Source organism: Ochotona curzoniae, unplaced genomic scaffold, assembly GCF_017591425.1.
Source record: "Ochotona curzoniae isolate NIBS_2020 unplaced genomic scaffold, NIBS_Ocur_1.0 patch216, whole genome shotgun sequence".
Taxonomy (NCBI): domain Eukaryota; kingdom Metazoa; phylum Chordata; class Mammalia; order Lagomorpha; family Ochotonidae; genus Ochotona; species Ochotona curzoniae.
In genome coordinates this window covers 477,575-594,473 of record NW_024466769.1, presented here as the reverse complement: position 1 = coordinate 594,473, position 116,899 = coordinate 477,575, and the positions used below count along the sequence as shown (strand labels likewise).

Sequence of the window (116,899 nt, the reverse complement as noted above, 5' to 3'; positions counted from 1 at the left end):
AGTATATAAGGAGGCCAACTGTGGGGTTGTTGACTACTGCTGTTGTTGCTGACACTGCTATTACTGCTGCAGGTTGAGTAAAGAGCATCCCATCTGCCTATAGTTCCATGAGTCTTCTTCCAGCACGTCAGCATCCCAGGTGGCCAAACACAGGTTGAACAAAGCCCCATGAAATGGATTTGGCAACTCTGAGCTAGCCTTTCCTGCATAATGTTCCCCACCATCTCCAGTGTCTAGATTTCTGACATCTGCTTCAGGGCCTTAGGACTTTAGTGAAAAGTCTCTCTGTTGGATGCACTCCTCCATTAATAATCCATTTTATGACCCTGTGATGCCCAAATGCCTTGACTTCACCTGTGGCGACTAATAGGGGGAATAAGGAGATTCACCTGTGAGGTCTGGGGAACTCTCTTCCTTGAAGCAGGTAGTCTGGTTAGCTCATCTTCGGCATTGCACTGAGCCTCTCCCATGTCCTGGGTTTTGTTGTTGCTGTCGTTTGTTTATAATACACAATTTAACTGTACCTTATGAAATATCCAGGAATCAAAAAGGGTAATACATTCAAAACATGATGTTTACAATGGATTACATTTTTGCTGATTCCTGGAAACTATGTGTTTTCATATATGAGATATGGAACTGATCAGATTCTTTTGTATACAAAATTATGGTAAAAACTTGCTTGATTTTCTATCTTATTGCTAATAAACCTTACAGGTACATAGTTCATAAAAATAAACTTGGGGCTAGTGTAGTAGCTCAATAGGTTAACCCTCCAGTGGCTCAGATATCCCATATGGATGCCACTGCTTTTATTATTATTATTATTTCATTTTATGACACAGTTTCATAGGCTCTGGGATTCCTCCAACTCCTCCCCAAACCCTCCTCCCATATTGATTTCCTCCATATTGTTACAGTAGTACAGCTCATAACCAGTCATGATTCCTTCATTCCTTCATGGACCATGCAGAGTCCAGCATCTCATTGTCCAGATAAATTCAACAGTTTCATTGGGAGACCATCCCTGGTCTGAAAGTAGAGCTGGCAGAATATCATCCCCTCCAATGAAAAGCCACAACACAACTTCAACAACAGGAAGAAACATGGAAATTTACAACATTATGAAGTTAATTGACATGTTATTGAGTGACCAATGTGTTAGAAAATGCAAGTTCTTAACCACATCCTGTAACTACTTCATTGACATCTCAATTTTAGTTTGTACACAACTGGCTGCTATAAACCTTAAAATGGTTATAGAGAACTATTCAGCTGTCTCGTATCTATTTTCATTTTTATATTTAGCAGCTTATAGTACTCAAGCGTGATTTTTACTGAACTTTGCGAATTTTAGGACAGTCCAAACAGGCTATATCTCTAACAAGTCATATCTTAACGATTGAGCAGCAGAGCAATTTTAGGAGGGGTGTGCAGAGAAATCTTCAATACCTTAGTGAGGAGTAACTGATCTTTGTGTCCTACCTAGTAAGGTATATGGGAGTCCAAGCTGACTTTTTCCTGTCTGTTCTAAGCTTTCCTTATTGGTCTCTGTCTGTCTATCTGATCTAATTTTGGGGGCTCCTGAGTGACCCTGATGGTCATTGCAAGAGAGGATGGGGAGCCAAAGTTGGAACTAAGTAAGGACCAGAGAAAGCTCCTCTCCTGAGTCCTGAAGGAAGTTTACTGTTCTGTTTCTGAGGACCGCTCAGGGCTCCTGGCTGTTGTTCTGATGACATTAGATCCTGTGAGGAAGGATCTGGGCTTCTTCCATCCCATGTGGGAGATCTGAAAGGGAGTGGATGACCTCAGAGTTCTCGGCCTACGAGGGCACTCCAATTCCCTGTGATCTCCTTGGCAGTTGGGATATAGTCCTTGGTGCCCGTACTGATAGTCCTTGGTGAGGTACTGGGAGTCTCCAGGGTTAGGATACAAGCCTCCTCCTGTCCTCCTGTTCCACTCTGGGGTCCCCTCCTGCTCTGTGCATATGATCTCCTGTTAAGAGGCTGTCAGGAATGCTCTTGGATCTCAATAGCACCCTGATTCAGCACCTTGTTTATGGACTGGGAAAGCGCAGAGGATGGCCCAAGTCCTTGGACACCTGTACCCATGTGGGAAAACAGAAGAAGCTCCAAGCTTTGGATTAGTTCAGTTCTGACCACTGTAGCCATTAAGTAGTGAAACAATAGATGGAAGATTATCTTTCTCTCTCTTCCTTTGTCTATTCGCCTGACTTTCAAATAAAAATAAATCTTTAAAAAATAAACCTCTTGAGGACTGACTGCGTAGAGTATGCTGCAATATGCAAGTAACCAGCTAAAAATGAGCATAGACATCTACATCTGAATCAACACAGTACTGAATGCTGACAGACATGGAAAAATGAATAAAAATAGATAAGTTTGGTCTTGAAAGAGTCAAACAGAAATCTTTACACATCACTGCTTGTAACCATCCCTCCCACCTCACAGTGCTTGAAAACAAAGTCAAAATTTGGCATAGGGGACCAGCACAGTAAAGTAGCAGGCTAATCCTCCTTTTGGTAGTGCCAGCATCCCATATGGGTGCCAGTTCTTGTCCAGCTGCTCCACTTCTGATCCAGCTCCCTGCTTGTGGCCTGGGTAAACAGCAAAGGATGGCCCAAAGCCTTGGGACCCTGCACACATGTGGGAAACCTGGAAGAAGGTCCTGGCTGCTGGCATCGGATCAGCTCAACACTGGGTATTGTGGCTATTTGCAGAGTGAATCAGAGGATAGAAGATTCTTTTTCTTTCTCCTTCTCTGTAACTCCTTTTTTTCAAATAAAAGTGAATAAATGTTTAATTTCAAAAAGTTCTGACAAAGAAACTGAACACATGGTTGTTCAGAAACACAGCTCATCAGAAACACAGTTGTTTTTGAAACCAAAGTAGTTTGGTTAATAATTGAAGAGCATTTTGTTTCAAAAAGGACCCTAGGACCCTCACTCTCCCTATGGATTTCTGGTTGCTGTCAGATTAGTTCTTAAAAAATGGTGTTGGAAATTTTCTGTGAGGGCACAGGTGGTCCAAGATTTATTAAAAAGCAAAGCAAACTCACCAGTCAGGATCACAAATGAGTCTGTGCAGTCAGTAACAAGTATTTTGCCAATTAGCTCATCTGTTGAGTATGTCTGCAGTTACCACCGTTTAAGAAAAGTCAGCAGCAGGTTAAATGTTAGACTAGTGTTCAACTGTGAAATCATTCAAAATATAATGGACACTTTACATTAAAAGCCTTCAGCTTGCCTTTCCAGTCTGTGTGCTAAAGTTAATGGAGCTGAAAAAAATGGGTTAGATCACAGCTCAGCATTCACGCACGTTTCTCGAAATTGCATAGGATCATGCAAGCGTAAAGATATAAGGGGATTTTTCAAAAACAACAGCAGACATCCTCTACTTTTGCTGAAGTGTGCACTGTTCTAAGAGAGTCTCTGGGAGGATAAACAACCAGCATCTCTGATAACGGCACCACATGGGTAGGGACAGAGCCTACTGTAATTGGGGAACAAGGCTTGGTGGTACACACTAGAAATGAATCACAAATGCATGTAAAAGCTTTTTTTTTTTTCAAGGCAGTTGACAAAAGAACTACTGGAAAGCAATAAGCTATCACAGATTTATCATTTCACTCTTTAATCTCAGGTATGAGAATGACATAAAGTAGGTAGGGAAAATGTCTCTAAGTGTGTTCTCCTTGCACTCTGTCCCCCACCAAAAAAGAGGGAAGTGTTTACAATGCAATATTTCTTTTTTTCTCTTTTTCTATTATTATTTTTATTTTATAAAAGAATTCCATAGGCTCTGGGATTTCCCTTACACTCTCCTCAAATCTCCTTCCCTCACACACTGATTTCCCCTATATTATCACAATATATAATTCTTCATAAACAGTCATAAGTCCATCATTGTTGGCATGGACAATGTAGAGAGTCCAGCAGCTTACTGCCAAGATATAATAAACAGTTTCATTGGGAGCCCATCTTTGTCTGGAAGTAGAAACGCATACTGCATTGTATCCTCACGTCTGGATATGATAGCCTCCACTATGCAGCTACTACACATTCCCTTAAATGAAAAGCCATAAAACAAAATCAACAACAGGAATAAGAATAGAAAAAACACAATGAAGTTAAAAAACATGCTATTGAATGACTAATGTGTCGCTAAAGAAATTAAAACAAAATCAAGAACCTTCTTGTAGAAAATGATGCTACTATGTGACCTATGAGTCAGCGAAGAACATAATGAGAAAGTGTTTTTGAAGAGATGAAGTTCTCGATCTGCTGGCCATTAGATTTGGGGGCTACCTGGACCTATTTTGGGTGGAACCTGTATGATACCATGTTGGTGCAATGCATTGAGCCTGAAATGAATTCACTCCCAGCTTGGTGCACATGCATTCCTGTCCCACAGCGATTGCCTCCTTCACAAAAATGTGGCTGGGTGGGGATCTGGGCTGTGTAATCCATCCTGTTCCTACACTGTCGCTGTCCCGCAGCGATGGACTTGGTGCACGGAGCCGATAATAACACACGTGGACCCTGACTGATGGTCAAAGCTGAAGTTTATTAGGGGCATCAGACTTTATACACTGAGAGTCCGTATGGGGTAGGGGAGGAAGTATTGAGCTCATCAACAAAACCCATCAACTGTTTTCATACTCTTGATTGGAATTCCTTTTGTTTTGTATATTCCACCAGGTGTTCTCATTTACATGCTGTTTATACAAAGGTAGCCATTTGGTTGTTCTCATGCAAATACTGTCCAATGAACTGCAATCCTGTGCTTGCTGACCTTCCAGGGTCACAATGTCCTCCTACACTACACCCCCTGTTTGGGATCTTCTGATCTCTTTCTGCTCAAAGTCTAATCAAACAAAGCAGCAGGATGGGCATTTCTTTGTCTGGGTTCACCTCCTGAGCTCCCGGTGAATTCCCCTTCCCACCTGGTTGCTGGTAGAGTTCCAGCAGCCAGTGGAGCTCAGATCATCGCTCACTGATTGCCACTGGGGTATCTGGTCACTGCAACACCACACTGTTGTCTCCACTGCTTTCCTGTGTCCGTCAGTCTCCAGGTGCCCCTTTGCCATCGGCCTGTCCTCTCCTATGCTAATGATTCTGTTTAAATATGTCCTTACCCTATTCTGCCATCTTGATTCTCCTGCAATATTTCAAATATTTTGTTAAAACAACCAACATAGGGCCCAGCATAATGGCTCAATTGGCTAATCCACCCCCTGAAAGCTCCAGAATTCCATATGGGTACCTGTTGTGTCCCAGCTGCTCCGTTTCCAATACAGTTCCTTGTTTGTGGCATGGGAAAGCAATGGAGCATGGTCCAAAGCCTTGGGGATCCTGAATTTGTACAGGAGACCTGTAGGAGGCTTCTGGTTCCTGGCTTTGGATCAGTTCAGCTCCAGCAGATGTGGCCATTTGGGAAGTGAACTAGTGGGTGGGACATCTTTTTCTCTGTAAACCTGTCTTTGCAATAAAAATATATAAATCTGGCTGGGCCTGTGTTACCTGGCCTGGATCCTTGGATCTGCTTGCAAGTTGGGTGACAGGTCTTGTGGGTCCCAGGGCAGGTCTCCTGGCCCGGGTCTTTGTATCTGCCTACAAGAACTTGTCCTCGTCAGTGGAAAAGGCAGAGCAGTGGATGGCAAGCCCCGATGTACATGGAGGTTATCACATCCCATTGGGGCCTGCAGAGGACACCTGGTACCATAGCAGAGGAAGAAGAACACAGTGAATTTGACAACTATCCCAGCCAAACAATGACATCAAAAATCTGGTCAAATGGAGACTGTAAGGTTGACTATGTCAGCCAATGGACATTGGGAGGGTTTTCTCATCCTTGAATTAGTGAGATCAACAACATTTTAGAACTATTGAAACTACCTGGGCTAAATCCTCCCAGCCCTAGGTAATGGGGTGGTTGGAAGGCTGGGCATGGCTCACCCCCTTATCTCCTCCCTTCTCCCAGAAACAGGAGGAGGAAGTAGAAAATTTGGAAACAATGATCACACCCATTTTTCCCTAACCCTCAATCCTTCCCACCCTGATCAATTATATAAACATCATGAAAAATAAAATTAAAGAAAAAAATGAATACATGGTTAAAAAAAAATAGGGAGCCAGTAAAATGGCTTAACAGGCTAATCCTCTACCTACAAGAGCCAGCACACCATATGGATGCTGGCTCATGTCTTGACTGCTCTACTTTCCATCCAGTTTCTGTTTGTAGCCTGGGAGGGCAGTAGAGGGTGGCCCAAAGCCCTGGGACCCTGCACCAGCATGGAGACCTGGAAAAAGCTCCTGGCTTCTGGCCTTGAATTGTCTCAGTTCCAGCCATTTCAGCTGTTTATGGAGTGAATCAGTATATGAAAGATCTTTCTCTGTCTCTCCTCCTCTCTGTAAATCTGCCTTTCCAGAAATAAAAGTCTTAAAAAACAAACAACTTAAGACATAAGCATTGAAAAAGCAAAAGCTTATTTTGATTAATCCATGTACTTGAAAAAGCATTTTCAGTTATAAAATCGGTAAAAAAAGAGTTCATTCTTCAAAAGCTTCTCATTTGTTTCCTATTAATTTTGTTAATATTTCTTAACGAAAAATCGATAGGAAGCGAAGGAAACTTATGGTCCATGAAAAGCAAAGCTGGATGGAAAATATTTTTGCACTCTAAGTACAAAGCTGGGTAATAATTACTTTCCCTAATGGAAGAGAAGGAAGAATAAACACTATCCAGACATAAGCAAGTTTGCGAGCAAAAGCTAATGAACAGCTTCAACAAAGACAGATAAGAATTCTGCCCCATCACCAATTTCAGGTGTGAGACCAGATTAATTTACAACTGAGGACGTGACTGGAGCAGATTGAAAAGACTTTCTATGTATTTGTATGCAGTATAATACAACCTAGGCAATTAAAAGGCTTACAGTAAGAGAAAAATCTACGATAACCCCCTCATGTGTTTTATAAAAGACTTTCTCACATTGAAAACTGAGGCAAAGGCAACTTAAAGATGTTTGGAACTATATCTGCCATGAGACGGTCTAAGCAAGAGAGTGATAAAGACAGCCAAGCAACAGTTATGTGTTTCCAAAGCACTCTGTTACAGCTATTTTAGTTGATCATCTAATAAAATGATCTTGCGTCTAAAGTTGATGATGATGTTTCAGCTTGGGGTAGCAAGAAAAGAAAAAGAAACTAAAGTTAATAAAGCATCTTTTTTTTGCTGATGTTTTCCACATTCTACCATATGATAGCATTGTCAGTTGATAGCAAATGGTTCTCCTCTATTGCCATTTGCCAACAAGGCAGAAGGACCCTGCTGAATGAACTCACTGGGAAATTTCCAAGCCTAAAATAAAATAAAATAAAATAAAATAAAATAAAATAAAATAAAATAAAATAAAATAAAATAAAATAAAATGTTGGGCCTGACACAATGGCTCATTTGGCTAATCCTCCCCCTGCAAGCTCCAGGATCCCATATGGGCACCGGTTTGTGTCCTGGCTGTTCTACTTTCCATCCAGCTTCCTGCTAAAGTGTCTGGGAAAGCAGCAGAGTATGGCCCAAGTGCTTGGGCATCTGTATCCATGTAGGAAACTCAGAGGAAGCTACTGGCTTTGGATTGGCTCATTTCTGGCTATTGCAGCCATTTGGAGAGTGAACCAGTGGAGAGAGGTCTCTGTGCATGTCTTTCTCTGTAAGTCTCTTTAAACTAAGATTTAAAACTATATATATGTACACATGCATGTATTAAATAGATAAAGCAGGGGAAAAAGAAGTCTGTGTACCTTTTACCTGAAAAACAGGTTTGTTTGATCACCTGGTTTTTTGTTTGTTTTATTTTTTAAGACTTACTTATTTGAAAGGGAGAGTTATAAAGAGAGTACACAAGAAGGAAAGCCAGAGATCCAGAGATCTCCCACCCACTGGTTTACTCCCCAGATGGTGACAAGCCTAGAACAGGGCAAGCTACATATCAGGAGTCATCCTCCACTGCTTTCCCAGGAACATCAGCAGGGAACTGGGTCAGAACTGAAACAGTTGTGTCTAACCCACACTCATACAGGGTGTCAGAACTGTAGGCAGGTGCTTTGCCCACCTGGGCCAGGGCAGCAGCCACTGGCGGGTTCTACTTTAAATAGTTGTGCATAGTTTCCTTAGTAAGTCCCTCAGGTGGTGGGCATTCACCTAATTTCCTTTTCATCCATGTCATGTTACTTCAAGAACATGTACAAGTGACAGTTCAGAACACTATGATGCATGTTAAAACACCTCAGCCACTCCATTGTAACATTCTCTTTTCTTTAATGGTTGTGAATAACGATAATGCTTCCATTTGAATGATAGTCTCATAATTTCAATGACCTGTCACAGCAGACACCATCTTGCCCAAACTCTTGCCAAAACTCCCCCTTGAGAAATTTGCCTTCCCCAAACCCCACACACCAACTCTGTCTCTTGTCCTCCACCACTCTTTCCCTTTTCCCTCACTTCTGGTCCATTTAGCCCAAGCACTCCTTTTCTACTCACAGCCATCACAAAGAAACAGGCTGCACTGCTGGCAGAGTAGGGATCCTGCCAGCTGCCTTCTATGGAAACCTACCCCCACCATGTCCTGCTTGACATGAGGGGAGGAAACCAGTTACAGCAGGTCTGAGCAAAGATCAATTTCCCCAATATCCCCAATGTATCTATATCCTTATGCCTGGACCTTGTATTCTGTAGCCCAGCTCTGGTCCCAGCACTGGGTATTTATACACACTCACCTGAAGTTGGCGCGGGCCTTGGGAGAAGGTTTGCTGAGATTGTACATAGGTGGGTTCCTGGGGTGCTTTGCCAGGATCCCATATGGCAATTGAGGTTGGGAACAGAGGTGACAACTGTGGTTGCCCATGGTTCAGTTCCCTCCTATCCTGTGCCCACTGCATCTGTGAAGGATGAGCCTGGGGATTCTGGAGTGAGAGATTCCCCCCCTTGCCCTGCCTGCAGTCCCAGGGTCAATAGCAGCCCTGGGTAGAGAGCTGTGTCTCGTGGAGTTAGCTGCCCCCTTCCCCCCCGAGGGGCACAGATAGAGCCGGGCTGGATCCGGGGGCACCATTTCCGTTTTCATAAGGAGACCTTGGCATTGATAGGACTTTACTAGGCCCTTGTCCAAAACCGTAGGGCAAGTTGGGTGTCCCCATGTGTAGGTTAAGTGGCTCTCCCCAGAGAGAATTTCTCTTTCTCTGAGGGCCCAGCAAGCCACCAGCTGCCAGGCCAGCAGGTGCTGCTCAGATGGCCTCTGCCTGGTGGGCGGAGTCTGGAGGTCGCCCACAGCCAAATCCCATGAGTAGGTGTTGGCCCGTGCATTGCTCACAGGCTGCAGGAAGCAAGTCAGGAGGTGTCCTATCTTGGAGGCCACATAATGGCTTCGCTTAGTTTGACTGGACTGACTCAGGCCCCTCAGAAAAGCCAACCTTACAGGTGACTGTGTAGACTGAGCCCACAGACCTGGCAGTGGGGAACATGCTGGTGCAGCATTCAAGTGGGTTTTCCTTGCCTAGGGTGGGCCTCTTGAGCAGTGACAGGTGCAGTTCTGGGAGCGAGCCTTCCACTAGACTGGATAGATATTGTCCTTCTCAGTCCTTACAGCCTTTCAGAGGCACTCTGTGTCTGCCTGCTGCACCAATGCCTCTGTGGGGGCTGCAGGCCGACGCTGGCAGGGGAAGAGCAGGTGCAGAAGGTGAGGCTGAGGCTGTCTCCAAGGAGGGAGCTGGCCTTGAGTGCACCAGCCTGGTAGACTACTGCTACCTTCTGCAGTGTGGAATCCATTTCCTTGTAATAAATCATTGAGACAGGCAGGCAGATTCTCTCTCTCTCTCTCTCTCTCTCTCACACACACACACACACACACACACACGCGGGTCCTTGAGTTTTGGGATCTGTGTGGAATTGATTTCACGTGATTTGGCACACGCCAAAGTCCTTTATGTAGCACGGCAGAGTCTTGGCATGCAAGCCATATGCCCTCCCTATACACCTGACACCGTTTCTGGATTGTGCCCAACACCTGACACAAGGTAAAGGCTCTATCAACAGTTGTCACGCTGTGTTGTGTAGGAAATGGTGACAATAAGTCTGCACATGTTGGGTTCAGATGTAAGTTTCTCTTCTTCATGTATGTGAATGTGTAGGTGGCTGAGTTTGTGGACACAGTGACCGTGGCTGTGGAGGCTGGCTGCACATGTGTGTGTCCATCCCTGTTGGCTATATTTCTCTGCAGGATCTAGTATCTGGCCTCTCTTATCAGACTCACAGTTCCTGCTTCCACAGAGGCCTAGGTGCAGGTGGCTGGATCGGACCAGGAGAGGTAGCCTGGACACTGGGGTCATTGTAAAATGGGCTATGTGGGGCACTGCTGCGGGGGACACTGCTGCGGGGATCACAGGCAGCACCTGGCCATGCGTGGGTCTTTCATGAGTATCTGTGTGGTCCAGGGCAGCTACAGACTCCTCAGTCATCACAGCCACAGCCCCCATTGATGAGGAAGAGGACAGGATTAATTTTGCGAGGAGACCATCCTGGAATCAAAGGCATGGCCTCTGTCCCATCTGTCCTTCTACTTCCTGCCTGATCATCCTGCTGGTGCCCTGCTTTCCCTGAAAAGCCCATTGTCACGGCCCTGTAGTAGGGGACGTCTTTGCCCTGAACTAGATCTCTCCACTGATGGGCTGACCAGGGGCTCAGAGGTTCCCCATCAGCAGGCTGAAGAAGCAGAGTAGCTCACAGCTGCCTATAGTGGGGGAGGTGAAGGCTGTTCTTTCCTTGTACCTTCACCCTGCAGGATGTGGGGTTAGATTGTCTCTGGCAACATTTACTCGGGGTGATGGAAAAACAAGAATAGCAATTCCATGGGCCTGGTGGCGTGGCCTAGTGGCTAAAGTCCTCGCCTTGAACGCGCCTGGATCCCATATGGACGCCGGTTCTAATCCCGGCAGCTTCATTTCCCATCCAGCTCCCTGCTTGTGGCCTGGGAAAGCAATCAAGGATGGCCCAAAGCCTTGGGACCCTGCACCCGCATGGGAGACCCGGAAGAAGTTCCTGGATCTTGGCTTTGGATCGGCACAGCACAGGCTGTTGCGCTCACTTGGGGAGTGAACCATCAGACGGAAGATCTTCCTCTCTGACTCTCCTCTCTGTATATCTGACTTTCCAATAAATAAATAAATCTTTATAAAAAAAAGAATAGCAATTCTTTTTAGTATAGCAGGTGGAGAGGCAGAGCTAAGCGTTGGTACCGATCCTCTGGTCACAGAGGCAAGTTATCAGAAGGGTGGAAAGCAGATATGTGCACACATAAGTATCTGATTTGTTCCTGGTTTGTTTTCCTGTGCAGTGAGGGCATCTACTGATGTAGTACCTGTGGTTTTAGTTAGGGCTCCAGTCTATAGTTCAGGGATGGGTTTAGGTCAGGGAAAACCGGAGATGTTAGGAAAAGAGCTAAGAAGTAGATGAGGGATTTGACCACAGTGTGTTGGTGATCAGTGAGTGTAAGAGTTGGAAGGAGAGTGACTGGATTAAGAGAGGATTGTCTCTTATGTGTAACATTGGTTTGTATGGAAGGGTGCTATGCAAGGTTTGGAGTTAAGTAGGTGATATCATCAGACAGCCTGGTGGGACAGAAGGGCCTAAATGGGATGTGAAGTGTAGACAGTGCGACTGTGAGAGGAACCAGTGTGGAGACTGGTGATATTGCCTGGGAGTGGGGAAACAGGTCAACATAGCACACTGTTACTCAGCTGTTTGGAGAAGTCAGCTAATGACTGCCTGTGAGGGCCAGAAAACTGGACAAGGAGCTCTAGGGTGACACCTCCTTTCACATAAAAAAAAAGGGCTTAGAGGGACTGATGGATAGCAAGGACAAGACTGGCAGGCAGGCCATTTTCTGATAGAGGCCGGGGTCTCACCTGGGTGACAGAGATCTGGGGTTGGTCAGGTATGAGGAAGAAGCTCTTCCAAAAAGGACAATAATCCTGACTTTAGGGAACACAGACCTGGTCAATTAACATCTTACAGCCATGGTTGAGCCCCTCTAATAGGTGTAAAATGTAACCCTACATGAGTGACCCCAGTTTTGACCAGATCGTCTTTGGTGGGCCAGGAACTTAAAGTGTAAGATAGTCTGTGAATCACATGCTTCTAAGGAGGGACTACAAAGAAAGATCATCTGCCTACTGAACACATTGCTGGGTGCTAAAGACAGAAAGGGAAGGTGGAGGAAGGCAATCTAGGGTATCAGGAGGGATAGGTAGCAGCAAACAAAGGTCGGGGCTATCTCAGCAGGTGTCAGGGGGCAGAGGTGGCAGGGACATGATCATCTGGACCAAAAACAGGCTCAGACGTAAGATGCTCTGAGGTTAGAAGGCTGCTCTTCTTCTCCCTCAGGAAGAGAATCTGACAGGTAGTCCAAAATTGGCAGAATGAAGGGTGATTATAGAGAAAGAACAATATGTGACCACATGGAACCAAAGACTGTTCTCCACCATGATTGATGAGGCTATCTAAGGGTTGGAGCATTAGGGGTCAAAGGCCCCATTTTGGGGTGGCTGACTGTCATGACTTGGTTTATATTATGGCCACACCGAACTGCAGAAATGGATGAATGTCTTCGATTTACTTTCTCTTTGTGGCTATGGAGTCTTAAGGTTGTAGTTCTTTTTGACTATGGAGTCATCTAGGGAGTGAGTCCTTAGGAGGTCATGAGGGTGAGTTTCCCGTGAGGAAAGGGGGTCAGATGTGAGTCCTGGAGAGTCACAAAGAGAGGAGGCAGCCAGAGGCAGGCACCTCAAAATGTTGATATCCAAGGACCTTGAGCTGGCACTAGGGTTTTTAGAAACTCAACAAGGTCTAGCTGAACTCAGAAGAACAAACCTTGTTTCCCAGGACTGTGACCAGTGTGGCGCATCTGAGGAATGGCAAGAGGTGGGGCTTCCCACAGACAGGCTGTCTGGAAGCCGCCTTCATGGGTTTTGGCACTAAATGTTAGGTTTAAATATTGGTCCAAAGAAAGCACAGAAAGGACCAACCAAGGGAACAAAAGATTTCCTTTTAGGGAGGACAGCTCTGTGAAGCAGGCTTTCAACTCTCCCAGGCAGCAGGGCAGTGGGAGTTTGGAAGTGTGGGAGGGACTGCTTAAGTAAGACTCCAGCCTACCTGGCCAGTAGGCCTGAGGGAGAGAGGGTGCTGGGGTGGTCAGCTAGGGGTCAGCTTTGAAGCTACTGGCCAGAAAGAGGTGGGTCTGAGAAAGAGGGGGCCAGCTTGTTGAGAAACCAGGTCACAACGAGGTGATACTGGAAGAGAGGAGTTTCACCCCTAGCTACTGACCATGATGATAAGCAGGAACAGAAAGGGCAAAGCTACTCATTTACAATGTATTGTGTTGGGGACCTGCAGTGTTCTTGGCAGAGTGCTTGTAGAAGCTACTGCTGGGGCAGGTTATCTTACCATATTTGGGGTTAACTATTTGCACCTGCAGCCTTATGACCCTCACAGCGTTCTCTCCTCTCCTCTCCTCTCCTCTCCTCTCCTCTCCTCTCCTCTCCTCTCCTCTCCTCTCCTCTCCTCTCCTCTCCCTTCTTCTTTCCTCTCCTCTCCTCTCTTGACCTCCCCTTCTCTCAAAACATTATAGGGACAGAGGCAAAGAGACAGAAAGAATGAGAGCTTCCATCCACTGGTTCACTCCCTAAGTTGCCACAAGAAGTGGGATTTGGCTAGGCCAAATGGGAGCTAAAACTTTTAATTTAGGTCTCCCAAGTGGGTACAGAGGCCCAAGAACTTGGGCCATCCTCTGCTGCTTTTTCAGACATATTAGGAGGGAGCTAGAGCAGCTGGAACTTGAACCAGTGCTCATATGGGATGGCAGTATCACAAGTGGCAACTTAGCCTACCACATTGCAGCATGGAGCCTCTTGATAGGGTTGCTGAAAAGGAAAGGAAAAAGTCTACAAGGTGTAAAATTGCAGAAACCCCGAGAGAGGGAGAGATGTATACATTGGCACTTTCAGATGTTGTTGCATGTGTTGGAAGTCTTGCCAGTCTTGGACCTGACTTCTATGCAAAAGAGCCTACTCTGAGCTCAGGCCTCTGATTGGCCCATGTTTGATGCTTCATTAGCATTTGTCTCTGTGGCTCAAACTTTGTCATTGAGAAACACCTAATAGCCTCTGGCGCAAGCCCTTTGCCGGCAACCCCTTTGGGGTCAGGAGCTTTCTCTTAATAGTGTCCTTTGCTTTGCTCATTCGCCGTTGTGTGCATGCCTCAGACAGAGGACCTGACTAGCAGCTGGGGTACAGCAGCTGTGACCCTGAGAGCTGCAACATTTCCAGTGAGTTTGGGGAATGCACATTCTGCAGCATGTCTTGGGTAGCAGACGGAATCCCAGCCTCCTCAGTATCCTCTGCTCCTTCCTTCCCTGGATTCCTGTGCTGGGTCCTCAGAGACAGAGGGGCGCTGCAGTGGGAGAGAGGTCACAGGATGGTCTCGCCTTCCTGCTCCTCCCCTGCCTTGGTGGCTCGTTCATCTGCGTCTGCTCCTCTAGAGGGCGCCAGGCCTCCCTAGGGTCATCTCCCACCTGGTCTCTGTGGAGCTGTGCTCTGCCTCCTCTCTGGAAAGAGTTTTGGTGAGGAGTAGCTGAAATAGGTGTCTGCCTATGGTTGGGTGCCCCATGGTTGGTTCAATAGGATGTTCTCTCTGCCAGAATCTCAGAAGTAAGAAATGGCTGCTTCCCGGTCTCTGTTGAGCCACTCCCATTAGCACTTCAGCCACCTTATAGTGCAAATCTGGGATTTTGATGTCATCCGGTGGTGCCAGGAGAATACTGCCATGTGTCACAGCAGATCCAGCTTTGGCCCCAAGAGAAGCACAAGCTGGTAGTCATAGCATCCCCTGCAGCTGTGCATAGAGGCCCCATGGCAGCCCAACTGCTGTCCCTGCCCTGTTGTCATCCTTACCTCCTATGCTTGTCTCAGAGTGCCCCCACAATGAGCCCAGACTCATGACTGCTTCCGCTGTAGCTGCTCCTGCAGTCAGGATGGCCTTCCAGAGGCCCGTGTGTCTGTGTGCAGGCGTATTGTCTTCACTGTGTCCAATGTCTGCCTGCTGGTGCTTCAGGGGAAAGGCCAACTCCCTTCCTCGTCTTAGACCCTGTGACTGCACAGATCAGCTTTTTGGGCTTGGGTTCACTCAGATACTGGGTTTCCTGGCTGGCCACGCTAGTGCGGCACAAGGAGGGGAGGATGTCACACATAATACAGCATAGAGCAACCACGGCAGTGCTGAGCAACATCACCTGAAGGCGATGCAGTTTTGAGCCTTACCTTCTGTAGCTATCTGGCAGGAATATGGACATTTGCTATCCTATTGACTGGGCACATTTTTGGCATTTTCACAATCATTTCTAGAATTCGTCTTTGCCACTTGTGCAAACTTTGATCATTTTGGCCCCATGAAGGTAAAACCTATAACCACAAGGTGGCAGCAGCACACTCTTTTATTGTGTGATGCTCTCACGGGTTTGCATGCAGAGGTCTGAACTATCATTTGGCTCATTATGACTTCCAAGGGCCCTGTGTCCAAACACTATCATATTGAATGCTAGGCTTCAACATATGAAGTTGGCTGGTGGGAATGTGCTCAGAATTGAGTCCATAAGAGTCCATAATGCATTTTAAAAATTCTGAAGTAGAAAGAGGACACAGGAGGGGCTACAGTTAGGTGGATAGACAGAGGGAGAACTTTCAGAAAGAAAACTTGAGTGTAAAAAACTGTGTGCCAGGCTGTTCCTTGGAAAGACCACTAGGAACCCATAGGGGCTCACTTCTGAAAAAGTAAACAGATAATAGCAAAGGTCCAAGCCAGTGGAAGTTAGCGCTTCCTGTAGCTGAGGAAAGCATGTGACTTAAAGCCAGAGAATCCCTTTTTGTTTGTTTGTTAAAAATCAAAAAGAGTTGACAACAGCTAACCAACCAGATGATTAACTGTTAACTTAGGATTACCATCTTGCCCCCCCCCCCAAAAACAACCCTCCTCATTTGCCAGGCTAAAACTATATCCAAGTTAGCCAACTTTTTTGTCTTTTGCTCTATCAATAAATCTGCATTTCTTCATTTCTTCCTTTTTGTATCCTTCATTCTTCATCATTATTGGACAAGACCCCGATTGGGTACCCACATCAGAATTCCTGAGTCATTAAGGCATGTCACCATTCTTCTTCATGACTCAAGCCTGATTCTTTTGTTGACCCACCTTTGTAAAATCTCAGGTCCCCTTCTTAAGCAAACCAGTGGGTTTTGCAGTTTTTCAGGGGTGAACCCACATATTCCTCCACAGAATTTGCTCCCAGGTCCAGTTCTCTCATGAGCTGATTAGTGTCATGGCCCCGCGTTACATAGTCCATACCCTCTCCCAACACTCACTGGTGGGTACTGTGGTATAGCCCTGCCAGGTAGGCCTCCAGCCCTAGCTTTTGTGTACACTGATGGACAACGGTCGATACCAACAAGCTTAGCCGAGGTCTCCCACGTGGATGGATATATTGGTTTGGCCCTGAAAGGTCCTCCAGTTTCTCTCCTCCAAACTTCCCAGTCTCAGTCTCCTCATTTACCCACAAGTGCAGCAGCCCTGTTGGTGGAAGTCCCCCCAGAAGTCATTTCTCACCTGTACCATTCTTCCTCAGTGGTCCTCCCTCCCACATGCAATCTCCCCTTAGCAATCCACAGCCTCCTTGCCTGTGAGTGCGCATGTTGCCAAGCCCGGTCTTCTGGCAGAGTGTGGTACTGGTCTGGGGCCCTGCCTGCCTGCCCAGGTCCCATGCACACTCTCATGTGGGTCCCTAGACTCTGTCAGCATGCTGGCACCTGCCTCTCACCTATCTTTATATATACAAATATACAAATATCTTTTTATATATAAATATATATAATATATATAAATTAAATATATAAATATAAATAAATAATATATATATATATGCTGGCACACTGGTATAGTTAAAGCAAATTGGCCATTAACCAGGCCCAGGATGCCCATCAGCTATTACCTGTTTTTCTCCCAGCACTGTAACACTTGCCTAGGTATAAGGCAACCTAGACATTTGCCTACAGCTAGGGAACAATTCATGTTTTGCTTGTTTTTGCAGATATATTTTCTTTTTATTTGAAAAACAGAGTTGCAGAGTGAAGGAAAGAGAGAGCAACAGCATGAGCCTCCACTTGCTAGTTCACTTCCCAATGGCTGCAACAGCCGAAATGAGCTGATCCAAAGCCAGGAGCCAGGAGCGTCTTCCAGGTTTCCTACATGGATGCAGGGGCCCAAGGACCTGAACCATCCTACATTGCTTTCCCAGGCTACAAGCAGACAGCTGGGTTGGAATTAGAGCAACCAAAACACAAACCAGAGCCCATATTGGATGCTAATACCAAAGGTGGATGATTAGTGTATTATACCATGGTACCAGCCCCTTCATATATATATATATATATATATATATATATAAAGATTGATTGATTTTTATTGGAAATTCAGATATACAGAGAGGAGGAGAGACAGAGAGAAGATCTTCTGTCTGCTGAGTGACTTTCCAAGTGACCATGACAGCCAAAGCTGAGCTGATCCGAAGCCAGGAACCAGGAGCTTCTACTGGGTCTTCCACACGCAAGTGCAGGGTCCCAAAGCTTTGGGCCGTCCTCGACTGCTTTCCCAGGCCACAAGCAGGGAGCTGGGTGGGAAGTGGAGCTGTCAGGACATGAATCAGTGAGCATATGGGATCCCAGCACATGCAAGGCGAGGACTTATCTGTTTTACAAGTGTTAATTTATTTAATCCCACTGAGAAGTTTGCATCATTATAGCCCTTATTCTATGGTTGAGGAAACTACGAAACAAGAGCAGTTAAGTGTGTGAAGGGAACATAGCTAGTAAGTAATGGGGGTGGTATCTGAACCAAGGTGAATCTATTCTCTCTTTTTTAAAAAATTTTTTTGAAAGTCAGATTTAGCGCCTGGCGTGGTGGCGCAGTGGTTAAGGTCCTCGCCTTGCACACCCGGGATCCCATATGGGCGCCGGCTCTATCCCGGCAGCCCCGCTTCCCTTCCAGCTCCCTGCCTGTGGCCCAGCAAAGCAGTCAAGGACAGCCCAAAGCCTTGGGACCCTGCACCTGTGTGGGAGACCCGGAAGAGGCTCCTGGCTTGGGATTGGCATAGCATCAGCTGTTGCGCTCACTTGGGGAGTGAATCCTTGGACGGAAGATCTTCCTCTCTGTCTCTCCTCTCTGTATACTCGCCTTTCCAATAAAAAATAATAAAAATAAATCTTTAAGAAAGTCAGATTTACACAGAGAAGGAGAGACAAAGATCTTCCATCAGCTGGTTCACTCCCCAAGTGGCTGCAATGACCAGAGCTAAGCTGATCCGAAGCCAGGAGCCAGGAGTTTCTTCTGGGTCTCCCATGCAGGTGCAGGATTCCAAGGCTTTGGGCCGTCCTCAACCACCTACCCAGGCCTCAAGCAGGGAGCTGAAGGGAAGTGGATCACCCAGGATTCGGACCAGTACCCTTATTGGATCCCAGGCACATGCAAGGCAATGACTTCAGCCACTAGGCTACTGCACTGGGCCTGAATCTATACTCTTAATCATTATACTCTGCTCCTCTTCTCCCCTTGAAATGACAGTACATCTTTTGATTAAAGCTTTGAATATGTGGAGGAAGTGATTGGGGTATCTCTAGGCTTCAGAAATGAAAATGATGCATCAGACCAATTTTAAGTTTGTTTTTCTATGCCATCCTTTATTATTTCACAAAAGAAAAAGAAAAAGGAAAGGAATATCTATATTCCTGGTAGTTGGAGTCATGGATGGATTCTTCTTTGGTCAGTTTTCACATGCACACTACACCCCTTGATCCATTCAGATAAATCATGGCCAGCGCAGTGATGGTTCCAAGAATCCCTGGGAAGGAAGAGAAGAAAGATGATGTTAACAGGTTAGTAAGATTCTCCCTGGATGTCTAATGTCCAGGCCATTCCTGGGAACTTACCAGGCACGCATACCGTTCTGTGTGGACACAACCCGCTTGGCACACAAGATGTCATCTAGAATGTGGCGATTGAGCAGATCTAAAGGGAAGAGAGGGACATGGTGATCTGGTGCATTAGGGGCAGGATGAGAGTGTAGGGAGGACCCAAGTGTTCTAGATTTCTGGAGGGCCTGGATAATCTCAACCATACTTTGGCCAATCGTGAGTAGCCTTGACTGTTGTATCAGCTGATAATGAATTACCCCAAGTACTATGTTGGCTAATTCTATGCAAACATAACTCATGCCGGCTGGCCCTGTTTGATTTTGACTGAATTACCCCAACCACCATATTGGTTGATCCTGGACCTTGTCAAGCTCTACACTGCCCAGCTTTGGATTACTTCAGTTGTCATTATGTCTGGTTGTAAATGATCTCAACTCTAATGCTGGTTAATCTGACATCATCTACCATGATGCCTGATTGGAAAGATACTCAACTATTATGTTAATTCACTCTTGATGACCTGAAATACAAATGTTGTCAGGTCTTGGATAACCTTAGTCTTGATGTAGGCCACTATTGTTCAAACTTAACCACCAACAACCATTGGTGACTTTAATTACCATTTTGCTATTTACTAAGGGTTTTAACCAGTTTGATGACCAATCCTGGACAATCTCAACTTCCATGTAGATTGACCCAGGACCTCAACTTTCATTTTAGCTAATCCTGGACTATTTCATTTCTATGTTGAAAATTAACCACCCTAACTAGCTAATCAGTATAGCTACTCTTGAAAAGAAACTCATTAATCATGCAATCCTATCTTAGAGAATGTCAGTCCCTGTGGTGGCCAGTACTGGATGACCTCGGCCTCCATTTTGTCCAATCCTGAGTGAACTCTTGCATCATGTTCTCAGGATTTGGGCAACATCCACGTCTATTTGGGCTGGCCCCAAATAATCTCAATTTCCATTTTGGCCTGTCTTAGACAAACTTCTCTACCATTTTGGACATTCCTGAGCAACTTAAACTGGCATTGTTTTGTCTTCAAACAGCACCACACTCTTGCCTGGAAGGTTCTATCATTTCTGCAAGGAGATGCTTTACTTCTATTCCTATAGTCAGAATTCTACCTTTCTTAGAACTTGGACAAACTCAACTCCGAATCAGGACAGTCCCTGATACTGCACACGCAGCTAAGTTTCCTGTTTCCTGAGTCTCAGATAACTGTAGCTTCCATTCTGTTTCAGGTCTGGAGGTCTGAGCTTTCCTGACTCTGACTTGCACAACATTCTAGTGTAGTCTGGGTAAAGATGTAGGGTGGTATCTCTAATAGTCCAAACAATTTTCATCTTTTCTCTATCACTTTTTTTTCTGCTGTGGCAGGAAATGCTGACTTAAACTATCTTGGTCTCTATATTTGGGAGGGGGGGGGACAGGCAAAATTTCGTTGTGTCCTAGTGCTGTATTACCACGACAGTCCATGTGGCAGAGATTCTCAGTGGGTGTGACCCCGTTGTTACACCACCAGGCAGAATTCAGTTGGAAAATGCCATATTCGCTGCTGCCATCAGGATTGTGATCCACGAAAGAGGTGTCATATCCGCTCTCATAGTGTGCCATGCACAGCCCTGGGGGAAGAAAAGGAGAGACAGGAGTTAGACTTAGGGTCTTAGGAATAGGAAATGGATGATGGGTCCTAGGATGATTGTCATCTCAGCTGTAAGGGTGATGATTTTGACTTTGTGATGACATGTTGGTGATTCTGGTGAGGTATTAGGCATAGGGATGGTGATGGTGTTCATTGTAGTATTATCAGTATTGATATAGATGATAGTGATGGTGTTGTTGATGGAGATGGAGGTAATGATTGTGAAGGCAAGGATGGTGATAATGAAATTATTTAAGACATTCATCATAGGAAATTGCCTGAGAGGATCATTCCCTGACCCGGAGAAGTAAAAAATGACAAGGTGAGGGGGTTGGGGCTACGCCTGGGGATAGTGGACTAGCTTGGGGTATGGATGAGGACTTGGATAAGTGGAATCTCACAGTCTCCAATGCCGTAGCCTCTGTAGCCATTGAGGCCTGCCTTCTGCAACTTCATTGCCAGCTCGCAGCGTTCATAGATCTTGGCATCCGCAGTAGAAATCATCACTGTGGCCAAAATGAACACCACAAAGCCCCAGGCCTGCATGGTGCTCTCCAGAGCCGTCTCCGCTGTCTCCTTGGCCAGAGTCACCCTACAATGTTCAGAGCTAGGGCATTCTAGAACTCTGGGCCCTATGAAGGATGGATTCTGGAACACAGAAGAGGTCTGGGCACCTGACTGCTTTCTAGTGCCAGCTCTTTTAGAGACAAACAGACACATACCAGGAAATGAAAAGATATTGACATATGCACATAGATGGAAGGAGACAAAGTTAGGGAGAAACCCTTAAATGTCAAAGAGATGCAGGGAGATGGGCTGGGGACAGAAAAAGGACAAATAGCTGTCAGGTCTTAGGCCTAACACAGAGCCTATGTTACCTGATTTTTTTTTTAAAAGATTCCTCTATTTTTTCCAAGTAACTGATTTTATTAGATTTTCAGAGGGCTATACAATATGCATGTTTCACAAGGACTCCAGATGGTTCTAGGTTGTGATTGTAAGCAGAATGTAAGAAAGTAATTTTAACATACATGACAAAAAATTAAATTATAAGTCATGTATTTGAACAATTTCCTTATATTAAAAGATACCTAAATATAATATAGTTTTTAAAGGAAATCACATATAGGTAAAAAAAATCATATGCAGTTCAAAAAGATAAGTATGCTACATCAAAAGCTATACAACAAGGAGAAACATGTACAGCAAATCCAAGTACAAATGAGGATATTTCTATCAACTGCCAGGTTTTATCGAGATCTAAAAGCACCAATCTTTTTGTCCTCTTCTTGTTCATGATTCTGTATCCACACTCCCTGCATCTGATTGGCTCCCTGGATTTTATCTCATTTTCCGTGTGACATTCTCCACAAATATAAATCATTGGCTGCTGCTTGGGGGGTTGAACGTCCTTCTGGGTGTCCATCGTCCCTCACACAGGACTCACCGTGTCGCGAGGTCATGCTCCCCTTCCCAGATTCAGCTACTTTTGTTTGGAAGGCAGAGTTATAGAGAGGAGAAGCACAGAGAGATCTTCCATCTGCTGTTTCACTTCCCAGATGGCCATAGCAGCTGAAACTGAGCCAATCTGAAACCAGGAGCCAAGAAACTCTTCCAGGTGTCCCACATGAATGTAGGGACCCAAGGACTTGGGCCATCTTCCACTGGTTTCCCAGGCCATAAGCAGGGAACTGGGTTGAAAGTGGAGCAAGCAGGACTTGAATCAGCGCCCATATGGAGTGTCAGCACCTCAGGCAGAAGCTTAGATTGTTATGCCATGCCATTCCCCCACCCACTCCACTCCGAAAATCATTGCTAGTATTCTGCTTGGTTGTATCTGCTCCCACTATGTCCCTTGTTAGTTCCATTCCTCCTTTAGACTGAGCGCTAAGTGCTTTTCACTACCTGGTGCCTACTAACACCTCTGATCGCTCACGTTTTGTGGATGATGACCGCTATGGCTTTTTGCTTGACGTCTCAGTTCTTCATTTATTTAATTTCTCGGTTTGTTTGTATTCCTCTCACAGAATACTTGCAACCGACAAATTTAGAAAGAATACAGTGTATTTTCCCATGGTTCAAGGAGCTGGGAAGTCCAAGATCAAGTTATCTAGCCTCCACTGGGGACTTTCTTCTGCATCACCACATGACAGAAGGTAGAAGGGCAAGAGTGAGCCCATTCTATCAAGCCCTTCTTTCCTGTGGCAGCATTAATCCCTTTCCATGAGGATGGGATCCTCCTGCTTTAAGAAGCCTGCAACAAGGGCTCTGGATCCCGAAATTTGTTGCACTGGGGGCTAAGTTTGCAATCCCCTGCGGCTTCACAGGGGGAAAGCTAGCCTCACGTGGCTTGTGCATGTGCTTTGTGGGTTCTGGCATAGTGTCTGCATCACTGGCTCAAAATCATTTCCAAAGCTGATAATCACTGCTCTCTGCTTTCACCAACCCTAAAGGATTCCCCTTTCTGCATAGGTAGGGGTATATGTGTGTGCAAAGAGGCTGGGGAAAATCAAGGTCTATTTTCACGTCCTAATTCGTTGAGAGAGCACATAGTTTTCAGTGAGGATCAGGAGGTGCTGATCCTTTGGAAAGCAAAGGATTTGAGTCCCTCCCCTGCTTGCTTGCTTTCTTTGTCTTGCCTTCTGGGAGGTCCCATTCTTTGGTTAGTTTTAATGATTCTAGAATGAGACTGCTCAGATACTTTCTGGAAATGATGTTTGACGTTGAATACACAAGAGTATTGTGTGGAAATTATGGATCAAACCTTGAGAACCTGTGTGTGACTTTTGGCAAATTATTGACTTCTCTGGAACTCAGTTTCCTTATCTGAGATGTGAGGATCATAGCACTGATGTGGTGACGGTTGAAGCAAGGCATGTCATGTGTTTCACACGGTGCCGGGCACACAAATTGTGCCTGTTTACAGGAGCCTCCTCCCTGGTCTCCCCCTCCCCCCACCTTGTCCTATGTAGCCTGTTTTCCGTAAAGCACCTTACAAATCATCTCTTCAGATTTTCTTTTCCCTCATTATTAAAATTTCAAAAAAAAAAAAAAGACTTGCAATGTTAATCGCCACCATTGCAATCAACAGTTACATAGCACCCGCTATGTGCTAGGCATAGTTCTAAATCCTTTACACTAATCAAATCGCTTGTTATGACAACTCTAGTGAGGTGTGGGCACTGTCATCCTTCTTTTATAGAGGAGGAAACTTGGCACAGACAAGGTGGGAAGTGCCCTGTATCACACAGCTGATACGGAGGTTGGGGTTTGAATTCAAGCTGCCTCCCTCATGCTTGTTTGGGTTTATTTTCTGATTTGCTATATTCCTAATATCCAGGATACTGTCTGGCATACAGGAAATATTTACATAACCTTTGTAGAAGTCATACTTTAGCGGGGGCAAGATAGATACTTAATAAGTCAAATATGTGCGCTTTAATGTTAACATATAACGCTAGATTGCCTCATATTAGGCTGCTAAAAATATGATCCTTGTTATAGCCTCCTATTATGATGGCCAGAATGAAATAGAGTTTCTTCCTTGCCAGAGGTTTCAGGGCACCTGGCTGTGTTGTAGAAGTGGAAGCCTTAGGAACGCCGGCCTCTAGAGAACGAAGTGAACATCTGTTCTGCACTGCTGCCCTCTAGCGGTAGAAATAAAATGGTCGCGACTATTTCGGCTCCGAACAGTGACGTCACCGTCACGGACATCTTTTGTCTGCGCCTGCGCCACGGCCCCTTCACCTTTGTGGCCCTAGGTTGACTCTTGGCGTAGGCGGCCTCAAAGGCGCTTCTGAGCGTGCGCAGAACCGGTGGCCGCCGCGCTTTAATGGGCGGTGCTAGCGTCTCTAGGACCGGAAGTGCTTGCCTGAGCCAGTTCTAACGGTCTTTTTCAGCAGCGGGCGAAAACCTGTTGTCAAGAAAGAGTGGAGGTTGAGGGGGCAAGTCCTGGGTTTTGTGGGCTTGAATGACGGGGAGTTTGCGGGGGTGGGAGGTTGGGTGGACGAGGCTTGTTTGAAAGTCTTTGCTGGGGGGGGGAGAAGGTTGAGTAATGGGGGACCGAGAGGTCCCTAAATGAGGGTCTCCGGCAGTTGCTGGAAAAAGTTATGGGGCAGATGAGGATTGGGTAAGACTCTTTAAACTTTGACGTTCACACGTTTTTCCAGCACCGTGACCAACACAACAAGTTCACGGGCACCCCACAGGCCCCTCTTTAAATGAGCCGCGCCTTGCCCGGCCCCCCGCCCGTTCCCGAAGTCCTGAGTTCACAGTGTCGTGCAAATGTTCCCGGTGGACTTTATCTACTCCTGAAGGCATCTTTCCGGCTCCCGAACCAGACGGTCCCGGTGAGGTGAGAAGGAAGAAGAAACACCTGAGCAGGCGCACCTGTCTCCAGGCCTCGCCCAGACCTTGGAGCCTGGGAAGGGTGGGAAGGCGCCTTCTGGACGGGCTGCTGTGGTGCACGGGGCGGGGGAAGGGCTGTAAAACGTCATGAAAATGATGTTTTTAATGGTCCATGTTTAATTATAGATTAATTAGAAAATCGCAAGGGAAATTGACCTACTCTTCCCCCTGCACATTTTTAGACATTTTTAGTGTGCATAGAACTACGTCTTTTAAAACGTTTAGCACATTGGTTTTTGTTTGTTTGTTTTTTCAAGATTTATTTTTATTTGAAAGGCTGAGTTTGAGCACAGATCTTCCATCCACTGGTTCACTGCCCAAGTGGCCTCCACTGCCAGAGCTGGGCAACCCAAGAGCTTCATTGCTGTCTCCTCTGTGGGAACAGGGACCCAAGCACTTGGTCTATCTTCTGTTGTTTTTCCAGGCACATTATTAGAGAGCTGGATCAGAAGTGTAGCACCTGGGACTCAAACTGGTGCCCGTATGAGATGCCAGCATTGAAGGTGGTGGTTTTATCCACTATGCCATAGTGCCAGCCCTAGAGTTTGAGTTTCCATGGCTTGCTTTAGGGGTAAAAGCAGATCATGGGAGATAGTAGCATTGCAGGTGCCAGCCCCCCAGCACATTGTTGTTGTTGTTGTTGTTTTAATCATAAAGTGCATGAATACTAAGTGCGTGGTTCCACCTTGCCTCTTTAGGAGTCGTGTGGCGTTTTCTCCCTTACATTTCTTTATGAGTCTTTTCTTGTGGGTCATTTGGGACTGTTTATGTTTTGTGGCATTAAAATCAAGGCTGAGATAAAAGCATCTACAGGGAAAGTATAGAGCATGAGAAGTGATTTTCTTAAGTGAGGTTACAAGAAACACACTTTCTGTGTCAGTACTAGTTACATAGCATGCATATCCTTGTGTTTTCTTTCTCTTTTTTGAGATTTATTTATTTTTATTTGAAAGATTTTAGAAAGATCTTCCATCCACTAGTTCACTTACTCCCCAAGTGGCTACAACAGCCAGAGTGAGCCAATCTGAAACCAGGAACCAGTAACTTCTTTCGGGTCTCCCACATGGATGTAGGGTCCCAAGACTTTGGGCCGTCCTCCACTGCTTTCCCAGGCCACGGGCAGGGAGCTGGACACAAACTGGCACCCATGTGGGATGCCGACATTTATAGAAGGTTTTTCCTGTTTGAGCCATTGTACTACCCCCATCACTGTGTATTCAGTATTAACGTAAGGAAAGCAGTCATGGCTACTCGGGCTGTTGGGAAGATTGCAGGTTGCCCAGACTTCCCACAGGGCAGCTTTATGGTCAGCTCATGTGAGGGATTTCCAGGCAGGGACTTCTCGGCACTGAGGGCCTGTTGGGGCCCACTGATATCTTCTTGTCCACTTGTTTCAGCTTAGCCTTCGCATACCCTTGGCTTTTCCAAAGAAGAGCAGGAAATGGCCAAACCCCAGGTAAGTGTGTGTTGCCTGTCTGTGACGGTGGATGTAATGAGATACATCACTATGTAAAAGAAAAAAATCATTCGCAAAGTAGGCTTAGGGTCAGGGTAAATGAGATGGTGGAACAAGACTAATTTAGAATATGGATGCCTGGAGGAGGTTGGGTGTAGCAGGGCTTTGGAGCTGCAGTTGGCTAAACCTATGACAGGATGTAAATGCTGTGAGTTGAATGTGCGTTTGATACGCCAAAGCTGCACACTCTAGCACAGCAGCACAACATACAGTAGAGGGCTGGTGGTCTGCCTTGCAGCCCACTTCCCGTGCCCAGCACCGCCAGAGAGGATCCTAATGTTGGGGTCCCAGAAAAAGACTCATATTCAAAAGCGAAGGTATGAATGTGTGTGCCTTCTGCATGATGATAAAGGTGACAGATTTTAAGTTGCACTATTGTTAAGTCAGGCATGATCTTATTAATATTCATCTGCTGGCTCCTCTGTGAATCCCTGGCAGTTGAGGGGAGGTCAAGGTTTTCTGGAATTGCATACGTGCTGGCTCTTCATGTGGGTGATGCAATTGTTTTTTCAACTTCAGCCTTGTGATAAAAGCAGTTCCTGTTTTCCCACAGATAACATTTTGCAACATTCCTCAGGGAGCTGCGGACATCAGGTCAAAATGTAATTACAGAACAAAATCTCTTAGGGAATCTTGTTGCGTTTCAATTGATTGCCTCAGTTCAACTTTCAGTTTTCAACTGATTTTCTCAGTTAGACTTTTCAATTCTCTTTTGGCCAAGAGACAAAGTTGCACAGACACCTATAGCTCTCCATCTTTTTCCTTTTCCTTAAAAAGGTTGTATTATTAGTTTGCATACAGTAAAAGTGATTTGCTGTTGTGCCTGTTGATATGTGTTGACACAGGTAGACAATGTAACTAATCTAAAGGATAGTTTTATCATCGTAAAAACAAGTTCATGGTACCCTGTTTTTAAGTTTTATGTTTACTTGAAACTCAGAATTACAGAGAGAGGGAGAGAAAGATCTTCCATCTGCTGGTTCACTCCCCAAATAGTTACAGAGGCCAGCATTGACCTGGTCTAAAGGCAGAAGTCAGGAGCTTTTTCTGGGTCTCCCACTTGGGTGCAGGGTCCCAAGGCCTTGGGCCATCCTCAGCTACTTTTCAAGGCCACAAGGATTGAGCTGGATCAGAAGTGGAGCAGCTGAGGCACGAACCTATGCCCACATGCAGTGCTTGCTCCACAGGAACATTGGCTTGCTACCACTGGTCCTATGGTAGCCTTTGGTAGTTGCGTCCTCCTTCACCTGTAGCCTCAGGCAACCACACATCTGTTCCTGGTTAAGAATGTCATGTAATTGGGGTTTCTTCTAGAATGAAGACTTCCTCTTGGCATGATTCACTTACAGGCAGCTGTAAGAATAACACACAGATTCTGCGTGACCTTTCCCCAGTTTCCACCAATGACAATATCTTGCATAACTGAAAACAGTGTTGCCATCAGGACATTGACATTGATAAGGCCAAGTGCAGACTAGTTGCATCACCTCACCAATACTGCAGGTTGACCTTTAATAGCTGCATTCACCGTCTGCTTCCCCATACTCATTCCTAGACTCTTGGAAACTAGTAATTCTCCCTTTGGGGAATGTTGTCATTTCAAGACTGTAATAAAAAATGAATAAGATTTTTAAAGTATGTAATCTAGATGAGATCACAGTATCTATCTAGTTTTTGCTTCTGGATTTTTTGTCACTTAGCAGAGTTCCCTGGAGATTGATCCAAGTTGTGTGTTAATTTTTTTTGACAGTAACACTTATTTAATTTTTAATGTTACATAGATGAGGGGGTTGCAGACCAAAGCCAACCACCAAGTAGGATGGAGATGGGTCGGAGGAGGTGGGTAGGGAAAAGGTCCCGCCCTCCTGTGACCATGGTGGTGGTGGTGGTGGAGATGTTGCACCACTGCTTGCTGCCAGATCACATCAGTGCTAGGGGAAAGAGGTAGTTCAACCGATGTTGTATCAGGGACTCAGATTGGGGGAAGAATGTCTTAAGGTTGTTGCTTGTATAGTCTCAATTGTTCTGAGATGTTGTTGACTTCGCTATGCTGGGTGTGAGTACCACATCAAATGCCTATTAACTGTCCATGTCTATTTCAGCATTTCCACAACCTTGGGTACTTGCTGGAGAACTTGGTGTGTAGTGTTATTCATCTGCTTTTCTTTACACCATTTGATGAGGTACTTGAGGTTTTCTGTTGAATTAGAGGAGCTGGCTGTTTAGTTTTGTGTGTGTATTTGGGTGTGTGATTTATCTTTCCATGAGAGTTAGCAACGGCAATAAGAGTTCAGTTTATTTCCTATTTTGTTTTTATTCAAAAATTAAGATAAATTATTAGAGACTGAGAGAGCAAGACAGAGAGAGAGGTTCAGGGTACCATAAGGATAGGTGAAAGGAGGGACAAAGTTAGAAGCTGGGAGCCCAATCCAGGCCTCCCAGGTTGGGGGTAGGAACCCAACCACTGGAGCCATCACTGCTAAGGTATGCATGAGCAGGAAGCTGGAATCAGGAGATGGGGCCGGGGTGCAACCTGAGTGATCTCACGTGGGAGGCAGGTGTCCTAACTGCTCTCTTCATTGCTAGGGTCAATGTCCACGCCAATTTTTTCTAACAGGTTTTAAAAAGGATCTATTTTTATTTGAAAGGCAGATTTACAGAGACAAATGGCTGCAATGGCCCAAGCTAAGCCGATCTGAAGCCAGGAGCCCGGGAGCTTCTTCTGGGTCTCCCATGCAGGTGCAGCATTGTTCAGTGATTACAAGTTTTTCAAAGGAAGAGTTACTGTCATTGGGGATCTTTACGATTGCTTCACGTCCTAGAAGCACAGTGGGTTCAACCTGGATCTACCTAAGCAGCAATTCAAAGAACCAAAACCCTAGAGCTCCCAGGCCGGGTGGCCAGCAGGCAGAGCCTGGCACCAAATGGCGCACTGACAGCTCACCACATGCACATGGTGGCTGTCGTCTGGGATCCAGGCATGAGACACCCCATCCTGAGACCCACCAGCAGCCGGGAGGCTGCTGGAAGTTTAAACTCCCAGGCCCAAGGTTGCACCCCTCCCCAATCCCATTCACTGCCCAATGAAGGCGGCAGGTGGGCCCCAGACCTGCCCAGTCACAGAGACCCCCCCCTCGGTGTACTCACCCCCGAAGGGAGCAGCCCCCGGAGCCCAGGCAGGCCCTGGGACAGCTCACCACGTGCACATGGTGGCTGCCAACACATAGCTGGGGTAGTTAATTGATTTGTTCTGTCCTCCATCCTCCGCCATGGTTCCAAGTGTCCTCTGCAGGCTCTGATGGACTGCCATGTCCTCCATGTGCACCTGGATATGCTGTCCACTGCTCTGTCTGAGCCTCTGAGGAAGCTCAGCTTTGACACATGCACTCCATGGTCAGACCATGGAACCTACACTTCTCTTCATGGTTGGAGTTCTGAGATCAGCAGTTCAATTGGAGGGATCCCCAAAGAAACTTGGTCTGAGGTGATCGCAGACCTGATTCTTGTGTGTGCTTGCCTGTACAGGGTCCGGCACAGTCCGTTGCCCAAATCAGCTTATGCACATGCTGTTGGTTGCAATTGCTGGGTCAGTTCTGTCTCCAGCCTTGTCTTCCACACGAACCAATGGGTGTTGGAGCCCAACCCGATCCTGCCCACTGCACATTCGGACCCAACACAAACCAGTGGGAGCTGCAGCCTCGTCAGAGCAACCTGCAATAATCCCAGCAAGCCCTGGTTCCCGTGCTTGCCAGTATGTACAGTAGACTGGTCCAGTCTGTCCCACATCCCATTCAGCTCTCTTACATGTCAGTGGACATTGAAGCCTAGTTCAACCCAACCAGCCTTGTATAGAATCTTAAGAAAAAAAAAAAAAGATTTTGTGGAAGTTCAGAGTAGAATGGTGGTTACCAAAGGCTGAAGAGAGTAGGGAGAGGGAGAGACGGGGTCATACTAAGCTGTGGTTAGGCAAGAGAGAGAGGTTCTGGGATTCTCCTGGTAGAGTTAAATGACTATAGATACTATTAATGTACTGTGTGAATCTGTTTTTGAAAGAGAGGATTTTCAATGTTTCTACTATTAAAAATACTTGAGATAGAAGCGATTTGAATATTATATAATGTATACATGCATTAAAACATCAGATGACCCCCCTCCATACATATGTACCAATATTATGTATAGTTTGAAATGTAAACAGGAAAAATACCACAAACTAGCTGGCTTAAAGGACAAGGGCAATAGGTATTAATTACTTCTTTAAAGTATTTGTCTCCAGATGGTAGTCACCTTGCAGATTAGGCCTTCAACATGAACATTGGGGAGGGCATGTTTCTGCCTGTGAGGGTGTGTTTTGCTAGGCTACCCTGTGCTTCCTTTCTAAGGCTGTAGTTTGTGAATGGTTTGGTTTTCAAAATTTCACTTTCCAGTATTCATTTCTAGTCCTTGCGATTTTCTCTGTTAAACCCATTATGTCTGTAATGATTGACAGATTTTTCCTTTCCAGGCGGTGTGCCTGCTTCTGCTTTCCTGTGTTATTACATTGATAGACACCGCCAGTGTGATGTCAAGTGTCAGTGGCGAGTGTATGTATCCAGCTACGTGTTGGTTTTGCTTTTAGAGGGTAAGATATCCAGACTTTGAGCATTCAGTTTGGTATTTGCTTTGTTTTGTTTTTTTCTAGAAATAGCTTCAGAAAGTTCTCATCTTGTTCTAGTTTCCTGAGACTTCTTAACATGAACAACTGTTGAAGCTTTTAAATGCCTTTTTTTGGTATCAGCTGATATGATCGTATGCTAATTCTCTAGATTAGATAGGTTACCCTGCTTGAATTTCAAGTAAAGAACTAGCCTTGCATTCCTGAAATTGACCCTACTTGGATATTATTTTTTCTCTGTGTTGGTGGATTTGATTGGCTAATATTTTGGTGAGGACCTTGCACCTGTCTATGCATATGGGTAGTTTTCTTACACTGTCTCTCAGCTGTGGTTTTAAGTATTAAGTATTAAGGTAATGAGTCATAAGATGCATTAGAAAACACTTTCTATTCTCTGTTTTGGGGAGATAGTGGGTAGAATTGGTATCATTTCTTCACTGTTCTGTACCTTCAGGTTTGGTTTTTTTTTTTGAAGGAGGATTGATTTCATTGATTTTTCTTTTCTCTATTTTTCTATTTTGAATGTTTTAAAGATTTATCTGTTTTGGGCCTGGCAGCGTGGCCTACTGGCTAAAGTCCTCGCCTTGAACACCCCGGGATCCTATATGGGCGCCGGTTCTAATCCCAGCAGCTCCACTTCCCATCCAGTTCCCTGCTTGTGGCCTGGGAAAGCAGTCGAGGACGGCCCAAAGCCTTGGGACCCTGAATCCGTGTGGGATACCCGGAAGAGGTTCCTGGATCCTGGCTTCGGATCGGTGCAGCACCAGCCGTTGCGGTCACTTGGGGAGTGAATCATCAGATGGAAGATCTTCCTCTCTGTCTCTCCTCCTCTCTGTATATCTGACTTTCCAATAAATAAATAAATCTTAAAAAAAAAAAAAGATTTATCTGTTTGAAAGGCAGAGTTAGATAGACAGAGATCTTCCATCCTCTGGCTAACTCCCCAAATGGCTGCAGTGGCCAGGGCTGGGCCAGGTCAAAGCTGGTTCAGAAATTTAAAAAAAAAAAAAAAAAAAAGAAAGACTTGAACGGGCATTTATGGGATGCCAGTGTCGCAGCTGGTTGCTTAACCCCCAGTGCCACAATGCTGACCCAGAGTTTACTGGTTCTTACTGATTTATCTATAAGATTTATATATTTCTTTTAAAGACAGAGTTGGGATGTCAGGATGGGATTTTTTTTCTTTGTCTGAAGTCTACTTCGGTTGTTACTGATACAACTCCACTTTTCCTTTAGTGAATGTTTCAGTGGTGTATCACAAACCATAGAGCTCAAATAACAGAGGTTTATTTATTACAGTCCCAGAAGGCTGGGAAGTCCCAGATGAAGACACGAGCTGGTTGGATTGTTGGTGAGGGCACCCTGCACCCTGCAGATGGCCAGCTCTTGCTGCGTTCTCATCTGGCTTTTCTTCTCGAGGGAGAGGGTTTTTTCCCTCCTTACTATGTGATAAGTTCCTCATTGTGTTTTAATTGTCTTGTGTTTTATATGTACATACTTGAAAAACCACACTAGGAAAATGTTATAGCTTTCTTTTAAAAATACTGTTTATTGGAAAGGCAGGGTGACACAGAGAGAAGGACATACACACACATTAATCCTCCATCTCTGCTTCACTCTCCTGATGCCCACAATTGGGGCTGGGCCAGACCACTGGGAGCCAGGACGTCTACGTGAGTCTCCCACGAGAGTGATAGGAGCCCAGGTACCTGGGCCATATTGGCTTCCTGGGTGCATGAACTAGGAAACTGGATCAGAATGGCTCAGTAATAGGGACTCTAACCAGGCTCTCTGTTGTGTGGAACGTGGGTGTCCCAAACATCAGCCTTACCCCTTGCAACACAGTGCCTGCTTCAGTATTATATTTACTTCCAGTTGTCAAAGATATTTTAAAGATGGGGCCAGCGTTATAGCATAGCGGTTAAAGTCCTCACCTTGAACGCGCCAGGATCCCATATGGGCGCTGGTTCTAATCCTGGCAGCCCCATTCCCATCCAGCTTTCTGCTTGTGGCCTGGGAAAGCAGTCGAGGACGGCCCAAAGCCCTGGGACCCTGAATCCGTGTGAGAGACCTGGAAGAAGCTCCTGTCTCCTGGCTTCAGATTGGCTGAGCTCCAACCTTTGCGGCTTCTTGGGGAGTGAACCATCTGACGGAAGATCTTCTTCTCTGTCTCTCCTCCTGTCTGTATATCTGCCTTTCCAATGAAAATAAATAAATCTTAACAAAAAGATATATTTTTTTAAAGATTTATTTTTATTATTTTTTCATTGGAAAGGCGGATATACAGAGAGGAGAGACAGAGAGGAAGATCTTCCATCCAATGATTCACTCCCCAAGTGAGCGCAACGGGCCGATACTATGCCGATCCGAAGCCAGGAGCCTCTTCTGGGTCTCCCACGCGGGTGCAGGTTCCCAAAGCTTTGGGCCGTCCTCGACTGCTTTCCCAGGCCACAGGCAGGGAGCTGGAAGGGAAGCGGGGCTGCCGGGATTAGAACCGGCGCCCATATGGGATCCCGGGCGTGCAAGGCAAGGACCTTTAACCACTTGCGCCACCGCGCCGGGCCCCAACAAAAAGATATTTTAAAGAAGTTAAGAGGGACCACTGCCATGGTACATCAGGCTAATCCTCTATCTGCAAGAGCTGTCACCCCAAGTGCTTCATTTCCTTCCCAGTTCTCTGCTTGTGGCCTGGGAAAAGCAGGAGAGAATGGGTCAAGTCCTTCGGCCCCTGCACGCACATGGGAGACCCAGGAGAAGCTTGGCTTCTGGCTTCAGTTTGACCCAATTCCAGCATTTGTAGCCATTTGGGAAGTGAATTAGTGGATAGAAAATCTCTCTCTGTTTCTTCTCTCTGTAAATCTGTCTTTGATATAAAAGTAATTTTTTTTAAAAAAAGAGAAGAACTTAAGAGTAAGGGCTGTTTGGTGTGGTAGGTTAAACTGCTCCTTGCCATGTCAATATCCCATATTGGAATACTACTTTCATGCCAGAGGCCAGCTCCAGCCAAGTTTAGAGCTCGTTTAGAGCTCAAGAAGGGGGTGTGGAGCCGGCGAACAGAAAAGACACAGACACTGTCGCTTGGTGCCTTCCTGTAGCAGCTCAACAAGCTGCCTTCTTTTATTTACTCAGACATATCACAAGCCTCTGCACAAATGTTTGATTGTTCTATTTTTACTTCATGACTAAGTGGGTATGCAGACATTTGGTCATTCTGTCTGTATTTCAGGGCTAAGCAGGTGCCCCTAAAGATAATTCTGCAAAATACTGTATTCATATTCTTCAAAGCAAGCCATTGTTCATTCTTCAGTAGTAGCCATGGAGCGACAGCCAGGACTCCAAGGCACATGCGATTACCTGCTAATCAGTAATACATTCCTACCACATTTCTATTTCTACAATTTACCCATCACTTAATGGGAAAAATACATCACAAGGGAAAAACATAAAGATCCAAGACAAAAGTTTCAAATATTAAATCCCTCTACAACTACAGGCTCTACAAAACCATAAACAATCAAACAATAATTAAAAGCATATCTCTATAATATTAATAAAAGCATCCTTTAATTCCTCTAGCCAAAAATTATAAAAGCAGCTAAAACAGCTACATTTTCTATGCTCCAAAGAAATTGCAAAGACAGGCTAGCCTTTAAGGTCACAGTAACTATATTTATCGCCATAGCAGTTTCAGCTCATACTCCCATCATGTCCCAGAAGATGTGCTACATGTCTGAGCCAGATTCTGAGGCAATGGTTAGGCACACAATAAGGTGTCCAGAAGTGGCATGGCCTGAATTGTGCTCCTGTGTGTAAATTGTTAAAGGCCCACTCACCAAGACATTATCAGTGACATTAACTCCCAAGCTCACATCAGTTGCAAAAACCATCTCATAGGGACAAACAACAATGCCTCAGTATATTGATTACAGAATTCTTAGTGGGGTGGTTGAGTGTCCATGCAAAAAGGGGTGAAACTGCATCAAGGTGGTTGGAGAGACATCTGCCTTGCCAAACAGCTGGAAGCTCCTCTGGGCCCTGCCAAACAGGGGAGCTGTTCTCTTCACACCTTCATGTCATCCATACCCACTGTATGGACCTCAGCAGTTTTTTCCTTAAAGATTTATTTTTATTTGAACCTCAGTTACAGAGAAGAGGAGAAGCAGATCTTTCATTCACTGGTTCACTGCCCAAATGACCACAGTGGCCAGAGCTGGGCCAATCTGAAGCCAGGAACCAGGAGCTTCTTCCAAATCTTCTACATAGGTGCAGGGAACCAAGGACTGGAGCCATTCTCTACTACTTTTCCAGGCCACAAGCAGGGAACTGGATCAGAAGTGAAGCGGCCAGGACGTGAACCAGTGTCTAGAGCTTGGCAAAGTAGCTTAGTGGCTAAATCCTCACTTTGCTTGTGCCAGGATCCCATATTGACACCAGTTCTTGTCTTGGCTGCTTCACTTCCCATCCAGTTCCCTGCTTGTGGCTTGGGAAAACAGTAGAGGGTGGTTCAAAGCCTTGGGACCCTGCACCCATGTGGGAGACCTAGAAGGAGCTCCTGGCTCCTGGCTTTGGAATCGGCTCCGCTCCAGCCATTGTAGTCACTTCGGGAGTGAATCATCAAATGGAAGATGTTCCTCTCTGTATATCTGACTTTGCAGTAAAAATAAATAAATCCTTGTTAAAAAAAAAAATAGAGCAGTCAGGCTAGAATACGTGCTCATATGGGATACTGGCACTATCATGCCATAGGCAGTAGCAGGTGGAGGATTAGCCTAAAAAATAAAAGAAAAGAAAAGCAGAAAGACTATAAGAGCTTTCCCATCCATTAATTCATTCCCCAAATGGCCAGAATGGCTGGGGCTGGGCCAGGCGAAGCCAGGAGGCAGGAGCTTCATCCAGGTCTCCCATGTGAGTGCAGGGCCCCAAGGACTTGGGCCGTCTTCTGGTGCTTTTCCAGGTACATGAAACAGGGAGCTGCATGGGAAGCGGCGCACTCGGGACTCCATCTGGAGCTCACATACGGGGTGCCAGCATTATAAAGAGCAGCTGTTTTGGGAATGCTCCTTATGGGCTTAACAAGATGTCTATTCCAAATATTTATGTCCATAAAGTCTACTTGATTGAATATGGTGTTTAGGTTTTCTGTATTCTTCATTTTGGTCAGCTTTGCCTTGTGCTGAACATAGTGTCTCCTATTGTTAGTGTTTGTTTTCTCCTTGCGTCGCCTGTACTTTTTGCTTTATGTAGATATTTTCTTGTAATTTGTTCCATAGATATCTATAACTACATCTTGTTACAAAACTGATAGCAAGACGTATTTCTTATTGTGGATCCTATAATTAAAATGTGCCTTTTATATTTAATTACAGCTTTGCTGTTTGGCTTGAATTATGATGTTAGGGTAATATTCTGCTTTCTTGTTATTTCCAGTTGCCTACTTATTTTTGGCCTTCCTGAATTACTTTCAGGTGTGTCTCTTGTATGCAGAATTAAGCTGGATCTTGTGAGCCAATCTGAAAATCTTTCCCTTTTAATACATCTTCTTAAAGCATCATATTTATTGATTTGGCTTATGTTTGGTCTGTACGCTAACATGTGTTATAGTTGTTGCGTGTATTCTATGATGGTCCCTTGGGCTCAACGTCACTGTTCACACTCCTGCATTAAATATTTCCGATAGCAGCTGCTAGCTTAGGGACTCCCTCACCTCTGACCAGCTGCCTCCGAGTGTCAGGGTGCTCAGTGTCTCTTCAGATTGGATCGTGTGGTAGGATGAGTCAGAACTTAGAAAGGCGCTGTATGTATGAGTACGGGTTGACTATACCGAAAGGAGACAAGGAAAACGAGCCAGAGGGAGGGCTGCTTAAGCGGAGGCCTGGGAGGGTTCCAGCTGCGAAGCCTTTCACCTTCCTTCCACTGTCCCAGACCCCATGAAGACTTGACAATATGTGAAATATTGCTGACTAGGGGAATTAACCAGGCTTTTGATGTCCAGAGGGGGTTTGTGGTTTGTTTTTGAGGTCTCATTACACGTGTGTGTTTGATTGAGTCATTGACTACAAGAATGGACACAATCTTCAGCCCCCTGCCTTCCCTAGAGCTCGGGCTGGGCAGTATGTGTTTAGAACCCTGACCCCTCTGTGAATGTCCCTCCATGGCCTGTGTTGGGATTTTGGCCTTGTGAAAATGCTCAGAGGTTGGGCCTTTACAAGGTGAGGCGGGCTCCACCTTCAGCAGTGGGTTTGGCACCAGCACTGCTTTAACAGGGTGAATTTGACCCCTTTCCACGTTTTGTTTTTGTGCCTTGCTGGCTGCCAGCCACAAAATCCTCGACTTCTCAGCCTCAAGAATCCTAGGCCCGGCAGTGTGGCCTAGCAGCTAAAGTCCTCGCCTTGAACGCCCCGGGATCCCATATGGGCGCCGGTTCTAATCCCAGCAGCTCCACTTCCCATCCAGCTCCCTGCTTGTGGCCTGGGAAAGCAGTCGAGGACGGCCCAAAGCCTTGGGACCCTGCACCCACGTGGGAGACTTGGCCGTTGCGCTCACTTGGGGAGTGAATCATTGGACGGAAGATCTTCTCTCTCTCTCCTCCGCTCTGTATATCTGGCTTTTTTTTTTTTTTAAATCATGAACAGTAAATTTTTTATTATTAAAAAAATTTTTTTGAAGATCTTATTTATTTTTATTGCAAAGTCAGATATACAGAGAGGACAAGAGACAGAGATAAAGATCTTTTGTCCACTGATTCACTCCCCAAGTGGTCATAACAGCCAGAGCTGAGCTGATCCGAAGCCAGGAGCCAAGAGCCTCCTCCAGGTCTCCCACATGGGTGCAGGGTCCCAAGGCTTTGTGCTATCCTCTACTGGTTTCTAAGGCCACATGCAGGGAGCTGGAGGGGAAACGGGGCTGTTGGGACCAGAACCGGCAACTGTATGGGATCCCAATGTGTTCAAGACGGTAACTTTAGCTACTAGGCTATTGCACCGGGCCCATGAACAATAAATTTCTAGTCATTATAAATGATTCGCTCTCAAGTATTCACAGAGAAAAATAGATTAAGACACTCTAATCACAAACTAGAGTTTGCTGTTTTGGTCAACTTCATTCTGAATCATTCCGTTAGCTTATGCTGTCTAGGAGCCCACCATGAGTCACTTCATTAGCCAAAATGCTAAGAGTGCACCATGAATGACTTTGGTGGTTATTTGAGATTTTTCTTCTTTTTCGATGCACTTATAAAGACATTCCCTGTTAATATTGCTTTCACTTTATCCTGTATGCTTGATGTGTTAAGTTTCATCTTCATTTGTCTCAAGTTAGTTTCTAATTTTTCTTGTGATTATTATGTAGAAGTATATCATCTAAATCTCACCTATTTTGCCAGTCTTTTATTATTTCTAGTTTCATTCCATTGTGATTGGAAATGCGATATTTTTAGAAAATATTTATCTACAGGTCCAGTGGTTTTTTTTGTTTGTTTGTTTGTTTTTTTAAAGATTTATTATTTTTATTGCAAAGTCAGATATACAGAGAGGAGGAGAGACAGAGACGAAGATCTTCCGTCCAATGATTCACTCCCCAAGTGAGCGCAACGGCCTGTGCTGTGCCGATCCCAAGCCAGGAACCAGGAATTTCCTCCAGGTCTCCCACATGGGCACAGGGTCCCAAGGCTTTGGGCCGTCCTCGACTGCTTTCCCAGGCCACAAGCAGGGAGCTGGATGGGAAGTGGAGCTGCTGGGATTAGAACCGGCGCCCATATGGGATCCCGGGGCGTCCAAGGCGAGGACTTTAGCCGCTAGGCCACGCCGCTGGGCCTAGGTCCAGCGTTTTGGCTCAGTAAGTTAAGCTGCTACCTGCAGTGCCACCATCCTATATGGGTAGTTATTCAAGTCTCGGTTGTTCCACTTTCCAGTTCAGCTCCCTGCTAATGTGCCTGGGAAAGCAGTGAATGATGGCTCAAGTGTTGTACCCCTCCATCCATGTGGGAGACTAGGGTGACGTTCCAGTCTGTCTCCTGGCTGTGGCCTGAGTCATCCCTGAGCCACTTGAGGAGGAAGTCAGTGGATGTGAGAGCTCTTATGCAGTGTTTCTCTCTGCTTTCCAAATAAATATCTCCTGCTCTACCTCCTTCTCCATCCTCTATACTCCCCTCCTTCCCTCCTTCTAACATCGCTCTCCCTCACTACCTTCCTTCCCCTCTCCAGTCTCTTCCCTCCCTCCTTACTTTCTCCCCCCTTCCGATCCTCACCATCTCTGACCTGCACTTCCCCCTCTCTCAGCTCTGCTCTCTCTTAAACCAGTATTCCTATGTGGGATTTCAGCACTGCCAGCAGCCGCTTAAGCTGCTGATTGCAATGCTAGCTTCTGGGAAACATTTGGCATGCTTTTAGCCCTTCTAAATTTATTGACTTGTTTTTATGGCATAGCATATGGTCTATCCTGAAAAATGTTCCGTGTGTACTTGGGAAGAACATGTGTTTTTCTATATTGGGTGAGGTGTTCTATATTTGTTAGGTCTTGGTTTTCATTTCTTTCTTCAGTCAAATTTTCCTTCATGTTTTTTGGGGGGAGGCCTCTGTTGTTTAGAGCATATATTCAAATTCATTATATCTTCTGATTATTTGGCTCTTTATCAATGGATAATGTCCTTCTCTCTTGTAAGAGTTTTTGGGTTGAAAATTGTTTTGTGTGATACTAGTCTAGACATCCCAGCTCTCTCTTGGTTGTCATTCCCATGGAATATCTTTCCATCCACATATATATTTCATTCATGTATCCTTTATATATAAAATATATTATATGTGTGTATTCATTTATTTAATTTAGTTCTGTAGACTCTGGGATTTCCTCTTACCCTTTCCTCCCTGATTTCCCCTATATTATTACAATAGTATAATCCTTCATAAACAGTCATAAATTCATCATTCTGCTATTTAAGCATATCCTGATGTTGTAAGTATAGTCAAAATATAGGTAACAGTTTTATTGGGAGTCGATCTTTGATTTGGTAGTAGTGATGCATACTGTAGTCTATCTTCACATTTGGATATGATAGTCTCTAATACACAGTTACTATACATCCCCTTAAATGAAAAGCCATAAAGCAAAATCAACAACAGGAAGAAAAATAGAAAATTTACAACACCATGAGGTTAAATAACATGCTACCGAATGACCAATATGTCGCTGAAGAAATGAAAAGAAAACATCTTGAAGCAAATGATGCTGTGTATGACCTATGATTCAGTGAAGAAATTAATAAGAAAATTTTTGAAGAAATGAAAATAAAACCAAAAATATCAAAATCCATGAGTTGTAGCAAAAACAGCACTGAAGAGGGCATTTATAACATCAGGTGATTGCAAAACAGAAATGTCTCAAATAAATTATCCAATAATGCATCTCAAGGACTTGTTAAAAAAAAGAATAGGAAGCAAGAAGTGATGGAAATCACAGCAAAAATAAGTGGAATTGAAACTAAAAAAACTACAAATTGCAACAAGAAAGAGCTATTTTTTTAAGATGAGCAAAGCAAACTTTCAGCCAGACTAACAAAGAAAAGCAAAAGAAAATCCAAGTAAAATCAGAGATGAAAAAGAAAACATCAAGAAACTAGTAAGGTGATCTCTTCTTGCTGAATGGATCCTTTGATCATTATGTGGTGTCCTTCTTCATCTCTTTTAATATTTTTCACGTCAAAGTCTATATTATCTGATATAAGAATGGCTATACCAGCTCATTTTTCTTTTCCATTAGCCTGGAATATCTTTTTCCATCCTTTCACTTTCAATTTCTGCTGTCTTTGTTGGTGAGATGTGTCTCCTATAGGCAAGATAGATGGGTTTTATTTTGGATCCAGTCTGCTAATCTATGATGCTTGATTGGTGAGTTTAAGCCATTTACATTCAGGTTTAATATCGATAGGTAGTAATTTGGTCCTGTCATTTTAGCAATGGGTTGTTCATTGTTTGATTTAGTCTTCTTTTGCTGTTTTATTGGGATGTTTTCCATGTTTGCCTTTGGTTTTGGTAGGTGTTATTCCTTTTCTCTGTCAAGATAAGAGCTTTATGTATTATTTGTAAGGTATCTCTGGAAGAGCCAACCCGCACCTAGCAGGTGGGCCCCAGGATCTGGGCCAGGTGACCCACACCCCACCAGTTCCCCTGTCCCCAGGGCTCAGGAACCCATCCCCCACCACATATGTGGGCCCCATGGCCTGAGCCAATCTACCCAAGCCCTGTCAGATCCCCTGTCCCTGGGATTCACAAACCTGGCCCCACTTGGCCCAGGCTGGCATGACTCACCTCACCTGAGCTTCCACAGTCTTATTGCACTGCCTGGCCTAGTCTAGTCTGCCCCCTGTTCCAGCTCCTGTTGGTGGGTGCTGCAGCCTATCCCAGCCCAGCCTGATTGCTGTCCTGGTCCTAATGTGAACTGGCTGGTGTTGTGGCCTGATCTGGCTCCTCCTGCCCCCTGCCCTGGTTCTCAGATCTGCCAGTGGGTGTTATATGCTGGCCCAGACTGGTCTGTCCCCAGACCTGACCCACATGTATGCTGGCGGGTACTGTAACCTGGCATGGTCTGGGCTGCTCCTTGCCTTGCTTCTTGCACTCTCCTGTAGGGTCTGTGTCCCAATGAAGGAGTTTCCCAAGCTTCCTCATCAAGTCTCCTCCCAGTGGCAGTTCTCATGCATAGCAGAGGGTCATTGACTCAGGTTGACCTTGAGAACTATAGCCTTGCTTAACTGGCCACACCCATTCTGGTTCTTGTTGCTGGTTGTTGTAGTGCAGCACTACCTGGTCTGCATCCAGACACAGCTTTCATGTAGTTCAGTGGGAGTCAAGACCTAGTCTGGCCTGTTCTATACCCAAACTGGCTCTCATGAGTACCAGTGGGGGCTGGAGTTAAGCCCAATCTGTCACTCCACCATCCCAGTGCACACCCATGCCGGTGCAGTCTGTAGCCATGTACAGCCATGCCTGCTGCCCTCAGTCCTACTCTCGTTCTCACCAGTGGAACCCCCAACTGGGTGCCCCCTTAGCTTCCCAGCAAGGCCTGACCCCATCCGCAGTTCTAGGAGTAGCCAGCAGAAATTGCAGTTCCACAGGGGTGAGCCCACATTGCCCCCACAGATTCTGCTAACAGACCAACTTCTCTCACTCTTGTTCTCCCCTCCAAACCACTTTGGTGTGGGTCCCATACATACATACACATGTTGTGTACTTGTCTATAGAAGTCCCTCAGCTGTAATTCCTAACCTGGGCATAAAAACCAAAGGTCATCTCCCACTGCCCCCTTGCAATCACTTCATCCCCCTATAAATCAGGACCCTTTGAGTGTACGCCCCCAGGGGGACCAAGGGCCTTCACCCTGCACCTTTGGTGCCTGGCTGCCAGGCTACAGGTACCCATGTGGGTCAAAAAACCTGGCCTCCAGGATTGAGTTGTCCCAGAAGCCCACCAAGCCTTCCTTCCCCAAAGGAGCCAGTGTGCTCAGTCGCTTGTACCTTTCACCAGGGTCCTGAATACATTTTAAACCCAGCTTCACATTCTATGCCTTCTAGAACTCCGTAACTCTTTATATTAAGCCTGTACTTAATAGTGTCCCTTAATTCTTGAATATTTTTCTTAGCTTGACTCAATTTTGCTTCCAGCTTTTTAATTTTTTCCCCCATTTTTGAAGGAAATGGCTTCCAATTCTGAGATTCTTTCTGCTGCCCCACTCACTATTTTGTTTTTGTTTTTTTAAATTTTTATGATACAGTTGATCAGGCTGGGAAAGATCAAGGATTTGGGGAAAGTGGATGAGACCATCATTTCTAAATTTTTCTTCTTGTTCCTCCTGCATCTGAGGGAAGGGAGCAGATATGGGAAGAAGCCACACCCAACCTCCCAGACACATCAGTACCAGGGGATTGGGGAGGGCCACCCGATGTCATCCCAGGATCTCTGATGTGGAGCATGCTCCAAGGATTATGCTTAAGTGGTTTCAATTGTTCTGAAACGCTGTCAGTCTCACTGAGCTAAGGATGAGGAAATCCTTCCAAGGTCCATCGGCTGACATAATCCACCTTAGAGTCTATTCACCCAGATATTTGCTGTCAGTGTCTGGCAGGGTAGTTGATCAATTTGTTTTGTCCTCCTTCCTCTGTTGTGATACCAGATGTCCTCTGCAGGACTCAGTGGACTGCCATATCCTCCACGTGCATCTGGGCATGCCATTCACTCATTCTGTTATTGAGGCATTCTTAATTTCTAATATATCAGCTTTCATTTGATTCACTGCTGCTATTTCCTGTGACATATTCCTCGAATTACTTGGACTCCTCTGGTTTCTTGCTGTTGTTATGAAGCTTTATCCCCCATTTCCTTGATGTCTTCCTCAGTTAACTCTGAAGTTGGCAGTGGCTTTTGCTCCTTCACAGGGAATTCATCAGTGATATTTATTGTGCCTCTGTCTCTTCTTTTGCTCTTTGTCATCACTATTCTGGTTAGCAGATTCCTCTCCTTGGGGCAGATTTTTAAGCTGTGGTGTCCGCTGGTTACAGGTCCATTTTACTGGTTGTGTTCAGTACCCGATTCTCTACAGTCACTTGTGACATTCCCTCCAGCAAGTTTCAGTCCTGGGCTCTTGTGTTTGACTTCCACCATGGTCTCCGTAGCCCCAGCTCCTGGCTCACCACTCTCCACTCCTTGTGATCCTGTGCTGCAGCTGCACTATTACCTGCACAGCCTTTCTCCCACTCCTGGTTCAAGCAGTGCCTGGAGTTAGGGAGACACCAGCCATCCTTAATTGTTGGGTTTTCAGTGGTGCTGCTCTTACTGAAACCTGCTGCAGGCCATTGGGTCTGAACGCTACCTGGACCTATTTTGGGTGGAACTTGTAGGATGCCAAGTTGGTACTATTTTTCTTGTGAGACCAGTGCATTCCCTTGAGCTAACAGTGAGTTCTTTCTTGGTTCCGGGCATGTGCAGCTCACTGTTGTTCCTCCAGCATCCTCCCCCGCCCCCAGCCTTTTCCTCAGTACACAAAGTGACTCCTGTTGTGGCACTGGTGAGGATATGAGCCTGCTCATCGTTAGGTCTGTTGGCCACCCGGACCTATCTTGGGTGTTACCTGTAGGATGCCAAGTTGGTACTGTTTTCTCCGTGGGACCAGTGCAATGTATCGAGCCAGGAATGAACTCACTCCTGGCTTAGTGCATGCACAGCTTGCTGGTGTTCCTCCAGCCCCACAGCCTTTTTCAGTACACAAAGTGGCACTCAATGTGCCACCGGTCGGGGTCTGAGCCATGAAATCCACCCTGTTCCTGCACCTCCTGCTTGGACTCTGCCACTCTGCTTCTGCTCATGGTTGAATCAAGCAAATCAGCAGGACGGGCAGTTCTGTGCCTGGGTTCACCTCCTGAGCTCCTGGTGAACTTCCCTCCCACCTGGAAGCTGGTGGAGCTCTGATTGCTGATTGCCAACCGCCACCTGGGTATCTGGTCACTGCAACATCATTCCATTGTCTGCTGCTTCCCTGTGTGCACAGGTCTGTCCCTCTGCTATCAGCTTGTCCTTTCCTGTTTCCTGAGATTGTCATGTCTGCTTCACCCTGCCTAATGATTCTGTTTTTAACATGTCCTTACCCTATGCTGCCATCTTGTTTCTCTGTTTGTTTGTTTGTTTCACTTTCATCCTGATTGTGGTTTTAGATCTTTGATGCTATGGGCTAAAACACAAGCAAAACCCAGTGAACCACAGAAGCCAAACATCTCTTTTAGTCTTTGAAAATTGGCTAAATGCTGGAGCCTGGATATTCCAGGACTTTGTCACTCTTGCATTCAGCCTCAGGTCAGCCCAAGGTGAAAGGTTATAGTCATCTTGGGTTTGCGACTACATGTTTTGTACTGAATGTATATGTGGTTTCTAAGCTTTTCTGCCCATAGTGCTTTCATGTGTCTGGATGGCATCACTCACTATAGGCTGCAGGTTGTTTTATCTTGCAACCTTTTAGAGCAATACCTGCTGCTTTTCCAGCCTGAGTTCCAAGGTAGGCAAAACAGAATAGCATTTTGTTTTCGACTTTCTGGTAGCCCCGCAAATTAGAACAGACACACATTATTAAAAATTTTTCTTTTATTTACTTATTTTTAAGTGTTTGCTACATAGAGGGGGGGTCTCATACCCATGCAGGAATCTGGGCGGGATTGGCAGGGGGAGGTGAGTGACAAAAAAGATCCCACTCTCCCCCCCCTTTGACCACAAAGAACAGGGAAATGCTTCACTGTTCCTTGCTGTCAAATCACATCATTAGCAAGGGACAGAGTCCCCTGTTTTCATACCAGGACCCTGCTGGGGGGAGGAATGTCCTGAGGATGTTACTTGAGTAGTGTTGATTGCTCTGAGATGGTGTTGGGTTTGTGTGCCAGGCAGACACACATTAATTTATGAAGATCTCTGCTCTTCCGGGGACCAGGGACCAGGTTTGTACATGAGGAACATGGGCTGTGGCCGTGCATTGAAGCAGGTGGAGCAGGGGCATACACAAAAACCACAGAGCTTTCATTTTACAAACCTTTGTTTTCCAGAGTTCTGGCAAAGTTGGTTCTGACCCTTTCTTTGTTTTTCAGGTTTCTGTCGTCATTGTGCCTTGAGGTTTTTGTCACCTGAAATGTTTTCTCATTTTCCATCATCATAGACAATCTTTGGATAACTTCAGCCTGTAATTGCTTCTTCTGAGTGCTGGGGCTTGGGGTGGCTCACAGGATTCTTAGTTCAGGAACATCACGTTTGAACAACGAAGCAGATTGTGGCTTCGTGAATGGATGGCTGTTTCTTGGGGCATTGTGGATTACAGATACGGGACTCTGATTTTTTTTTAAATCATTCCTTGCCTGATATGACCCTGGGTTTCTCCCTTCATCCCCCAGACTGTAAATGATGCTTTCTCATTCCCTTTTTTTTTTGATTATTGATAGTTTTTAATATGCCTTCATTACTGAATTATGTTATATTTCAAAGCAAATTTTTTTCAGTTTTAATATATTTTTATTTTGAATTTTGAATTGTGTGGTACAATTTCGTATAGGCTGGGATTCCTCCCCAAACTCCCACCCCCATCAGATTTTCCCATTTTGTTACAATAGTGTAGTCCTTCATAAGGAATCATAATTCTGTCAGTCTCTTATTTAAGTGTACCCCGACATTGTTGGTACAGACAGTGTCAGACAGTCCAGCATCCCATTGTCTACATGTGTCCAACAATCTCACTGGGAATCCATCTTTCTTCTGGAAGCAGGGATACATGTGCCATTATACCCCCATATCTGTATATGATAGACCCCAGTACTCCATCACTATGTATTTCCATAAGTGGGAAGCCATGAAGCAAGGTCAGCAACTAGTACGAGTTAGAACAGCCACAACAGCAATAACAACATCAACAACAAATTACAGCACCATGAAAAAAATGCACCGCTGAGTAACCAACACATGGGTGACAAAAAGGAAACACAAAAGTCTCTTGGGAAAAATGATGCCATCGTATAATCCATGAGCCAGTGATGAATTCGACAAGAGAAAAGAAATTATTTGGAATAAACCAAACTGAAATAAAAAAACATCAAAACACATGGGATACAGCCAAAAAAGCAAACAAACAAACAAAAAAACAGTATGGATTGGATTATTGAAGTTACACTTTCCATGTTGATTTCTGCTTCCTCATTCCTTTTTACTGTTTCTCAAAAGTGATGCTCTTTATTGTGACTGCCACCTTGGGCCCTGCACACCTTTCTCATACCTGGTGCTCTGATATGTTAGCCAGTGTTTCAGTAGGTTTATTCATATGAGACTTTCTCAGCATGGTTATAGCTCATCTTCATGCTCCCGACTGCCATCTTCTGTCATCTTCACTGGTTTTTCAGGCCCTCCTCAAGGTCCAGAAAGGTTTTATGGTGGAAGTTTAGAAGAAAGTTGGGCTGGAGTTTGGTTCTTTTTTCCCTTATAGATAATTATGCAAATATAAAAGTATTTACATAATATATAAATATTCATGTATTTGAATTCATGTTGCATATAAATATGAAATATATTTGAGTACGTTTTCTTCCACTGTGACTCAAGTGACAACAGTCATTTTCTAGTATAAATTGTACATCCTGAAGGTATAGTTGGTATTTTTTTTCTCTTTATGTTGATCTGTATAGTTTTTGGAGGATATATGATAAGATATGTATAGATGAAATGATTCTTGGTTAACCCAGAAGTTATTTAAAATGAAATTAGAAAGGTACAGCGACAGGGAAGTGGCAAGTAGAGAGATGAGGAGAGGAGAGGTAAAAGGAAAGAGGGAGAAAGAGAAAGAATATATTTTTCATCTGCTGGTTCACTCCCCAAATGCTTGCAAGACCCAGGACTTTATCTAGGTCTCCTGCATGGGTGGCAGGGCCCCAAGTACTTGAGACATCTTCTGTTGCTTTCCTTGATGAATGAGTTGGGAGCTGAGCTAGTTAGAAGCAGAGCAGCCTCTAGACTTGATTTGGTACTCTCAATAAAGAATGCAGGTGTCACAAGTAATAGCTTAATGTGCTGTGCCACCATGCCAGTGCCTTTCTTTCTGTGTCTCCCTCCCTTAACAAAAAATAAGATATAATTTGTATATAGTAAAATAGAGCTGTTTGAATGTTTGGGCCTGCTAGTTTTGATAAACTCATACAGTTATGTAATTATTACCACATCATGTGGGTGACCCCTTATAATGAAGCCTTTGCTGTACTCCAGCCCAAAGCAGTCTCTGATGACTTTTTGGTCTCTAGTTTTGCCTTTCTAATAGAAATACAATCATATGGTAGGTAGCCCTTTGTGTCTGGCACATGCAGTTTGAGGTGAATCTCTCTTGCAGTAGGTATTATTAGTTCTTTCATTTTTAATCCTGAGTTATGGTACAGTGAATGGTTTCCAAGTTCTTTGTTTATTCACTAACATGGTATTCTGGTTGTCTTTAGGTTATGGTGATTAAAAATAGGGCTGTTGTATAAATGTTTGTGTGTAGGTTTTAAGGTTTACATAAGTTTTCATTTCCTGCAGTAAATATTTGCATATCTTGGATTGGCATTGCAAGTACTTTATGCTAGTATGTTATGGTTCATAAACAACTGAAAAACCCAGTTTTGCATTCCTACCTATGATAGCCAAAGTCCTGTTGCAGGTTGTATAAGGCCTGTGGAATTGTTTTCTCTGGCCCTGCCAAGGCAACAGTAGGCAGGACTTGAAATTCAATACATCTGTAGCAGGCTAATTTTTAAGTTGATCACTTTCTGCTTTTTAAAGATTTTTAAAAAATTTTATTTGAAAGGCTGAGATACAGAAAGAAGAGATGGGGAGAGAAAATCTTCATCTCCTGGATCACTGCCCAAATAGCCACAACAGCCAGAGCCAGGCTCATACAAAGCCAGGAGCTAGGAGTTTTCCCCCAGGCTTTCTGCATGGGTACAAGGTCCCAAGTACTTGGACCGTCTTCTGCTACTTTTACAGGCACATTAGCAGGGAACTGGATCGGAAGTAGGGCAGCCAGGACATGAGCCAGTACCCATATAGAATGTCAGTGCTGCAGGTAGAGGCCGAGACAGCTGTGCTACTGTGCAAGTGCCAAGTTGATTTTTTTAATGGCCTGCCAGTGATGTTACAAATATCCACATAGCCCTTGGCAGAAGCAAGCTTCCACACACCTGCCCTGGAATCTTCACACACCGCCGAACCCCAGTTCTAACAGGTGTGGCAGTGGGTCTCACTCTGTTTGCCATCCATTTCTGAATACTCATGTTGAGTGTCTCTTTATTTGCCATTTGTATGTCTTTTTCAGTAAAATACCTCTTTGGCCTGTTGCTTAAATTTTGAGTCCTTTTTATTAGCCTAAGTTCTTTGCCCAGTATTTGATTTCAGTATCTTTTCTTCCATTGTTTTTTTTTTTTTCACTCTGTCGGCAGTATCTTGAGTTTTGATGTCATGTCTAAGAAACACTTGTTTAAAAAAATGTAAGGGCCCAGCGTGATAGCCTAGTAGCTGAAGTTCTTGCTTTGCACACGCCAGGATCCCGTATGGGTGCCAGTTAGTGTCCCAGCAGCCCCGTTTCTCATCTGGTTCCCTGCTTGGTGCCTGGGGAAGCAGTCAAAGACGGCCCAAGCCCTTGGGACTCTGCATTTGCGTGGGAGACCCAGAGAAGACTCCTGGTTCCTGGCTTTGGATTGGCATAGCTCCGGTCGTTGTGGCCACTTGGGGGAGTGAATCAGCAGATGGAAGGTTTTCCTCTCTGTCTCTCCTCCTCTCTGTATATCTAGCTTTCCAATCAAAATAAGTAAATCTTTAAAAAAAAATTTAAAAGGTTGGGGCTTGCAAGGTGGCCCAATGGCTAGACCCTCACCTTGTATGTGCCAGGGTCACATGTGGGCTTTGATTCATGTACCAGCTTTTCCACTTCCCATCGAGCTCCCTGCTTGTGGCCTGGGAAAGCAGTCGAGGACGGCCCAAATCCTTGGGACCCTGCACCCACGTGGGAGACCCAGAAGAAGCTCCTGGCTCGGGATTGGATCGGATCCAGCCATTGCGGCCCCTTGGGGAGTGAGCCAGGGATGGAAGATCTTTCTCTCTGTCTCTCCTCCTCTCTATATGTCTCCCTTTCCAGTGAAATAAATCTTTAAAAAATATAAAAAGGTTAGAAAGATGTTCTCCCAAATTTTCTTCTAGAAATATTATAGGTTTAGATTTTACACTTGCTAGGTCTTTGACCCTTTTTAAGCTTCACATATATTAAAGGTGTTGATTTAGGGTTTCTTTTTCTTTTTTGGCCTCTGGATATCCACTTGTTCCAGACGAACATTTTCCATTGAATTGCCTCATACTTTTGCAGAGCAGGTGGGGCATGTACAAACAAGACACTGTCCACCAGGGCAGCTTTCCTTGGGGGACCAGCCCGCAATGAGCTTCTATTATCCCTTGCTGCGTAAGTAACAAGTCACTCCATGTACCTTGCGTATGGATGTTCTGTCTTTGTTACTGGTAACCAGTGCACAGTGAACCTGCTTTACAACTGCTAAGTGATAGTTCATTCGTTGTCATTACCACACAGCTTTCCATTGAATGACTATGCCACAACCTGCCTATTCTATTGTTCACAGGTTGGTTTCCCCCTACCCTCCATGATTTGGTGTTAGGAAGACATTACAACTTCTATAAACATCGTTGTGCTTGTTTTCTAGAGTACATATGCATGCTTTTCTCGAAAGTGTAAAATTGTACATAGGAGTTGAATCGCTGAATGATGGTGTATTGCAAATCATTAGCTTTAGTAATTAACCGGTTTTGCCAAAAAGAGTATTCCAGTTTACCTTCTTAATAGCATTCACATTTCAATACAACATTCTGATATATTAACACTGCACAGTTGTAACCTTTCTGGTGTGTGCGTATTTGGTAATCTCGGTGTGGCTTAAGTTTTTGTCTACCTGGGTGCTAAAGTGGTTGGGTACATTTTATGTTTGTAGGCTGTTTGGTTTTCAGTGAGGTGTACCAATTGACTTCTCTTGTCCAGTCTCCTTGGTCGTTGCTTTATATGGTCCACATCTGATGCCTTTAGTTAGTCCTTGTGACTGTGGCAGATGACGGCCCCATCTGTGGCCTGCCTTTTTCAGTGCCCTACTTTCATGTTCATAACACAAGGATTTTGCTTTATGAGTGGTGCTTGTCATGTCTTGGCTTTGGAATTTTTTCCCTTTCCTAAGCTTTTGAAAACATTTTTTTCTCCATTGTGTTGACCCACTGAGCTCACAGTTGTGGTTTCCCCAAAGCCAGATGGGGGAGTACCTTGCAAAGGAATGGGCCCTGTTGGGATTCCAAGGAAAATTCCTGAGAGCCAGCCTTCTCAGTCCAAAGCATTTATTACGGGAGCTTACTTCAGATAGCTGCGGGGTCCTCAGAACAGAGTGAGAGGAAGTGTGTCCTTCCTAGGCATGTGCACGCCGAGGTGCAAGGATGTAGAGCTTGATGAGAGAGTCTCAGGGATTTGGCTCAGGGTCAGAGCTGGTTTCTCTGTGTTTTGGGCTACAGCCTTAATGCTCAAGTCCCAAGCTTGGATTCAAGGCTTCTGGGAACAACACAGCCCGCTCGGTTACAGAACACTTTAGTTACTATGTTCTCGCAAGGGCAGGAGACAAAGCAGTGGAAAATAGAGGACCATACAGTTCCTTTATAGACTCTCATATTAGGCTACAGCTTATTTTTAGCTGTTTTTTTTTAACAAGTTTTTCAATAAATGGTTATTTCCATATATTTTTTCATTATTTGTTTATTAAGAAGGTGAGGGGATTGCAGAGCCACGTGAGCCCCTGATGCGGATGGAGAGAGTGGAGGGGTGGGGTGCAGGGAGGTGAGAGCGATGTTTCCACTCTCCCCCTGTGTCTGCAATGGTCAGGGGAGGGAGGGCAGGGTAGAAGGTGTGCTGCTCCTTGCTGTCATACTGCATTAGTGCCAGGAGATGGAGGTGGCCTCTTGATGGCCCCTCAGTATTCCTGGTAGGGAGAAGAATGTCCAGGAAGTGTTTTTGGTGGTAGGTGGTGAGACTGCCAGAGTGAGGCAAATAGAATTTCGTGCTTGTGCCCCTAGGCTTGCTGCCTAGTTGTCCTGATCCTGCCCCTCGTGTAGTAGATCCTTGTTGTAGCTGATTTTTTTATATGATCAGAGGGAATACATTTAATATCCCTTCCATATAGATATCCAGTAACCCATCTGCATTAATTAAAAACATCTTCCTATTAGTTACTAAGCTGACTTGGTCATAAATCAGGTGCCTTTGATATTTGGATTCTCTTTTTAGCTCCACTAGAAGGTCTGTCCTTGAGATAAATATTCTATCATTTTAAATATCACATTATTTAATGGAATAGTTTTTCTACAGTGATTTGAGATTCTTCCACAGAGTAGGTCACTATCTTGATGTGAAATAGACATGCTGTATTAAGTGATTGTAGTGAACTGAAAACCCAGTCAGAAGTTTCCCTACATTCAATTGTCCTCATCACTCGGTGATGAGCATTTTTTAAAAATATTTTATTTGAAAAACAGCAGAGGCCAGACTGTCCACCCACTGGGTCACTCCCCAACTGGCCACAACACCCAGCACTGTGGGCCAGACTGAAGCTGGGAGCCTGAAACTCCCTCTAGGTTTCCCAGGTGGGTGATGGGACTCAAGTACTTGGGCTATCATCCTAACTTTCTAAGTGCATTATCAGGGAGCTGAATCAAAAGTAGAGTACTTGGGCCGGCGGCATGGCCTAGTGGCTAAAGTCTTCACCTTGAACGCCCCAGCATCCCATATGGGCGCCGGTTCTAATCCCAGCAGCTCCACTTCCCATCCAGCTCCCTTCTTGTGGCCTGGGAAAGCAGTCGAGGACGGCCTAAAGCCTTGGGACCCTGCATCTGCATGGGAGACCCAAAAGAGGTTCTGGGTTCCAGGCTTCAGATTGGCGCAGCACCGGCCGTTGCAGTCACTTGGGGAGTGAATCATTGGATGGAAGATCTTCCTCTCTGTCTCTCCTCTTCTCTGTATATCTGACTTTGTAATAAAAATAAATAAATAAATCTTTAAAAAAAAAAAAAGTAGAGCACTTGCACTTGAACTCTTAATACAGGATGCCAGTGTTGCAAGTGGCAGCTTAATCAGCTGTGGTCATCATTTTGGATAAAAGAAATGTACTGTTGCAGGAACTTGTGACATTTGAGGATGTAGCTGTGGATTTCACCCAGGAGGAGTGGCAGTACCTGAACCCTCAACAGAGGACTCTGTACAGAGATGTGATGCTGGAGACCTACAGCCACCTGGTCTCCATGGGTAAGAATGGCTTCTTTGGGCAATTTTGCTGTTTAGGATGATTCTGTCCAGTAGAGGCTTTTTCTTTTTTCTTTTTCCTTTTTTCTCTCCTGACCAAGGTGTTTACAACCTTGAAACCTAGAGTGAAGTGGTTGGCCTTTATCATGTGTTGATCCCTTGTGTTGCCCCGAGGACTGCAGGTTCCCTCTGTCTCAGAGACTCTAAGAGACCAAAGAGGTATCTTTGTCATTTCTCATTCACAGGCCAGCAGGACCCCAAACCAGACCTCATTCTCAGGTTGGAAGCAAGAGAGCTGTGTCCAGCAGAAGGAAAAATCGCAATTTGGAGCTCTCTGGGTAAGTACGATTGGCCTGGGCTCTGGAGAAATGCTGTCAGATATTAAGACAGGTGTTCCTCCATGGACCACTCCGCTTCAGTTGAAACTTACCTGCAAGTCTCTGTGCTGCTCCTTTTGGCTCATGTGTAAGTGCCAGCATCCCCTGCTAGGACTCGCATCTGTCACTGGCTTGTCTGAAGCCAGGCCCATGTTAGTCACAGGCCTGGACTCTGATACTTAATTCCCAAGTGGACTACCCAAGTCCATTCTTCTGGTTCAGCCTTAGATACTTCAGTTTAGAATATATTTGCAGGTTTACCATTCTAAAATTAGATTTTCTGTTTTAAAATTTTCTGTTGCTTAAAAAGTTGCTTTATTGAGATAATTCATAGGCCATAAAATGTTCCTTTTAAAAGTGGTTTTTCATATATTCAGTTCTGCAGCCCTCATCTGCAAAAGTAACTTGAACTCTTAGCAGGTGCTTGCCATCCCTTCTTCCTGCCATTCCCTGCCTGTCGCTGATCTACTTTGTCTCTGTGATTTGGCCTGTTCTGGACATTTCACATCAATAGACTCAAAATGTCAGCTTTTATTCCTGGTTTCTTTCTGTTTTCATGTTGTGGCATACATCAGAATTTCATTTCTTTTTTAAAGACTTAAGTTATTTGAAATACAGAGTTAGAGGAAGAGAGATCTTCCATATATTCACAGGTTCACTCCACAAGTATCTGCAACAGCTTGGACTGGGCCAGGCTAAAACCAGGAGCCTGGAACTCCATTTGGATTGCCCACGTGGATGGCAGAGGACCAAGCACTCTGGCTCTTTTCTGCTTTCTCAGACACATTAGCAGGGAATTATATCAGAAATAGAGCAGCTGGAATTCAAGCTGGTGCTCACACGGCATGCTGGCATTGCAACTGGCTGCCCAGCTGACTGTCATATGCTGCCCCTTATAAGAGGATTTATGTTCCATGGTGTAGATAAATCACTGGGATTTTTTTATCCATTCTTTTTTTGCTATTAGAAATAATAATCCTAGCAATATTCGAGCATAGAGTTTTTCTGGTTTCCTTTTACATATATATGGGGAGTCTGAAAAGTTCATGGAAAATATGTAGTATGAAAAAGCTATGCATGGATTTCAGATTTTTTGTACCAAAATAACTCTTACGTTTTAATTCCATTTTCCATTAACTGGCGTTCTCTCATACACAGTATTGGAATTTTTATATCAGTGTGCTATGTCTAATACTTTGAAGAACTGCCTGACTGTATGAATATCCAGTTCACATCCCAAAGGTGTTAGCAGTCATTGATTTTTTTCACCTGAATCAATTATTATGAAGATGACTGATTCTTGTTTTTTTTTTTTTTTTCCACATCCATTCCTGTCATTATTCATTTATTGTCCTCAGCTAGAAGGAATTCCTTCAGGCTAGTACCTCTGTCTTTTTGACACATCCCTCTGATTCTTTTATCTCTGTGAGATTATGTGCATGTTGCAGTGGATGAAGCAAGCACCAGTGGCACTTCAGAAGTTAAAAATCAAGTTTTCAAAGGACTGAAATGCTTCTTTAAAGTTATCTAGATTCTAAATATAGCAAAATATGCAGAACAGGGCCATGTGGTGATGGAACATGACAGCTGGCGTGGAGTTAATAAAAACCACAGTTTTAGTGGGCAGGAGCGGAAGAGGTGGTGTTAAAGTGCTGTGAATGAAAGCTTGCATAGTCGTATAAATACACCCACATTAAGGAATAATTTTAGGTTTGTTTCTCTTTTTTTGTCATGCTTGTTTTTCTAGGTTTTTCTGTTTTTTCACTGAGAATGGATTCAGGGTTGGTTTAAGCCTTAAGCCCAGTTATGACACTGTTGCATTTCTATCTTGCTGAAAAGAGTGTAAGTCAGGTAGTTAAAAAGATTAAGGGAGATAGGTTCCCAGAGTTGGTGGAGGTCAGAGATGATGCAGAAGTAGGGGTAAGAAAGGCTGAGGATTCAACATGAGATTTTGGAGCTTTGAAAAAGACTGTCTCTGGGAATGCTGATGGGATGAAAATGTCTTTCCACGTAGTAGGACATTTCTAAGAAACATTCATATCAGAACGCCAGAGTGTAAAGATGTTTGCTTTCACTTTTTTTTTTTTCTAGAAGAGGTTGGCCAAGGTGATGAAGAGATCAGGAGGTGGCAGCAGGATTACCAAGATAAATGTGTGTTGATGCAATTTGGATTCCCTGACAAGCAAACATTCACTGCAAGGAGTAGTCCTGACTGTAATGAGTTTGATAACACACTTTATCTGCATTCAGACATTGTTGCTTCAATACAACAACCCCATAAATATGAATTATTTGGAGATAATATGATAGATAATTTGGGCTTATTTAGAAGCTCTGCTGAAAAGAAACCGGATAGTGGAGGATGTACAAAATTATTCTTCCATGCTGAGTGTGAGAAAACAAATCCTGGAGCGAAACCCTATGGCTATAAAGAGTGCGGAAAAACCCTCAAACTAAAGAAAGGCCTTAGTCTACATCAGAGAATTAAAAATGGAGAGAAACCCTTTGAATGTTCTGCATGTGGGAAAACCTTCAGCAAGAAGTCCCACCTCATCGTACATTGGAGAACTCATACAGGGGAGAAGCCTTTCGGATGTACTGAATGCGGGAAAGCCTTTAGCCAGAAGTCTCAGCTTATTATTCACCTTAGGACTCATACCGGAGAGAGGCCATTTGAGTGTCCTGAATGCGGGAAAGCTTTCCGAGAAAAGTCAACTGTCATCATCCATTACAGGACTCACACAGGCGAGAAACCTTACGAATGCAATGAATGTGGGAAAGCCTTCACTCAGAAGTCAAACCTCATTGTCCATCAGAAAACCCACACAGGGGAGAAAACCTACGGATGCACCAAGTGTGGGGAATCTTTCCTACAGAAGCTTGATCTAATTCTACATCATAGTACTCACACAGGAAAGAAGCCCCATGAATGTAATGAGTGCAAGAAAACTTTTAGTGACAAGTCGACTCTGATCATACATCAAAGAACCCATACAGGGGAGAAGCCTCATAAGTGTAGTGAATGTGGGAAGTCGTTCAATGAGAAGTCAACCCTCATCGTTCATCAGAGAACCCACACAGGAGAGAAACCCTATGAATGTGACGTGTGTGGAAAAACCTTTACCCAAAAGTCAAACCTTGGTGTACACCAGAGAACTCACTCAGGAGAAAAGCCCTTTGAATGCAATGAATGCGAGAAAGCCTTCTCCCAGAAATCCTATCTCATGCTGCATCAGAGGGGTCACACCGGAGAGAAGCCTTACGAGTGCAGTGAATGTGAGAAGGCTTTTTCCCAGAAGTCCTATCTCATTATACATCAAAGAACTCATACAGAAGAAAAGCCCTATAAATGTAATGAATGTGGTAAAGCCTTCAGAGAAAAGTCCAAGCTCATTATACATCAGCGGATCCACACAGGAGAGAAGCCCTATGAATGCGCTGTCTGTTGGAAAGCTTTTAGTCAGAAGTCACAGCTCATAATACACCAGAGGACGCACACAGGAGAGAAACCTTATGCGTGCACTGAATGCGGCAAAGCTTTCAGAGAGAAGTCAACATTCACTGTACATCAAAGAACTCATACTGGAGAGAAACCCTACAAGTGTAAAGAATGTGGGAAAGCCTTTACCCAAAAATCAAACCTTATTGTTCATCAGAGAACTCACACGGGGAAAAAGGCCCATGGGAGAGGCCCCACCCGGAAGTCAAAGCTCACTGCACACTGAAGCAAAGTTGTATTGATTTAATTTGTGTTTTCAAAGTATGTCCTGACTGATGATGGTTTAAATATGGAGAGGAATAGTCAGCTGTGTTTTCCTTACTCCAAAACTACAGAAATTTGATCTCTAACAAAATTGGGCAGAGAGAAAACATGAACCCAAGGCTGCAGATGTGCGACAGCATGGGTAAGGACTCTTAGCTGAGGCTCAGGATACACCATGAGTGCAGAACCCATAGACACAAAACTTAACAGTGTGTTAGCAGCTCAGGGGGCTCCTGAACCCTTTAGGGGCCAAGGAGGAAGAGGTAGGGGCCTCAGCGACAAGTCATGGTGACAATCCATATTTGTAGAGAGTAGTCTATGTTGATGGGAGGAACAGTTTTAGGGTGCTGGGGAAAGAGAATACTTTTCCCTGAGTAACCCTGTAGCCACCCCCTATTCACTGACAAGTATGAAAGTGAAGGGATTTCCAAGTTTTTAGAAAATATATCCCTGGTTTCTTCCCCTACATGAACCTTGAGTGAATAGCCATGTCCAGGAGAAACTCTTCTCAAAGAGGATTCAAAAGCTGAAAAACCACAGTTGCACTTCTAGATCTGTAATTCCACATACAGAAAGGTTAACATGCTGATGTTAACATGCTGTGCAAACAAAAGGTTGGAAGCAGTCTGAGTGCCAACAGCAGGATTTTGGTCCCCTAAGTCATGGTGTATTCTCACAGCAAGCTTCAAGGTAGACAAGAATGAGTAAACAGAACTTGGATACCACTCCAATAGTCATGTTAGATAATCTCCCAAGTTACATTACTAGGTAGGAAAAGCAAGGTGCAGGGTAGTGACTATAATAGGCTACCATTTGTACATTAAAAAGGGAAAGCTGGCAAGTGTATAATTGTGTGTTCAGTACCTCTGGAAAGAGGCACAAGAACCTGGTGACCCTGATTTCCTGGGGCTGTGACAGTGGGTAGCTGGGGGGATGGACTTGGGAGGGAGTAAGCTGTGTCCTTGCATAGCTTTTGCAGATTACACTGTGTGGATATACTACCTTCTCAAAAAATAAAACTTGGGGGAAAAAACATACTGTATTACTGTTATTATGAAGTCCAGCATCTAGACGTATGATTTATTAACAGTTCACATATGAATAGATAATGCTCAATCTAGAATCTGATCAGGTGTGTTTTTTCTTGTTTTTGTTTTTATTTTTTAAACTAATAACCAAGCAGACAGAACAACAGAGACTCCATGAATTCCAAAGCACATGAACATTATCACCCTAGGTACCAGATAAAATGATTCTTAGGTTTACCTAATGTGATCCCAGCAGACCTAACATAATTTAGTTAGTATGCAAGGTGACATCTGTGAAAATATCTTATACTAAAATCTACCAGTGTCTTTCTGTATCTTATCAAAATGATTCATATTCTTTCCTTTGTATGCAGGAAGTGCACTTTCTTTTTTTTTTAAGACTTATTTATTTTTGTTACAAAGTCAGATATACAGAGAGGAGGAGAAAGAGAGAGGAAGATCCTCCATCCAATGATTCACTCCCCAAGTGACCGCAATGGCCAGTGCTGCACCGATCCGAAGCCAGGAGCCAGGAACTTCCTCCAGGTCTCCTACGTGGGTGTAGGGTCCCAAGGCTTTGGGTTGTCCTTGACTGCTTTCCCAGGCCACAAGCAGGGAGCTGGATTGGAAGTGGAGCAGCCGGGATTAGAACCAGCACCCATATGGGATTCAAGGTGAGGACTGGAGTCGCTAGGCCACACCGCTGGGCCCAGGAAATGCACTTTCTATAAGGGGCACCTAAGTATGAGCTCACAGAGAGGTTGGGTAACTTGCTCCTAAGGTCACTACAAGGTGATGCTTATATTTTCCAACATGAGAGAGAAGTTAAAAGCCCTGATCTGAATGAACATAACCAGAGACCCCTTCACCACGTCATTTCCTGCTTGGAATCAGTACCCCTGCCCCTCTTATCAATGTGCTTTTTTACTGGGGCTGTATCTATAGAAGAGAACCACCCAAGCTACCTAAAACTTATTTATGAAACAGGTTGGTGACAGAGACCTGAAACCTTAACTGTGTTTTCCCAAGCTGCCAGCTTTCTCTGATTTTCTTTGCAAGGCAATAAGCTATTGGCTCACTTTCTTGTGACAGACACATCACATGCATGTCTGAGGAAAGGAAATGAGTACAACAGCTTGCCCTGATGCAGTATTCTGGGATGATGCCTGAGGATGCTGAAGCCAAAACTCTTGCATTAATACTGGAGAACCTTCCTGGACTACATGTTCATTAAAATCAGTCCTGCAGTTTGGACAGGGCTGGTTAGATCTTACCATTTCCTGTGGCTCTTGGACTCCTGCTGCCTGGGACACAAATGGCAACCCAGTGGGTCACTTGTGGGCATATGAAGGTGAGACAAAGACCTACACTAGGCTACCACATCGGGCCTGAGGCCACATTTTGTATGTCCCTTATTTCTGCATTTACTAATTAGAACTATGCTGTAAAATATTATGTAAGAATACTCTAAGAAATTTCCTCCATAATTGTATTAAATCATTTATAATAATTTGGGTGCATGCATATGTATTCTACAGACTATATTCCATCAAGATTTTGTGCCATTGATTGCTTCAGCTTTGGACATTGCAAACTCTTTCAGGAAGCTTATGCTGCCCTCCATCTTTCTTTTTTTAAGACTTTATTTTTGTGGAAAGGCAGATTTGCAGAGAGTAGAAAAAACAAAGAGAAAAATATTTTTTTTATGCCATGGTTCACTCTCCAAATCCATGTTAAAGCTGCAGCTGAGCTGATCTGAAGCCAGGAGCCAGGAGATTTTCCCAGGTCTGCCACATGGTACAGGATCACAAGGCTTTGGGCCATCCTCTGGCTGCCTTTCTTAGGACATTAGCAGGGAGCAGGATGAGAAGTGGAGCAGCTGGGGCATGAACCAGTGGCCATATGAGATGCCAGAACTGCAGGTGGTGGCTTAACTTGCTGTGCCACCCCAGGAGCCCCTCATCTTCAATTGAACACTGTGCTATTAGATTCTGATCACTATAATTAAATTCCTAAGGTAGGCTAAGTTTTTAGATTATTTTTAAAGATTTGTTTTATTATTATTGGAAAGTCAGATTCACAGAGAGAAGCAGAGGTAGAGAGATCTTCTGTCTGCTGGTTCACCGTCTAAGTGCCCATAGCAGCCAGAGCTGAGCCAATTCGAAGTCAGGAGTCACAGGCTTCCTGTCTCCCACGTGGGTGCAGGGTCCCAAGGCTTTGGGCCATTCTCTGCTGCTTTCTCAGGCCACAAGCAGGGAGCTGGATGGCCAGGCGGCGTCAGAGCAACCACTGGAATGTGCAAGATCTGTGGCTGAGAGCAGGCTGATCGAGGAGCTAAAGGGATGCCTCTACTGGAGTATGATTCCTACTGGTGAGTATGAGAGCCTGGATTGGGCCAGAAAACTTTGCTGGACATGGCTGCAGTATCCCTTGACATAGTGTGGGCTGGGTCTGGGGTATACCACACTGAGGTTGACTCCAGCACCCACTGGTGTTCATGAGAGCCAGGGTAGGTATAAGACGGGCTGGGCTAGGTCTCAGCATCCACTGAACCATGTGAAAGCTGGGTCTAGGGGTGGACCAGGCATGGCTGGGACATAGCACCCAACAGTAAGAGCCAGAATAGGAGTGTGCCAGTTGGGCAAGGCCTCTATACCTGACAGAACAGGAGATGGGCTGAGTCAGACTGGTCCAAAGCTCCACCAGTGTATGAGATTTGCCACTGGGAGACCTGATAGAGGAGCTTGGGGAACTCCTTTTTCAGGACGCAGTCTCTGAAGATGAGAACAAGAACAAAGACTGGTAACAGCCCAGAACAGGCCAGGTCACAGCACCTGCCAGTATATATGTGGGTCAGGTTTGGAGGGTGGCTCTGAGGACCAGGACAGGGCGCAGGACAGGCTAGTTGGGACACAACACCAGCCAGTTCACATAAGGGCCCGGACTGGGGGCAGTGCAGGATGGGCTAGTCTGCGACACCCAATAGCATGGGCTGGAACTAAGACTACGCAGGCCCACACTGGGCCATGTGGGCTACAGCACCTGCGGCAAATGTCGAGGTGAGACAGGCCATGTCAAACTGGGTCAGAGCATCCACCAGCGCATGCAAGACCCAGGAGTTTGGGGGGTAGTCTGGTAGAGGGACAGTGGGGACACCCTGCTGGGTCACTGCTCCCGCTGGTGGGCGTGAGATCTGGAACACGGTGTGTAGACCAGGCTAGGCAGGGCTACAACACCCGTTGCCCTGCACGTGAGCTGGATTAGGGGAAGAGTAAGGCTGAGCTAAACGACTGTATCCACTGGTGCAGGCATGAGCCAGAGTAAGTGCAGGCTGGTCAGGCTTTGCTGCAGCATCAGCTGGCAAGTGCTGGGAATGGGGGCAAGTCCTGTCAAGCCAGACTGCAGAACCACCTGTAAAGTGCAAGATCTGGGGCTGGGAGTGGACCGGTAGGGAAACTGAGCAAGTCTCTGGTGGGCTGCACTCCTCCTAATGAGCAAGAGAACTAAGGGTAGGGGTGGACCTGGTTGGACAGGCAATAGCACCAGCCAGCATTAAGTATAGGCTGGATAGTGGGGAGAATCCCAGTACCTATAAAACTGTATTACTTAATACAATGTTATTAACAATAAAAAAAAAAGTATAGGCTGGAAAGTGGGGTTGGTTGGCCTGAGTTAGGCTGCAGCACCCATTGATGTGTATAAAAGCCAAATGGGATGCAGGACAGACTGGACCAGTCTGCTGCACATAGCGGCATGCACAGGAACAGGGGCTGGAGGCAGGCCTGGTGGGGGTTTGGGGCCTTGCTCCAACTGAGCTACAATTCCTGCTGATGTATGTGAGGGCCAAGTGTGTGGTGGGCAGGGTTAGGCTGGGCCACAGCAACAGCATTCACTATTTGCAAATGATATGGGACAGGAGACAGGACAGACCCAGTAACTGCAACTACCAGTGCGTGTGTAAATCAATGCCTGTGATTGAGTCAGAACCTGCACTGGCTGGCAAAGGAGTCAGGTCTGATGTCACTGCAGGCGAGGTTTCTTTGGGGACATCTGTACCCTCCCCGCACTCCAACATTAACCACTGGATGAAGAATTCTAACCACAGGAAAATGACAAGATGTGTGTTCTGATCATGGCATGCATGTGTCAGAACTGGGCCTCCTCAGCAGCTGAAGATGGTGCAGTAGACAGAATGCTCAGATGCACATGGTGTATGGGGCATTCCATTGGGGCCTGCAGAGGACAACGAGTACCATGGCAGAGGATGAACGGCAGAACAAATTGGACAACTCTCCCAGCTAAGCGCTGACAGCAAAATCTGCAAATCGGGGTCCGGCGCAATAGCATAGTGGTTAAAATCCTCGCCTTGCACACACTGGGATCTCATATGGTCGCTAGTTCTAATCCCGGCGGCCTTGCTTCCCATCCAGCTCCCTGCTTGTGGCCTGGGAAAGCAGTCGAGGACAGCCCAAATCCTTGGGACCCTGCACCCTCATGGGACACCCAAAAGAAGCTCCTGGCTCCTGCTTTGGGATCCTGCACCCGCGTGCGAGACCCAGAAGGAGTTCCTGGCTTCGGATTGGCTCAGCTCCAGCTGTTGCGATCACTTGGGGAATGAACCATTGGACAGAAGATCTTCCTCTTTGTATATTGCCTTTCCAATAGAAATAAATAAATCTTTAAAAAAAATCTGGAAATGGAAAATCTAACGTGGACTGTCAGCCAGTGGATCTTGGAAGGATTTCCTCATCTTTGGAGCAACAAAATCAACAGCATTTCAGAACAATTGAAACCATTTGAGCAGTACCTTAGGAAAATGCTCCACATCAGGGAGCCTGGGATGACGTTGGGGGGGGGGGTCCTCCCCAATCCCTGGGTACTGATGCTGTTGCATTGCTCCATCTGCTTTTTCCCCTTCTCTCTCCCCCTCCCCCAGATACAGGAAGAAGCAAAGGAAAACCGGAAACAATGATCTCATCCACCTTCCCCTGTGCTGTGACTGTCCCCACCCTAATCAGTGGTCCACATGGGCATGCATCCTTCTCAACTATGTAAACATCAAAACTAAAGTTTGAAAAAAATGCAAAACAAAAAAAAAAACCTCATGCAAACAAAGATGAAACTTTCAGAATATACATGATTATTCTTAATGCTAGACATAAAAAAAAGAAGTCCCAATGATTAAAATTCCCAAAGTCTAAAATCTCCAAGAATATAATTATTGAAAAAACAATTTAAAATATTTAGAAGACATTTATTTATATTTAAAAGGGAATTTACTTGAGAAACATGAAAACTATAGAACATTTAATGGGCAACTTTACACATTAAAATAGGCAATGTATGTATATAAGCATAACAGATATACTAACAGGAAAACGGCACTAATAGGTCAAAAAATAAACTGTACACACACATATAATAAATCGGTAATGACGTGCCTCAGATTTTATACCTGTGGTACTTCAAAATACTGTGATGAATAACTTCGGGTTTTAGGCAATATTCCACAAAAACCATGATGAACCACTATGGTACGAGCAGTGGCCCTAAGAGTAGTCCCCCAGAAATTCTAACTTCCATAAATATGGATATGCAAAAGGACAAGTCTTTACTTATGAAGGCAGTTTCAAAATTTTCATAGACACAATGAGTACAACCTCAACTGCTATTGTGTTGTGCAGTCATAGAGGTAAACTTGGGGGGACAAATCAGATGAATTACACCTCTGTAAGCCTTTACATATCTTATACATTCAGCACTGGAAATGACATTTGCATAAAATGCATAGCATAGAACAATGTAAAAACTAACGTAGACACAGCCATAAATCTAAATTCTCTGCCTGCAGTGCCAGAAACCGATGTGAGAACCAGTGTAAGTCCAAGCAGAAACATATATATCAAATCAAGCTCACTGATGAAAGTCTACTAGGGCAAGAATTGCAGGCACATGTCCAAGGGCCCTGCACACAGCAGCAAGAATTGGAAAGAACCCTAGGCTACGGACTAAGTAGTGGCCCGGTTCTGTCTATAGCTAGTGTTGCTGTGAAACAGAGACAAACTGCCCTCGAGGGAGCAGTGACTGCAAAAAGCAATGTGTAGGAAAGATGGAAACGGGGCAGTACACTGCATGGGTGGGGAGGGAGGCAAGTGACTACAGGGAAACCCAGAAGGTACGCAGCGAGTCATCTCCGCAGTCAGGACAAAACCCAAGTGTGGCTGCAGTCCACCGACAACGGGGGAAGCCAGGACAGGCGACCGAGGGCTTGACCAAAGGAATCCAGACGAGATGCAAGCCTGGCTGGGGGCCAGCGAGCCACAAACTCAGGAGAGGTTACCCAGTGTTTTAGCACGGGAGGGAGGCCAGGACACAGTTGTGGAGGCAGTCTACTGACAAGAGGAACACTCAGGACAAGTTCCTGAACGCGTTCCCATAGAAATGCACAGCAGCGAAAGCAGGTTTTGGTTGCATCCTGGGGGACCCACGGTGGGGACCTGTGGCACCTGCTGCAGAGGCAGACCCACCGCGTGTCTATCCCTGCCCTGGGTAATCAGCACTCGACTCAAAGCCCTAGCATCTATAACCAGATGCCAAATGTGGAGAGCAGCAGTCAGCGAGGACCACCCAAGACCAAGGTCAGTGTCATGCAGAGGGGGGACGGACGCAGCACACAAGAGTTCCCTTCAGTCCTCCGGCAGGTAGTGCTCGATGAGAAAATTGGCCGTCAGCTCCTCGTCCTTGTCACAAGCTAGATACGCTCGCCTCACCAGTGCTTCAGGAAAGCCCAGGACCTTCAGCCTGTCGATAGCTTCTAGCTCCTGGGCTGTCAGCTCGCTGGAGCCCTGCTGGCCCTGAGCCAGGCCTGCAGGGCCAGAGCCAGTCTTGAGAAAGTCCAGCAGGTGTTTGGTAGAAGATGCCAAAGCCTCTGCCGCCGCTGTCCACGCAGCGTCTGCTGGTGAGCCAGCAGCTCTGCGGCCCGCGGCTGCAGGGGGCTGGTGCGCGGCCCGCCCTTCTGTGTGTGCAGGGATTCCCTCGAGAAGGTACTCCACAGCTCGGTGAGGGTTGTGGTAACTGGCTCTCAGGGCTGCCAGGACCTGCCGTCGCTCAAAGCCCATGGACACGAGGTCCGTGATGGACTGCTCGTAGGCTGGGCCTGACACCAGGGCACCTGCCCCGTGCTCCCAGGACGTGGGGCCGGACAAGGGTCCTGCGGTGGCCTCGTCGCTGGCTGCTGGGAGGGCGGCACCTGGCGTGGGTGCCTCCTGAGGTGCAGGTGGCTCAGGCGCAGGGGCAGCGAGTGCGGCGGGCTGGGCAGACGCCATGTTGGAGGTGGCCGCCCAGGCAGGGCCAGGCGCTGGGGCCTGAGCTGCAGCTGCCCACGGGCTGGACGCCAGGGCAGCAGAGGGGGCAGGCTGTGACTGCTCGCCCCTGCCTGTGCCCGTGGCCGTGCTGGTGGCCGTGTCTGTGCCCGTGGCCGTGTCTGTGCCCGTGGCCATGCTGGTGGCCGTGGCCATGCTGGTGGCTGTGGCCATGCTGGTGGCCGTGGCCGTGTCTGTGCCCGTGGCCATGCTGGTGGCCGTGGCCATGCTGGTGGCCGTGTCTGTGCCCGTGGCCATGCTGGTGGCCGTGGCCGTGCTGGTGGCCGTGTCTGTGCCCGTGGCCGTGTCTGTGCCCGTGGCCATGCTGGTGGCCGTGGCCCTGGGCACGGCCGGCCCTGCAGTGGCAGCTGCGCTGGGCTCGGCCAGCAGCACCTCTACCACTGTGTGCTCATCCAGGTGGTAGTCTTTGAGAGCAGCGCCGTCCTGGAGGACTTGGCCGGCATACAGCAGCCGTTGCTGCGCCGCTGGAAAGGCGTGCCTGCCCTGCTGCAGCTCGATTTTCTCTTTGAGGGCTCTCACCGTGTGCTCGGGGTCCACGTCGACCTGGAAGGTGAGCTGCGGGCCGGCCTGCAGGGTGAGGCGCATGGTGCGGGCCTGTGGCGTGGCCGGGCCTGGGCCGCGTGATGGCCGCCGGGGCGGGCGCCTTGGCGGGGTGGCGCTGCTCCCGCTGCTGCCTCTGCTGCTGCTGCGGCTCCCGCGTCTCCCGCTGGTGCCTGGGCCTCAGGGGAAGGCTGGGCTGGGGGCGCTCCGGCTCACCTCGGGCAGCGGCCTGTCCACAGGCACCCCGACCCACTTGGCGGCCAGCTGGGTCCTGCTGCGCACCAACAGGCCTCAGAGGGTGCGGGAGGCAGAAGGCGGGAGGCAGAAGGAGGAAGGCGGAAGGCGGGAGGCCCCAGAGGGTGCAGGGGGCAGAAGGCGGGAGGCGGGAGGCGGGAAGCGGAAGGCGGGAGGCGGGAGGCGGAAGGCGGGAGGCGGAAGGAGGAAGGCGTGAGGCCCCAGAGGGTGCGGGAGGCGGAAGGAGGAAGGCGGAAGGCAGGAGGCGGAAGGCGTGAGGCCCCAGAGGGTGCAGGGCGCAGGAGGTGGGAGGCGGGAGGCCCCAGAGGGTGCAGGGGGGAGATGGCGGGAGGCTGGAGGCGGAAGGCATGAGGCCCCAGAGGGTGCAAGGGGCAGAAAGCGGGAGGCCCTAGGGGGTGCAGAGGGCTGGAGGCGGAAGGCGGGAGGCCCCAGAGGGTTCAGGAGGCGGAAGGAGGGAGGCCTCAGAGCATGCAGGATGCAGTAGGTGGGAGGTGGGAGGCCCCAGAGAATGGGCCAGGAGGCGGGAGGCAGGAAGGCAGTAGGGCTCAGGCACCCCTCGCCTGCCCCCTCAGAAGCCGCAAGGCTGCCTGGATTAAAGGAGGTGGCCTAGCAGACCCTGCCCATGAGCCTCCCACCAGGGTTGGCTGCCGGTCCCTGAGTGCTGGGTCAGAGGCCAGGTGGTGCACAGGCCACACCCCTGCCCACCCACGCAGCCCTCCGAGTTGAGGTGGGTCTCTGGCGCTGACCTCACTAGCTTCTGCTCAGGCATTCATGCGCTCACCTTGGAGAGCCTCGTGCCTTTTTATTGCCTGCCTAATATTCCACTGCACACCTAGATCCCACTTTGCTTTTCCACTGCTCTTGTTATGAAATTCTCTGATTTTTGAAAATATGATCTTTTTGCTAGCACTGTGGCTTTATAGGCTTATGGTAATGTCATCCCTGATGCATGAATTTTCATCTTTGCTCCCCCAATGCTGAGCTAGCTCTCTACTTATGGCCTTGCAAATCAGTACCCAAGTTCAGTTGTACTCCCACAGAGGTGAGTCCAAGATCCCTCACAGATTCTGCTCCCAAACCCAGTTCTCTCATGAGCTGTGTGGACTTTAACCGCTAGGCCATGCCACTGGGCCCTCAATTGATTTTTTAAAAATAAAAGTGCCAGGGCAATTCAACGGATTTTTTTTTTTTTCATTTAATGGTGCTGGGACAATTGGACAGGTGTATTAAAAACGAACCTAAATCTTTTGAAATTTATATTATACTCAAAATTAAGATAGAACATAGAGCCAAATGTAAAATTCACAGTTATAGAACTTCTGGAAGAGTAGGATAAATCTTAATGATCTCGGGTTTTACATAATTTATTGACCACAACATAAAAGGCATAAACTCACAAAATAAAAACAAATGTGACTTACTAAAACAAAAAGCTTATATTATTCTGTTATTTAAATAAAAACACAGAGCCCCGCACAATAGTGTAATGGTTAAGGTCCTCACCTTGAATGCACCAGGATCCCATATGGGCACCGGTTCTAATCCCGGCAGCTCCACTTCCCATCCAGCTCCCTGCTTGTGGCCTGGGAAAGCAATCAAGGACAGCCCAAAGCCTTGGGACCCTGCACCCACATGGGAGACCCAGAAAGAAATTTCTGGTTCCTGGCTTCGGGGCACAGCACCGGCCGTTGCGGCCACTTGGGGAGTGAATCATTGGACGGAGGATCTTCCTCTCTGTTTCTCCTCTTCTCTGTACATCTGCCTTTCCAATAAAATAAATCTTTTAAAAACATTTTTTTTGAAAAATAAATAAATAAATAAAAATACAAACCTGGGAGAAAATGCTAGTAAATAAATATATCTAAAAATGCACGTATATAGGATTTATAAGGACTTGTTACAGTTCAAAAATAAAAACCAAACCCATTTAAAATGAGTAAAATGGGCCAGTGCAATGGCTCAACTGGCTAATCTTCCATCTTCAAATGCCAGTGTCTCATATGGGCACTGATTCATGTCCTGCTCCACTCTGATCCTGCTCTCTGTTTATGACTGGGAAAGCAATGGAGGATGGGCCAACTCCTTGGGCCCCTGCACCAGTGTGGGTGACCTGAAAGACGTTCTGGCTCCATGCTTCAGATCGGTTCAGTTTAGCTCCGGTCGTTGTGGTCACTTACAGAGTGAACCAGCAAATAGAAGATCTTTCTCTGTCTCTCCTGCTCTCTTCTAAATATGCCTTTCCAATAAAAACAAATAAATAAAAAATTGAATCTTTAGAAAAAATGGGTGAATTATTTTAAAAATATAGTAATAATCAAGGTGATATAGAAATGTAGTCTATCTCCTGTTGCCGTAACAAAATAACTGTGGAACAGTTATTTACAAATGAAAGAGGTTCATTTTGGCTTAAGGTTCTGGCGAGGAAGCTCTAGATCATAGTGCTAGCATCTGCTCAGCTTCTGGTGGGGCCTCATAACATCATGTTATGGTGTGGATGCAGGTGCATATTGACTGAACACATGTGTACATGTGTGGGAAAGGAAGCAAGAAAACGTGAAGGAAATCAAATGTGCTTTATAACAATCCAACGAATCCAGTTCTCGGAGAGCTACATGTCACTCTGAGGGTTCTGCCTCCATGACTCAAACACCTCCCCATGGCTCAAGAATTTTCTTCATGCTGTTCTGTTGAAGGCCATGCATCAACATGAGTTTTGGTGATAATTTCCAAACCACAGCAGATGAATAAATGCAAGGAAAGGTTTTCAAACACTAGCTATTAGGGAAGTATAAATTAAAATCATAGTGAGATATCACTAATCCATGCTAAAATGGCTATATTAAAAAGCATGCCCAGTGAAGATATGGAGCAACTGGAACACTTCTGCATGGCTGGTAGGAATGCAAAATATCAGTTTAGAAAGCAGTTTGGCAACTTTGTATAAATTAATTAGATTCATTCTAATTGATTCAATACAGAGTTCATAGACACAAGTTCTCCCTTCTTTCCACCTTCCTTCCTTTTCCCTTTCTACATTTAATTTTGAGACAATATATTTTGAATACCATAGTAAAATGGATTAATATTTCACTAAATAAGAAGTTTAACAAGTAAAAAGCAAAAACATCTTACTTTAGTAGGAATATAGACAATGACCATAAGCAATAATTGAATGGAAAAATGACCATTTTACTTGTAAATATCTACCTACTATATGACCAAGTTATTTACTATTAGGTATTTATTGAAGAGAAATGAAAACCATGTACACAAAAATGTGTATATACATGTTTATATTTGTTTTATTTGTAATAATCCAAAACTAGAAACACAAATTTCCATCAATACATGCATAAACAAACTCAAGTATATCCACACAATGAAGTATCACACAGAAAAAGGAATGTATAAATATAGATATTTAAGAATACACAGGAATCTAAATTATGCTGAATTAAAGAAACTAGAGTATCCACAGTATGACTCCATTTGTACGAAATTATAGAAAATTTAACTAATCTAATACAGAAACCACATAAGTTGGTTGCCTATATACGAGAGAATGATGTGAGGAGGAGGGCTGGCTCACAATGGAGCACAATAAAACTTTTTGCAAATAACAGATGTGTTTCATATTTTCACTGTCATGGTCTGGAAAGTGTACATGTCAAAACTAATCATTATATGCTTTAAACTAGTTATATTGATTAAATGCTAATGTGCATCAATAAAGCTATAAAATATATTTTGAGGACAATTGGAGAAAGTTTAAAATGGATTAGATGTTGAAAATAATAAAATTAGACTGATAATGATATTCCAGTTATGTGAGAGAACACCAATAGTTTTGAGATGGATGTTTAATCATTTTATGGGCATATCAGTGTCTATAACTTATCAGTATTTCAGAAAAAATGTACATATAATTGTTAAATCTAGATGAAAATTTATTGAAAATGTACCTAATAAAATGTAGGAGAAATATTGTTATATATTTTTTTATTGCTCAGTTTCTTTGGAATATCTACAGGGAGGATGTAATTCTCTGTTTTGATTATCCTTAAATGTAAATAAATCTGAGCATATTGGTTGTCAAGCTTTAACAGGAAGAAAAATGAGATTCATGGAGAATTGCCTCTGAACAGGAGGCTAGAGGAAATTACACAAACACAAAAGCATGATGACATGAAACCAATATTGAATATCATAAAATGAATGCAGTAGATGACAAGGCCAGCCTATATATATGAAATTAATATCCCTGAAGAACAGAAATGGGTCAGAAAAAAAATGCTAAGCAAAAGAAACCATCCCTGAAATAAATGGCTCACTATAACCCAGGTAGAATTAATACACAAAAATCAGGACCAACACATATACTTCATATACTTTCAATGGTCCTTAGCTTCAAGAATTAAAAAAAAAAAAAAAAAAGGCCTGAGGCCAAAAAGTACATACTGTACAGGAAACAAAGGAGAACGAGTTCATATAAGACTTCCAAATGGCATAACTCAATTTTAGAAGGGCAACATGTGCCAAATTCTCAGAAACCTGTTATCAGAAAAGCATATGAGTGTATGATAAAAGATTGAAAAATATTTGTTATACTTGACAATTTATAGGAGTAGCTGGGGAAGTAAAGGTATGAAAGGAAGAATGTAAGGTATTTTGAGTGGGTAAGTCGGCGCTTTCAGAAAAAAAAAACCCTGAGATTCCATGCATATCTAGTTGAGTGGGATAGGACAGGTGACTGACAAATCTGTAAGAAGGCATTAGTTTTGTGGATCTGCAGCCAACTAACTATCCATATAGGTAGGCCTGGGGCTACTGTTGGTCAGCAGGGCTGGGAGTTGAATGGAAGAGCTGGACATGGATTAGATGCCTGGGGGAAATTCATAACTTGCTGACTAGCTCTGTATCTGTTCTTCACTCTGTCTAATCACAGAGATTTCTAGAGTAATGGCTGCTCCTGTCTTTGACCTTCTAAAAGTTGTATCATTTTCATTTTGGCCAACTCTTCATTTCTCAATATAACCTTGACAGCAACAGAACATTTCAGTCTAATGGCCTTGTATTTTCCACCAGAAAAGTTGCTTTATGGTGAAATGCTATTACTTAAATTCATAAATTACTTCAGGTTTGCTCAGCTGCTTTCTTTAAATTCATTGCTAAGAATATTACTCATCAAAAGTCAATGTTGGGGCCCTGCGGCGTGGCCTAGTGGCTAAAGTCCTCGCCTTGAAAGTGCTGGGATCCCATATGGGTGCCGGTTCTAATCCCGGCAGCTCCACTTCCCATCCAGCTCCCTGCTTGTCATCGAGGATAGCCCAAAGCCTTGGGACCCTGCACCCGTGTGGGAGACCCAGAAGAAGTTCCTGGCTCCTGGCTTCGGACTGTTGCGGCCACTTGGGGAGTGAATCATCGGATGGAAGATCTTCCTCTGTTTCTCCTCCTCTCTGTATATCTGACTTTGTAATAAATAAATAAATCTTTTTTTTTTTTTTTAAAAGTCAATGATGAGCTTCTTGTCACAAAATTAAGCAGCTGTTTTCCATCCTCATATGAACTGATCTCCAGGTTGGACAAGCCTTCTATTGAAACAATCCTCAGAAACACTGTCTTCTGTGAATGCCATAGACAAACTTGCACATACCACCTCTGGCAGTTGAAAAGCCAGTTCAGTGAAGGTGCTTCAACTGGGATGACCGGTCTGTGTGAACTTTCACCTTACACACTATGCTTTTTCACACATGGGCTCGGCATTCCTAAGAGCTGTGAGAGGGGGGAACCCTTAATGTGCAAGTACTTACCAAGCTTCTGCTTTTGTTGTGCATGCTGATGTTCTTTAGGCCAACAAAATGTGCAAGCCCAGTGTCAAGATCTGGAGAGACTGACTTCACTCTCTTAATGGGTGAACTGGCACTCACATGGGAAAGGCAAATGTGTTCTTTATGGTGTGGCCAGAGGAACATCCAGACTTTTGGCTTTTGTCTAGCATGTAGACAATGTGGGAAAAGCGTTGCTTTCATCCTATCAAAAAAAGGGGGATGAGTAATCTTGAGCGTAAGAAGACAGGAGATAAGAAGCGATCACTGGTTACCTGTGGCAAGAGCAGCAAGGGAGATGGGGCCACTACACTAGCAGTAAGAATTCAGCAAAAACTTTCCAACGAATTGCTGAGGGCCAAGTATAGGATGGTCAAAGAACATAGAACCTCTGACAGCAATAAAGCTACAGGTGGCTGGCTCCTACTTGCAGGCTCTTCTCTACAGATTTCCTCTAGGAGCTCACAAGAAGCACTGGGGGTAAGGTGGGAACTAGAACAAGACTCCCTCCATGGTGTAGGCTTGTAAGTGGGTAACGCTAATTCAGACAGGCCACAGAGGTTCCGTGTGACCATACTCTTCTAAAGAACAAAAGCCTTAAGTCACTAGCTGAAATGGAGCTAACTTTGCTGTCCTCAGGACATAAGTGAAGATCCACTGTGACTAGGGGAGGGAAATGTAGAGGGAAAAAGATCTACTCATGATCTAAGGGCAGGAAACCATCCTGGGCCCAGAGTATTTAAACTTTTTACTGAGGGCCAGCGCTATGGTGTAACAAGTAAAGCCACTGCCTGTGGTACTGGCATCCCATATCAGCACCAGTTCAAGTCTCAGCTGCTCCACTCTTGGTCCTGCTCCCCACTAAGGAAAGCAGATGAGCCTGACTCATGAGGGGTGCCTGGAAGAATCTCCTGGGTCCTGGTTTCTGTCTGGCCCAGTCCTGACTCTTGCAACCACTTGGGGAGCAAAGTACTAGATGGAACACTGCGTTCTTTCTGTAACTCTGACTTTAAGACAAATAAATAAATCCCATTTTTTTTTAAAAAACAGAGAAGCTTTCTGCAAAGGGAAAAGAAGCAGGAACACTGAAAAACCCATATGACTCATGGATACAGGGCCTGACTGAAAAAAGCTAGCCCGGGATGAGCCCTGCTTCACCAGGGCAACAGGAACCACATAACCAATCATGTACTACTAAAGGAAGGCAAGCACACAGACTCACCCTGAGATGCAGGCCCACAGAAAAGGCCCAAAGGCAATAGTAGTCCAGGAACACTGTGAAAAATTCTCTGGGAAACCAGTGTCAGCACCAAGTATAAAGTAACACAAGAGGAACTTAGGTAACAATAGCAACAACAAACTCAAACCCAACCCAAGTCCTGACTAGACAGATTCAATTCCAGCAGAAGATTAGCTTCTCCTACCTTATACACAATGTCCAACATTCAAGCACAATTTACGTGATGCAAAATAGGAAGAGGATATAACCTACTGCTATGATACAAAGCAATCAACAAATCCAAGCTTAGCTGATGCAGTTACTGGAACCATCAGAGAATCAAAAACTAACTGCCATTAATATGTTAAAGTGTTTTACAGACTAAATGTGTACTCAAAGAATTTGTTTCTTTGAAGTGATAGGGTAAGTGGAGCCTCTGGTAGTTAGGTTATCATGCAGCCCTCATAAATGGGATTGGCATGTTTAAAAAGGGAACTTCAGACAACTTTCTACCATGTGAGAATACAATGAGAAGTTGACAATGCGCATCCTAGAAGAGGGCCCTCATAGATGTCCAGTCTGTGAGAAATACATTTCTGCTATTCGTGAGTCATCCAGTCTATGGTACTTAGAGTAGCTCAAGGTAAGACAAAAGAATAGTGTAAAATATGAACAAACAGATGGAAAATTTCAGCAGAAATGCTAAAACGGTAAGAGTCAAAGGGAAACACAAAAGAAAACATGACTGAGATGAAAGATGCCTTCAGCAGACTCATGAGCAGGTATGACAGAACCACGGTTGGGGACGGGGATTAGTAATTTTGAAAACAGATCAATAGAAACTGTCCTAACTGAAACATGAAGATTCGGAAGATTCAAAGGGGGAATACAAATGGGGAGGGAGCAATCTATAACATTTTCTAACACAAGGTGTCTAATGGTCACAGATCATTTACATTACTGCTTCATGCAAAATATGTTCACTCCTGTCCCAGGACCTCCTAACGTTTCATCCAAATTTACGGCATCAGGCTCAAATCCAGGATTTCCACTCTTCTATATGAGGCTCTGGAGTGGCAGAGGCTTCTTGGGTACAGTTTCTCAGTTGCTTGATTCATACACCTATAGGTTAAATGACAAGTTAAAAGACCCCTTCCCCAACACACCCTCCACACACACACAAATATATATACATAAATGTATATATATATATATATACCTATATCTATATACACAGTGCTGATGCAGACATAACTGCATTACTTCCATTCAGAGAGGAAGAACAAGAGGCACCTATTTGTCACTGTTTCATAACACCTCTGAAATCCCAGAGAGAAAATATGTCTGGGTTTCCCTACTCCATGGGAATTTTTTTTTCTTAGAGCATACTTTTCCCTAGGAATGGCTTACTAGTACATTGTTCTTGAGTCTTCCCTCTGACATGTTCTTTACTTCCCATTAGAAATGGCCCAAGTTTGCAGTTGAGTAGCTTTCTTGGCTTATATTCTGTCCATAGAAGTTAAAGAACGGGAGTTCAAGAGGTCACCTTTTGTTTTCAGTCCCTTTAAGTGTACATGGAGGTAGTTTCACTGTAAGCCTCTATAAGAAATTATGGGTTCTCCGTGAATCTGGTTTGGATCTACTCCACACCCCAAATGGCTCTGATCATATGTCAAGTTACTGTAGGACAATGTTGTAAGGATATTTGGAAACCTTTCAGTTTTGCTCACAGTCCCCCAAGTGCCAACTAAATACTTTACCTATTATAATAAAGGAACTTACACACTCATGATTTGAGGCTGAACCTATACTTTTTCTCAAATTTTGATGTTTGGTGAGACTTACGATGAGAAAGTTATTTCCCAATTATTTAGTCCTAGATGTTCTCTATTTCTTCTGAACTCTGCTTGCCAATAGAACAATTATTAGTTTAGGCAATTTCTGTATCTTTTCGTTAACAGCTAAAACAAGCAAATTGACACTTCTAGCTGCAAACCTCTAGGCAGATCTGTAAGTGCATTATTTGGTATATTGATTTTTCACAGAGCTTGGTGACTACTTTGGCAGTTTTTCCTTACCAAATCAGATGCATGGCCATCTTTTTGAGCCTTTATTAACACTTCCTGTTTTTTTTCCAATCTCTTTCTGTACTTAAGCCCAAAGCCAATGCCATATGCATAATGTTTTAGTATAATACTTCCTCCACAATATACTTTTAAATATGACTGCGCATTTTCTGTGCAACAAACTATTCTAGAACTTAATTGCTTAACCTGATGATGATTTATTTCATAAATTTCTGGGTTGGCTGAGTTAATTGGACTGGCTTTTCTGGGTTGGGCTGGCTTCAATGAGATTGCAGGTCTGGAACGGTCTTATTTCCATGTCTAATTGTTGGCAGGCTACTTAGTCTAAGGGCCTTAGCTGAAGTCTATGGAGGCTTGCCTCTGCTCCATGTGGTTTCTCATCCCCTAATTGAGTGCTCTGAGCTTCCTGACATGGAGCTCTCAGGATTTCAAACAGCCAGAGATAGTAAGCCTTGGTCAGGCAGGCTCTTCACGCTTTTTCAGCCTCTTTTCGAAACTGTTTGCTAACATCCTTTGGCCTAAATAAGTTACATAGCGAGGTATGAAGTCAAGGAGTGACGAGACACTATTTCTTAGCAAGAGAAAAAAGAAAAGTGACATTACAAAAGGACATGCACAACAGAATGGGGAGAATCTGTGGCTACTCTGCATTTTTAAGACAATGACGGAAGATATGAACATTATGCTATGGAAACCAGTGTGGACGATAGATCATGTGTAAAATTGTACCTGTAGATGTGTGTGCATGAAAAACTAAACTGGCTTTCAAATTCTGGATTCACTTGATAGAAACAGAGGAAGAAACATATTTGACAGATAACATTACCCTAAATTTGAAAGGAGAATTTCACTGAAACTGTGTTTCTGTTGTGTGATATGTCTGCCACAAATGCTCCACAATACCAAGAGGTCTACAATTAGATACATTATTTTGTTGCTTCAACCTTCCTTCTGTCATTTGCAGTTGCTTAATATAACACATTAAATATTATTATCATTTACATAAGTTTGTCCTCTCCATCCTCTAAGAATTTGGTAATGATTTATGTTAAAATATTAATTCCTTGGAATCTCCAGGGAATCAAAATCCATGGATGCTAAAGTTCCTTATATAGAATGGCATTGAACTTGCATATAAGCTATGCACATCCTCCTGTACACTTTAAATCACCTCTAGATCTTCTTACTTTAAATGATAAGTCAATAGATTAGAAATGCTAAGGAAACAGTAGTGTATATTGTATGGCTTACTGAATAATAACAAGCAAAAAGGCTGTACATACTCAATACAGACACATTTTTTTCACAATAATTTTGCTCCAAGGTTGGTTGAACCCATGGATGTGGAACCCGTGGATCCAAAGGGCTAACTACTTGCTAGAGGAAGGCTTTTCCTAGCGCATCAAATGGACAGTAACTTCCCTAGCATGGATTTGGTTGTTTTCATGAGGCTGTACAAATCTGCAAATCCCACCTCACTGGATGCATTCTCTGAGTCTCTGCTGAGTCATTTTTCTCATCTTAGGTGGGAGAGCTCGATGAATGCTTTTTCTTACATGGTTTGTACAGATCAGATGTGTCTTGGAGGAGTTTTATAACACACTTAAAACTTGACTTACGTCATAAGGTGCTCTCATTCTCAAGTATCAGGATTGCTTTCAGGTATGAACGTTGCGATGCATACTGAGAACTGATTTCTGGGTGAAGCCCTTTCCACACTCACTGCATTTATAGGGTTTATCCCCAGTATGGATGGTCTGATGCTTGTTGAAATTCGATCTGTCTGTGAAGGCCTTCCCGCATTCTGGACAGATATAGGGCTTCTCTCCTGTGTGAATCCGTTGATGGACCTTGAGGTGTGGCTTCTTGGAGAAGGATTTCTCACAGTCAGGACACTTGTAAGGTTTCTCTGTAGTGTGCATTCTCTGGTGCGTGATTAACTCGGACTTGTGGATAAAGGCTCTCCCACAGTCAGTGCAAACGTAAGGTTTCTCTCCGGTGTGGATGGTCTGATGTTTGTTGAAATTGGACCTGTCGGTAAACGCCTTCCCACATTCAGCACATATATACGACTTCTCTCCAGTGTGGGACTTCTGGTGAGTGTTCAGATTGGATCTGTTGGTGAAGGCCTTCCCACACTCAGGGCAGATATATGGCTTCTCGCCTGTATGAATTCGTTTATGCATCTGCAATTGGGACTTAGAAGGGAAAGACTTTCCACAGTCACTGCATTCATAAGGCTTCTCTCCAGTATGGATTCGCTGATGGGCAATCAGGTGGGCCTTCTGGATGAAGGCCTGCCCACACGCCGTACAGATATAGGACCTCTCACCCGTGTGAATCCTCTGATGCATTCTGAGCGTCGATTTCTGGGTAAAGGCTTTTCCGCACTCGTTGCATTTGTGGTGTCTCTCTCCGGTGTGGATTTTCTGATGTATGGTGAGGGCTGAGTTCAGGGAGAAGCCCTTCCCACATTCACTGCACTCATACAGTTTTTCACCAGTATGAGTTGTCTGATGCCTGAGTAGAGAGGACGCCTGGAAAAAGGACTTTCCACAGTCACTGCATTTGTAGGGTTTCTCCCTTGTATGGATTTTCTCATGCACCATTAACTCTGCGCTCTGGAGAAAGGCCTTCCCACATGTGGGGCAGATATACAGCTTCTCGTCTTTATGAACTCTCACGTATATGCTGAGTAGTGGCTTCTGGGGAAAGACATTCACACATTTGCTGAGTTCATGAGCTTTTTCCACGGTGTGAATTTTCTGTGGAGCAAAGATGCGAGACTTGGGGGCGATGATCTTTCCAAGTTCACTGCGTGCACTGGCTTTCTCTCCAACAGGAAATTTGAGGTTTGGGCTGAGTGCGTGCCTGAGGTTGAGCACTTTCCCACACTGGTTGCTTTCGCACAACTTCCCCCCCGTGGGGGTGTTTTCGTGGTTAGTGTAAGAAGTACTCTGGCTGAAAACATGACCATGTCCAATAACTTTATCCAAGTTCTTGGCTGTATTGCTTTTATGGTGAAGGTGTGAGTCTAAATTATGTTTCAAACGCTTCCCAAATGAATCATGTTTATGTGGTCTTTTCTGTAAAGAAAAAAGATCCGAGTTTGGAGGGATACACTTTCCAATGTTTTTATAGCCGCAATCCCACTCCGTATGCCTCCTTTTCTTATTGTTGAGAACACCATGACCTAGATGTCTGGTTTGCTTTTCCTGACATCTCTTAATCTGTTCAGCATCTTGCCACAGTTCTTCCAAAATGGAATACAAGGAATCATCTGTTGTAGCTGGGCCCTCTACTTCACAATGAAATGTAGCTTTTCCAGAAATTCTTCTTGATGAGGCTTTAATCCCATCTAAAAAGAGAAAGGAAAAGGAAAATTGACACCAGAATAGAGAGAAGCAGATGAAAAATGACACATAAGTTCATCTAAACTGAAGAAGCAGAGATCAGTGTAATGAGGATAATGGTGTGCACATATCATACATATTCTATACATATAACACATGCAATATGGAATGTCTGATATCATATATATCACACATATTATATAACACAATATACATACCATATTATATAATAATATACCATAATTATATCATATATACTTTATTATGTGCCAACCTATTACATGACACATAATTTTCAGGTATTTTTCTGATAAACAATACACATGAATTTATTTAACAACTTCAAAATCCCAATGAGGCCTCTGCTATTATTATCCAATACTCACAGATGTGAAACATGAATTTCACAATGGTTCTGTAACTTGTCCTAAAATATAGTTAATTCTTCAGTGTTAAGAGATGGTGTTCCATATAAGCAGTCTAGTCAATTTTGGCAGGAAGCCTGGATATGAAGCAGCGCGGACAGAAGGCTGCTAGGACAAGAAGGCTGAAGACATATCTATGGTGAACCTTGGCTAGAAGAGGTGATTCAGAGTCTAGATTGTCCTTAGTTTTCAATTCCAAATCCTTTCTAATCTCATTACCTTTATCTTGCTCATTAGCAACAATACCAAATTAGTACTCCCCAAAGCAATTTGTTCATATCTATTAGCAAAAAATATTGGGGACACAACTATCCTGATTTATACAAATGATAATTACAGTCTATACACAACTCTCCATCCCGGTATAACTGATTTTTGGACCTAAATTTTACATGTTGAACAACAGGAGGCAGGACGAACAATCTGTCACATAGATTGAAAACTGTCTATTAGAACCTGTTTCTCCCGCCTCACCATTTTTTTCTTTTGCATGATCAATGTCATGGTCAGACATATGTCTGTCCAGGCATAGAACACTGGACAGCCTTGTTTGAAAACTGGTGTGGCCATGTGACAATGTTCTCATTAACAGAGAAAAGAACAGATGCTACTTACAAACTAGATTATTAGGATATTAGGCACATGCTGTGCATATCTGCTTCTACCTTCTTGTAACTAAACCCTAGGCTTAGCAGCAACACACATTCAAATATGTAAGTGCCAGCAAAAAACCTAACAAATGTCGAAGTAAAGTACTGGAAGGATTCTAGATTCCCACAAACATGTGAGCAACGATGTCTTCCAGTGGCACGTCACATGAGGAGTGCTAAGAGAAATACAATTCTTAAGTATGTAAGTTACTTTATCTTATAGCTTTTTATTATTGCAATGTAGTTTTAGTGTTGCTTCATTCACAATTTTTTTTAAGATTTTATTATTATTGGAAAGGCAGATATACAGAGAGGAGAGAGAGAAAAAGATTTTCCATTAGCTAGTTTACTCCTTAAGGGGCCACATGGCTGGAGCCAAACTGATCCCAAGCCAGGAGCCAGGAACAACTTCTAGGTCTCCCACGCGGGTGCAGGATCCCAAGGCTTTGGACCATCCTCTAGTGCTTTTCCAGGTCACAAGCAGGGAGCTGGATGGGAAATGGAGAAGCCAGGACACAAACCAGAGCCCACTTGGGATCCTAGCCCATACAAGGTGAGGATTTAGCCATTAAGCTATTGCACCAGGCCCTTATACATAATTCTTGCTGAAGTTATCACAGTTGTTTCCAACACCCCTTCAGCATATGAGACACTAAATTCATGGCAAGTCATTTTTATATATGTATATATACATAACTCCCTTACTAGCTGAGAGATTTTAGCTATCAAATGCAGTTTCCCTCTTAGTCACTGGATACTCTACTGTGGATACATGGACCATACAAATTTTATTATTAATAATTTCATTTAAAAATTACTACTATTTATTTGAAAGCCACATTTAAAGAGAGAAGGAGAGATGGGGCGGGGGAGATATTCCATCTACTGCCTTTACTCCCTAAATGGTTCTAACAGCTGGAGCTGAGCTGATCCAAAGCCAGGAACCAAGAGCCTGCTTTGAATCTCCCTTATGGGTGCACAGGCCCAAGGGACTTCAGCCATCCTCTGCTGCTGTCCCTAATCATTAGCAGGGAGCTGGACTGGAAGTAGAGCAGCCAGGACGTGAACCGGTATCCATATGCCAACGCTACAGGCCGAGGATTAGTCTGGTACATCACTGCAACGGCCCCTACATTTTTTGATTATTATGTGATACTTGTATACATTTAGGAGACACAGTACAATATTTCAACACAAATATATAGTGTAAACCGATCAAACCAAGTAGTCTTCTAATTTTCTTATTTGTGTATGTGTGTTTGGAGCCTGCCAGCTCCTCTCGCAGTCCTTTACACATACAGTACCTGCTGTGGACTGTAGTCACCCCACCGTGCTGTGGGCATCCTCTCATTCTTGATCTGCATTTGTGTTGTTACACATGGAGCCTGAACACATTCTGAAGGTATTAATCACTGGCTCCCTAGATCTGTGTTTAGAAGCGGTCTTGGTTTTCTTATTTATGAACTCCCAAGGCCTCAGCTGCATCAGACAAGACTGCGATCGCTAGTGCCGGTGCTCCCTGTGAAGTCTGCCTCCTCGAGAAAAGCTTTTCTGTATTCTACACCTCTCTTGGGCCCAAAGATTCCACCAACCGCACATGGATAAAGAATCAGTCTAGGAAAAAGACAGCTGCTCCTATAGGCTTTTTTTTGTTTGTCTGTTTTGTGGGGTGGTTTTTTTTTTTTTTTTTTTTTTTTGCTATTTTTTCTTGTTTTTAATTTCCTGTAGCCTTATATTCTAATTTTCACTGCTTGAAATGCCTCAAGTAAGTCTGTTGCATTCCCAATTGAAAGGATATGCCAAAACAATCTTATAAAAAAAAAAAAAGACTTTAGGGGTGTGGTCTAAGTAATAGAGCATAAAATTGTGATGGAAAGAGAATATCCAAGAAAGCAAGACTCATAGTGAGGAAGTCTGATATAGGATCCAGAAGATGCAAACGGGTGGTTTTCCCAGAGAAAAGCCAGAAACACAGTTTATAACTATAAGGTAAACAAGGAAAAACAGTTTGGCAACCGGGAGGCTAATTTATCCCCAAGCGATTTCTGAGGTTTATTACCCTTAATAAGAAAAAACAAAATTACTTCCATGTTTGTCATTTGTCTACTGACTCACCTGGACAGCTCTGATGTGGCATTTCCCTCTCCAGCATCCATGGCTCCTCTCCTTGTTCCAACTTGAAGATGACCTCTGGCTTGGGAACTTGGTACCCTGTGAGCAGAACAGGAGACAAGATTGGGTCCAGCTCACTTGTACTTGTTCTTCAGAAAAATAACCACATTTCTCTGAGGAATGGGATAAGCATCACAGAGGTGAAAAGGGACTGGAGAATCTAAGGGATCCAGAATGATGCCATTACACACCTCAGATGTCCCAAAGCACTCAGTGGGTGAGAAAGGAAATGACCTCTCTGAGGCTCTGTGTTATTTCCTAGGGCAGCCATAACAAAGCACTAAAAACTTAGTGGAATTTATCCTCTCCCATCTCTTGAGTCTAGAAGTGCAGAATCAAGATGTCAGCAGGATCACGGTGTTTGTAACAGATCTAAAAAAGACTCGGAATCCTCACACTGCCTTCTTGATATGTGAGTGAGAAAGGCCAACTAGAAGCCACTAGAACCACATCCACCTAGGAAACAGTGAATAAAACAACAATCTCATATTCCTGAAGGGCTTGTAGAGTTTCGTGTTACTACCAGGAGCTTGAAGGAGGCAGAGATGGGAATTTCCACCATGTCCCCATTCAACTTGTCTATTTGGCCTGTGTAGAAAACAGATGGATCTTGGAAAATGACAATGAATTATCTCAAACTGAATCAGGTGGTATCTACAATTGTACCTGCTCTTCTGGGTGTGGTTTCATTGTTTGAGTAAATCAACATATTCCCTGGTACTCAGTATGTAACTATTGATCGGGATAATGCCTTTTAAAAGGTGATCTTTTAGCAAACAGCATTATAAGCATTTTCTTTCAGCCAACAGGGCTAGGAATATAGTATGCCTGTCCAATCTCAGGGGTACAGTGTATGGTCATGTGTTATAATTTACCCTGAAGTACTTTAACCTTTTCTTCCACAGGACATATTGGTCTATTATATCAATAATATGCTGATTGAATCTAATGAGCAAGAAATAGAAACTACTCTATACTTACAGGTCAGACATTCATGTTTCAGAGGGTGGGAAATGGATCTGACAAAAATCTGAGGACCTTCTGTCTCTTGAAAAGTGTTGAGGGGTCCAGTGGTGCAGGCATGTGGAGCTATCCTCTCTCAGGTGAAGGATAAAATTTTGCATCTGGTTCCTTCTAACAAGCAAAAAAATAAAAGAGGGATAATACCTACTGAACCTCTTTGGATTTTGAAGGCAACACATTGTTCACCTGGTCCATTTACTCAGTGATCCAAAAAATGACTAGTTTTCTGTGGGGCCCCATAAGAGAGGCATCCTTAACAGAAACAGGCTGCCACGCAAGATATCCTGTCAAGTTGGCTGTAAGTCCCAGCGGATCCAATGGTACTTGAAGTGACAATGGTGGACTGAGCATTTGGAGCCTCTGGCAGACCCCTATATGTGAAACACAGCACAGACCCTTAGGATTCTGGAGCATAGCTCTGCTATCCTTTGTAGACAATATCCCTTCTTTTAAGAAACACTTTTTGGGTTTGCTATCGGGCCTGCATTTACTCACTCACTGAATGTGAGCGTTAGTTAACGGAAGGGAAGGAACTTCACAAGGATTCCCTCAGTAATAGCAAATGAACATGGAAGAATACAGTGCTGAATCCCTGTCCCAGAGCTGGGTGCTGGAAACACAGCATGTAGAAGACCGATTCTGTTGTGCTGCACGTAGGGGAGCCAGGTTCTTCTGTCTGAGGCTTGTGGATGGTGCAGGCCAGTAGCAGCCCTTAGAGCACCACACCTGGGTATTGCTCGTCATGCTGCTTGGGAATGCAGCCCACAATGGGTGATGAACCCCAACTGAGGCCAAATGCTGGTGAAAAGTTGGAATTTAAGAATTACCTTGAAGAGAAAAGTAGAAGAGATTTTTGACGACAGAGTTCAAGAGTGTGTGAAATTGTCAGAAGATGTGAATTCAGGTGAGAGATGGCAACTCTATACCCTTGGTCCAAGGTGATTATCTTAGCCCTTTAGTCCTGGAAACAAGGAGATGGATCTGCCCTTGAAACAAAGCAGAGGATCTCCCAAATTCTGCGGTCTGTACCCTTGGGGACTATAGTGGCAGCTGCAGTGACACTGGCTTCTGAACCATCACTGAAGTCATTCTTCCATTTTCTTAAAGGATAACACATGTTCAGGGCCAAGTGGCTTTTCCATCCCTCTCCTGCCTGAGGAATCCGAGGTTACAGTCTTCCTTCATTTTCTCCCATCGCTGGTCCATTTAGCACATGCCGACAGCATTTCTACTGACTGTTGATTAGATCCAGAAGTTGCATATAGAATCACTTTAGTAATTGGCTGTACAATTCTGGTTTCTTTCCACAATAGATTTTCTTAACATTTGCAATGTGGGCAAGAGGGAACTCTTTCAAATCTTCTGGCATGTTTTTTCCTAATAATTCCTTTTTCAATATGCCTCTTTTCTTTTTCCATATCTTAATATAAGCAGCAAGGGGAAGCTAGACTATGCTTTCAACACTTTGCTTAGAATTCTCTTCAGCTAACTATTCAAGCTGATTACTTCCAAGTTCTATGTTTCACACAAAGAACTCAGTTCACCCTCCAAGTGACCTGGCACTTCATATCAAGAACTATTTTTCCTCTAGTTTGTAATCACATATTACTCTGTTCCATCTGAGGCCTCATCAAAAGTAATTTTAACATTCACATTTCTACCAAGAGTTCCTTCAATGTACGCTAGGCTTTTCTGGTTAAGTGCTTCAAGACATCTCCAGCCTCTGTTCATTACCCAATCAAATACCATTTTCACAGTTTTGAGGTAGTTATTACAGCAACATTTCCTTTCTAAGTGTAAGCATCCTGATTTGTTTCCTAGGACTATGGGGACAAAGCGCCACAAGCAGAAGGGCTCAACTCAACAGCAATTTACCGGCGCATAGTTCCGGATGCCAAAATGAAATGTATGAAGGTATGATCAGCCATGCCCTCTTCCCAAGTGCTAAAGAAGTAGTTTCCCACGTCTCTCCTAGTTGCAGGTGGCCTTAGGCGTGTCTTTGCTTCCAGACGTACTGTTACCATGACAAGCCATCTTCCCTCTGCCAGTGTTTGCACTGTTTTTCCCTGGGTGTGTCTCTGTGACCAGGTTTCTCTTTTTGATAAGGACATGAGTTATGCTGATGTAAAGCCTACCTTGATGAGCTAATTTTAGTTTTATGAATTCTGCAAAAACTCTATCACTGAACATGGTGCCAAGGGAGAGAACTTCAACACATTTCACTTGAGAGGCACCGTTGAACCCGCAACAGGCTCCTACTGGATTTACATGCCAGCAGTCCTTACCCACTGAGATCAGGTGGCTGTAGTTCTCCAGCATCACATCCTGGTACAGGCTCCTTTGAGTAAAGTCCAGCTGCTGCCACTCCTCCTTGCTGAAGTCCACAGTAACATCCTCAAAAGACACCTGTTAACAAGACAATCCTGTTTCAAGACACTGTCATCAGCACTGAGGGATAAAATAAGATTTTTTATCATAATACATCTTACAATAGTTCTATTATATATCTGATCATATATAATGGATGCCATATATAGAATATATGCATCTAGTCAGATTTGTTTTTTAAAGCATTTATTTGGAAGAGTGACAGAGACAAAGGATACAGGAAGAGGGATAGGAGGAGGAGAGAGAGGGATGGAGAAGGAGGGAGAGAGAGAGAGAGAGAGGGGGAGAGAGAGAGAAGTGAGCAGCCAGGAACTATCTCTATGTATCTCCTGGGTTCAATCCAGACACGTCAATATAGAGTGTAGGATCCCAAATGTCTACTTAACATGCTGTACCACAATATCTACTCCAGCTATTTTCTTTTGATGCCTCTTTTTTGATCACTGCTAATTTAATTTGGTGGTGGTAAGAAAACATTCTATGATTTCAACATATGATGATACTTAAAAATTTACGGAACATAAGCAAAATCCACAAATCTCTAGTTAGACTAACCAAGAAAATCAGAGAAGACTCAAATAAAATGATAGGTTAAAAAGGAAATATTGCAACTGTTAACCACAAAGTTATTTTTTAAAAGATTTATTTTTATTGAAAAGGCAGATTTACAGAGAGAAGGAGAAACAGAGAGAAAGATCTTCCATCCCTAAATGGCCTCAACAGCTGGAGCTGAGCCCATCTGAAGCCAGAAGCCTCTTCCAGGTCTTTCACACACGTGCCGAGTCCCAAGGCTTTGGATCATCCTCCACTGTTTACCCAGATGATAAGCAGGAAGATTAGAGGTGGAACAGTAGTGACATGAACCCGTGCACATATGGCATGCCAATACATACTGGCACTTGTAGGCAGAGAGTTAGCCATCATGTCTGTAGCCCCTAAAATACAGTTGTTAGAGACAATTATAAACAAGAATGCACCAACAAATGGGAAAAGCTGGAGAAATGGATAAATTCCTGAACATATATAACTTACCAAGATTGAATACATAGAAAACCTGAAAAGATCAGTAAAAAGTAATGAAATTGAATCAGTAGTAAAATGTGTCCTATCTGTATGGGAATTGGGCCAAAATAAAGTCAGTACTAACACCAATTCTTCTTCTTTTTTTTTTTTTTTATTTTGACAATCTTTACATAGTTGATTAGGGTAAAAAGGTTCAAGGGCTACAGGAAAGTGGATAAGACTAGTATTTTTCCATATTGTTTCCTTCATGTTTAAAGGGGGGTATTAAGGGAGAAGGCCCACCCAGTTTCCCACCCTCCCCAGGTCCCGGATGTAGGGCATGCTCTGAGGTTCTTGCTCAAGTGGTTTTGATATTTCAACAGTTATGAATCGCTGCCAATCTTGCCACTCCAAGCACTATGAGGTCTTTGAAAAATCCACTGATTGACATAGTCCATCATAGCTGAGATGGTTGGTTGACCTGTTCTGTCTTCTCTCTTTTCTTGGTTGGGGTTCTGAGTCCAGCATTTAGATTAGGAAGATCTCCAAAGAAACTTCTTGTATGTGCTAGCAAGTACAGGGCCCGGCACAGTCCATCGCCCTGATCAGCTGGTGGTTGTAATTGCTGGGTTGGTTCTGTTTTCACTCCCGACTTCCACTGGAACCAATGGGTGTTGCAGTCCAGCCTGGTTCTGCCCAGCACATACTTGGCCCTCACATAAACCAGTGGGAGCTGCAGCCTAGTTGGAGTGACCCGCAATAACCCCCACCAGGCCCGCCCCCTACCCTGGATTGCCAGTATGTGTAGCAGTAATCCAGTCTGTCCCACACCCCATTCCACCCCAGCCACTGTCTTAGTTTTATGTCCTCCCGTGGAAGTGGTAACCCAAGAGGGATGAGCCCACTATTTCCCTCCCAGGCCTCTCCCACTCCCAGATTCCAGCTGATGCTGTGTCTAAGCCCAAACAACCCTCGCCCACTCTAATTTTGTTTGCACCAGTAGGAATAATCCGCCCAGCCTGGCTTTTCCCTGATCTAGTCCACATGAGGCGCACAGGTGTGGTAGCCCTGCCTAGTCTGGTCTGCCCCCATCCCAGCCTATGCTCTCCTGCAGGAGTAGCTGTCCAGCAAAGGAACCCTCCCTTATTCCCCTGCCGGCTCTGCCCCCTCCCTTCCTTGTTCTCACGCTGGTTGGGCGCTGCGGTCCCTTCCAGTACAGGCAACCTCACCTTGGCATTCTGTATTGTGCACTAGTCATTGTTGCGACCGAACCTGGCTTGACCCACACTGGTGCTTGGATTTGCCAGTGGATGACATGGACAGATTCAGCCTGGTCTTCCCCCGCAACCCCTGCCAATTGTATGCCAGTGGGTAACTTTCCATGGCCTCTTCTGGGCTGTTTCCTATCATGTTTCTTGCGCTTACCTGCCGGGTCTGTGTCCTGCCAGAGGAGTTGCCCAGGCTCCTCCATCAGAACCTCTCCCAATGCCAGGTTTCATGCTTACCAGTGGGTCCATGAGCCAGCCCTACTCAGTCCACCTCCTGTCATAGCAGGAACTGTGGCTTTTCCTGACTGGCCTTCAACCCAATCTGGTTCTTGCTGTTGGATGTTTCAGCCCAGCCATGGTTTGTCCATACCCACATATGGCTTACACATGGCTCAGTAGGGGTTTGAGACCTTGCCTAGTCCATCGCACATCTGCCCTGGTCCTCCAGGACACCAGGGGGTGTTGGGGTCTGGCCCGGTTCGGTGCATCCAATCCCAGTCCACACTTGTGCCAAGGGAGACTACAACCGTTTCCAGATCAGAATGCAGCCCCTGTCTATGGTCATACCACCCTGAATGCGCCCGATCTCGTCTGATCTCGGAAGCTAAGCAGGGTCGGGCCTGGTTAGTACTTGGATGGGAGAATGCAGCCCCCATTCCAGGTCACACGCCCCTTGGCAGGAACCTCAACCCAGCTAGGGTTGTCCCCTTAGCTCCCCAACCAGGCCTGTTCCCAGCCATAGATCACTCACATGCCAGTGGTTGCTCTGACTCAGCTTGGCTCAGCCCCTCACCTGTCCCGACCTCTGCCTTAGACACTGTGGCTTAGCGTCCCTGGCTCATGTGGACCAGTAGGTGCAAGAGCCTAGCTCGGCATGACCTGTGCTCCCTCCTGGTTTCTAGTTTTGCTTGTGGGCTAAGGTTTGCTCAGTCCTGCCTGATCTACTCTGTTCCATTACCAGTTGACACATTAGCCAGCTGTTGGAGCTACTTTTGCAGGACAAGCCCCAAGCCATAGCTTCTGCATGGACTGGTATTTGGTGGTTGGCATTGTTCAGCGATTACAAGTTTTACAAAGGAAGAGTTACTGCCAGTGGGAATCTTTACGAATGTTTCAGGTCCTAGAAGCACAATGGGTTCAACCTGGAGCTAATTAAGCAGCGACTCAAAGAACCAAAATCCCAGAGCTCCCCGGCCGGGTGGCCAGCAGGCAGAGCCTGGCACAAAATGGCGCACTGGCCACCTGGGGACAGCTCACCACGTGCACATGGTGGCTGTCGTCTGGGATCTAGGCATGAGACGCCCCGTCCTGAGACCCACCCAACACCAATTCTTCTTAAACTATTTCAGAATACTCCATGAGGCCAGCATAATCTTGATTCCAAAACCAGATAAGAACACAAGACAAAAAGAAGACTACAGAGCAGTCTCCCTGAAGAACACAGATGCAAACATTCTCAAGAAAATACTAGCAAACTGAATCCAACAGCACAGCAAAAAGATCATTTACATGATCAAGGGGAACTCATCCTAGGAAATGCTGGATGGTTCTGTACTGCAAAGGAAACAAGCAAGAGTAAACAGATATCAGGAGACTGGGAGAAAGATGTTTATGAACTATTTCACTGACAAAGGGTTAATATTCAAATTATATCAGCAATTCAAAAAACTCAACAACAACAAAAACAAACAACCCAAGTAAAAAGTTGGTAGAGGATCTGAAGAGACATTTTTCAAAATAAATACAAATGGCAACAAATACAGGACTCAACATCACTAGCTATCAGAAATGCCAATTAAAACCACAGACTAATTCCATCTTTGTGTGCATTAGGCAGTCTGCCTCTTTCCTTAAGTGTTTGTGTCAGTGAAACTGCTGATGGCTATAAAGTTCATAGCACTAAACTATACCCAAACTGGCAAGAATCCTATCAACAGATGCCTCAAAGCATAAATAGAAGAGATTTCTAGGATTATAACAGACAGCTTCAAAAGTGTGTAGAAAATGTGAGTTTTAAATACTTTATGCATGGATTTGAAAATATTTTGCATCAAAATAAACTTACCTTTTAACTCATTTTTTTTTCTGTGAACTTCTTAAAATATTCCTTGCAGGAGATGATTTCTTTTAAAGTATCTGAGGTCAGCAGCAGTCACACAACCACATATGTATCCCTTGCAGCCTCTCAATATGGATTCTGCCTATTAATGAGCCCATTTGGGGCAAAAGGTTGTTTATCAGAATGCCATCCCGAGAGAAACAGCAGCAGGTTCAAGTATACCTCCTTTGGTATTGAAACTTCTAGTGTAGTACTAAGTTACACAAACACATAATCAAACTGTAAACAGGATGGCATGACATCATGCAAGTGAGTATAAGTAAGGAGGTCAATTAGAATGGAAATGGAGAAAATACTGAAATTAGGCTGTTATGAATAATTTCATGATGGACTAGGAAGTCATCACACAGATCTCAAAGGTACTCAGATACACAATCCAGGAGCAGTTAGCTATAGAATAACTCCAAGACAGTGATACGAGTTCAGAATGTCAGGACTGCTTATATTTAAGGGAACAGATAGGTACTGAACTATGATTATTTCAGAAGATAGAGAAATGACATAAAAAGAAAACCTTCTCCTGATAATAGAAAGGTAATAGAAAGGTATTTCACAAGATTCAGGGAAAATGAAATTAAAGAGTAAGTTTAGGACCTGGTGTGATAGCCTAGTGGCTAAATTCGTGCCTTGCATGTGCTGGAATCCCATATAGGCACCATTTTGTGTCTTGGATGTTCTAGTTCCCATCCAGCTCCCTGCTTGGGGCCCAGGATGGAAGCAGTAGAGGATGGCCCAAAGCTTTGCACCTACATGGGAGACCTGGAAGAAGCTCCTGGCTTCAGATCGTCTCAGCTCTGGCTGTTGTGGCCACTTGGGGAGTGAACAAGTGGATGGAAGATCTTTCCATCTTTCCTTCTCTCTACAAATCTTTCAATTAAAAAAAAAATAGGGCCTGGCATGGTAGCCTAGCAGGTAAAGCCCTCACCTTGCACACCCTGGGATCCCATATGGGCACTGGTTCTAACACTGGCAGCCCCGCTTTTCATCTAGCTCCCTGCTTGTGGCCTGAGAAAGCAGTCAAAGATGGCCCAAAGCCATGGCCTACACCCATGTAGCAGACTAAGAAGAGGCTCTTGGCTCCTTACTTTGGATTGGTGCAGCTCCGGCCATTGCAGCCGCTTGGAGAGTGAATCATTGAACGGAAGATCTTCCTCCCTGTCTCTCCTCCTCTCTGTATATCTGAATTTCCAACAAAAATAAAATAAATCTAAAAAAAAATATATATATATATATTTTAAAAAGTTAAGTTTAACTTGGGTGCAAAAATTTGAAGTTCATGCATATTTTTTCATAACAAATTTTCTGAAGGTCCCCATATGCATGGATTTCTATTTTTTTGCACCAAAGGAAGCATCTTTGAATTCTATTTCCATGAATTTTGTGACATACTCTCACTACTACTGAAACAATTTAGTTCATTATTTCCATAAAAAGGTACAATTTTACTAAGGAAAACTTAGAAGAATTCTAGCAGCCCTTACGATGCATTTAGGATCTCCCTAAATTCATTTGTGAAGGGCCCCGACATCTGAGGATCTAAGGTCTCTTCTCACCAAAGATCAGCTTACTTTGTCTGGAGGAGGCTGAAAAAATGGCAGTGTCTTCAATCTATCTCTAACGGTATAGTTCCTTAAGAGCTTTCTCTGTCACCATCAGTCCACTTCTGATCCTCCTTCCCCCCACTAAACCCCAAAATGCTTTTTCCACCCTTACCACCCCAGTCTTTTTCCTAGCCAGTATTTCTACTCGTTTGGCAGATCCCCTCTTCTCCTTCGGGCCTTACTTCTGCACTTTACCTTTGCTGGTTCCATTAAACTCTCCTTCTCCAATCCCCTTCCTCATCTGTATTACTGCCCTTTCCCCCACCTGCAGCAATAGGGCAGTGACCTGAGCACCCATTTGCAAAGTGTCCTTTAACTCCAGGGTCTTACTCAGATTTACATGCCCCCTTGTGAGAAAAAAGAATGTGGTCATCAATTCATACTGGTTCTTTTTTTTTTTTTTTTTAATTTTTATTGGAAAGGCATATATACAGAGAGGAGAGACAAAGGAAGATCTTCTGTCCGATGGTTCACTCCCCAAGCAGCAGCAATGGCTGGAGCTGAGCCAATCCTAAGCCAGGAGACAGGAGTTTCCTCCGGATCCCCCACGCAGGTGCAGGGTCCCAAGGCTTTGGGCCGTCATTGACTGCATTCCCAGGCCACAAGCAGGGAGCTGGATGGGAAGTGGGGCCACCGGGATTAGAACCAGCACCCATATGGGATCCTGGTGCATTCAAGGTGAGGACTTAAACCGCTATGCTATAGCGCCGGGCCCCATATTGGTTCTTGGGGTAGATTCTCCTGGGCTTTCTAATTTATATCACTTTGTGCAACTATCTATAGGCCCTGGAAATGAACCTTCCTAGAAATTATAATACCCTAAGTCTTACATGCAACTGAAAACCATAGAGAAGAGGTTTTTAGAATCATCCTCAAGGGAATAATAGGCAAAGACAGAAGATTGCAGACAACAAAGAATGAATAGCTCTAACTACAGACAGAGATAAGAGACTGCCTGGAAAGAACGCTGCTGGTCTTGTTCTCAGTGATCAAGCTGCAGCTACTTGGGCTCATTAACTTTGTCAAGAGTTTAAAACAAGACACTCAAGATATCCTTCACAAACATGATCAAATGGTCAAACACTTCTCTTCCCTAAGCATTTACACGAATGCAACATCAGAAGGACTTCACTACAGACAAGGCCAAATCAATGTAATTCAAACCCTTAGCTTTACAGCTTAAATAATTAGAACAATACACTTTTCAGATCCTCACATATAGGAACATTTGCAGACATATACACAATGGACTTAGAAGTTCCTGGCTCTAAAACACAAGACAAAGAGTCCAAAAACCCATCTCCCCAATTACCTTCGTGGAGAGATCTCCCCCCTGTATCCACACACCTGACTAGGTGGGCACCAGACAATCATCGCTAGCCAAAGACAGGTTGCCACCTTCCTAATGGACAGAGCAGTAACACACTCCTCCCTCAGCATCTGATTTTCCCCAAACCTCCCTGAGTACACAGACCACACCCGTGTGAAACCTGACCATCTACCACATGGTAAATCTCTTTCGTGTAAATCTCTTTCTGTCTCCCTAGGGTCTCTTAGTACCAGCATGTCCTTCTGCTTAGCTCCACTACGCCAGTAGATCCAGTGGCAAGAGAACAGCTCTTTTACATGAGCCGTGAGGGAAGGTGCGGGGGAGGCAGTTCTTCCAAAAGCTCATGGGAAATAAAAACCTATGCATGGATTTCTAACAGCTTCTTTCCTCCACCAAAATCAACTTAGCTTCTGAGTCCATCTTTCCGCTTGCATGTTGACATTCCTTCATATAAGCTCTTCCAGTCTGCATGTGTATTTGCATGTCTGTAAGTCACACATTCCTATCTTGGGGGCGGGGAGGGCTGCTGGAGATGAATGTTACTGAAATCCTCTCCCAAATAAACTGAACTTTCAATCATTTCAATATGCCAAAAGAAGGTATTCTCATAGAAACTAATTAAGTAACTCTCTGGCAAATTAGAATAATAAAAATAAAAATAGTCATGTCTTTGACATCACAATGATCAAATATTATAATAATACGTTTTTTTTTTCCTTTGGAATGGAACCAGCTCTTTCAAATTTTTTTCTTTCTTTTTTTTTTCTAAGTATCTACTTATTTATTTACATGAGATGGAATATCTCTGTTTTTCTCCTTCTCATCACTCTGCCTTTCAAATAAATTAAAATAAATCCTAAAGAAGAATACCAGAATGTGCTATTTCTGGTTTAGAGTTGATATGGTTACAACAAAACAGAAAATACACAGAAGGCTTTCTTCATCCAAAAGTTAAGCCCAACAGAAACATACACTCCCATCTCAGCTGGGATTATTCTAAGTTTATTATAGGCTTACTGACTGTAAGCTAACACTGCAGCTACTAGATGTTCAAGATTACAAAAATGCAACTTAATATTCAGCAAAACTGAACTGCTATCCTGATCAACTTTATTTCAAGGAGTAATAAGGTTTTGTAGTATGTCAGCTTGAAGACAGTCCCCAATATCTTTAGGTAACTTAAACCTTGGAACTAGGTTAAATTATTTCATGGTTACTAGTTAGATCCTTAAGTGCTTATTAAGATAGAAAACTAAAATATTAAGCATAAGGTTTATACATTTTTAAAATTTTATTTTAAAAATATTTATTAGAGAAGAGTGACAGAAAAAGGAGACAGAGACCTGCTGGGTCACTCCCCAGCTGGCCCCCAAGGGTGGGGTGGGGCAGTCAAACGCCAGGAACCTGTACTTGACCTAGTCTCCCACATGTATGCAGGGACACAGGCACGCAGCCATCTTACTTTCCCAGCTGCTTTAGAAGGGAGCTGGATTGGAAGCAGGACTTGAACTGAAACTCTAATATAGAATGCTGGCAGTGCACACAGTAGATTAACTTACTGTGCCACAACACTGGCCCCTTGAATCTTACTTTTATATGATACTGACTACATACATTAGGGTTTATTATGGAACTTGCTTGGTTTTGTTACTTGGAGAAGCTGCATTGCAGGCTGAATCTACCTTATCTGAAATGCCTGGGACCAGAAACGTTTCACATTTCAGAATTTTTTAGATTTAGAAATATCTGCATATACTTTGCAAGTCACACCACTCCTAATTGAAAAGTCCAAAATCTAACATACTCTAAAATGCCAAAATTCTGGGCCCGGTGCAGCAGCCTAGTGAGTAAAGTCTTCGCCTTGCATGCATTGAGATCCCATATGGGTGCTGGTTCTAATCCCAGCAGCCCTGCTTCCCATCCAGCTCCCTGCTTGTGGCCTGGGAAAGCAGTCAAGGACGGCCCAAAGCCTTGGGACCCTGCACCTGCGTGGGAGACCCGGAAGAAGCTCCTGGCTCCTGGCTTAGGATTGGCTCAGCTCTGGCTGTTGCAGACACTTAGGAAGTGAATCATCGAATGGAAGATCTTCCTCTCTATCTCTCCTCCTTTCTGTATATCTGACTGTCCGATAATAAATAAATAAATAAACCTTTAAACAAAAGATCCAAAAACTCTCAAGTACTTTAAAGGTTTAATGTTTCGGTTGAATCTGACTCTTGGATTTTCATATCAAGAATGACTAGCATGTATTAAAGAAAGATTATGACTAAAAAACTATGATACATGCTCATAAACTCAGCTAATCTGATACACGGTTATGATATATTATGGATAACTCATACTTATTCAGTTAGGTACACTTCCAGTTGTAATTGGTGTTAGGTGTTTGGCAGTGATTAAGATACCTTTTAAGCTGCCTGGCTCTCAGTTCTGATTTCCTGCTCATGTAATCCCGGGAAGCAGCAATGCAGCAATAATGGTCCAAGTATTTGGGTCCCTGCCACTCATGTGGGAGACCGACAATCCACATAGGAGACCTTAATTGAGTTCCTGGCTCTTAGCTTTGGCCTGGTTTGGTCCCAGCCGTTGCAGGTATCTGATTAACGAAACTATATATATAGAAGCACAAATGTTCTCCCCCCTGACTTCCTGTAGATTAACTAAATCATAGTAACAGGGCTGGCACTGTAGCACGCAGATTATGCTGTAATCAGTGACACTGGCATCTCATAAGGACACTGATCTGTGTCCCAACTACTGCACTTCCCATCCAGCTCTGTGCTAACACATCTGGAAAAGCAGTAGGGGCCCAGGGCTTGGACCCCTGTACCACACAGGGGATCCAGATGAAGTTTCTGACTTTGGCCTGACCCAGCCCTGACCATTGTGGCCATCTGGGGAGTGAACCAGCAGATGGCCAATCTCTGTCTGTCTCTCCTCCTCTCTCTAGGTCTCTGCTTTTCAAATAAATAAATAAATCTGAAAAGAAAAAAACTCACATTTATAACTGAATACATGAATGAGACTCTACTAGGAACAACAGTGCCAGAGAAGAATGCAAGGTATGAACGATATATATGTTTTCTTCTTAACTGGTATAAAATGAGTAGATTTCACATTTTTCACGATGAATATGTATACACATAGGTGTTAGAGTGAACAGTTTCACCCTAAAATTACTGGTTAATCTAAAATAAGCGTAAAATGTAGGACAAAACCTGAATGGATATAGAAACTTGCAGATGGTCCACATACTGCCACGTTTTATGGGTTTATTTCCAGCATTTTGCAGGAACATAAGTGTCAAATATTAAATTGTTATTCTAGAATTTGATGAAAATTATTATTCCTATCAACATGCTTCCTTTTCTGTTCTTTGTAAAATACCTCCATTTTCATTGACCACTTGGCCATCAAAAAGCTGGAAGAGGAACAGAGTCAAGCTAAGAAACATTTTCAAGAATTAAGGGACACTATTAAAAAGCCAAATATAAGAGTTATGGGAGTTCTAGAAGGTACAGAAAGAGAAGCTGGGTTTAAAAATGTATTCAATAAAATAATAAAGAAAAACTTCCCTAATCTGGAGAAAGAATTGGGAAACAAAATACAGGAGGGGCACAGAACTCCCAAAAGGGTTGACCAAAAGCGATCTTTGCCACAACACATGATAATCAAGCTCTCTTCAGTTGAACACAGGAAAAAGATCCTTAAATATGCACATAAAAATCAATTAACATATAGAGGAACCCCAATCAGACTCACTGCTGACTTCTCAGAGGAAACTCTACAGGCCAGAAGAGAATGGAGTGACATATTCCAGATTCTAAAAGGAAAAAATTGTCAGCCCAGAATAACTTACCCAACAAAGCTTTCCTTTGTCTTTGAAAATGAAAGAAAATTCTTCCACAGTAAAGAAAAGCTCAAAGAATTTGCCTCTTCCAGACCTGCCTTGTAAATGATAAAAATGTTCTCTTGACAGAGAAACAGAATAGCACTTACCAAAACCAAAGGTAACCGTGCAGAATGTCCAAATAAAACAGCAAAAGAGTACTAAATCAAACTCTGAACAACCCATGGCTAAAATGACAGGACCAAATTACTACCCATCAACAGTAACTCTGAATGTAAGTAGCTTAAACTAATCAATCAAGCATCATAGATTAGCAGACTGGATCAAAAACAAAACCCATCTATCTGTTGCCTATAGGAGACACATCTCACCAACAAAGATAGTCGGAAACTGAAAGTGAAAGGATGGGAAAAAATATTTCAGGACAATGGAAAAGAAAAATGAGCGGGTATAGCCATTCTTACATCAGATAATGCAGACTTTGACGTGAGAAATATTAAAAAAAAAAAAGAGAGAGAGAGAGAGATGAAGAAGTATACCACACATATGATCACAAAGGATCCATTCAGCAAGAAGAGATCACCTTACTAGTTTCTTATGATTTCCTTTTCATCTCTAATTTTACTTGGTTTTTCTCTTGCTTTTCTTTGCTAGTCTGGCTAAAAGTTTGTTTTGCTCATCTTCTTAAAAAAATGGCTCTTTCTTGTTGCAATTTGTAGTTTTTTAGTTTCAATTCCATTTATTTTTGCTGTGATTTTTATCATTTCTTGCTTCCTGCTTTTTCTTTTTTAATAAGTCCTTGAGATGCATTATTAGATCATTTGCTTGAGATATTTCTATTTTTTGTAAGCACCTGATGTTATAAATGTCCCTTTCAATACTGTTTTTGCTACATCTCACGGGTTTTGATATTTTTTGTTTTATTTTCATTTCTTCGAAACAGCTTTTTTTTTTTCTTGTTAATTTCTTCAGTGACACATAGGTCATAAAGTAGCATTGTTTTCTTCAAGAAGGTTTTTTATTTTCTTTTTCATTTTTTCAGCAACACATTGGTCATTCAGTAGCATGTTGTTTAACTTCATGTTGTAAATTTTCTATTTTTCTTCCTGTTGTTGATTTTGTTTTGTGGTTTTTCATTTAAGCTAATGTGTAGTAACTGTGTAACAGAGACTATCATATCCAGATGCAAAGATACAATACAGTATGCATCTCTACTACCAAATTAAAGATGAACTCCTAATGAAACTGTTAAATATATCTTGACAATAAGATGTTGGACTGTCTGCCATTGTCCATGTCTGCAATGTCAGGATACTCTTAAATAGCAGAATGATGGACTTATTATTGCTCATGAAGAACTATACTATTGTAATAATACAGGGCCTGACACAATAGCCTAGTGGTTAAAGTCTTCGCCTTGAATGCACCCGGATCCCATATGGGCACCGGTTCTAATCCCAGCAGCTCCACTTCCCATCCAGCTCCCTGCTTGTGGCCTGGGAAAGCAGGTGAGGACGGCCCAAAGCCTTGGGACTCTGCACTATGTGGGAGACCTGGAAGAAGTCCCTGGCTCCTGTTTTCAGATTGGCATAGCACCGGCCGTTGCGCTTACTTGGGGAGTGAATCATCGGACAGAAGATCTTCCTCTCTGTCTCTCCTCCTCTCTGCATTTATCTGCCTTTCCAATAAAAATAAAATAAATCTTTTTTTTTTAAAGGGCAAGCTTATTTTAATGCAAAAACAATTTTGAAATCCATGCATAGTTTTTGCATAGTAGAATTTTCCATATGTTTTTGGAACCAAAATAAAGTCACTCCAGTGTTCTGCAAATGTTCTGAAGCACCCCTGCATAACTGACATAACCCAGAATGCGGACCACTTCACACCACTAAAAATGACTATCAACAGCAGATTCTGAGAAACCTACTTGCAGGAAATTTCTCTTTTAAAAGTACCTCCTTACAGAAAAGAAAGGTAGAAACATCTCTCTCCCACCTTTGCTCTCTGCCCACTCCATCCTTGGGTGTGTTTCTGTGATTTTCTCGCCTTTTAAATAAACTCGACAAAAAATCCACTCCGCCTTGTACCTGGTACCCTGCCATCCATCCATGTGGCACACTCAGTGGAGTTCCTGGCTCCTGGCTTTGGTCTGGTATAACCCCAGCCATCATGGCCATTTGGGGAGTGAACTATTGGCTACAATATCTCCCTCTCTGCCTTTCAATCAAACAAATAAATGGATCTTTTTTAAAGAATAATAAACATTAACCATGGATCCTACCAAAAACAATGTACTTACCTTAGAAGAAAATGTATATGCAAGTGGGGTTAAACAGAAAAGTTAAATCTCTGTGTTTCATAGTGTAAAGTCAACAGGTAATGGTTTCAATTGAAAAACAGAGATATTCAAGATGTCAAGAGTACTTCTTGAGCACCTGGAACCTGCAGGAAAAGGAACCTGGGAAAAACCATTTTTGTTCTCTTTTTAAGATTTATTTATTTATGCATGGAAACGCCGATCAGATTTACAGAAAAAAGGAAAGACAGAGAGAAACATCTTCCATCCACTGCTTCACCCCCAAAATGGCTTCAACAGCTAGAGCTGAACCTATCCGAAGCCAGGAGCCTCTTCCTGTCTCCCATTCAGGCAGAGGGCCCAAGGCTTTGGGCCATCCTCCACTGCTTTCCCAGACCACAAACTGGGAGCTAGATGGGAAGTGGAGCAGCCAGGACAAGAACCAGCATCCACCCATGTGGGATGTGTGTGCTTGCAGGTAAAGGATTAGCCAATTAAGCCATTGCACCAGAGCTAAGAACTATTTTTCTAACAAGAAATCTGAAACTACTTGATACTTCACACAACTTTTAAACAAAACTAAAAACCAACTGAAAATTATCAAGTGGCCAAAAGTATTCACCCAAATATAGAATGATAAAGGGTTATTAATCTTACTATTTTTAAGATACATAAGGTAAGATAAACATTTTAGCAGAAAAGGAGGGGGAAAGTCCCAAACAGAAATAAATTACCATCCATAACACGTATACATGTGGGGGAGGAGGGAAGCAGTTCCAGGCAAGAAAGAAAAAAAAAAAAAAAGAAAGAAAAGAAAAGGAACGCACAGCATCTTCAGTTTGTGAAAGTCATATTACCAGAAAAGAACTTATTTCAAAAATTTTTGTGCCAAAATAAATCAACGTTTTAGTTTTAGTTTCCTCGAATATTTTAAAGCAGCCTCTGCTCTGGTTTGGATCTTCATTTGGGTGTCTCCCCAAGGCCAAAGACTTAGTCTTTGAAGTCCTATGTTAACGCTGCTAAGAAGAAGGAAATTTAATCCAGTTGTGGTGTTTAGAGGGGTCTTTGGGAAGTGAATGGATTAGGCTTAACTGTGCTGGCTTAGAAAGGAGCGCAGTAGATAAGGACAATCAGATCAGTGTGCTTCTCCCTGCCCATGTGATGATTCACATCAAGTAAGGACTAGGCCAGCAAGAATGTCCTCATCAGAACCCCAACCAGTAGGGATATCTGTTGGACTGTGAATCTCCAGAACCATGAGCTAAAAAACAAAATCTGGGGCCTGGCACTGAGGCCTAGCAGCTAAAGTCCTTGCTTTGAACACGCCAGGATCCCATATGAGTGGCGTTTCTAATGCCGGTGGGTCCACTTCCCATCCAGCCCCCTGCTTGTGGCCTGGGAAAGCAGTCAATGACGGCCCAAAGCCTTGGGACCCTGCACCCATGTGGGAGAGCAGGAAGAGCTCCTGTCTCCTGGCTTCAGATCAGCGCAGCACCAGCCATTGTGGTCACTTGGGGAGTGAATTATTGGATGGAAGATTTTCCTGTTTATCTCTCCTCCTCTCTGTATATCTGTCTTTCCAATAAGAATAAATTTTTTTTAGAAATCTGTTTTTTCTTTAAAGTTAGTTTTCTCTTTCTTTCTCTTATTTCATTGCAGTGATTTAAAGCTAACTAAGACATCCCTGTACAAATTAAAAAAAAAAACGAGATCATCTCTTTTCTTTAAGCTTTGGAGTGCTAGAATGAATTTGTTCTTCTGGGCACTCCTTTCTCCTCACCTCACAGGTGTTGCCATGTTCCCTTGGTTGGGGGGCTTCTGTATGAGCTGCCATACTCCCACTGGACCTCAGCCCTGGGCTCTCCTGCCAACAACTCCGCTCTTTCAGGATGGTGAAGTCCAGTGGGTCTGTAGACTCAAACAGAGGAAGGTCCTGCAGCCTTCACTGTGGGGTCTGACCTTGTGACTCAGCAGAACCTCCAAGACACCTAGAAAGACAACATCCACAAGATCAGTCATGAAACACTCACTGCACAAACACTTCTTGGGGCATCAAAGCGCACTTCACATCACCCAACCTGCTGGAGGAAACAAAAATCTAGGAAACATCTGTTAATTAAAATGGAATATGACAGACATTGTGAGCTTTGGGTTATGATTAATAAAGGTGGGCAGTTTCTCAAAATGTAAACCACAGAGAAATGAAAACATGTATCTGCTTTATACATAAATATTCTATAGCAGCATTATTCATAGCAAACACAAGTAGAAACAATCTAAATGTTCTTCAACTGAAATGGGTAAGAAAAAATTTGGTATGCCCATATAATAGAATATTATTTGGCAGCAAAAAAAAATACTGATACCTGTTACAGCATGAAGTAAACCTAAAGCCATTCACCTAAGTGGAAGAAACCAATCACAAAAATATCACATGCTCATATTTGATGATTTCAAGTCAATCAAATGTCCACAATAGGCAAATCCACAGACAGAAAGTAGATTCATGGTTGCCAGGGTTAGGGGCTATGGAATGGCATAAGTGGTGAACATCTGCTAATAAAACAAGTTTTCTTTTGGGGATATTTCAAAGGTTCTAAAATTGTACTACGATAATGGCTGCACGACCCTGTGAATACTAAAAACCACCAAACAGTATATAATTTGCACTTTCTAAAAAGAATTTCCTATGTGCTATTTTTATTTGAAAAGGCAGTGTTACAGAAAGACAAGAGAAGAGGAAATAAATTTTCCATCCACTGATTTAATCCCTCAAAAGGCTGCAACTGCTGACTCTGGGCCAGCTAGAAGCCAGGAGCCAGGAGCCAGGAGTTGGCATGCAAGGACTTGAGGACTTGGGCTGTCTTCTGTCATTTTCCCAGGTACATCATTAGCAAGGAACTGGATGAGAAGTGCAGCAGCTGGACCTCAAACCAGCATACATATAGGATGCCGGCATCATACTGGAGGCTTAGCCGATTGAGCCACAGCCTCTTTATTTTTACTTAAAAAAAAAAAAGATTTATTTTACTTTTATTTGAAAGGCAGAGAGAGAGAGATCTCCCATCCTCTGGTTCAATTCCCAAATAGCTGCAACAGCCAAAGCTGAGCCAATCAATCTGAATTTTGGGAACCAGGGGTTTCCTCTGAGTCTCCTATGATGATGCAGGGCCCCCCAAGGATATGAGCTATTCTGCATTGATTTTTCCGGCCATAAGTAGGGAGCTGGATCAGAAGTAGACCAGCCAGGACTCTAACTGGTGCCCATATGAGATGCTGGCACTGTAGGCAAACACTTAACCTACTATGCCATGGGACCAACCCTCATTTTTATTTAAATGTCTTTCTTTTTCTTAAGCTTTATTTTTTATTTTTTATTGCAAAGTCAGATATACAGACAGGAGGAGAGACAAGGAAGATTTTCTGTCTGCTGATTCATTCACTAAAAAGTCGCAATGGCCAGAGCTGAGCTTATCCAAAGCCAGGAGCCAGGAACCTCCTCCAGGTCTCCCACACGGTGCAGGGTCCCAAGGCTTTGGGCCGTCCTCGACTGCTTTCCCAGACCACAAGCAGGGAGCTGGATGGGAAGTGGGGCTGCCAGAACTAGAACTGGCACTGATATGGGATTCCAGCGTGCTCAAGGCAAGGACTTTAGCTGCTAGACCACAGCGCCGGGCCCGAAATGTCTTTATTTTTCAAATAAAAATAAATATAATTGGAGATGAATTCAGGCAAAAATATTCAAAATAGAAAAAATCCAGAACTAAGCAAAATAGAAACAAAAATCAGAAAGCAGTAATTAAGAAAAACAAAACCTTAAATAAAATGAAGCAAATACTACAATATAGAGTTTAAAGAAAGCAAGAGCTAGTCCCTTGAAATCATCAGTGTTAACTATAACCCCTTAGCAAGCAAGATAATGAACAAAATTCACACATACACACTCACATTGACGCAACAGTTAAGCTGCTGCTTCCGATGCCGGCATCCTGATATTGTGGTGCAAAATTCAAGTCTCAGCTATATCAGGACAGTCTTCCGCTAGCGTATACCTGGAGAGGCAGCAGGTGATGGTTCAACTGCTTGGACCCTGTCACTCACGTAGGAGATTTAGATTGAGTTTCAGGCTCCTAGCTTTGGACTGGCTGCTGCAGGCATTTGAGGAGTAAACAAGTGGATGGAAGCTTCTCTTTTCATGTATCTATCTGCCAACATCTGCCTCAACGCCACCCACCACACCCCCCTGCCATGTCTCTGACTCTGTCTCTTTGCCCTCCAAGTTAAAATTAAAAAAAAAAAAAGAAAAGAAAATAGGGGCGGGCATTGTGGAGCAGTGGATTAAGCCACATCACCTGGATGCCTGCAGGCATCTGGTGAGTGAACTAGCAGATGCAAAACTCTCTCCCTCCTTTCTGTCGCCCCCCCATTACACCTTTTCAAGTAGAAAATACTGTTAAAATAAACAAAAATATGTATTTCAAATTATATATCATCTATGTACACATAAACATTTATTTATTTTATTTATAAGTATACAGTTGAATTGTGGGAGGAAAAGAATCATTCTTGATAGGGGATGGCTTAAAGCAGTTATTGTGGAATATTATGATTAACTATGCCAACATGTATTTTTAAAAGGATTTATTTATTTTAACTGGAAAGGTAGATTTATAGAAAGAAGGAGAGAAAGATCTTCCATCTGTTGGTTCACGCTCCAAATGGCCACAACGGCTGGAGTTGAATCAATACAAAGTCAAAAGCCAGGAGCCTCTTCCAGGTCTCCCACACAAGTGCAGAGTCCCAAGGACTTGGGCCATGCTCTATTGTTTTGCCAGACCACAAGCAGGGAGCTGGATAGGAAGTGGAACAACCAGGACATGAACCAGCACCTACATGGGATGCCGGCACTTTCAGGTGAAGGATTAGCCTATTGAGCCACCACAACATTATGCCAATAGCAACATATTTTAATTTGATGTAAAACAAATGATTCCCTGGCAAAATGTAAATTAACAAAGTAAACACAAGAAAAATATATGGGGGAAAAAAGATTAAACTAAGACGTGTAGAACATCCTCCCTCGCCCCCACACACAAAACTGATATTAATGCATCAAACACAAATAGGATAATAACCCTGCAGGGTAGGACAATAAGGTGGACAGCCTACACATGACCTCAGGACTAGATGAATCACAGTGATTCCTGCTCTAGGTTTGCCCTCTAATATATCACTAAAAATATCAGAGAAGCTTACTACTTAAAGCCATCAATAGATGGAAAAACAGAACACAGAAGAGGAGAAAGAAGCTTCCAACTAATTCTGAGGCCAGTAAAATCAGACAAGTATATTACAAAAAAGAGGAAACTATACACCAATATCTCTCTTGCATTTAGAAGCAAAACGTTAAAAAAAAAAAAAAAGTATTAGCTAATCAGTTCCTGCAATATATCCAAAGATTTATATGCCACCACTAAGGGAGGTTTCTTTTAGGAATATAAGGCTGGTTCAACATTGAAAAATCAATTGGTATAACCTCCATACTAACAGGCTAAATAAGAAAAATCTCAAGGTCATCAAGAAAAGCCACTGTAATCAAAAGACCAGGAAAAAGGTGACCTAACAGAACATGAAACCATTTTGGAAAACGCCCAGAGCAGTCTAGCCAAACACTAATGAGATACATATGCCTTTTAAACTTCCATCAAACACTCTGCAAGACACACCATAAAACACCTCTGTGGCTGGAAATCACACACTAGAAATTAGTAACAGAAATACTGGCGAATCTCCAATACCTGAAAATTAATACATTTCTACACAATTCACAGACCAAAGAAGAAATGCACTGAGAGACAATGAAAATATAACATACAAAAATGTGTAATTTGTGGGATGCAGATAGAGCAGTGCTGAGAAGACAACTTACGATGCTAAACTTCTGCATTAGAAGGCAGGGTTTCAATGAACAAAGTAAGCTTCCACCTTAACATAAATGAAAAAGAAGAGCAAAGGAAATCCAACACAAGAAATAAAGAGCAGAGCCAGGTGTTTGTTCTAGTGGTTAACATACCAACTGGGATGCACACACTCTACATCAGAGTGCCCGGGTTGGAGACCCAGCTTTGGCTCTCAATTCTAGCTCCTACTTCCACGTTCCTGTGGGTGATGGCTGCACCGATTGGGTCTCAGCCACCCTGTGGGGAATCCGGATTGAGTTTGGGGGTTCCTGGCTTCATCCTGTGTGATTCCCTGAATGTGGTAGGCATTTGGGAACGTTTTCATTTTCTCTCTCGTCTCTCTCTTGTGTCTCTCTCTCTCTCTCTCTCTCTCTCTCTTAGAAAAGCAGAGGAGAAAACATGTTTAAAAAGATCAACAAAACTGATAATCCTGTATTGAAACTAACAAAACTAAAAAGACAAATACTACCAACATCATAAATGAAGAGATGTAACTTCACATCTTTCAGCAATGAAAATAATAGTAAGAAAATACCACAGCGTTATACACACAACTGCAATAAAAGCGGAACGGAGGCTTGTGGCATTGCAAGTAAAGCAGCCCATGCAGGCACCGATTCAAGTTCCATCTGTTCCATTGCTGATCCAGCTCTCTACTGATGTGCCTGGGAAAGCAGCAAAAGATGACTCAAGTGCTTGGGCCTCTACTGTCCATGTGGGAGACCCAGAAGAAGCTTGGCTTTGGGCAGGCCCAACACTGGCTGTTGCAGCTGTTTGAGGAGTGAGCCAGCAGATGGAAGATTCTATCTCTGTTCCCCACATACCCTGTAACTCTACTTTTCAAATAAATAAATGAATCTTAAAAAAAATCCACCAAGATGAAATGTTCCAATTCCTTATAAAATGCAAACTACCATGACTCATCCACTGTCAAATAGATAATATGGAAAGGCATTAAATAGATCATCTCAATGGTTATATTACTACAAAAAGCTTCCAAACGGAAATTATCAGTCCCAGATGGCTTCACTGGAGACATCTATCAAGCATGAAAAGAAAAATCCCCACTAACTTTACACAATGTGTTCCAGAACACAGAAAAACGAAGCCCCGAACTCATTGAGTCCAGTAAAACCAGGCAAATACATTACCAAACAAAACCAGGAAACTTTATACCAATATCTTTTGTTTTTTTTTGTTTTTTTTTTTTAGTTTATTTTTTTTTTATTTTTTTTTGTAGTACAATTTTTTTTTAATTATTATTATTTTTTTTTATTGTTGCTTACATTATATTATGTAGTACAGTTTTATAGGCGCTGGGGATCCCCCCCACCCCTCCCATACCCCTCCCCCCATGGTGGATTCCTCCACCTTGTTGCATAACCATAGTTCAAGTTCAGTTGAGATTCATTGCTTGCAAACACATGCCTAGCATAAAGTTCAGCGTCTGACCTTAGAGGCACAACTTAAAACAAAAGCATCATCAAATTAATTCTTGCAATATATCCAAAGAACTGTATGCCACAACTAAGTGGGTTTCTTTTAGGGATGTAAGGTTGGTTCAACATTGAAAAATCAATCAGTATAACCTCTATGCTAACAGGCCTTAGCAAGAAAAAACTCAAGGTCATATAAATTCATACAGTGCAAGAAAATTCAATATTAGTAAAGCTATAACTCACAGGAAATCAGGAACAGAGGCAAACTGAACACAGAACATCTGTATAAAGAAGAGAGAGAAATAAAAAAGCTACCTCTAATTAACAGTGTAAGGGTGAGAGGCTGAATGTTTCACCCTTAAGATGGGGAACAATGCAAGGATGCCCACTGTCACTCAATATAACATGCACTAAGTATGCACCCAAAATTCCAAAACCCCAAACTTGCTGAGCACTAATGTGATGCCTAAATAGAAAATCACACACTGACTTCTTTCCTAAGACTGGCCACAGTCACGGGCCCAGTGTAGTGGCCTAGCAGCTAAAGTCCTCACCTTGAATGTGCTGGGATCCCATATGGGTGCTGGTTCTAATCCCGGCAGCCCCGCTTCCCATCCAGCTCCCTGCTTGTGGCCTGGGAAAGCAGTCAAGGCCCAAAGCCTTGGGACCCTGCACCCGCATGGGAGACCTGGAGGAAGCTCCTGGCTCCTAGCTTCAGATCAGCACAGCTCTGGCCGTTGTGCTCACTTGGGGAGTGAATCATCAGATGGAAGATCTTCCTCTCTGTCTCTCCTCCTCTCTGTATATCTGCCTTTCCAATAAAAACAAATAAATCTTTTAAAAAAAAAAGACTGGCCACAGTCTTAATGCAGGTGCACTAAAAATATTGAATAAAATTATCTTTGGGCTATGTGTCTATGCTGGATATGGAACATAAATGAATTTCATTTTTAGACTTGGGGCCTTTCCCAACATATCTCATTTTATACACATAGACACACATATGCAAATATTCCCAAATCATTACAATTTCAAAATCTGAAACACTTCCATTCCCAAGCATTTTGAATATGAGATATTCTCTGTATTGGAACTGAAATTTCTAGCCAGTGTAAAGGTTAAAAAAAAAAGAAAGAGACAAAGTACATAGATTGCAGAGGAAGAAATAAACACTTTTCCTGTTTGTATATGACATGATTGTTCACGAAAAAACAAACAACAGAATATACCCAAAACAAAGATGTTAAAAAGAAATACTTGATTTGATCAAAACTGTAGGACAAAAGATCAATGCAAAAATATTTAACTGTACAAAAGCAGCAAACATGTGGAAACCAAAATTTAAGACAGCTACTTGAAGCCACTCCAAAAAAGACTAAAAAGATTAAGTACTTAGGCGCAAACTTAAAAAAAAAAGAGAACTTGTATACTGAAAATTACAATCACTACTAAGAGAAATCAAAAATCTAGCTAGACACACTGTGTGTACAGATTAAAAGACTTGACGCATTTAAGAAGTAAATTCTTCCCAAGTTGTTTATACCAGTAAAGGATTAACAAAATTCCTAACAAGATTCCCAGCAAGATGTTTTATAGATAGAAACAAAAATGATTCTGAAATGTATATGAAAAGGCTAAGAAAAAGAATGAAGCTGGAGGGCCACTGCAACAGCCCAACTGACTTAACCTCCCCCTGCAAGCATCAGGATCCTATATAGGGGCCGGTTTATGTCCCAGCTGTTGCACTTCCCATCCAGTTCCCTGCTTGTGGCCTGGGAAAGCCGTTGAGGACAGCCCATAAGCCTTGGGACTCTGCACCCACATGGGGGAACCCGAGTAGGAGGAGGCTTCTGGCTCCTGGCTTCAGATCCACACAGCTCTGGCCATTGCAGCAACTTGGGGAGTGAATCAGCCAACAGAAGATCTTTCTCTCTGTCTCTCCTTTTTTCTGGAAATCTACCTTTCCAATAAAAATAAATAAATCTTTAAAAAAGAACGAAGTGGGAGAAATAACTCCATGAGATTCCAAGACATATGCAGCCATTGTCACCAAGCTAACATGGAAACACAAGCAAGGGTTAGTGTGGCTGCACTTGGCTCAACGGAACAGAACAGAGAACTCTGAGCGCCTGTGCAAGTACCGCCTGTTTATTTCTGACAAACGTGAAAGTCAATTGAAGAAGGATAGTCTTTTCAACCAACGATGCTTAAAACTACAGGACATCCATTAGTGCATAAACACACTTAGATGTGTCACACTTCTTACAAAAATGAACTCACAACGCTTCACTGTTGGCAGTAAGGAGGCATGAATCAAACAGTAGAGAATTTCTGTCTTTTTTTCTCAGAAATGGGAGGAGCAGATAGGAAAGTAATAAATTTTTGAATGGCATAATGGCAACCAGATAATTAGGTGTCATTTTGAGTTCTACACAGGGGATTTTTAAAAATTCATCACAGACTAGGCCATCAGTATCTTCCAATTTCAAGGGATAAGAGCCTCTTGTAGGCATTTCCTGACACAGAAAACTAAGCTTACAAATCCACCAAACAGGGAAACTTTTGGAAACTAAAACACACTTCTAAGCAACTCCTAGGCAAATAACAAATTATTTCTTCTAGAAAGAAATAAGAGAAAGGAAGAAAGAAAGAAAGAAAGAATATAGAAAGAAAGAGAGAGAGAGAAAGAAAAGAAAGAAAAAAGAAAGAAAGAAAGAAAGAAAGAAAGAAAGAAAGAAAGAAAGAAAGAAAAAAAGAAAGAAAGAAAGGAAGGAAGGAAGGAAGAAATCTGAAACACAATGCATCAAACCCAGTGGCTCCTAGAGTGAACTTTAAGACCTTACCATCGAAACGAGGGGGTAAAAAAAAAGCCAGCAAAATGATGAGACAATCCTCCAACTCCAGTAAGACAAACGATTCCCTCCCTGACCACATACAATCCCCCAGAACTCACCCTCCCAGGTCGTCCGTCATTGAACCTAGAATCCTCTTGACAATTATTAAGCCGTGGCTGGGAACCGCAGCCGCTTCCGGTCACCCGCTCGAGCACCGCCCCTTCTCGAGGTTTGGGGCTTTTCATGGGGCGGGGGGTAGGGAAGAGGAGGAGAAGGTCTACGCATGCGCAATGCCATTTACGAAGCCGGCCGGGCAAGTATATCAGGAGATGTTGCGGACTCTGTAAGTTGGACCTTCCTTGTTCCTTAGCAACGTTACCAGGCGTGGAACATGGCTGCGCCCAGTTCGCGCTTCCCCAAGGGATAACGCCATGTTGGAGGAGTGTCCATTCGCTACCGGGAATGAGAACTCTCAACTCCGGGAGAAAGGGGCGGAGCTGTGCCGTTGGCTGCGGAGAGCAGGGGTGGGGACATTTCTGCTGGCCGATTTACTGGGGAAAAGAGAACTGTGGATCTGGCTTATGTAAACACGATTCAGAAAAGCTTTAGAGTCTTCTGGTAAAACTCTGACGCCGGCGGCATTTCCTGGCCCATACCACGGGTTGGGAAGGGGGGGAGTCAGGCTGTTTCGTGGAACATTCCACGAAGGAAGAAGGGAGGAAAATCAGCTCTTGTAAGATGCAAAGGGAGAAGTCGGAATGTCAGATCCCCCCCCACACACACACACACCTGATATGCCTGTGGAATTTGAATACTCCCATAACGTACCTTAGCTCGCATTCTGCCTACACCAACTAAAATAAAAGTATTTAGCAATGATAATTTTTGAGGTATCCTTAGTTTAATGCAGTGTGGCCAATCAATACATCTTGAGAACACTTTATCAGTTTCACTTCATAATTAAGTCGTGCCCTTATTTTGCAAATGTACATTTTGCAAATGTAACTGCAATACAAAACTTGTACTCTGCAGTCTGTTCTTTCTCCCTTGTCATCTTCACTGCAGACATTCTGGAGATTTCCCTTCTCCTCGGGAGGAGTTCACAGTGTCAGAATGGGAAGGGGCAGTTCGACCCTGGACCTGGGACTGCCTACTTCACCCTTCAAACCAGGTTCAAATATCTGTTTCAGGGAGTCCTCCTAAATGAGACATAAGGTTTCATGTCCTGAAGCCTTTTTGAACCTTCTGTTGGGAGAAAGATGGAAGTACTGCAAAAAGCTCCTGGGGAGTGAAAAAATAAATTCTGCCAGGCGGAAGCTGGGAGGGAGCCTGAAGATTCATCCAGGTTTGCCATGTGGGTGCAGAGGCCTAAGAAATTCAGTCATCCTCTGCTGCTTTCCCAAGTCATAAGTAGGTAGCTGGATCAGAAGTGGAGAATCCAGGAGATGAACAGAGGACTTTACGGGATGCCAGCGTTGTTACTGCCACCTTAACTTGCTGCACCACAATCTTGGCTCAAATGTGCTGAACTTCAAGTTCCATATGCAGTTACCACCGCAGGGCCAGGCCAGACCTATTTCATGGACCTTGTACAGTCAATGGACTGGACATTCCCCAACCCTGACATGACATTTATCTTGTACTGGATTTATTAAATAAAATTGAAAATATTCCCCATTATGTAATACATTGTAATTAAACTCTTCTCGGTGACAATAGGCCACATATTTCTAAGTGTGCATCTTCTATGACTCATGTTAAACTGCACTTTTCAGATGTTCCTTAATGTTTTCTACATGTGAAATTCCTCTGCATGTCTTGTCTATTGCTATTTTTGCTTGTTTGTTCGTTTGTTTGAAAAGTAGAATGATGGAAAAACAGGTATACAGAGACAGAGAGGAAGATTTCCGTCTGCTGGTTCACTCACCAAATGGCCACAGTGGCCAGAACTGGACCAATTTGAAGCCAGGAGCTTCTTGCAGGTCTCTGATGTGGGTGCAGGGACCCAAGGTTCTTGCCCATGCTCTGCTGCTTTAAGCAGGAGGTGGATGGGAAGGTGGATCAGCTGGGACGTGAACCAGCACTCATGTGGGATGTCAGCATTGCAGATGACGGCTTAACTCGCTATGCCACAGCACCAGCCCCATCTGACTTTGAAATAAACAAATCAATCTTTAAAAAAATAATAATAAGGCTAAATAGTACAGTCGCAGAGTCTGAAATGCAAAACAATATGAAAATATACAGTGAAGAGTCTCACTCTCACCTCTACTCCCATATTCCTCCCCAAGGACTACAGTGTCTCTAGGTGCTTAGGTTTCCTTCCAGAAATATTGATACCCCAGATGTGCTCATAGTATATGATATTTGGTGATTTCCTTTCTATGTCGTCTTAAAAATCCTTACATGTAAGAGCAGCAATTTTTCAGCTGGAGAAATGAAAAACACAGCTACAAGAACTGAAATTAGTAATTTTGTGGAAATGGGAAAATGACTGTATTTTGTTTCAGTCTGGTTTTTAGAATGCATTGAAAAGAATTGAAAGGAATGGATTGTGGGAAGAGAAAATAACATGACATCAAGGCACAGTAACTCAGCCTTGGTTCATTAATCGTTCCAGTAACAAGGACAACCAATATTGAAAACTAGTTCAGGGCCCAACGCAATAGCCAAGTGGCTAAGTCCTTTCCTTGCATGCATCAGGATCCCATATGAGCACTGTTAACCTGTTCTGGCTGCTCCTCTTTAATCCAGCTTCTTCCTTGTGGCCTGGGAGAGCAGTTGAGGACAGGCCAAAGCCTTGGGACCCTGCGTCTGTGTGGGAGACCCAGGAGATGCTCCTGGCTTCTGACTCAAGATCAGCTCACTCTGGCCATTGCGGCTGCCTGGGTAGTGAACCAGCAGATGGAAGATCTTTCTGTCTTTCCTTCTCTCTGTAAATCTGTCTTTCCAATAAAAATAAATAAATCTTTTTTAAAAAGAAAAAGAGGGCCAGGTGCAGTCGCCTAGCAGCTAAAGTCCTCACCTAGAATGCCCAGGATCCCATATGGACACAGGTTCTAATCCCAGCAGCCCCACTTCCTGTCCAGCTCCCTACTTATGGCCTGGGAGAGCAGTCAAGGATGGCCCAAAGCCTTGGGACCCTGCACCCACGTGGGAGACGCGGAAGAGGCTACCTACAAACTCCTGGCTTTGGGTCGGCGCAGCTCTGGCAGTTGCGGCCACTTAGAGAGTGAATCAATAGACAAAAGATTTTCCTCTCTGTCTCTCTTCTCTGTATATCTGACTTTCCAATAAAAACAAAATAAATCTTTTTTTAAAAAAAGAGTTCAAGTGGATAAAATAGATCGTGTCTCTGAATTCAAACGTTAGAGGGAATTCTGTCTCCCTAGACGTGAGAAACAACTGGGAGGTGTGTTTTCAGAGCGAAGGATTTCTAACTGATCCGTAAATTACACATCCGTTGGGAACTGACACAAATGAGTTAAAAAAAAAAAAAAAAAGCAAGCTTAATGGATGAATCTGTGAATGGCGATCGGATTGGAGGAGGAACTGGGGGTTTGAGTCTATGTTGGTGACTAGTGGCGTACAGGCTCACATATGTGGCTCCTTTTCCAGGCTCTGTGTGTTGCTTTTGAAGTCTGTAAGCTCGGGAGTCTTAAAGCTGATATTTTTAGTGCAGGAAATAGGCTTTTTTCCTTGAAGACTGATAGTTGTAAATAAATATTGTATAGTTTGGGCATACATATGCTACATGAAATACAAAGTGTGAAAAAAATTCCCAGCCCATGCCTGTGAAGTGGCGTGTTTTAAAAATATACAGAATAAATTAAAGGCGGTTTCAGCTTATAAAAGTATAGTCTAAGGGTGAAAGAATAAGGAGGTTTGGGGCACAAGCCAGGTTCTGAATGCCGGTATTTCAGCCCGACGAAAAGGAAACCAAAGTGGATTTCATGACTAGATCATGCTCGGGACCTTTACTCTTCCATCCTCCTCCTCCTTCTTCCTCGTCTAAGATTTATTTAACTGAAAAGGCAATGTGACAGAGAGACAGAGATTTCTCCCATATGCTTATTTACTCCAGGGATAGCTACAACCGCCAGAACTGGGCCAAGCTGAAGCCAGGATCCTGGAACTCCATTTGGATCTCCTATGTGGGTGCAGGGCCCAAACATTTGGGCCGTTTTCTGCTGCTTTCCCAGGTGCATTAGCAAGGAGCAGAATCAAAAGTGGAGCAGTTGGGACTTGAATCAGTGCTCCCCTGTGTGATGATGGGTTGCAGATGGTGGCTATACACGCTGTGCCCCAATGCTGGCTGCATGTTGTGACTTTCTACAGAACCCTGCCCTTGGCTGACTATAGCAATGTTTCTGGAGAAGCTTAGGACATGTACCACCCTCTGGGGGGGAGGTTAAAATAACTGACTTGTGCAGGAATACAATAACCCATGTTTCACCGTCAAGGCAGTACAACTTCACAGAGCAATCCGCAATCCAGGAGTCCCTCCCCTCCCTATACTCCTGGTGTAACACCAGAGTCTTGTGATGACTTTTTCTCCTTCTCTCTCCTCTTTCCTTTATAGGTTCAGCCTAAAGAACACACTTAAAATATAAATACATCATTTGTATACAGATATCTTTCCTAGCCTCTGTGTACACAGAGAACCCAAGCTAAGATAGTATCATAGGTTCATAGGACCCATTTAAGAAGAAACTGATCAAATTTGATGCCTTAGGAAGACTTCCCATAAAAGTAACATAATATAAATTAATATTGACCCCTTATTGAAGAATATGGGAATTAGGTAAGTCTTTTCTCATATCTGTGAAATGCTGAGCATTGTATAGTATTAGCAAGCTATGTTCTAGAGTAACTACGCAGTATATCAACTATAGACATGTCCTAATTCAAGAAAATATGGTCCAAAAGATACTCCATAACAGGAGTTGTAGTGTTTCCTTATTGTGAATTCCTAGAAAAAGATTCCACAATAAAACCATGATTCTGATTTCATTATGTGTATAATCCATTGTGTACATGCATCAATACAATCACATCAAATTAGATTTGATATCACAGTGCTTTTTCTTCTCTTACTGTAGACATTCACATGAGTGCTTAAACACCATGCTGTCATTTTCGCTGGATTCTGTTATGTAACCTTTTTCTCTCTTTAGCCTCTCAATTTTTTCTTCTTCCTTTCATTCTGCCTACACCTATATCTGCAATTCTCTTTGCAGACAGCCAGCTCAAACCACCAAATAGGAAGCATTTCACTCTTATTTCCATGCTATATTTCCATATCTGTCTGCCCCATGTTATGTCCAAGTGTATTTTTCATTTTACAAAAGTGAGATAATATTCAGAACACTTCTCTTAATCTTGATCTTTTCACTTAATAATACTGCTAAATGATTACGTTAAGATTGCACATTCATCTGTATTTAAGTCAAAAATCTATTATCTGGACCTGGAAACTGCCTGAAGTTTTTCTCATCTAGTCTGAGCTCCACTAGGTGGCGATGCAGCAAGGCCAACTCTGCACAAGCCTCCCATTCTGCAGCTAAGGCTGGGAAGCAGCAATTTACCTGGGTGTCTTTCGAGCAATGCAAACAGGCAAGAGAAGGAGCCTAAACAAACAGGGAAGTAAATCTGACGAGCTAGCATGAGGTCAGTGGGGCAAAAGAAAAGAAAAAAATGGAGACAGATATTCAACCTCCACAATCCTTTCCCTAAATGCTTTCTTCAGTAAAAAGCTAGTATAGCATAGTAGTTAAGAGAATCAACTCACAAATCAGAAGGGAAAATGAGCATGTAAAAATAGCTAGAATATTGTAATGAAGAAAAGTAATGATGCAGATTAACTCTACCAGGTACTGAAACACCATAAAACCCCTATCAGACTGTGATTTTAATTATACACATGGATTTATGAATTAGTGAAATAGAGGAAAATGTCCAGAAATAAGATAGAAACTTCCAAATTCCAAATAGAATTCTGTCGATGATTGAAATGGCCTCTCATATCATGGAGGACAACGATGAACTTTGAAATAGAATCTTTGTTTCCTAGGACTGAAGTAACTGGTTACTACAACCTGGGTAATCTAAAACAAGAGAGATGTAACTGTTAATGATCCTGAAAACTGGAAGGCCAACATCGAAGTGTCAATATAAAAATGAAACCACTCTATATCCGTGCCTCTCAATTCATTTTTTTAAGTGGTGAAGGCATTTGGTGTAGGTGCTAAGATTCTGACATCTTAACACCCAAGGTCTGTTCCAGTCCTGGCTCCAGCTATTGACTCCAGTTTCCTGTTAGTACAGATCCTGGGAGGCAGCAGTGAGGGCTCAAGTAGTCAGCAGAGTCCCTGCCTCCCAAGTGAGCTATCTGGATTACGTTTCTGGCTCCCGACTTTGCTCAGGCCTAAGCGCTAGACATATTAAGTGCTAGGAGAAAAATCTGGGCTTATTTCTTTAGAATCTGAATTTTGGGATATCCCAATGTAACTGCAGATCAAAGTCCAGATATTTCAGAGAAACAAATTAGTCAGCAGATATAAAGCACTTAGAATTATAAATGGGGCCAGTAAATAATGAATAGAAGACATGCCCTTAAGATCCCTAGACCTTTTGTTTTGCTTTGTTTGTTGTTTGTTTATTGTTGGTTTTGCTTCACCTTCAGCTTAATTTCCCCTTCTAGCTCCATAAGGTAGTGCTTGCTTAGGAGTGCAATTTTGTCATCTTGACTTCTCTCCCCTGTAAAGTGGAATCACAAACATTGGAATTATACCTCTTTGAACTCCTTCACAGCCACTAGGATTATTTCCCAGGAATGAAATAAACCATGTTTCTTCTTTCTTCTGCAATGGTATGCCTTAGTAGCTTACTATACTTCCCTCATTTTCTCATGTGCTTCAATAAACAGTAACACTCAGAAAAGAATGACTCCATCTTGAATTGTCTCCACTCTCTTACAGTTATATGTCTTGGAAAATAACTTCTCTGCCTTTTCCTTATACCATAACCTAAAGGGCACTTCCGGTTCTACAAATATCACAGATCTCTATGACTTGGATTCCAACACCATCTAATATAGGAGGTCTGTCTAGAGAAGGCCCCCTGACCTCTATAGTGAAACAAACAGGGACATGTCCTTCTCTATATAATAATGAAGTTTGCCAAGGTTACAGCCTCCTCAGTGACATGTTCACTGTTTGAAAACATCATTTATGGGGATTGAACACACAGACTAGTTGACTGTTGGCCCACATGCATGGGAAACCTCAAAGCATTATAGGCCTTGTGTTTAGGGCACAGGACCCAAAGTAACAGCAGCTTTAAATGTAATGTAAGTCCCAATACAAGAAGGATCTCCAAGTGCTGAGCTGACTTGAGTGTTGTGATATCAGGGAGTGAAAGGTGTTTGTATCGGCAGTAATAAATTTCCAAACATATCTAGTTTCAATTGAGAGTTATGAAGAGCTGGAAAGACATCATTCCCACCTTTTCAACAAGAAAACTATCTTTATGAACC

General features: G+C 43.8%; 3 protein-coding genes across 5 annotated transcripts; 1 reads left to right on the top strand and 2 right to left on the bottom strand.

Moving 5' to 3' along the window:
- Positions 1–18,827: 18,827 nt before the first annotated feature.
- On the bottom strand, positions 18,828–21,330 carry LOC121166748 (sperm acrosome-associated protein 5-like). The gene is made up of 4 exons (XM_040996023.1): positions 21,140–21,330; positions 20,560–20,718; positions 19,103–19,181; positions 18,828–19,014 (listed from the first exon to the last, which is right to left on the bottom strand). The coding sequence occupies exons 1-4, from the start codon at positions 21,282–21,284 to the stop codon at positions 18,915–18,917; spliced, it is 483 nt and encodes a 160-aa protein (XP_040851957.1). The 5' UTR covers positions 21,285–21,330; the 3' UTR covers positions 18,828–18,914.
- A 3,268-nt stretch (positions 21,331–24,598) lies between these two features.
- On the top strand, positions 24,599–58,429 carry LOC121166738 (zinc finger protein 182-like). 2 transcript variants are annotated; one of them, XM_040996002.1, is made up of 6 exons: positions 24,599–24,673; positions 24,908–25,092; positions 26,543–26,601; positions 53,053–53,179; positions 53,422–53,514; positions 55,648–58,429. In XM_040996002.1, exons 3-6 carry the CDS (start codon positions 26,587–26,589, stop codon positions 57,276–57,278), a joined length of 1,866 nt encoding a protein of 621 aa, XP_040851936.1. In that variant the 5' UTR covers positions 24,599–24,673; positions 24,908–25,092; positions 26,543–26,586; the 3' UTR covers positions 57,279–58,429. The 2 variants fall into 2 exon arrangements, with proteins under 2 accessions (XP_040851936.1, XP_040851935.1); XM_040996001.1 differs by having other exon boundaries at positions 55,645–58,429.
- Positions 58,430–71,965: 13,536 nt separating this feature from the next.
- On the bottom strand, positions 71,966–101,111 carry LOC121166736 (zinc finger protein 81-like). Of its 2 annotated transcripts, XM_040995999.1 has the most exons (5): positions 100,910–101,111; positions 85,561–85,681; positions 82,196–82,291; positions 77,272–79,010; positions 71,966–74,687 (listed from the first exon to the last, which is right to left on the bottom strand). In XM_040995999.1, the coding sequence occupies exons 1-4, from the start codon at positions 100,961–100,963 to the stop codon at positions 77,311–77,313; spliced, it is 1,971 nt and encodes a 656-aa protein (XP_040851933.1). In that variant the 5' UTR covers positions 100,964–101,111; the 3' UTR covers positions 71,966–74,687; positions 77,272–77,310. The 2 variants fall into 2 exon arrangements, with proteins under 2 accessions (XP_040851933.1, XP_040851932.1); XM_040995998.1 differs by lacking the exon at positions 71,966–74,687 and having other exon boundaries at positions 76,897–79,010.
- Between the last annotated feature and the right edge of the window lie 15,788 nt (positions 101,112–116,899).

Excerpts from the sequence above, each read along its gene's own strand:
- LOC121166748 (XM_040996023.1), bottom strand. The coding sequence starts at position 21,284 with ATGCAGGCCTGGGGCTTTGTGGTGTTCATTTTGGCCACAGTGATGATT. Across the intron at positions 19,182-20,559 it reads CTGCCACATGGACTGTCGTG|ATCTGCTCAATCGCCACATT; the intron begins GTAATACAGCAC and ends TCTTCCCTTTAG. Across the intron at positions 19,015-19,102 it reads CAGAACGGTATGCGTGCCTG|GGATTCTTGGAACCATCACT; the intron begins GTAAGTTCCCAG and ends CTTCCTTCCCAG.
- LOC121166736 (XM_040995999.1), bottom strand. The coding sequence starts at position 100,963 with ATGGCAGCTCATACAGAAGCCCCCCAACCAAGGGAACATGGCAACACC. Across the intron at positions 85,682-100,909 it reads AACATGGCAACACCTGTGAG|GTGTCTTTTGAGGATGTTAC; the intron begins GTGAGGAGAAAG and ends TCTTGTTAACAG. Across the intron at positions 82,292-85,560 it reads CAGCCACCTGATCTCAGTGG|GGTACCAAGTTCCCAAGCCA; the intron begins GTAAGGACTGCT and ends TTCTGCTCACAG.
- LOC121166738 (XM_040996001.1), top strand. Across the intron at positions 53,180-53,421 it reads CAGCCACCTGGTCTCCATGG|GCCAGCAGGACCCCAAACCA; the intron begins GTAAGAATGGCT and ends TCTCATTCACAG. Across the intron at positions 53,515-55,644 it reads CGCAATTTGGAGCTCTCTGG|AAGAGGTTGGCCAAGGTGAT; the intron begins GTAAGTACGATT and ends TTTTTTTTCTAG.